This window comes from Hippoglossus hippoglossus, chromosome 17 (assembly GCF_009819705.1).
Source record: "Hippoglossus hippoglossus isolate fHipHip1 chromosome 17, fHipHip1.pri, whole genome shotgun sequence".
Taxonomy (NCBI): domain Eukaryota; kingdom Metazoa; phylum Chordata; class Actinopteri; order Pleuronectiformes; family Pleuronectidae; genus Hippoglossus; species Hippoglossus hippoglossus.
The window spans coordinates 11,041,850-11,156,537 of record NC_047167.1 but is presented as its reverse complement, the minus strand read 5'-3'; the positions used below and the strand labels follow the sequence as shown (position 1 = coordinate 11,156,537).

The 114,688-nt window shown below is 42.5% G+C and overlaps 4 protein-coding genes across 17 annotated transcripts; all 4 read right to left on the bottom strand.

Moving 5' to 3' along the window:
- Window positions 1-1,551: 1,551 nt before the first annotated feature.
- Window positions 1,552-9,653, bottom strand: LOC117778759 (GRAM domain-containing protein 2B-like). 7 transcript variants are annotated; one of them, XM_034614536.1, is made up of 14 exons: window positions 9,511-9,653; window positions 8,436-8,523; window positions 7,487-7,612; window positions 7,306-7,354; window positions 6,415-6,478; window positions 6,153-6,256; window positions 5,877-5,966; window positions 4,715-4,786; window positions 4,550-4,615; window positions 4,364-4,460; window positions 4,125-4,175; window positions 3,911-4,010; window positions 2,561-2,671; window positions 1,552-2,252 (listed from the first exon to the last, which is right to left on the bottom strand). In XM_034614536.1, coding segments are annotated over exons 3-14 (822 nt in total). In that variant the 5' UTR covers window positions 7,489-7,612; window positions 8,436-8,523; window positions 9,511-9,653; the 3' UTR covers window positions 1,552-2,236. The 7 variants fall into 7 exon arrangements, with proteins under 7 accessions (XP_034470427.1, XP_034470428.1, XP_034470426.1 ...); XM_034614537.1 differs by having other exon boundaries at window positions 8,440-8,523; XM_034614535.1 differs by having other exon boundaries at window positions 4,550-4,612; window positions 8,348-8,523; window positions 9,511-9,652.
- A 3,466-nt stretch (window positions 9,654-13,119) lies between these two features.
- On the bottom strand, window positions 13,120-82,265 carry LOC117778755 (receptor-type tyrosine-protein phosphatase S-like). Of its 8 annotated transcripts, XM_034614529.1 has the most exons (37): window positions 81,843-82,265; window positions 67,336-67,553; window positions 63,451-63,596; window positions 61,774-61,915; window positions 53,267-53,455; window positions 45,272-45,382; window positions 44,387-44,398; window positions 39,913-39,927; window positions 38,232-38,501; window positions 37,363-37,742; window positions 35,446-35,647; window positions 34,100-34,236; window positions 33,709-33,853; window positions 31,233-31,550; window positions 30,910-31,103; window positions 30,741-30,767; window positions 29,711-29,828; window positions 28,855-29,517; window positions 28,011-28,105; window positions 27,041-27,294; window positions 26,703-26,790; window positions 26,242-26,460; window positions 25,251-25,408; window positions 24,671-24,685; window positions 24,356-24,468; window positions 22,451-22,548; window positions 22,071-22,194; window positions 21,442-21,617; window positions 21,158-21,277; window positions 20,367-20,521; window positions 19,045-19,330; window positions 18,201-18,379; window positions 17,691-17,817; window positions 17,468-17,593; window positions 16,631-16,785; window positions 16,399-16,534; window positions 13,120-15,779 (listed from the first exon to the last, which is right to left on the bottom strand). In XM_034614529.1, exons 2-37 carry the CDS (start codon window positions 67,478-67,480, stop codon window positions 15,711-15,713), a joined length of 5,907 nt encoding a protein of 1,968 aa, XP_034470420.1. In that variant the 5' UTR covers window positions 67,481-67,553; window positions 81,843-82,265; the 3' UTR covers window positions 13,120-15,710. The 8 variants fall into 8 exon arrangements, with proteins under 8 accessions (XP_034470420.1, XP_034470421.1, XP_034470414.1 ...); XM_034614523.1 differs by lacking the exons at window positions 28,855-29,517; window positions 29,711-29,828; window positions 30,741-30,767; window positions 30,910-31,103; window positions 31,233-31,550 and having other exon boundaries at window positions 13,615-15,779; window positions 63,448-63,596; window positions 81,843-82,260; XM_034614524.1 differs by lacking the exons at window positions 28,855-29,517; window positions 29,711-29,828; window positions 30,741-30,767; window positions 30,910-31,103; window positions 31,233-31,550 and having other exon boundaries at window positions 13,615-15,779; window positions 24,671-24,682; window positions 63,448-63,596; window positions 81,843-82,259.
- Window positions 82,266-85,069: 2,804 nt separating this feature from the next.
- On the bottom strand, window positions 85,070-88,755 carry fem1a (fem-1 homolog a). The gene has a single exon (XM_034614531.1). It carries the CDS (start codon window positions 88,562-88,564, stop codon window positions 86,711-86,713), a length of 1,854 nt encoding a protein of 617 aa, XP_034470422.1. The 5' UTR covers window positions 88,565-88,755; the 3' UTR covers window positions 85,070-86,710.
- Window positions 88,756-91,487: 2,732 nt separating this feature from the next.
- Window positions 91,488-94,334, bottom strand: LOC117778747 (C2 calcium-dependent domain-containing protein 4C-like). Its single transcript, XM_034614514.1, has 3 exons — window positions 94,024-94,334; window positions 92,721-93,504; window positions 91,488-92,606 (listed from the first exon to the last, which is right to left on the bottom strand). The coding sequence occupies exons 2-3, from the start codon at window positions 93,471-93,473 to the stop codon at window positions 92,055-92,057; spliced, it is 1,305 nt and encodes a 434-aa protein (XP_034470405.1). The 5' UTR covers window positions 93,474-93,504; window positions 94,024-94,334; the 3' UTR covers window positions 91,488-92,054.
- Between the last annotated feature and the right edge of the window lie 20,354 nt (window positions 94,335-114,688).

Below are 114,688 nucleotides of genomic sequence, written 5' to 3'. Positions count from 1 at the left end.
CAAATACACACACACATCTACAGACACATTCAAACACTACACGCATAAACACACGTACTGTAATATACAGTATATTTACACATTTATATATATCAGATCAAGCATGGCAAAAGCAGGTCTTAAGTTCAGCACTATTGTAAAAAGCATCTAAAGTGTAATAAGGGTATAAAATGTAAGTTTGTGTGTCTTCATTATTATTGACTGTCTTCTACAGGCCGGCGTTAAGGATACTAGCATCCCGTTTGATTAAGTCCAAACAGGCCTCGTGTGTTGGCCTGAAAAAGAACAAGAATTGGTTTTATAGTCGCAGGGCAGCACCGCGTTCTAGATCTACACGAGGTAGCTGTACAGGAGACCCATCATTTTCAGTGACAGTAGCTGTGTCTTGTCAAAGGGAACATGTACTGAACTCGCACTAATCTGATTACTCCATTTTGGGAGTACAAGTGGGTCTTAGTGAGTGGTGGGTAAGGTTACCAAAACGCCACTCGCCTGCTGTCATCATTTCGAACAGGGAACCTCACCATTCTCATCCTGTGCTTCGTGTCTCTGAAATGTAAATAATGGAAATCTGTTACCATCTTGAACCAGGGATCTGAGCTGTCAGAAGAATTAGAGAGACTTATCGCTTTTCTCTGAAAAAATAGAAGTAGGTCTCAGTTGTTTTTAGTTTTGATTCTGGACAGGTCGTATTATCAGGGAAACCACTGGATCCACTTTTCATTCATGGGGCTTGGTTCAAAGAAACGGGGTGGAAAAACCGACCATGTTACTGATGCACCACTATGGTTGACGTACATTGTATCCTCTGGCCCTGAATGTTAATTGATGGGGGGTTGGGGTGTGAAGCAGTGAAAAACTGTATGCATGTTTATTGTGTTTTGCCGAGCAAATGAAAGGGTGGGACGTTATCTCTGTTGTGTATTCTGTGTGAGGGTAAAGCTGAACTCATAGCATATGAACATTGAAGCGCTTTAAAAAACAAAAACACGGGACGTTTATTTGAATTTTTTTAAATTGCTGATACTAACTGATGTATTGTTATGAGTTTTGTGCTAGAGTTTGAGCGGGGCGGGTGGGTGATAGGGGGGGTAGACCATAATAGTGGGCTGTTTATATGGTTACTGTACTTACCTATTCTATTCTTTGTATTATGATTTGTAATTTTATGTTGCTTTTTTGAACTAAGAATATGATGTAATGAAATTAATTCATGGGACTGAATCTTGACCTTTTTATGGACAACAAAATAATAAAAAAAATCACTTATGTACAAAAATATGAAGTGTTGATTTTAAAAACAAATATAAGACTGGACAAGATCATATTGTCAGGAAGGTTTTATGGACAATGAAAAGTTTGTATGACATGACCGCACTGACACTGGGTTTTTGATAATACATTCAATCACAGTCTTTGATGTAATGCAGGCACTACGACACTAATACAGTCGTAAAACGTAGTTTTATAAATCTGGAAAAAGTTGTGAAAAATATTCATATATTATTACAGATGACATAAAATCAATGCTTTCATCAAATATACAGAATAAGACCTAAATAGCAAGTATTTATTTACAGGAATGATATGCCATAAGGTCTGTAGTAAAACTTTTACAACGTATATAATATTATTTCTTGAGCTTGAAACTCTTTGAAGTGCAAATGAAATCGTCATTGTAGCTCATGCACCAATCAAGTTTGAATGGAAGTGACTGCCCTCTGCTGGCTGATTGCGGTCATTAACAGTCATTCCAAACACCAGCCTGCAGTTGTTAAATTACACAGTGAGAAAATTCAAAATATGTAATGAAGTTAAAATCAACCGAACAACAAAAGTGCTTTGTTTATCTTCTTCTCCTTGATGAGCGTGTGTACACGTGAGAACACGACGGTCAAACTGCAGCCTCTGCAAGCTGAGCTCAGCTGTTCACCGGCCAGGAGTCAAACATGACGAGTCGTTATGGTTCAGAGCAGGCGAGGCCTGCTTCTGTTTTAGATCTGAATCAGTGCACGTCTAACAAATCTCTCTCTGCATAACATGGTGTAAGTACAGGAGTTTAAATATCTACAGTAAGGGAAGCAATATGTGCAATAGCAGTAAGTTTATGGACAAGATGTAGTGTGTATCAGTGTTAAGATGCTTTGGGGAGTGTGTCTAGACAGGGCTCAGGGTGGGATCTGAACCCAGTGGCACATTGCACGATTTCCTGGAAGAATCAATCCTCTGCCACAGGCTACGTCTCCTGGTACCTGCAAAATAAGAAGAGGCGGAGGAAATGCTCAGATCCAGAACACCACAAAATAGAAATAAAAATCTCTAATTTAATTGTGTGTGGTTGGGATGAATCTACAGGAAAATATCACATACTGTACAGTTCTAAGAGCCGGTACGTCTTTAGTGGGTGTGACCGCAGGAATGTAGTAATTGGTTATCTTTTGTCTACGTTGCTGCGACTAATGGTTTTAAAACCGGTTTAAGTCATCTCACTTTTCTTCCGCCTGACCGATCCCCAGCAGACTTCCTTCTCTCTGTTCTTCATGTTGGTGTGGCTACTCACTCTCTGTGGTGCAGAAACAGCTCAGTCTGGGCTCCCAAAGAGTTCAGCTGCTCCTCCAGCGCTAAGATCTTCAGCGACAAGTAGCCAGACGCCAACAGCAGCATCACAATTCTACAAACACACACATACAAAATAAAAATGATAATGTCCTGAATGAGGTTTTTGGGCAGCATGAATCAAACACGCAGTCTGAGACGGGTACATACCGTTCATTCCCATCAATAAGATACCAGCAGATTCTATCTGTATGCCGAAACATCTTGTGATCACTGACTCTGACCACATCTCAGAGATTATTTGTTTCCTTGAGAGCTTCCAGACAATCCAGAAAGTCAACATACCATAATGTGCAGCTCTGTGTTTCATACACCTTTAAAAAGAAACATTGATTTAATGCAGTGTGCTGTGATCTTGGGGTTTACTCTTTTGAGCCTCCCACTCTGTCTTAATAGAATTTATTTTGTAATAGATCCCGAGACCTGGCCACAGATGCTGAGGTGATGGTCGTCTGAACTTCCGACCTCAAGTGCTTGTTGTTTTTTGGTTTTCTTTTTAAAGATCAGTGTTTACATTCCTGCGGGGGCCTTCTTTCAGCGGCTAAGAGCTTTAACACAGCAATGTGGTAGATGTAATCAGATTCTTTAGGTCAAAAGTATAAAAATACCCCGACAACTTGTTATGCAGAAAAGTATCCCATTAAACTGCTAAATTACTATACTGTACTATTACTATATTACTACATAATTACTAATCATGAGTAATTCATTAAAGCTGTACGTAAAGTCTTAAATGACTCAGTAAATTTGATTTATAATAACTTTATTTGTATAGTTGATTCTAATGGTCTAACCTCTTCTGACAGATTGTTCCGAAGTGTAGGGGGATTTGACAGGTTTAGTTAGTTAAATGTACTGGAGCAAAAATAAAAAATATAAAGCAAAGCACAAATATAAACGATCAATCTCCGTCTGGTAAGAAGCTTCTTATCCTTTTCAAATCTCTTGAAGACATTTCTTGTAGATAATTTTTATTTCTTTACTTTTCATTTAGTTCTGATTATAGCACTTTTAATCATTTTATAATGTTTTGTTTTTACTCTCTTCCTCATTGTTATTTTTGTACTCGTGCTCTTACGCTGTGTGATCCTGGAATCGCTTTTAATTAGTTCCTATTTTTAAGTTGCAAAGCACAGTATGAGGTGCTGTATAAAAAAACTCCATTATTACTTTTATTGTAGGGTAATACAAGGTGAAAATAGTGGCACCTCTTAATTACAGAACTTGCATCAATATGCTTTAGTTACATAAAACCACAGGGGATGGAGTTCCAGCTGTGAGACATAATACTCACAACATAAAGTACATGTAGAAGAAAACGCTGAGATTCCTCATTTCTCTGAGGAAGACCAATGACGCCGCCTTCTCAACGACGCTCCAGATCCACGATACAGCTGCTCCACAGAAAAAAATCATCAACGCGTTATTCTATAACGACTCTTAACTCCATGACTCGTGGGTTTAAGTAGACTAGATATTACACAATTTGGGTGAGGGTCTACACACACCTCTTTTGTTTTTATCCATTGAGTGAGGAGTGGAACTGCATCTTGTTGCACCTGAAAAACAAACGTGGTTGTGTGACATTCAGTGTCTTGACATATTTCAGCTTAGCAGTAAAGTTCTCAATATCTTTATTTCAAATAGAAAAGTGCAATGAACTGAGGTCGTTACTTTACTAAAATGTGAAGCAGCAGAGATTACTCAGCTCCACACTTTGTTTCTGTCTCTTCCATCTTTCTCTTACCTTCACTGGCTATCTCAGGAAAGTTTTCATAATCGATGCAGTTTTGTCGACCCAGATCTCGATCCACGCTCTCGTCCAGACTGGAATAACTGGAGACCTGCAGACGAGGCGTTATGCAATCATGTTTGTTCCACTTTAACAAGACCCATGCACATCTTGAAAGGTGGACGGGCAACAAAAACCTACCACATCGTGATCGGCTGGATTTTCTGCAAAGGAGAGGCGAGGGCTGCTGTTTGGACTCTCTCCCTGCTTCAGACAAACACAGAATCACGATTGGGGAAACATGACCTTTGTTTGAGGAAAGCCTGCGTTTCCCTGCATGCAGATTTAGGGGAGCAGCTACATTACCTGTGCATATGAGCAGAGGCTTTCCAGGAGTTCGTAGCACATCTCACGGTTCCTCAAAGACACAAATGAGTACTGGGAGAGAAAAGGAGAGGAAATACTTGGAATGAAAGACCTGGAATGAAAACTAGATCAACGTATGCTCAGTGTTTGAAGTGTTGACAAGTTGCCATTTTTACTGCAGGAAGTTGAAGAAAATGGTCCCATCTATTCAATCCAGTTCCCATTTTTAATTTTATTGACTGGTAGGTTACAATACAACTAAAAGACGGATTTGAATCTAGTTGAATGAACTGTTATTGTTATTATTAATTAGCATATACACATCATTAATAAAGAAACGACTATTCATATAACAAGGACAGACACACATCCATGTGAGTATTTAGAGTTTAAATATGAACAAAATAAAGCAAAGCACATACAAAACACTACAGAACACAAATAATAATAATAATGTAAATGTAAAAAGCGAAATAAAAAGCGCCCACATGTCTGATTCTTCCAAACCTTTTTCAAAATTGTTGTGTGGGTGAGGAGTTCAAGAACAGAGAAGGACATCTGATTCAAGGAGGCTTTACGATTATTATTCCCCAGAGATACACGCTGTGCTACAGAAGCAGAAAAAAACCCCAAGAGGTTTCTCAATGTCACTGAGCCCCTCCACAGCCTGATGATGTGGCCATTCTACTTTAATAGCAGCAAATTCCCTTTTTATTGGATCGCCAACCAAAATATTAACTGCACAGTAATAGTGCTCATCGACAGAGCCTTTTCCATCCATCTCCCACTGGAGCCCTGTCCCCAGACACACCAGAGAGCCTGCACTGAACTGTGCACCTTCCAAACATAGCTTCAAACACACCTCTTCAGGACTGCTGTTACTGTGTGACTATGGTGTGTATTTTATATTTCAGTGTGTGATTGTAATGTGTATTTTAACTTTTTGTAGACATTTGCTCTATTTTGCTTTCTCTTTTTTAACCAATTTAAAGTTTAAATTAATTGTATTATTATTATTATTATCAAATTTTTATTTTACATGAGTGCAGTGAAAACAGTATTTAGCTCAAAATCCTTTGTGTGTTAATGTCTGTACCCCATATTGTTTGGCCTGTACACAGTGCTCTGCATTGAAAGGGGAAGAAAAAGAGTGTAGTCTGACCTTCTCTCCATCAGCGGTTTGGATCGACAGCATGGACAAAGCTGAGTTCTGTTTCTTCACCTCCCTGACACTGGACGTAGGAATCACCACCTACAATGTGTTGAGGAGAAACAAATACACAACCAAGATAGAGCTTGTTATTTTGACCTGCGTCAACTTTATAAGGGCAGAGATGTGGTGCTGAATCCGATAAGAACCGCTGCTGCTTATGATGGAGTGAATTTACTTCATCAGTGTGGGTTGGACGTCACTCTAAAGCTTTTTATTGTACTTTACCTTGGTGTCTTTGAGCAGCACGGATGAGTAAAAACACACGTGGCTCTTGGAAACAAAGAGTTTTCCGTGATACAGCACCTCCTTCTGCAAGGCACAGGTGAACACTGCAACACACACACACACAGGAACAACATACAAGGATTGTCACGGTCACTGCAGACTATTCGACAACCCCAGTGGGGGGGGGGGGGAGAATGTGATGTCATTTCCTAAATCAATATAAAGAAATGAGTAACAGACTCTGGACCTCAGCTCAACTTACCGTGTGTCAGGTTCTCCCCCTCGGGAATATCTGGGAACAGCTTGTGGAAGCTTTTATTGTGTTTCTGTGAGCTCTGTGGGGAAAAACAGTGGAGTATTAATGAATGAAAAAAAACACAACGAGAGCAGTCGAGCAAAAGCACAGCAGCGAGATGAGCAGGTAATGACATAGTAAATGATCAGTGGAGCCGCAGGTCAACTGTCTCTGTTATTATCGTTATTATAAAAACAATAACCTGGCTGTTTGGAATGAGCTGTTCTCTTTGCCAATGTGTTAATCATGTAGAGCCACTTTTGAATTATTCCTTGTCATTAGTGAGTGCTCCTCTCAAAGTTACAGGAAACAGTTACTGTCCCTTTTTATTGTTTGTGTGCTGGACGTTGTGTGCAGAGCTTTTTTATAAACAGTCTATGGTGCAGAGGGAAGTTAGACAACTTTGTGTTCATCCTACCTGATTTATCTGCAGTGAGGATTTTATAGTCAATGTTTTCTATGAAATGAAACTGAAACTTGCTTTATGTTTGTTGACGTGTCATTTGGAACAAACTTTAGAACCAAGTAAAAAAAATGTCAAGATTAAAGCTCTGCAATTCAGGTTGATAAAAAGAAATGCAGCAACATAATAAACACTGTACTTGAATGTCCAAATAGCACTAAATTCAAGCCTACACTTCCCTGGGCCACTAAGAATACACATATCCAGCACAAAGCCCATAAGATGAATGCTTTGCAAGATATTTATTCCACATACAAACAGACTGACAGACCGATATAACAGACTTTTAAGGAATTAGTCGGTAGATATTGATTATAGTCACTTTAATTCTCTGTGTGGCGAAGAAATTGTGATGAAATATGCAGAAAGGAGCATGATGAGAAAAAAACACTTACATGATTCATAATTTCATGTGATCCCTCCTGGCTCTCCTCTGCTATGGTCTTATCCCTGATTACACATGGAGGTCAAATGCACAAATGAGATAAGGAAGTTATCTTTAGGTGCAAGTTAAACATTTTTAATCCATCTCCTTCTCCCCGAGCTGTGTGCAGTGTTATAGTTTACCTGACGGACATGCTGGAGTGGAGGCTGTGATTAAACTCCTGGATCTCCAGTCGGGCCTCGTCCAGACTCTGGCTGTGTCTCGATTTCTTCCCGCTGCTTCTCTTCACACCAAAGAGTCCACCTCCGTTCTGAGAGCTGTCCTCAGAGATCAGGAGATAAATGTCGACACTGATGATGAATTTCTTAGTTTTTTTAAGCACACAAGTGAGGCTACCACAGAAAGGCATAAAGTATAGACATCATGCAAAAAATAATTAAATGGAGTTCTCCCTGGTGGGAACCTCAGGTCACAAAGAGAGTGGTTAAGAAAAAAACTCATTATCTTCACTGTCATTCTTTGCATCAGGTGAACGCTGAATGAATGCAGGTGATTCACAGACACACGGAATTTCTCACACAGAGCATCCACAGAAAAATCGTTCTCACGTGCAGCATCAACCACGCGTCGACCCTGATGTTGGCTGAAGAGTACACAAGTTAAACAACTGACTACACATTGGTTTGTAAATCCAATACTTCTATCATTTAGAAGAGTTTCTTTATATGAAAGGAACATTTACAGTAGCTCCAAAGACCTTGAATAAAAATCTCTCTCAACACCAGAGGCTGTGTCGGCCTTCTCCCTTCACAAGGGCTAAACTGGCAGCTCATTAGCCTTGTGGTTAGTCTGCTGTCTCTGGGCAACAGCAGGAATCTCCAGAGAATGCGTTCACTTTAGAAAACCGGCAGCCACAAACACTGCAGACGTAACAAGAATATACCAAACACCTGGTGTTTAGAGTGAGGCTTTGGATTAATGGTCGGCTTTGAAAGATGAGAACAGATGTCTAGTTTATGTAAAGGATGTGACACTAAAATATGCATACTCACACAGAGCTGTCCAGTGAGAATCTCCTGCTTTTGAGACTCATGATGAAAAAGCAACAATTCCAACTCATTTACATGCGCACACACTCACTCACATATCCTGATCCCCCTCTCAGTTCAGTTTTCTCAGGTTTTCAAGTGTGTGTGGGATTTTCGGGCATCATTTCCTGGAAGTGGCTCTGAAATAGCAAGTGGCAGGTGAGAAAACGAAGGCGGTTGCAGCCCACTCATAGGATTGGCTGCTTGTTGTCGTGTCAGCCAATCAGCTGTGAGAGGTGGGAGTTTTGCACCTTTACAGTCAAACTCAACCAGTCAGGTACAGGAAGTGTGAAAACCGCACCGCTACACACGCACACACCCGTTTGTACACACTCATCTGTATTTTGCACTCCCTAGCCCCTTACCCTTACCTTAACCATCCAAACTAAATGCCTAACCCTAACCCTAAACCTAGTTCTAACCCTAACCCTAAAGTCAAGTCTGAAAAAGTGAGGACCAGCCAAAATGTCCTCACTTTCAAAAAGTGTCCTCACTAGTGTCTATGCTTAAAATGGTCCTCACAAAGGTATAAGTACAGGAACACACAAACACACACGCACACACTTCTGCTTGTCATGGCAACAGTAGCAATGGGTGGTACTACCTGCTATGGCCCTTTTCTCTCTCTCTCTCTCTCTCACACACACACACACACACACACACACACACACACACACACACACACACACACACACACACACACACACACACACTTTATTAGGCTTTTGTCTTAGAATAAGGTTTCCGTTCATGTCAGGGTTAAGCCTCTAGTTGTGGTGGTTAAGGGGCCAGGGAATGCATTAAGTGAGGGTCCTCACTAACTCGCAAAGCAAGTCTTAACACTTAAACAGCCCTTTGAAAACATGAGGACAGGCCAAAATCTCTTCACTTTCCCAAAATGTCCTCACTCCCTAAGGTCTGTGCTCAAAATGGTTGTCACACAGATTTGTGCACATGTCCTTGTTAGGACACTGCATTGACTTCAATTCATTGTGGACAGCCTAACCAGAACCTCACCCCCATTCACAACTTACCTCTGACCTCAGAAATGACATTTAGCCTCATTAGGTCCAGTCAGTGTTTTAGTTTGAAAGGGTCGTAAAGAGGTGACAAAAACGAGTACACACACACAGACACACAACGTGAATCAGGTATTCAGAAGCAGTGACCATGTGCTTGTGGCGTGAGAGTCACTCTCCTTACATGCAACCTGCTCAGCCTGCACTGATAGACATCAACGTATGGCTGGTGGCCAACGGCACAGACGCACAACTCAACACAAAAGCTCAGTAAAAAACTGGTTTACACAAGTGCCTCGTCATTGTTACAAACTGTGAGAAAGAAAAGTGCAATAAACATTAAGTGCATTCAAAATTCACTTGTTACATTTCTTAGAGAAATAAAAAAATGTGAGATGTTGGTTTATGTATATTATATCACTTAGGCTGTAAATAAAACGTTCAGGTTTTTAAAATCTGTTGGCTGTTTTCATTTTTTAATATATATGACTCTTTTGCATTTACAGTAGCGTCATCACTCAAATTTCCAAACAGATATACAGCAACAAGAATGCTGCAGCTGGGTCTGGCTGTCAGACGACAAAACCCTGGAACGTTTTCAGATAATCAAAATTTGGAAAGGCTTGTAAAGATTTGATGCATTTAAGTTTGCTAACTTTGTCTTTATATTATATCTTGATATTTTTTTTAGCGATTGTGTAATGTAATGTAGTGATGTAACACAACAAAAATTGTACTGTCTATAAAAATAAAGACAATGTAATTCATATAAGACAACAGTTAATGAATCTATTGGAAAATCAAATCTCCTTATTTTGATGTTGCAGCAGTTATGAAACAGACTTATTTCTCACAATCCCTGTGTATATGCACATGTGAATAGCAGCTCAGCCCAAAGTCATTAATGATAAAGATGTTTTTACTCATTTTGAGAAGTACGTCAGGTTTGATGTGTCCAGATGTGCACTCTGTCAAACCACAGGTGATTGTTAGATCACACACCGTCGTTCCAGATGTTGGCTGTCTCCGCTCTCCCTCCTCCCCCTCTCACGTGCGCTCGAGTGCTGACGCTGACCTTTGACCTCGTCTTATGATTTAAAATTAAAGGATTCAGCGACCTGGGGCTGGTACATTTTAATGTTGCTGGTTTCCACAGTAACAGTAGTTTAAATGCTAATTCTGTGGCGGATGTAACGACAGCATTTACATTTTCATCTTCATGAAAAACTGAAATGTGTTGTTCCACTCTTGTATAATGTAAGAAAGTGAAAATACTCAGAAATGTTTCTCAAAAACATCTTTATAACAAGGTTTTATAATATTTGGCTTTTTCGCGTTTCTCTGATAGTTTAGAATTCACAGTCTCTTCATGTGTGTTTCTGTTTGTACATAAAAACAGAGCAGCAGAGATTAAGATGAAGTATTTATTTGTCCTAATGAAACTCATTCTCAACTTCACAAAACTACAAGCTTGAAAGGAAGCATTGGTAATGAATGTAATTCATAACCTTGCATGTAGAATTGTTCCAGAGAAAAAATACAACTGTAAAACAATCAAACTTCTCCTGCAGAGCTACTGCCACTTCACTAATGATTCTTCTATTTTTTTAGTACATCTAGTACAAAAAGTATGTGTGTGTGTGTGTGTGTGTGTGTGTGTGTGTGTGTGTGTGTGTGTGTGTGTGTGTGTGTGTGTGTGTGTGTGTGTGTGCTATGAATAGTCACCACAAGCTAACTGCATAAAAACAAAAGCTTCCTCATGCAAGTGAGTGCATGAAAAGCTGTATAACGACCGTTGAGGGTGTAAGGTTACCAGGCTTGTCTCAACATATCTCAAGATGGAAATATTACAGGTTACAGCACTCAGAATCAACTTGTGATGGACAGAACAATACAGTGCTCATGTTGCCTTTTTCCTTTGCCCTCTTATCACTTAAAAACATCCTATAGATAACCCGTGCATGGCTTTTTGGGGGATTTTGAGGAAGTAGTAGGTGAAGGGTTTAGCCAGACACAGTCATTGTCAGTGAAGCGCACACTGCTCTCGCTTCAAGTGCACGTCTTCATATCAACAGGCAGATCACAGTCGGAAACAATGAGGGTGATGTTGATGTATCTGAACACGAGCGGATATGTGGCATGTGGCACTGAAAGGGGTTGGGCGTGTCGGCTGAGATGTCTCCGGTTTTAATTTCATAATTATTTGATTACTGCTGATTGCATCTCATGAGAACACATTCCTCCTAACCATCAGCTTACCTTTGTCAAGAATGTCACTGGGTTACTGCTATCAAAATGTAAGAAAATGTTTCATCAGTATTTCCCTTCCTGCTTCTTGCACAGTTTGTTTGAGTTTGGCAGTGTTCAAAGAATTTGACCAAAAAAAGGTTGAAGGTCATACATACAAGTCATAGCATCCTTATCAGAAAGTGTCACAAAGTCAACCTCCCTCTGTGTGGTGACATTGTCGTTGTCATTCATGTTCTTTGTTCTCGAAGCAGATCCGTACGCAGGTTCATATGTTGGTGCACATCAGTCCCTCCCATCTTTGTAAAGAAAGATGGCCCCAGCTCCATTTAGCAGTGATGTAAACACAGGTGTACACATCATTTTCACCCCAGTGACGTCTTTAACAACAACAGCAACTGTAAACACACCTGCCCCCCACGGTGCTGCTAAACCAGAAACACCACAGATACACTTTATTTTGATACAATCTATAGCTGGGAATGCATCCTGCATCGGCCCATGAAGACCGCCTCCTTCTTGGGCCACATAAACAGCAAGACTGGACTGAAACGTCACGATCTGGTCGACAGAGGATTTCAGTGATCAGTGTCATTAGCTCGTCCAGCCCTTATTGCTGTTGTCTAGTTGTCTAGATCACAGGTAGATCCATAGAGAAAGTCTTAATGCCCCTTGTTTGTGCTTAAACGTGTCTCATAAGCTGTTCAGTTGAGTTGATGCGTGAAGCTCATGCATTGAACAACTTGTCCCTTGCCGGCGCCATTACCTCTTTGAAAAAACGGTTGGTCCCTGTAGCGCAATGAATCTTGGGAAAGGTTGGGCCAGGAGGGAGCCTTTATATCTCTGGGAAGGGGAGGACGCATTGAAAGAACCTTTGAAATTGGACAGTCTAGCTCCATTCCCAGTATATATGATTTTAAATAGTGCTTTAATGTTGGGGTTTTGTTGATCATAATCACAACCTGACTGTCAATAGAGTCAACCTACATCATCATCAGGTCATAATTAATTTAAAATATTCCTGAAAGTCCAATTTTTCCGACTTAACGTGAAAGTGCCTGAAAACCAAAATGAATGTAGGCTTTACTTCTTAGACAAATATCACTGTTCAATGTTAAATTGAAAATTTCATATTCCATATTTGACAACTATATGTTATATTGTCATTGTGTAGTGTATAGTCTTGTATTACAGCTAAAGTTACAGCAGTAACCGAACATTTTTAAAGCTCCACACCTGCTTAGAATCACACAATTTCAAGTGGTTGCAGAAAATAAGGCAGAAGAAGAATGAACAATGGTTGTAAACATTAGGTGTAATCAAGGTGGAACTTTGTGTGCGGAGCATTTGGAAAAAGCTGGTGCACTGACTGGAATGCATTTCACCTTAGGGTTACTTTGGTCCCATCTAGTGGACAAAGAGTGAAAAACACACACACACACACAAAAACCACGAGTAACCAAGCAGCTCTTTGTGCGGTATATCCAATCATCCTGCTTTTAATACAAAGTCAAGATACAATATCTACATCCATGGTTTGAAAGGAAAGAACAGGTACATAAGTGAGGGGGGTGGCGTCATCAGAGCTGGCCCTCAACACATTTCATATTATGTTTTGTGTGTGTGTTCCTTTTATATTTCTCTCGACACAATAATTAGAAATCGAAAGAATAACATATTTTATATATGTCACACATCGTCAAGACTTCTGGACCACACCTAAAGTTCATATCAGAATTTTTTTTTTTTTAGATTTAAACGGTACCTTCGAGGCTGCGTGTAGCTGGGCGGGTTCTAACCCAATCTCTGTCAAAAATACACTTGCTACCATGTGCTCACCGGCAAACTATATACCAACAGTGTGTCTGCTCTATAAATCTAATTCCTCTGATGCCCTTAAACCTATCACGCTGGGGTGGGTCACACCACTGCGGCTGCTACTGTACGGAGGTGGAGTGGGGGAGGGCTTTAAAAGGGCATCACTGGAAACTTAAACTATGTGAGCCTCTAACGTACATCTCTAGCTAACTAGTCGGACATCAGTAATCAGTATCAAATAGCACCCTACACAGAGGGCATACTTCATCATAATAAAGCAAATAAAAAAGCACCAAAACGGACCATTCAAAATAAAAAACAAACAGCGACAATATCATAATTTTACATTGGCTCGCCAAAGAAACAAGTAAACAACATCTTATTGGTTATATTTGCTAGATATCCCAAATAAATAATTAGAAACAAACGTAAAAAGTAACAAAATAGAATAATAAATATTTTAGAAAATCATATGAAATAAATATGACAAAGTGAACGATAACAATAAGGCTTTTTTCGCGACGATAAGAACTACATCACATCCAATCCCACGTTATATCTTGTGCTCAGACGTATGTAATTGTACTGTATAGGACTCCAATGATAAGACTGTATGTACAAAATTGTGAAATTGCCCAAAATGTCTGACACACTGGAACATCGCTGTGCTCTTCAATCACCACGTGGGCCCGATTAAATGTCAAATCGAGAAAAGATATATAGCATATCCATATCAAGGGCTTGTGCGGTTGTACGGGAGAGGACAGAGGGGGACACATCAATTGGTTACGTTGGGATGTTCTGTACAGTGAGGTTTAGGGACAGAGTCATTTTTAATGGCGGAGGTGGGAACGGGGAGAGGACGGCTGAACGTGAGCAATTCACCATCTGTGCTTTATGTTTTGTTTTCTTTTGGGATCTTTTATCCGTTGTTGCCTTAAGTAGTAAAAACATCGTAGGGATTTAACCGTAAAGTGATGCAATTCAAGAAGGTGGGTAAGCTTCAGAGGAGGAAGGTGATCGGGGAACAACTTTCATCCTCAAGATACTGTATGACGATAAAGGTTCAGCACACAACGCATGAGCATTAGGCAGCATGTTAAAACACAAGAAATAAGTCGGCGTAAGGCAAAGACGAACAGTAAAAACACACAAAAGTCTGCGGAAATGGGCTGAGGACTGTTTTCAGTTCGAGAGAGAAAGGGACTGAATCTCAATTTGTTCATTAGCATCTCTTTCACTAAGCCACTGTTGAACTGTCACAATGGGACTGACATCAAGAGGATCTGAGCTGGAGGATGAGCAAGGACGACAGCAAATATCAAGCAAGCTTTGTCGAGTGAGGAGCGCGCCGGACTACAAATCTCAGCCCAGTCGAGGCTATGATGGACTCTAATCACTGTTCTGAGGCCAGCGGTTACGCGGCGAGGACGGCGAGCGGGGAGTGTGAACGGATCCTTGGCCAGAATTTTGAGAGCGGCCTCTGGTCTGACTTGGTGGTAATGCTGGATGAAGGATTGGAGCCACCTCTCCTCGTAGGCCACAGTTCACGTGCACGCTGCGTGGTTTCCCTTGGCACAGTGCGATGGGTAAATGAGCATCCACACGCCCAGCAGTCCTCAGGGTGGTGAGTCCATACTGCAGACTTCTGCTGAGGCGTGAACAAGTCATCTGCTTTAAACTATTATCAGAACTACCTGTGGTAGCAGTAGACACCTTCGACTCACAGACACATAGAAATGTTTACCATTGCACTTTGTAACCCCTTAGTACATCAAACCAATAGATACAAAGTTGAGGATAAAAAGCCCATTTAGGGTGCAGCAAATATCCAGGCTCTTTGTGTTTTTGTTTTTTTTATATATATTTTTTGTATTTTATACACATATAGTATCATAATTCCTGTTCAGAAGCCGTTTGTATTTCACTGGTTCATATTGGAGATAGCTGACCACAACAGACATGTATTATACGTCCTTCACACTGGAACACTGAGGTAAGTATATGGATTACACATGGACAGTCTCCACACACACCAGTTCCTCGGGGTGGGGGAGGCCCTGATGGGTGTGGGTGCTGTTAGACACAGATTTCTTGTTGCTGTTTTTGTTGTTGCTTTTTGTCCTTGTTGGTGCATGATTCATCTTCGAATCGTTCTCCCAGAAAAGTTTCACTGCTGTCTTTCTCCTCGGTTTGTTTGTGGACCCAGAAGCAGAAAGATGGACGCGTGGTTGTCTCTTCACTTACGTTGCATAGTGGTCAAAGCTTCCCAGGTACTCCAGAGCAGCCTGATAGCAGAACTGGTACTCGTCCTGGGCGAGACACAGAGAGAGAAAGATGTAAGAAAAAGGAACACTCTAATGGCTTCTAACTGTCTTTAGATTTGCTATGTTGTATTTAAAAGGGTGTTCTAAACAAACATGAATTTCCATATTTAGGTGACATTTTTCAGATTATCTTCAAGGCATAACACACACACACACGGTGAATAGAGATATTAGTATTTGTAGACTTCAATCACACCTAAAAAATGTTTTAATAACTACAGTTTTTTGTGAAAATGTAGAAATCTCGAATTGTGATAATTTTAGTGCATAATAAAATTAGCACATATTGTGGATATTCAATTTAAATTTAATTCAATTTAAATTATAAAGCGCAAAATCATAATATACATTATCTCAAGGTACTTAACATAGAAGGTCAAGACCTTAAAAATAAAGAGAAAACATTTCCCACAAATTATTATAATTTTTTTGTATTTTCACATAAACACAGAACTGGAGAAAACCCTTCAGCTTAGGTCTTATATGCCGACTCTAAGCTAATCAAAAATATGTTGGATATAATATGGGAAAGATAAGAATATTGTTTTAATCACTGCTGATACTTGGCAGTTTCAGGTCTTCTCCTGCCTGAGCCAGTATTTACCTCAGTCTGCACCATGGCTGGCCTCTGTGTCCGCAGCATTTTGACAGTTTGGAAGATGTCCACCGCCCCTTCGTAACGCATCCTCTCCAGGACGATACTCAGAGTGATGAAAACACCAGTCCGCCCCACACCAGCACTACAGGCACGAAGGAGAAGATTGGACTGTAGTTTACAGCACAGTCAAAATGAATAGTTATACCACGAGCTGCTGAAGATCAACCCCCCTGCTTACCTGCAGTGAACACTGATTGGTCCATCCTGACCAAACTGCTCCTTGGTTTTGTGCACTTGGCCAATGAAGTCAATGAAGCCCTCCCCAGATTTGGGCACACCTTGCTCTGGCCAATCAGTGAATTGGAACTGACGCACTGTCCGTGATTGGCCGTCCTAAAGGGGCGAGAAAATGATAAGAACAACGGCCGATAAATATTTACTGAAAAGCTGCGTTGATCTGACAACGTATCTGTTGCAGTTTACACAATCAAGATGTTGATTTTGAGGACTGAGGTCTCAACCTCTACCAAGGAATATCCTCTTGTTTCCTTCTAATGATTTGTGATATCCGACCCTGGATCAGTGGCTGTGGTTAACTTGCAGCTGTAACGTCAGTATGTCTGCTATTGTCAGCCACTCAGGACGCAATTACATCTTTTCTCCTCTGCTCAGCCCTTCTGACGCCCCTTTAATGGAGATCAATAGAGCATCTGTCGATGTGGCGTCAGTGTAGGACAGGCTTAACTAGAGTTATCTATGACCGGCACACACAACGTGCACGGGCCGAGCGGATGTGCACGTGCATGGAGGGTCTCGCACACACAAAGGTCTCATACACGCTGTCTGTCAAGATAATCTGGAGACAGAGTGGTTGAATGAGGAATGTGGGGTGGCCAGTCGATAGTGTTAACCTACTGTGTTCGCTAACCAGAACACACTACAGGTCGATAGGACATCTGCACCGATGGCTTTTAACAGCACGGATGGATTAGGAATAGGGCAGAAAAGTCAAGGAGTGTAATGTTACACACAACAGGAGAACAGGAGTCTTTCAACAGCACAGACATGAACCCACCCTGGCGTCCGTGACTTTGAACTCCCGCAGGATGTACTGAGGCATGTTGTACTCCGCCATGGGATCCACCACGAAGTACTGGTACCTGGCTGAGCGCTCGGCAGGCCAGTACTGGTGACACTTCTCCTGAGAGAGCAGAACAGGAAAAAAACAGTATTGATGACTTCGGCATAACATCGATGAAACTTCCTGTGATATTCATGTTTGCGTATTGTGTCCATACCCGGCCCATTTCTCTCAGTTTAGTGAGCATGACCACTATAGTGGAGTTGTGCTCCCACAGCATCCTCCAGAAGTCCTCTGTAGTCTCAGCTAGCGGACCCTGGGTGGCAATGTAGCCTCTCTGCTGCCTACACACACGCACACACACACAAACACACACACACACACACACACATTATCGTCCCTTCATTCTCGTTCCTTCCACTGTCAAGCATCGGACTTTAAAAAAAGGGGGTAATGCTTCAGGCAAGAAGACGAACAGTCAAAACACGTGTGTACAACCACTCTGAAGGCCTGAATCATCACAATCTACCCAGCAGCCGCCCCCCTTCGCGGGGAGTGAAGTGAGTGCAGCGCAGCGAGACAAATGTATACAGTAATGACAGATCTGACAGGACATGACAGGTGAGAGTGCTGTGGTGAAAACCCATCCAACCCGCTCACTCATCAAGCCATCATAAGAGGACGAGGGGGTCAGGTCGCATTAGTGTTCCGCGGGAGGAAAACACACCTGTATCCGTCTATGTAGCTGGAATTGATGTAGTCGGAGCCCTCCAGGCCTCTGATTGGCTGCAGGCAGACGCGGGTGGTTTCGTAGGGCATGATGTTGACCAGGCGGTTCTTGAATTTGTTGCAAGGCAGGTTGGCTGTGACAAAGCGGGACGTGTGGGCTTTGGTGTTGGCCAGTCGCTGGATAGAGAGAGAGAGAGAGAGAGAGAGAGAGGAAAGGCGTCTAAACTTTGATCTAGAGCAGGAATATTTGCCTTGTTAGCTAATAAACAAAGCTACTACTGTTTTCTATATGCTAGTGCTTAACTTGACTAGGAACATGACAGGAAAACAAATTCTGGTAAACTAAATATTGCTTGACATTGTTTGGACTGTCTTTTTCTCCTTCAGGTTTATTTCTTCAGGCCTCTGTTGACAGAAATTAAAATAAATCTCTTGTTTAACTGCTCTCAGCTGATGGACACATTTATGTCGGATAAACAGTATAATGAACATGAATTTTCTATAGATATTTGTCGTTATATACGTTTTGACGTTGTATTTCATATGAAACACATGAAAATAAGCTCATACAGCTAGCTCAGGCTCATTTACAGTATTTTGTCTGATTAATGAGCACTGTCCCTATTAACATGAAATAAAGAAACAAGTTATCCATAATGAGGAATTGGTAGTAGACAAGTGCATGCATACAATACAAAATTTGAAGGCGCCTGCACAAATCAAAAATTTATGAACCACTAATCTCTTCTTCTTCCCAGACAAAAACCTCTGAATTGAATTTTCAGAGGTTTTTTCCAGCCAACCCTCTAATTCAAACCCTTTCCCCCCGGACTCTCTCTCACCTTAAACTCCAGCTCCATGCCGGTGACGTGCTCTCCGCTCTCCACCTTCGACAGCTTCTGCATGTAGGAGTACAGACTCCTGGCGGCCACCTCCGTGTTGCCGCAGGCCACGGCCTCCAGCAAGGACTCGTGAATGAAGCTGTACTGGTCCTCCGTCTGCACCATGTAGTTCCTCTGCGAGCGCATCAGGGTCACGTGGCCGTAAATGTCCACGGTGCGTTCGTGTCGGATGCGTTCTAGCATGGCGTCGATGACGATGAAGCAACCGGTGCGACCGACCCCAGCACTGATGGGGGGGGGGGAAGAAGAAGAATAAAAGGGATGTGAGTTGACCGCTTAAGGCATCTTATTTAAAAAGAATAATTTGGCATTTTGGGAAACACGTATTCGCTTTCTGGAGCGAGATAAAAAGATTCATGACAGAGTCCATTGAACTATATTTGGCCCACATGTTTTATTTAAGTATCTGAAATCTGAGTGTGTAAATTATATATATAATACATAACTATATAGTGCATGCTCACAGCATGAACACTACTCCCTGCTGACAACCCCACATCCCATTTTGAATGTGCAGAAATTACCGTTATTTGATTTGGGGATTTTGTTTGGATTAACCTAAAATACTGTTGTTGGTCCCCTATTGGCCCTTTGGTAAAGGAAGAGTAATTGGTAATTCTGAATATTGATTAATCCTTTGTTTAATCCATTTTAAAGCGTCGTACAAATGAACATCTCATCTAATTCTCGGCAAGAAAGCAAATCAAAAGAATTTCAAATGTGAAACTATTTCTTTTAGAGAAACGTGTGTGTGTGTGTGTGTGTGTGTGTGTGTGTGTGTGTGTGTGTGTGTGTGTGTGTGTGTGTGTGTGTGTGTGTGTGTGTGTGTGTGTGTGTGTGTGTGTTTGCAGCATTTGGACAGACAGAGATACAAATACATAGACATGCAAACATTTCCTTGAATATTTTCTAGATGAAAAGAATACAATTCTAGATGAATTATTTGATAGACATGTCTTTATAGATTATAAATTACATTATAATTACACAAACTGTTAAAAAAAGTGGTCCTTGCCAGTGGTGGAAATGTAACTACATTATTCAACTGCTAGGCACCATGTGTGGTCTCGGTCTTACACATGTTGTGGGGACCTGCAGCTGTTTACACAGTCACATTAATGGAGACTTGTCATCCTGACGGAACTTAGATCATGAAGCCTTTAGGTGAAGAACTTTAAGGTGTTTTAAGGTTGTAATGAAGTAAGGTTATACAAGTAGTATTTAAGGTTAAGTTAATTTAATGTTCAGTTAAAGTAATGTACCTGCAGTGAGCGATGATGGGTCCGGCGTCGGGTGGGTTGCAGGCTTTGACCCTGCGGAGGAAGTTGAGGAAGGGGGTGGGATACTCTGGCACACCGTGGTCTGGCCAGGATGTGAACTGGAACTGACGCACCTCTCTCCGCTCACTGCTGCCACTCTGACGTAAGACACAGGCACAGACAACTGTTGGCACTATCCCTGAAAACATTATCGTCTGTACATACACATGAGTAAGCTTCATCCTCACAGCAACATTGAATATTATTATTACATTCTCCTTCAGACAGTACGTTTAGGAAGCTTTTATGTGTATTCAGGAAAAAATGACACACTGTTTATATCTCAAATATTCCTACATTGTACATGAGCTTGAAACAGATTGCTGAATATTTCATGTGCATTGTTCTCTACTATCAGACGTGTCTCCTAATTTGATGTTTCACAACACATCAACAAACATTGAGAGAAGGGGTGCAACACTTGGAAGCTGCACTTGGCCTAGTTTCTGTGTTCTGTAAGTAGGCCACAGAGACACGGCAGTCTGACGCTCCTCGATTAGCCCTTCGCTAGACGGAGCTCTGCCTCCAACGGTGATCACATCTCAGCACCTGACACGGGAAGGCTGGCCTGGTTTGAACACTCCACGAAGCCCCGACTAATCGATTACCCTCACACACCACTCTGGATCCCAACGGTGAAGTCAAGTGATCAGCGAAGGTTACAGTAAATTAGAGGAGAGGGCAGAGCGGTGAGTCAAAGGGGGAAACAGGAGGGAAAGAGCAAAGACATTTACCTTATGTAGGGACAGGGTGCGGACGCAGAAAGTGGCCAGCTCCATCGTGTCCAGCAGGGTGACCTGGATCATCCCGTGCGTGTCTGTGCCGCGGCTGGGCCAGTACTGATCACACTTTATCTACACAGATACAAGAAAGTTATTGTTTCCAGACTGGACTGAATACCCCGTTATAGTCTCGACCTAGAAATAGCAGCTGCATATATACACTATTAGAATGTAACAGTAATCGCGATAATGAATGTTGCTGAAATAGGTCAGTAGGCAAAGGCCTGATTTTTTACCCGTGACTTCTCCTCCAGGCGCGTCATCATGACAACAGAGGCGGCCCGCTGCTCCCACACCATCCTCCAGAAGTCCCCAAACGTCTCCCCCAGTGGCCCCTGGGTAGCGATGTAGGCATTCTGCTTCCTGTAGCCGTCAACGTAGTTGGCGTTGATGTAGTCGCTCCCCAGGATACCTGCGGACGAGAGGCTCTTGCTAAACTGCGTTCTGCATCAAGTGACACAACAAATTAACCTCAGTGGATGACATCAAACCGCCATAACGAAGTGTTCGTCTCGAGCAAGCGTGGCCTCATACAGGCAGCTGCTGGATGACTAGCGGACGACGACAAACAAACAAGACTGCGTCGGTGTAAATTCATGAGCTCCAGATCAAATCCATTCTCCCCCTTCTTGTTCTGGAGGAGTGCTGGCTGCACTTGAATGCACTCACGCTGTTTGTCAGTCTCATGCCACTGCACAAAGCCGGAGCACTGTTTGCAATTGCAGATTTCATCCATCATGCAGTGCTCCCTCTACCTCTCTCTCTCTCCCTCTCTCTCTCATTGCTCACTCCACCTGAACACAGACACTCTCAGACGCTCCCATTAGAATCTTTAAACATCTTCCTCAACTCGCTCGTCTTTTACCATCGATGGGAGCCAGGACGACTCTGGTGTGGTCGTACGCGATCACATTAGCATAGCGGTTTTTGGGCTTGTTGACCTCCAGGTTGGAATGTTCCCAGGTGAACTGCTGACTCGGGTCGATGGACTGGGGACACAGACACACACAAACACACACACACACACATTAGCAGTGAAGTAGTGTATTTGAGCTTGATGGAAAGCGAGTGCACTGTACTGTTGACGAGTTGCAGCAATTAATTGCTCCACTGAATAAATCATGAACATATAGTCTGCACGCTGAGCTACAAATGTTAAATAAGATTTGCTTTATGAAGCGGAGGCTTAACATCTCTGACAAATGAGAATGTTTTCGATTCAAGGAATAATAAGCGATTTCTCACCTCGTACTCCTGCGAGAGTCTCAGGTTGTCGTTGGCTTTCAGGAGCTCTATGTGCTCCGCCAGCTCGTTGATGGGGACTTGAGGATGGCTCATCATTCCTGCGTTACAACAAGGGTCAGAGGTGAAGCCGAGTTCAGCCGCACAACCTACATTACCGCAGGCTGACATCCCTCAACTTGCGAAGATGTGATGATAATTATACAATCGGAGAACATATCACATATGATGAAGGAACACGCTGAGGCAGAAAATCCATTTTGATCCATGTGTGAGGACAAAGTGAGGCAGGTCTTGTTTGTAAATTGTTTTTCTTTGATAAATTGCTTTCTATGTGATCAGAGGAGCAACGACTCACAGAAAACAAACACAGACTGAACACTAATTAGGAGGGCTGTGCGCGCACACACACACACACACACACACACACACACGAACACACACACACACACACACACACGAACACACACACACACACACACACACACACACACACACACACACACACACACACACACACACACACACACACACACACACACACACACACACACACACACACACACACACACACACACACACACACACACAAAAAGGAAGCAACCTATGCCTCCTGCAGTCGATTCTTTTCACAGCTGGAGAAAGGGGAGAGCTATAGCAATCCATTCTCCATTCAAAAGGAAAATAGCTACAACAATAAATCAGAGTAACACTGCTCTGCATACAACAAACAATCCATTTAACACCAATGTCAGAATGCATTCCTGGTGTGCCTCGGATTGTTATGCATCTCTATGTGCTATAAAAAAACGTTTAAGTCATTCTGCCGCTACAGCTGTCAAAAACAGGCTCATGTCAATGGTTATTTTCTTCTGCCGCAGCACCCGCAGCACCCGCAGCACCCGCAGGTAATCACCACAAACGCTCCCGTCACCACCGAAATAACCTCAGATACAATCGGCCAAATTTCATCTTTGTCGAGAATCTCAAAGGCTCAAATCTCAGGGGAGGAGAAGTGTGTGTGGAGGGAGGATACAAAATATATCTCATGATAGAAAAGAGGCGCTGCTTTATTCTGTGGGTTCTACCTTCCTTCCCAGGAACATGTTGAAAAAAAGTATCCTTCATCCTTCAAATAAAAATGCCATCATTGATACATCCTGGCAGGTAACTTCTAAACCTTTGTGCTGTGGCTCATCTTGTCGCAGTGTTGACACGTCGTGTCACCTTTTCAACAGGGAAGCGTTCATGAACCGCAGCCACAAAAAAATAAAGTGAGAAGAGTGATTCAATTCCATGGAAGCTGGTCCTGCTAATTGAACATCACTGGCCTGATGCCACAACCAGAGCAGCTGTGTTGTCAGATCCTCCTCAGCGGGGGGGGGTAGGGAGCAGCAAAATCCATGTAGTTACTTCACAGTGGGAGATTTCTTGGTTACGCTGGCGAGGACAATGTCGATCCCCTTTATTAAATGATCACAGTGGGTTAACCACAACACACTTATGATACAACAAATCATTACCACCAGTGAGCTCCACTCAGAAACATGATAAAGACTGATTTCTGTAAATCTATCTGTTCTGATGCGCTGTCTGCAGCACAGCATGTGGATTGTGGGCGAGCGGAGATGATGAGATCTTGTCACACCATTATGACTCAGCCGTGACTTGACACGTTGCCTGTACTACCTGGGCAGTGGCCATTTTGCTCTCAGAGAGAACCGGAAGCTGGCAGGTGCGTGTTGGTTGTGAGGCGGAGGAGGATTTTAACAATCTTGTCTGCATGATGTTACAGAGATTAAAATTAGCTACATGAATATTTCATCATCAAACGATGAGCAATGGGAAGTATAGTTTATTATGCGGAGGCAAAAAGTGTGTCTGGGTGTCCGTGTGTGGGCTTCGTACCGGGAGTCTGGAAGTTGATGCGTCTCATCTCCACGGGGTCTGTTGGATGATGGGCCATCATCTCTGCATTACTCAAAAGGCTCTTGGTTCCGGGCTCCGAGTCCTTGCGCTTGCTGCTCAGAAACCAGTAAATCAAAAGAGCCATTAGCACATGCAAACAACCAGGGAGAGAATACCAGACTCATTTCCGACACATCATTGGCATGGCTACTTGATTCCAGTGAAAAGTGCATTAACTGATGTGCCGTCTTTTGCGGCTTGGTATCATGTAATTGCTGTGGGTTAAAACGAACAAAGAGCTTGATTTAATCTTACCTGTCAGGTTTGCTGCTTCCAGTGAAACCAGAGTGAGCAAAGGAATAATAAGAGGAAGAAAAGGAAGGAACCGGACAGATTGTTAGAGAGGAAAATCAATATTTTGCATTAGTATTCAAAAGCTTGATGGCTTGCAGCAGATATCACGAGCCTACAGCAGGGTTAGGCTGTTTGATAGCTGCCTGAGGGGAGAACAAAACTTCTAAATTGGAGCAAATTTGATGAATATCAGACTGAAAATTGAACACTTGTAGGAGGATTGCTGGACATTGAACAATTCTGCTACAAGAAGGCTGGTGATATTCCTTTTTTTCACAGATGTAAAATGTACTGAAACTCAAACTATATATTTGTGAGGCCTTATTGAAGATTTAAACATCCCAAAACACACACACACACACACACTTGTTATGTGTGAAATGCTTTGAAAGACAGACCTGGCTGTTATGATGAAATTTGCTGACATTAAGTAAAGCCACTGAGAGTAATAAATCAAAGCTGCTGTGGCATTTACCTGCAGCCTGACCAGAAAGTCTTAGTTCGTCTCATATTTGTAAATTTGACAGTTCATCCTACTCACTTTTTGTAAAGGAGGATGGCGATGACGATGCAGATGATGAAGACCACAGCCAGGACGGGTCCCACCACCCAGATGAGACCGTCCCCTGCGTCGAGGGGCTGAGGGTCTGAATCAGGGGCGATTACTGGATCTGTGTAAAGGCTGGCCACGTACATTTTCTGAAAACAAATGTACAGACACGGTCAGAAAAGATGTACAATACACAGCAAGTGTTGCTTTTCATTTTTCAAGAAAACCAAGACTGAATGAATTGATTCGAATTGGCCAGGGTATGTAAAGGAAGGGTTATGTTAAAAAGGTGTTTCTCAGTTTTTAATATTTACTTCAGTCTCAGTGGAGGATATAAGAGGAGCAGACACTAAATACCAATTCAGTACAGTAACTAAAATAACAACAGAGATGAATCCACTGCTCTTTAAAAGAAATTACCCGTCAAAGTATTTGTAGTTGTATTTGGAGAATTTCAGAGCTTTTGCACTTTCGTTAGACTGAACGGACATTTCTGTAATGACTTCATGTGCATATGAGTTCACATTAAATCTGTCTTTGCATTTCAGACAACGTATAAAGTACCATCACTTACTGAGGTCTGTAGTGTTTCATATTTGTGGTGAGCTGTAGTGCGTTTTTATTAGTTCTAAAGGACCTTTGAAGGGCATCCCCAGGGCTGAAAGTGCTCTAATAGACAATAAAATCTATCATAATTCAAGCTGTATATTTACCTCTATTCCAATTCAAATGCATATATATCATCAGAGCACAAGGCAATATCTCTTCTACTGCCACAGTGGGTACACTCGCTCTTTATTAGCAGTGATGGTGGAAGCATGCGAAGGTTATTGCCTTTTGCTTACAACGCTCTGACTGACGTCAAGCAGTGAGGCCATACTTATTACGATGTATAGTGACAGCCTGCGGAAGACAAACACAGGCAGAGGGAAGCGGCAATAAACGCAGACAGAAAAGAGAAGTGACACGATGGCTTTCATACCCCGGTGGTGGAGTTGAGCTCAGCCAGGATGAAGAAGACGTACTCCTGCCCCGGCTCGAGCGCTCGGTTTTCAAAGCCCCCGTAGTCCAGCTGGTCTCCCAGGGTGAAGAAGGCCGGCAGGGTGGCAGGTGTGAAACGGGCTGTGATGTAAGCCCGACGCAAGTCCACCTGCTTCTGCTGCCGAGAATCCCTCTGCCTCTGACTGATGTCTTTCAACAGCTGAGAGATGAGACATAGAAAATTGTTAATGTTGTGATAGAAACAGAGAGAGGGAAGACACACAGACCGGAAGAATTACAAATTTTTAAGCGCTGATATTGAATTAAAAAGGCTAAGTGCTGCCAGGAGTTCTTAGCTATGGGATTGTGTGTGTCTGTGTGTGTGTGTGTGTGTTTATAGGTCCTCTCCTGCTTCCAGGCACAGGCATCAGTGGGTGCTGCTGCCATTGTTGTGGTTCTCACCTCTTCTAGGTCCATTTCATCAGGACTCTTGAGGTGTCTGATGACGCCGCGGGCTCTCCTCAGCGGCACCACAACAACATAAACATTCCTGTGGGAGCAGAGGAGAACAAACAACATAACACCGGCTGCACAATAACAAACATGTCTTTAACTATTTTCGTGTTTCCTCCTCATAGGACGGTATCCTAGACACCTTGTCAATCAGGTAAGTCTATCATCATGCCACACACCTATAGTGATTGCAATTATCTGATCTAACTGCAGTAACATCCTTTGAAAGCCACAACAACAACTTCAAAAGGCATAGCAATATCCACAACTGCATCTTTCCGCCTTACTTGACAGGAGTGCGATTTTCCAGCGACGGCAGGATTATCGTGACCGTGGTCTCAGTGTCGCGGGTGTGATCGATTTCAGGGCGGCGGATGGTGATTGGCGGAGAGGTCTTGGCGGTGATGCGGTGGCGAAGGCCTCCCATGTTGCCCTCGGGAGCAGTGATCTTGAAGTCGTAGCTGGTGTCAGGCTGAAGGTTTGGGATGACTGCCTTTCTCAGCCTAGCGTCCACCTCCAGCTTTTGCCGGTTATACTCCACCTGGCAGATGGGACAAGGTTTGGGAAGTAAGATCAAAGGCCAGATGCATATTTATATATTGAACACTGATGATATTATATTGTACTTAACACTTTAACACCCAACATTTGAGGAAATATACTTATTTGCTTTGTGGCAGAGATGTGGAGAAGACATGATACCACTAAATATGGCTACCACCAGGAGCCAGCTGAGAGCTATTAGCACAAAGACTCCGTCTGAAGTTAACAAAATCTGCCTACCAGCACTTTTAAAGCTGCAAGACAATATATCACATTTGCTTAATCCATAAAAACAACAGAGTAAAATGAACTGTTGTTTTACTATTAAGTGTAAAAATATTTCTTGGCCTGGACCAGTTGCTAGGAAACCAAGAAATAGTATATAAAACACTGCAAAACGTTTTTGTCTGCAACAAACAAATTAGATACAACATGATAATTGGTGGGCTTTAGAGGTGCTAGTAGGCAGATTTTTATAATATATACAGGAGTTAATGAAATTCTACATGATGCCGACATCCCTTGGGTGGAACAGTAGGTCCTGAGGTTAATTCTCTCAGTTGGGAGTCTAATTAAGGTTGGGACCATACATACCAAAAATAAAGAAATCTATGGTGATGTTACGTATCATCCTCTGTAACCCTCTCTGGCTATATTGTATTATTACATTATCATAATTATTAAGTGAGTACATGCACCAGTTTATGGACATACAGTGAAGCGATAGGGATTGCTGCTCTCTGGAAACTCCCAGGTCAGAAGAACACTGGTCTTAGTGGCCAGATTGACTGAAAAATTCCTTGGGACATCTGGGAAGCAAACAACAAAAGAAATACAGTTACTGATGATGGAAGCATTTTTATTCACATCAAAGGCTCCTCTGCTTTCCAACTGCAGACCTGCAACGGAGAACATGTCAGTCAGCTCTGCTATGGGGAAAGAAGATGTGACGGTTAGGAGGATGGGCAGGTGATGAGGAGAGTGGATGGCAAGAGTAATAAGTAAAAGTAAGAGACAGAAGAGCTGCAGGAATGTGACATGCCACATTCTCAGAGTGTAAGGTGGTGTTTGTCGGACTCAGAATTCGGCATGTCAGCAAAGGCTTTGGAAAAGGTGGCAGGAGGTCTATCAGATAAAGAGCTTACCTGCCGATCCAGCCCCAGATGCGTTTTTTTCACTTGAATTTAGACTGAACACTTACCTTCTATATTAGAGACTGTATGTCAGAGCCCTGTATTGACTTTTACCTGAGGGTTTGTGATAAGCAGTGCTCTTGCAGCAAAATTTCTGCCAGCTCCCACTGGTGGTGAAGGGTAGGTGATGAAGGTGTAAGTGAGTGAGTGTAGGAGATTGGGGGGAGTAGTCGTGGTCCCCTGGACTTTGCAGTTCTCAGCTTCTCTGAGGTGCACGGGGTGAAGGACTGACCTGCAAGAACTGGACCAGACTTTATTTATTTAAGTGTTTAGGAGTGAAATCCACGGGAAGGGGAGCAGAGATGTGAAGCTGAACCAGTGCTTAGAAGGTGAAGGGTGTTCCTGAGGCCTGAGGCCCACCCTACCTGTTTCAAGAGCCAGGGTTTCGCAAACCAGAGGTGGGCTGAAGGGGCCGGGCCCTGCCTTGTTGTGGGCTCTGAGCTGCAACTCGTAGGCCGTGCTGTGATTAAGGCCCAAGATGATGTAGCTGGAATCACTCGCCAGTAGTGTGATCAGCCATGGGGGAGAAGGGAGGGCTGGTGAGGCAGAGGAGCTGGGGCTAGGAGAGGGATTGGGGCCTCCAGCCTCTTTGTAAGCTATGGTGTACTCTGTTATGATACCGTTGGAGTCCTCTGGAGCAAGGGGCAGCCAGGACAGCTGGAGGGAGCAGCAAGTGGCATTAACAAAGTCAGATATTTTGGGGTACCCCAAGGGTTGGAACATGGGAACTGTTATTTCTTGCTGCACTACATCACCATAGCCTGCTCGGCTCTTTGCGGAGAGGACAAAGACATAGGAGGAGCCTGGGGAGAGGTTTTTGACAGTGAAGTTTTTCTCCCGATTTGTGAAATCCACCGTGGTGTTTAAAGTGGTATTCTTCAGGCCAAACAGTAGGCGGTAGCCCTGGATTTCCACTGGGGCCCCCCGGCTATCAGGGCCTGAATCAGAGCACTCTAGAGGAGGAGCCCACCGCACCACCACTGATGGACCCGATCCCGGACGCACCCAAAGTGAGGGAGGGCCAGGCACTGCAAACAACAGAGGAGGCAGCAGAAAATCAATTGTAATATATATATAGAAAACATATATCATGTAAATATTGTAGAAGAATTAGAATTGATTTGGTGGTTTATTTACTGCAGATGCAGCTTACTGTAAGATCAATGCTTGAGTATGTTACTAAATCTAGTGCACTGAATTGTATACTTGGCATATGCTTACCAATCCCCAGGGTCTGCACCAGCTTGGCTTTGCTGTGCGCTCCATCCCCTTTGGTGGTGTATGCTGCCACTGAGACAGAGTACACAGTCTCTGGTTTCAGAATACCCAAAATCAGCTCCTGTGAGGGAAACACATAACACCGTCATATTCTGCTAAATCATTTATTCAGTTCAGTTTAATACAATGGCTCGCAAACTTAATCTGGTATGACCAGTTCACTGCCTCCACCAATCAGTTGTTAACAATAATAGGGGTAACAACTATTGGCAAAAGGTTCATGTTGCATTTTTTGAAGTGGGGAGCCCTTAGAGCCCTTTGGGCCAAATTAGAACATGCCCCCTGTGGTTGTATGCCTCCGCCAACTAGTGTAGTTTCAGTCTACATCCTTTTTCCCCCCAGAATTATATGAGGTCACTGTGACCCTTGTCCAAGTGACAACTGGTCAGAATATTTAGAAATTCCCTAAAGGCAGACTTGAGATATCATGTTCAAGAAACCAAAAACATGATTTGTGAGACAACCGTCACCTTGATCTTTGCCCTTTGATCACCCAATTCTAATCAGTTCATCCATTTGTCCAACTGAACATCTGACCCAAATTGAAAGAAATTCCCTTAAGGTGCTGTTGAGAGATCGTGTTCACGGGACGGACGGATCAATGGACCAAGAGAAAAAAACTAAAACATAATGCCTCCAGTCACCGACTGTCGCCGGCGTGGAGGCATATAAAAAAGAAAATTAAATAATTGAAGAATGGACAGACTACTGGACTTCACAGGTCACCATCGTGCAGGTTTAAAATGCTGGTAAATCTAAATGAGTAAACAGTCAAATTAAATGAACAGTTGAATGAATCGTGGAGAATCTATCCAAGCTAATGAGTGTGTTGTCTGCAAACACTGCAATTCATAGAGAAACAGTCACAAAAAGTTACATAACAGCATCTAATTAAATCTCTGGAGGACAGACTTGATGAGGATTCCATAGCTTTGTTAACAAAAGGAGTAGACGATGGAATGTCTGCACTCACATATTGAGTCGAGTCATCCTCCTCCATCTTCTCCCACAGACAATGACACACCCCGCAGGCAGCCGAGACAAATGAGAGAAGTGAGTCAGTCAAAGGACCAAAGGAGGGAGGGAGGTTAAATGATAGGATAAATGAACATCTTTTAATCAGCTACATCCTCGGTTGTCACCTGAGACTCATCCAATAAGAGGTCTTTGATGCGAGGAAGGTTGCGTGATTCGCCACCCTCTGCACGGCTGAAGTGCACCTGGTAGCCTCGGATCTGGCCTAGCCGGAATCGAGGCAATACCGATCGCCAGGTGACTCGTAGTGCTGAGGAGTTGAGTGGCTGAACGTCCACCTGACGAGGGGGCGCGCCGGGAACTGAGCGCATACACACACACACACACACACACAAATGCAGAATTAATTAAGTGACCAGCAGTTTAGCCAGTAAATAATCAACTAAACAATCAATAGTACTCAGGTCTGATCTACGGTTCTCATCCTTACCATCCTCATCAGTTCTGCAAAGCACAGTCGGACTGCTGGGTCCAGTCCCCTCTGTGGTGGAGGCCGCCACGGTGAGGTTGTACCAACTCCATTTTTCCAGCCCCTCAACCACTGTCTGCCCCTGCTGGGCTGGGATAGGAAGCCCCTTCACCTCCTGGCCCTGACCACGGCCGCCTGCCCCAGAAACTCTCTGGTACCTCAGCTCATAACCTGCCAACTCGCCATTCTGGCCCTCGATTGGAGGCGGCCTCCAACTTACCCTCAGCGAGGTGGAGCTGGCACTCTCGCAGGAAACACCCTTGGGTGCAGCAGAGGGCTCTGATTGGACAAGGGGCAAGGAGGGCATTTGGCAAAGAGTTTAGGAAGAGACCCAAGAGAAAGGGGTTGAAAAATGAGGAAAGAAAAAACAAGAGGGAAAAAACAAGTACAGAGGTGGGTGGTAAAGGATAAAAAAAAAGGAAACAATAAAAAGACTAAGGTAAACTGAACTGAAAGAGATAACACAAGGCCAAACATGGCTCAGACAAAAGACGGGCACAACCACGTAATGTAAAAGCATAATGTTAGACTTAGAGCCTAATGAAATAAACCAGAGACAAGAGTATTGACCCTGAGTGGACAACTTAATTATACCCAAGGAGAATGTGTATCCGATACCTGATGATTATATTTGATCCTTTGTAGCTAGTGGCATGAAAGGATCCAGATTTATGAATGAAAAACAAATAGAGTCTTTCTTTCTAAAGCAGGGCTCACAGTTCACTGCACAGCAGCACAGCACAATATACGCATTTCACAACACCAGGCCCCGTGGTGGCATAATCCTTGAGTCCTCGGGATAATAGAGCGGTCTGAGACTTTCCATGGGCCGACTATAGGAGCAGGTCTCTGGCTTTCACAGAGTGAAGAGAAAAGGGGGGGAAACAAACTAAAAAGAGATCTCACACAGGGCCGAAGGGATTTAGGAGGCAGGTTTGAAAAAAAAAAACTGCAACAACAACACAGATCCTGGATGAGAAAAGGCACTCAGACGAATACTGAAAGTCAGGCTAGAATGATGAACAGAAGGCAAGAATTGAAACAGAGGAAGTAGGCTGGGATCTTTACTGTAACAAACATGGAGTACAGACCACACACCTTCACCACCGCAGATTCCTGCAGCGTATGTATCACTCACCATATATAATGTTCCTTAAAAAAACACACACTCACACATACAGATGGGCGATCACGGCCGAGGCGTCCGGGCTTGTGTGCAAATGCAGGAGTGTATTGCGTGTGTGTATGTGTGGGAGTGTAATAGTCATAGCTGACAGGTTCAAGTATCTATCCACTCAGCCGTACAGCCACTGTTCTGTTGGCCTCAGGGGACAATCTAGATGTGCACCAAAGCTTGGCGATAACAAAGCGCACATAACCTCCCTGGGAAATGAATTCTGCTGCATGAAATAGTCTGCTTATCTGGCACCTTCCTTTTCCTGATCCCTCCCTCCCCGTCCCCTTTCCACCCAACTCCGCCGATGTACCACCTTTCTTTTCGGAAGCAAGACTGAAATGAGCCGGTCTCAAAGCGTTTAGTGTCTCCTGTGCTGCTTTCTACAAATGACACGCAGATTGAATCTTTGTGTCTGTTGAGTAATTGTGCTTGACAAAAACTTACCGGTGAAATACGACAGCGCCCCGAGCCGCAGGACTTCCTTTCTCAAACACTTTACGGCTTTATTTATTCTTTTCCTTGCACCACTTTCTCCGTTATCTCTGCGTTTTTCTTTTCTCTTCTCGAGAGAAGATTCATCAAAAATGACTTGATATCGCCAGAGCGAAAAATACTGGAACGTATTTGACCGCAGAAGAAAAGGAGAGAAAATGAGACAAGGGAGAGAACCGGTGAAATACAGTCTGGCCGGCACTTACCTGTCAACACAGCAGGCCAGCCACCATCCTTTAATGCTCCTCACCACTGGCTGCTAGCCAATAAGTGGCAGACAGTTTTGCCCTTTCAAAGACATTAGACACTGATAGAGTAGAAAAAGTGAAAGGAGGGTGAAGAAAAGGAAGAGTGAAACATTAATCGGTGCTCCATCTCCATCTGTCAGGATGTTTTGGCTGTGTAAAAAAGCGGGAGGTTGAGCGGAGGAAGAAAGGCACAGTCAAACGTAGATGGATGGGTAGAGGGGCTCGGACACATGGGTTGATAAACAAGATAAATGGAGCGATGCGGCGATGGTTCCCAGGTTTTACCAGGTCAGGAGCTGAGCACAATGTAATTTAAGCTGTGTGTCTGTGTGTGTGTGTGTGTGTGTGTGTGTGTGTGTGTGTGTGTGTGTGAGTTTGAGAAAAAGGGTGCGTGTAGGGGACAAAGTATTTGCATGAGATTTGTGTACAAGACTGAAACACAACACAACCCAAATTCTGTGGTAAATGTGTGTTTGTGCCTGCAGGTAAATGATGTGAGCCCAGTCAAATTGAGACGTACTGGCTTGTGACGTCCTCTGCACCAGCTCATTAGTGAACGCGCCGATGCCTTTGCTGGAGATGGCGGCCAGGGAGAAGGAGTACTCGGTGTTCGCTTTTAGACCCTCCACTGTGTAAGAGTTCCTCGGCCCAAAGGTCAGCTTCTCCTGCGTGAGAGAGAGAGAGAGAGAGAGGAGCAAAGGACGCGGTGAGAGGTGGGATGAGGGGAGGGGAAACGGAAACATTAAAGGAGATTTGGAGAGAGAAAGAGATGAGACTGTCACCAGCCGAGACAGCGGCGCAGTGCGCTTAGGATAATCCTTTTTTCTTACTCCATCATCTTTTCTTCTCCCTCTGTCTTTTAAGAAAATCCACCCAGCAGACAGGTTTATAGAAAGTATGAGAGGTCTTACCAAACTGCCAAACTTGACTGGTTTGTAGAGCAGCTCATAGTTGACGATTCCCTCCTTGGTGTACGCAGGTTCCCACGTCACCTCTATGCTGGTGTCCGTCACCTTGCCCACTCTAAACTTCCCTGGCTGACCGGGGACTGAGAGGAACAGAGCAACACACAGTCAGGAAAATGCATACAATACATCTTTGTATTAAGGACCTTTCTTAAACAGCTTATTCCTATGGGTGATGAGATCCTACAGTGCATGAACACATGGTGTATGTAAAGTATGTGTTTAAATTAGATACTGGTTATTTCACACGCAAAATCATTTGCATGCACTGATCAGATAAATACATCATATTTCACTGGAAGGCCTTTCTCTAATTCTACAATATATTTATACGATGTCTATTTTAACACACACTTTATACTATATTCATTTTATTCATTCATTCATTTAATTATTTCAGTAAATTGTATATCTCTTTGTGTTTGCCTTTGTTATTACTGTAAATCATTTTATAACTATATAAATTAAGTATGTTATTGTTTATATTATTAATGGATTAATAGGAATAATGTTGCAAGGGAAATACAACTGTCCATCAAACCATGAAACCACACTCAGTCTAGACTTTTTCTTATATTTAGCTTTCAAATAGGTGTTTAAGTGTGGGGGGTTGAGGGGGTGGGCCAGGTTCTTTAAAATTCATTTTGGAATCAAAAATGAGTCTCTCCAAGATAAAGACATCTGGTGGTTAGACTTGTTTATCTTTTACATTCAGCCTGGAACTTCACAGCAGCCAGCACAGTGACAAAAACAGCACAGAGGCACAAGGTCTTTTATGAGCGTTACTCCCTGCTTTCTTTTCTTAAGCTTCCACAGTTCTGGCCCAGCAGGTAGAATCCATTCATTCAGCAGAATTAGTTTTCTGACAGGTCAAGCTTATTTGTTAAGTCTACAGTGGGCAACTTCCCAAGAACAACGTGTGTATAAGATAAAGTGTAGGCAAAATAAAGGCTTTTTAAGGGTGCGTAATATTGACCTTTGATCACAAAAATCCAATTGGTTAATTTTTTAATCTAACTGAATATTTGAACCAAATTACGAGAAATCCTCTCAAGGTGATCTTGAGATATCCTGTTCACAAGACCAAAAATGTCTTGTAAGAGCAAAGTGACCTTGACCTATGACGACCAAATACAAATCAGTTCAGGCACGAGTCCAGCTGAACGTTTGGAATGGACGAACAATCAAAAAAACAATACCACAACTTCATTGTCTATTCAGCGTTCTGCAAGGTGAATTTACATCTACCAATGACTACCTTTACACACACATTCACAGTCACACACACTTACCTCCTGGCATGACTTTGACATGGACAGGGTCCGAGAAGGGTCCGTCCCCAACAGAGGTGAAGGCCAGGACTTGGATGGTGTACGTCTCTGAGGTGATGAGGTTCTGAATGGTGGTGATCACGCTGTCCTGGACGTTATGAATCTGCCACTCATTCATGGGCCGGGACGGGTCCATGGTGTAGTACACACGGTAGCCTTTCACCTATGCCGAAAAGTGAGAGTGAAAGAAAGTCCTTTAGATTGAAGGGCAGCAGAATATTGGATTCTGCTTTGGGATCTAACGTGAAGGTCATCGGCGACTGGATTGTATTAAGTGATCGTCCATCTAATCTCACTGACCTGCACGCACGATAAGCCATAATACCTTTCAACACAACTACACACACAGCCAAGGTCGTCATCTATGAACTGCTGTTATATTTTAGTCCAGATGGTCGTGTGTGGATTGTTTGGTTCAGTGTTTGTTAGAGGTCATTGTGACAAATTGATGTTCTAACATCTCGGAGGCGGTTATGTATTTGACCTTGATGGACAAAAAAAAAAAAAGAAAACGCACTGTAAGATTGAAAAAAGCTCCAGTTCTAATACAAGATGAGTGTTCTGAGATTGTAGAGCACGAGATATAATCAAAACACTCCATCCTACGGGATTTGTTTATGGGAAGTTCAGAGCTTATGTAATCCCGACGCCACGCCGTTGCTCTTACACTCCACCCCTGCCACCTCTCCAGTTATTATTCTTTAATATCTATAATCCCCATATGCTCTCAATTCAGTCTGTAGCTGTTATGAACCGACTGCACAGTGAGGTGTGCTGGAAAAAGGAAATAGGCCTCAGGAGGGAGCGCGCTTAGCTTAGAGCGGACAGTCCAATTACCATTTCTTTCTTTAGAGGGCGAGGGAAGTGGCGAGGGAGTTACAGGACGGAAATGGTTGGCAAGACGCGATCCCTGCAAAAGACACGGACCTGCGCGCTGGAGTGAAGCTCCCACTGGTGAAGTTTATGAAGCCTTTAACATTTTAACCTCCTGTGCAGTTTTGAAATGTTGTCAGTCTGTATAGTAAGTACAGGAAAATGACATTTCGGCCTCACTTTACTTCACGTCTCCCTATTTAGCATAAATAAACATTACATTTAATGAAAAGCCTTTGAAACTCTACCGTGTTGTTGAGAGCAAATATAAAGACATTTCAAGTGTTTCTGAATTTACTGTCTTTGTTTGCAATTCTAAACCATCCTATGCAGTCATACATATTTTATATTATTACAACTATGCTTTGCTAAAATTCATTATCCATCTGCCTCCACTTATGCGAGTCCACAGGAGGAGTTATAGTTGTTGACAAATACATTAATAAATAAACACCTACATCTGCTTACGACTACATTATTGTGTTAGAAATCATCCATTAAATATTTATAAAGTCCTTCTAAAATGATTTGAAATTATCCAATGTGGGGAATATGTACACTCTGTCCGGGGGGTCAACAAAATGTTGGAAAAAAGTGTAGAAATTACTTTGTACAATTTAATATAACAGCAATAATTTACATTTAATTACAAGTTTAATTATGGGTAAAACATTCTAGTTATGAATGGGTCAGACATGAGGGTAAAGTATGAACAAGTTATTTAAATAAATCCAGTAAAATTAACTGAAACTTTGGATTCACAAGACGGAAGCTGTCACTCCGACTGGACTCAGCATCATTAATCAATTGTTTGTGAAACAGAGGACGCAGGTTTCTCTTGACAGGCTTCACTCCAGCACAAATTATCTGCAGACGTTTAGCAACCGAATTAAAATTTACATCTTTTTTGATTGACAGGAAGAGAAGAATGGTGACGGACAAAAAAAAAGCAAGGGAATGTGTATGACAGCAGATGATAAAGAACTCCTTCTGTCCTCCTCCCACCTGTCCATTGGGCTCCTCCGGCTCTTCCCAGCGCACCATCACCGTGTTCTGCGAGATAATGTGAGCCTGGACGTTTCGGGGAGGGCTGGCCGGGGCCTGCTCTCCTGTCCGAGCATCCACGCGCGTAGAGGGGGGTCCCTGGCCGATGCTGTTGAAGGCAGACACTCTGATCTCATACTCGGTGTTGGGATACAGCCCCCCGATGCTGTAGCGGGTGGTGGTGATGCTGTCCACAGTCTCGTACTTGCTTTCCGGCCCTTTGGCTCTGTACTGGATGATGTAGTAGGAGACTGGGTCTGGGTTGCCGGAGTCCCAGGTGATGGTCACACTGGTGGCGGTGGTTTCCGTGACAATGGGTGTGCCGGGAGGCTTCGGCAAAGCTTAGGAATAGAGAGAGTGAATGATGAATGAATGAGAATTATACTTTCAGTCCACACTGTTTATATCATAGTGAGATTAATGGCATGTCATACAGTCGCTGTAATTAATTGCACTGAAAATATCTTATGAATATTACAGTAAAATCCATTCACACTATCACCCTTTGTTATTTTAATATATCCTTATGCACTCTATATATACTATTCTGCATACTAGTGTTTACGCCATCTGATTAAATGCTTTTTGTGGTTCTCGTACTGTATGTGTGCATTTACAATGATGTTCACACTAATCTAAAGTTGATTCAAATCTTATTCAATAAAAAAGTTGGGGGTACGTTACATTTAAAAATCTAAAACACATGCATTTGGAAATACTGAAAAAAAACAATACAACTGAATCTGTTTATCAATAAGCAGCATTTCCCTCGTCCCGTTCTTTCTCTCAGAGGCCAAAGTGGTTAATAATGTTATTGGAGCGTCTCTTACTCTTGACGAGGACCTGAGCGATGGACTCGATGGTGCCCAGACTACTCATGGCCACACAGGTATAGTTTGCAGACTCCCGCACGCTGTTAAGCTCTAGCACGTTCCGGCCAATTGGCATCTCATCCTCGGGGGTCAGGTCTTCAGTTCCCAGCATCCACTTGACGTAGGGCATGGGCGAGCCCACGGCCACGCAGGTGATGTTGACGCTCCCGCCCGGCATGATCTCGTGGTTGGAGGGGAAGATTGAGAAGCGAGGGGGCACACGGCGCACTGGGAAAGGAGGAGAGTTGGGGTAGAAGAGGAGGAGGCGGAGGGGTGGGGTGGGGTTGGGTAGAGGGGCGAGGAGGTGGTGGAGAAGAAAAGCGGGGAGGGGAGTGAGGAGAAGGAAGGCAGAGAGAGAGAGGGAGAAAGAGAGAGAGAGAAGGAGGAGGCGAGGGAGTAAGGGGGGGGGAGAGAATCAGAAAGAGAGAGAGAGGAAAGGGAGAGAGAGAGAGGGAGCAAGATAGAGATTGAGAGAGAAAGTGAGACCAAGAAAAAGAGAGAGAGAGAGGAGAGAAGAGGTAACAGGAAGGGGGAGAATGAACTTCAGGGTTTTTACAGAAAATTACAAAAGGGATAGTTCAAGTTTAGTCCCAATTACTGTATGGTATTGATGAGTCCAACAAAAAAACACAAATCTTGTGTGGAGCTCGACCAATCACAGTGAGCTGCCTACTCAAAATAATATGTGACAAACTCTTGAGTAACGATTCAACCAGGACATGACACCTATAGTCAGTTTCTCTTCTTATGGCTTTTCATGCATTCAAGCAGAACAAATGACACTTCAGCTTTCTGACTTTAATTGTGTTGTTATCATTTTTCCTGCTCTAAGCAATGACTAAACTTTAGCTGAAGTGTCAGAGACAAACTTTACTTCATTGAGATTTCTGTGCCGTGATGTGCTTCTGCAGTCGATGGGCCCTTTATTTTTTTTCTGTTTGTATCATGGGGGCCGATCAATAGGCCCTGCCTGCTATTTGTGTCCCCATGAGAAGAACAAGTAAAAGTAGCGAATCAAGTCCAATTCTGCATCTGTCGGGGCAAGGCTGACTATACAGTGTGGGGAGAGAGTTGCATCGAGAGAGACTGAACTCATAGGTCACTTGCATGCCTGGGCGACTCAAGAGGGATAAAAATGGTGGAAGAAAACACAAAGAAGAGAACGAAGAACTGAAGACTGAAAGGGAGACAGAGAGAAGCGAGACGAGAGCCGAGGCGCTGCAGGGATAGATAGAGGCAAAGAAAGAGGGAGAGAAAGACAGAGAGAGGAACAGAGAGAGAGAGAGAGAGAGAGAGAGAGAGAGAGAGAGAGAGAGAGAGACAGAAAGAGGCAGCTCTACTTCTCTTCCAGACAATGACAGGCAATGTAGCAAAGGACAGCCACATTGTACAACAAGATACTGTACAATACATAAGATTCATAACTGATACAGTGTGTAGTCAAATGAATTGGAGATGTGAACAGGAGTGGATCGAGGGTTCTAATAATAAGGTGTCGTGGCAACTACAGAGTGAGCATTGGACACAGTAAAGAACACCAAGACAGCATGAAAGAGGCAGAACGGGAAAGAACGAGTGCGAGCAAAAAGAGATATGTGAGGTAATATGTGCATGTTTATAAGTTAATAAACTTATGTACATGAGTCTGTTGCTCCTACACATCAGGGTGCAGACAGAATGCAGAGGAAGAAGAGAAAAAAAGGGGAACAGGGACAGGAAGGGGGGGGGGAAGACAGGGAAGTGGAGATAAAGAGAGGATTAGAAGAGGGTTTTCAGGGGGCAGGGGGGAAAAGGGGGAAGAAAAGAGGAGCGAAGAAGAAGAAAACACATGGATCTATTTAAAAACACGGCTGTATACCAGAGTCAGGCCCATTCAGAAAGAAGGTGCTTAAAAGTAAGAAAAAGAAAACAAGAACAGAAGACTAGAGATGTCGAAGGAAGAGGAAACCCCAGGGTCACAACACAGGAAACGGAAAGAGACAGGGAGAGAGTAACGGACGAACGTCTCTGGATGAAAGGAGAGGATGTAAAGGGAAGGCAGACAGAAAGCAAAAACATCGTCCAGGAACTAAGTGAACTTATACGTGTAACATGTAACAAATGTTCTGAAGGTGAAAATAGATCGAAAATAAAAAGTTACCGTAAAACGCTAAAGAAGGAAAACAAGGAGTGCAAAGGCTTATAGATGATTTGCAAATCCAGTAGTGCTTCCGATAAATAACATAAGAAATAAACAGGAAAATAATAAAATGAAATAAAATAAAAAATGTGCTGCATAACCTCCACTCCTTAATGTGTAACATCATTACTTGGAATCTTCATGGGCCACATCCCCCCTACTCAAAGAATCTAGAGACAGTTGGATAGAAGTTAACATTTTTTTTGCATGATTTCAACAAATTAAAAAAGACGACTAGTTGCCGTGATGTCACAGATAAAAGTGCAAAGCATGTGGTACACTTGTAGGAAAACAAATTTAAAAAAAAAATAAGGGCCGGAAGATACCCCGAATTGGACACAGAAGTTGAAGACAAGAAAGAGACAAAGAGACAAAAGAACAGGTAGATCTGTTAGAAACAGACAATGTTATGCAGGCATCTCCTCGTCTGAGCATGCTGGAGACAGACAGACAGTGCATCCATGACAGCGACAGTACATGCATTAGACAGACAGCAGGTGCAATGCAGCATGACAGCAGAATCAGTTCAATGGAGTCAGTCGTTAGTTACTGACTGGAACTATCAATGCAACCAAACAAACTAAAACAGACAGTTAATTAAGCGTATGGATTAGTGTGGTAATATGAGCAACAGCAGGATGAAGGTGGCGCCTGAATGCGAGGGTCAAGTGATCGGAAACAGCACGAACGGAGACAGAAGACCGAGGACTCCACCATCGAGACGTGGCCGAGTACCTCACAATAAAGTGAGGCTCATAACAAGGGATAATCCTTCACATGCTCACAGAGCCTCCAGCTTAAAGTTAATCGAGCCGGGTCGCGCCATTCCCCTCCGTTTTCTATACGGCGCGCGAGAGCCACGAGCTTCAATCTTTATTAGCCGAGCTATCATTAGTCCCGTCCTCTGCGGGGAGTCTGGAGGCTACAGACTTGGGAAACCTTGGCACAGAATGAGGATTACCGCTGTGCCTCTGCACCGCTGTATGACGCGATCAGGCCCGTCACTGAGCTGACATTTACACAGCAGCAGCCTGTCTGTCTCAAGGACACAGCTTTAATAAACCACTGTAATAAGTGGGAATCATTAATATCCTCCCCGATATCTAAAAAGTGAGTGGATGTGATTCATTTTGAATGTCAGTCATAGAGGCATATGGGTGTGTTTGGTAGAGATAGCAACAGCCAGGCAAAGTTAAGATAAACAGGCTATTTATTGCAGTAAATTTGGCATATTGCTGCAAATATGACTGCAAATACTGTAGTGTTATTTTAATTTCTGGGAATGTGCCATAAGTATTCAGCTATACTTTACTTCACAATACCACAAAGTACACAGACAATGCAGTATCAAAGTGCAGCCCAACCTGCTGCTGCACTGCTAACATCCTGATTTTATGACCGATAACGGCCATGCTGGGATTTCATCTAGATTTACTTGTAGTCTTGTATCACTCGAAAGTTTCAAGCATCAGAATATCTTTTTTATTTCGTCTCTCAGAGCAACTTGCTACATTTGCTGCTCGGTGGTTTGAAAAAAGGCGAAGCCCGTAATAGACGTTGTTCGTGATGATTCATCTTGAAATAGTAAAAAGTGAAAGCATTATTAACCTAAAACTCTTTAACACCATAACTGATTATAATTACTACAGTTTTTTTTTACGTGGGTAAACCTGCTAAGTAGAGGAGTTTGCCTTCCTGTTGTTTTCTTTTCGCAGTGTCGAGTTTGACGTCACTTACGCACCTAAAGCTGAGGCACTCTCTCACCTCGCTGTCTTACCAAATTAGCGCGTTCACACAGGTGTCATGTTTAAGCCTGCCGATTAAAACTTGCATCTGTGCAGACTAGTCATTGATTTGACAGTGAATGCAGATTGAATCCATTCCCATTGTAGACAAAAGCCAGATGTCAGCAGGTGTTAGTGGGTTTTTCACCAGTGGCAAAGGAGCTATATTGTGAGGGAAATCTTGCAAGGTGAAGGAATGAAGTTCTTTCCCCAGAGACGGATGACGTATGTATTTATTCTCGATGATGGAGGCATCAGGAAGACCAGGCTGATGAGCCGGACAGAGATTTGACAAGTTCACAGTTGTGTTGCCAAATCTGACCTGTACCTAGAAAAGTAAGTATCACAATCTCCACAGGTGCCACATGTGGAGCTTCTCTATTGGACACTGTGGATATTGTAAATCTAAACCTTGGCTCAAACCACTGTTGTGTCTTCTCCATCTGTCTCCAAGAAAGTCACTGTGCCCTCTCACAGAGATATGTTCTAACTTCCTCCAGTTGTTATCTCTCTGACTTCCTAACTCAACCTTGGGTCCTATACTGCAATAGAGGAAAAGGTGACTCATTGTTGGTGTGGTGGATTAAAATAATCTTCCACAGACTTAACTCTAATGAAATCCTATTTAAAGAGACCCAAATAATGAGACAATAAAAATATCACAAAATTAACAAAATAGACCTAAACCAAAGACATTTAACAGAAAACAAAATGTACTTAAAGTGGGACTAAACTTTCAGGGACATCTAAGGGACAATACTAAATGCTAATGGTTAACATTAGCATGAATTAAAAAAATAATTGAACTTACTTAGTGATGTATGTGACATAGAAATATGTAGTGTGCCAATACAATACAACACAAGGTTGCTACAAGTAGCTATTGCTTATTAATTAAACTTTACATTTTTTAAAAGGAAGTATGAGTCACATCATCATACATTAGTTACATCGAATAGCTTTAAAGTATCAAAAGTAAAATAAATCAATGCAGAAATGGATCCAGTATGTTAGACTGTATATGTATTAATGTATAATTGTATATTGTATGTGCACATATTTTATTTTATTCTTCTAGCCGGTTGACGCAGAGCTAATTTCAAGTATATTTATAAGTAAGCTAATCAATAACAATGTCTCAGGTTTGAATAGGAAATCTTTAATTTAGATTAAATAAATCAATTTTAGATTAAAATGAATAAAATGATGAATAACTACAGTTCTCAAAGAAATGAATTTGAGAAAAACACAATTTTACCTTTAAATTGCACTGATTAAGTACAATGTTATGATAATTAACTACCTGAAATGTAAATAGCCAAGGTCCTTATGAGTCGATTTGTACTTAAGGATAACACTTTCCTAGATATACTTGCACTTAATACTGTGAATGGTGTTTTGTTTTTCTCGCCATCATGAGTTTGATGTCATGAATTCAGCCAGATAACTGATGCTTCTCCTACAAGCCAGCACAGCACATGCAGCATCAGAGCAGAACGCCATGTACACGTTTGAATGCCAGTGCAAGGTTTCCACTCAGTGCAACAAGTGCAGAACTGGAGCAGATGTGAGGACATGGGAACTTGGACACAACGTCACACATGATGATACAAAGGGGGAGTGGGGGGGTGGGGGGGGGAATAATTGGTAGCCAGACATGACAAGACAGCAAATCCAATAATATCACAATCCGAGCATTTCAACAGGCGTGAACACACACTGTGCCATGCTCTCGTGTCAGTCCGTCAGTCAACAGACATGCAAGCGGTGCTCCTTTCTCTTTCTCTCTCACTCCTTCCATGCAAACATCGCCTCTTTTTAATCTTCCAATTCTTGGGTCTCCATGACAACAAGATCATACCATGCAGAAAACACTGATCAGGGAGTGAAGGCAATACCAAGGGTTCTGCACACAAGGCCTCACAATGCAGTTAATGCTCTCTGCTGCGTAGGCAGAACACTTCATCATCGTAGCAGCTTTAGAGAAATCAACTCTCTTCATTTTGGAGACAGAATCATTTCACCTCAAATCTACTCCGGCGTCCTCAAAAAAAAATGTCTTTATTTTTTCTTTTTTGTTTCTCTCTGTTTCAATAAGTGAAGCTTTCTGAAACAAAGGAGTAACAAAAGAAAAGAAAGAGCACACCAACCTTCTCGAAGCTCTGAGGGATGGAAGGGGGTTGATGCGGAACACAATGACGTGAGGGGGGAGAGAGAGAACGGGGAAACACAGAGAGAATAAAAACGGCCAGCGCAAAGCCACTCGCTCCACCGCAACACACACACACACACACATTCTCTCTCTCTCTCACACACACACACACACACACACACACACACACACACACACACACACACACACACACACACACACACACACACACACACACACACACACACACACACACACACAAACCTTACCTCACACACAAACACCCGCATCAACCCTCACACATCGCATACAAACTTCTCTGACATCCCACTTAACAGAGAAACTAGAACTTGTAAATCTGAGCATTGGTTGTGGTCTTTCAGCAATTAGCCAGAACCCACAGTCCGGCGGCTGCCACCAGATAAACAGGGATCATGTGGGCGCAAAATTTCTATTCTTTTAGACACAATCAAGAATTGATTATATCCTGATTCTGATCATTAATTTAGTTCAAATTGCCGATGAAATCTGTGCATCTTTTCTGCACCAGTTTCCTCTTACTCTGCCTCTAGTACAGAAACCAGTTTAGTAGACAGGTCAGTGGTGTTTACATGCAGTTAAACCGAGGTGTGTCCCCAAATTTATTTTCAGTCCGATTCTACTGCAGGAGTCCGCACCAAGGTTTAAGGTGGACTTGTTAAAGGTGGTTGTGAGAAAGACCAAACAACATCGTAGACAATGGATGGGTTAGTAATAGTTGTTTAACAGCACAGTTACTGAAAAAAGAAATAACTGTATTAATATAGTGAGCAGTAGGGGTTTCTGTGTGTCGTCTCTGTGCATGTGTGTGCACGTGCACATGTGTCCTGTGCTCAGGTCCTACCTCGCACGTATAGGTTTGCGGGGGAGGAGTAGCGTACACCTTGAGAGTTGGTGGCCACGCACTCGTACTTCCCTTGGTCGGTTTCCTCGCTGTTCTCAATCTGCAAAGCTCCTGCAAGAGAAAGAGAGACAAAGGTGTTGAGACGTCAATTCGCATCATCACTTTTCACCCTAAAATCCTTTTTCTGTTCCTTTTTCTGTTTGATTCTGACCCTGCTCTTTCCTCTTCTCTACTGCTTCAACAACAGCTTCGTTGTTATTTCTGAGGCTCCCTCTGAATGGCCCCGTGCCTCCACCAGTATTTGTATTTTTGGCTGGACTGCAGTAATGAGGCCAGCCCCACAAATGCAAATGCCTTTGACTGAGTGCTGAAGTTACTCAGATTCAATTTACTCGGCTTTAATTTCCTAACTGGCCGTGGCTCTTTCCAAATGACTTGGTGCAAACTGTGTCTATTAAGTGGGCGTTTACAGATGGTGTTGCCAACTTCACACCCTTCAGCATCCTTTAATGACCTTTTTCCAAAAATAAAATAAAACACCTTGTGATAAATCTAGTGACCAAATATTATCAATAGAAGAGAAAAGCAATCTTGTTTTTTTCCCTTCTCGGACACGCCTCTCTATAGCTCCCATTCAACTGATGAAAGTGACAGCTGGTTAACATGTCTTCTTAATGGGTTGTTGTGTGACAATATAAAATGTAAATGAGAACAGCATTCTTTCCGCCGTCTTGACTCATGGAGACCAGATGTAATGTCCTTTATGTCTGGGTGTGACATCTATGTGCTTCTCACATGACTGATGAGGATGCACGGTGATTCGCTGAAGCAGAGTACAGCAGTTGCTTAGACGAAAGGAACAGTGACAACGATTTAGAAGATTGAGACACAGATTGAGACACAGATTGAGACACAGAGTTTGACGTATGTGCCTGCTGACCCGCTCGCCGAGGCTCAGGGTGAGAGACACGTTTGAGGAGGAGGATGCACTGACCTGATGCTGCGCTGCTGCAGAGTCACTAAAAAAACTTTATTTCTCAACCTCAGGAGCAGAAAGAAAATCCGAGAGCTTAAACATTTGGCTTCTATTGTAATCGAAACCGTTGCCCTATAATGTTCATCAAGACTAAAAACTGAACTGAATATGTTTTCATATTAAACGGCAATGATAATAAAATGTTACATATCAAGTTTCCAAGGCAAAGACCAAAATTTAGGATAAAAGTCAAAGGTTGAAGCTCTCACATGGTTTTATTTCATGTTTCTATCAGCTTCAGAGGCTGAGGATTTGTTTGATTTGATTTAGAAACCTTGAAACCTAATAAATGTATATATGTGAGCACGGAGGGTAAGACAGAAGCAAACAGATAACGGGCTGTAAAAGACTGACACTAGGAGGAACACAACGATGACATAGTGTATGCTAATTACTATATCTAGCAACATTTAGTGACTTTCAAGCAGGCTTTAGCTTCTTTCCATTGAAAGTAGTTGCATTGACTGTAAATGGTGTAGCTACCCTCCTTCTCGTAAAAAGAGAACATTCAAAATTCAGAATTTCTTTCCCAAAAGTTTGGAAGTAAAAATCAAGTCTTTTTATAAACTCAGACGACTCCTAAAGGGCCTTTTTGTTGCACTCTTCTTTACGAGCTAGTGTCTCCTCTCCAACAGCAGCCTCCCTGTTTCCATGAAGAAAGCCTGTTTCTATCTTGGCAGTTAACTCGCAGCAGCGACACAACTTTACCATACAGCGACGACCCGCAGATGCTCTTTAACTCTTTAAAACTTGTTCTTTTAATGCCTCGATTTTGATCCTCCCACCGTGATAAACAGTGTCTCCCTAAACATGCTATAATTACCCACAACGCTTGTCAGGTTTTCATTCTTTTCTTTGGTTTCACACGGTGCTATTCTTACTACCTTTTCTTTCTCTTTTTTCTGCTAACAGCCTTTTGAATTACCAGCAGTATTTTTTCCCTCCATCCATTCTGCCTTGTCACATATATCTCATCTAAAACTGACATGCAGCCTGAGGAGGAAGCACTAAACCGTGGATTACACACAAACACACATACACACACACACACACACACACAAACACACACACACACACACACAAATACACTCATGCATGTGTACTGTGTAGATAAACAGGCTCGCTCACAGAATGTTTTGTGTTGTCTGTGAGACTGATAACATACATCTGGTTTGTAAGATAAACAGAAGATATAGTTTGCGCACCGATTTTTTTTCGCATACATCAAGTTTTACTGTGATGGTAAAATGTACATGTATGTGCATGACCATGCAGAATGCTCCAGAATTGTTGTATTAGACAATTAGTTAGTTCTAGCTACCCGTATATTGTATTAAGGTGACAGTGGAAATCAGAAGTGTGTCAGAAAACATCAGTACATTGAAAAATTGAGACAGCACTAGAAATATGTAAATAAATTAGTTAGTAACAGCCTGAGCTTTTCTGACATTTTGAAAACCAAGCCATTAAATTGCTTAAAGAATAATTGGCATATTCATCAAAAATATTCACCCGCCCCACACCCTCTACTCAAGGAAAGCAGAGATACCTGAGCGAATGTAGTCACAGTCACTGCTACTTGAAGCGGATAAAGCTTTTGCTTATCAAATCTTAAGAACGCAGCCAGTTAAGCACTAAAATGCTCCACAGAGACAGGCAGGTTGTGGGTCTGTGTCTGTGTGATGCTCCAAATTAAACAACAGCTGATCAGTGAATGCAGATGTTTAAACCCTGTGCTTTTGGAGGCCCACAGGAGGGCAGGTTTGACTTGTTACAGCGAGCTGGGGCACAAGTGTGTGTGTGTGTTTTGTGTGTGTGTAGTGAGCTGAGGCCCTGCAAGCTGAAGCTGTCATCCATTTGCTTATGTCTTCTGCAGTTACATGAAAGGAAAACAGCTCGTGCCCTCCTCTTTCTCTCCATTTTTCCATCTCTCGTTTTCCCAGCAGTACGGGGCAGAGTTGGAGATAAACAGGAATAAATTATCTGCTCTACAAGCCGATCCTTTCCTTGAGGCAGAAGGAGAAGCGGCAGAAAGATGGAGCTGAGGAGAGATGGGGCTGGACAGGTGCAGCTCTGCAAACAAGAACTCATCTGACAGCTGGAAGCAGCTCATATGGCTACCCATCAGCACAAATTTGAAATCGGCAATTGAAATCTTCTCTTATGCAAAACGTGTCTTCACTGAACACAGAGAGAGACAGGTGTTCTATATATACAGTGGGTGAAAGGTCAAGACACGCAGACATAAACACACGAGGCAGACAGATAACTGGCAATGAGCAAATATAATGAACGTCAGTGTGGGAAACGGGATAAAAAGCGGTAAGCAGGGAAAGTGAAAGATAACAGGGAAGAAGAGGCAGCGCGGTTTGTTAGCGAGTCTGGAAGCTGCTCAAAGACCCAGGATGAGATGCGACTTCAGTAAATTGAACCACTGAGAAATTGCGGATGGCGTGCACGTCCGCTGGGCTGAGACGCAACCAATCAGATGACAGCAGATACAGCGATCCTGAGCGCTGAGCCTGAACCTCCGGGTCTAACAGATCACCTGGACCCCATCTCCCACGAGGAGACATTAAGGTGTAATTAGGACACGACACCATCAACAATCAAGACAGATGGTCTCTAATTTTTTATCCTGACAAACTCTGAGATTGAAAATGCTTAACTTTTAACCTGATTATAATTAAAACATCTATTTCAGAATTCTCCTGAGGTAATTCAAAGTACAATATGTAGCTTCAGCCACTAGGGGTCTCTAAACCAAAACATTGACAAAAGACTGAGTTTGATGACGTGAAAATCTACCTGACGCGATTTAGGATAATTTTCTTGGATGAGTTAAATTATGTTCTAAGATACAAAGCTGAATATATGTGAGTTTGGGGCAAAATGGGCAATTTAACACCGCACATTGGCCTCTTGTAATTGTGAAGAAGAGTTGTCACCCTTTTCTAAAAATTTCTAAAAATAAACCAATAATGGCAAGATTCATCGATAATGAAAACAATTAGTAGTTGCCACCCATTGAGTCTGTGCAGATTTATCAGTCAGTCTAAAAACATGATCTGTAGAAGGATTAGTCCGTCTCACCATTTTAAAAAATCCCTCTGAAAAACAAAAACCTGGATCTTTTTTGCCGAGTGACCTCATTTTATCACCAAATTTCACTGGAATAAGTTTTTGAGCTGACCTGCTGTCTAACACAAAGACAAAAACGGTGGCAGACAGAGATAACAGATAACAATCATAAACCCTAACAATCATGAGGAGCGGCCTGTAAAGTGAGCTCTTCTGTATTTGTGTAGTTAGTCAAAATATCACCGGTGTCCACAGTTGATTTAGAGAAACCAAATAATGTCTTTATGTTTTAATCATTCCCGTCTTTTGTTTTTAGATAAAAGTGACTTTTAGCGGCCAGCGTTACCTTTAACACAACCTTTGATCACATCGCAGTTCTTAGCCACGACAGGTCCATCCATTACCCAGTAGTCAACCTCGCGGTCCATATTGCACGCCATCTGTTAGAGTGTAGGTCTACGAAGGCCGTTAAGTGCTTAGGTAAACTCTGCAGATCTCAGTCCCAAATGTCAGAGATAGACAGATCGCTTGTCATGGTTCTCCTCACGTACATCTAAACTGCTGCAGCAGATGGCCTGGAAAAATAGATGGGTGCCTTGGTGGAGGTATAAAGATGTCAGGGAAAGTTCAGCTCTATACTGCACCATATGTTTCTACTGTCAAGAAACCGATGGCGTGTGTGCGCAGCTTTTATGTAGGTGTGTATACACGCGGAGTTCACGACCGCCGATGGCCATCGTTTGGACAGTCACCTGCAGCGGGGAAGACACTGCAGATGATGGATTATTATGGGCTGTGAAATGGCTAAGAGTCATCTTTTGTGGGATTTGAGCGCAGTCATTCTCAATATCATTTTTCATCCTGAACCCAACGGGCCATAAAAATATTTCAAAGACCCAACAGAGAAAGAAAAGAGAGACGGAGAGAAAACAGTGTGTTGCCCCAAACAGATCGCTGGCTGGGATCCAACGAGAGCTGGACGCTGCCCACTACATCACAGGCTTTGCTTGGAAGGTGCCCCCATTAAACAGATCTTAACGGAGTGTTTCATCCATAACACATCTTGCCGCTATTTTGTGCCGAGCTCCCTTGTAATTGATTTTCTCCAAGTCATTTCACTGCAACGTTTGGTTCATTATATACTGCATTTTGTTGTTGAGCTTTGTGACGCTTTTGGTGATTTGAAATCCTATTAAACCCTGGCCTGAACCTCACTGAGCCATTTGTCTTGCTACTGTTTCATTGACGTGATATGTGGACAAAAATACTGCACCAGTGAATCAGTGTCACGTGTGTGTGACAGCCTAAAAAGCAGAGCATGTTAAACTTACTATGACAGATTACCATATAATTTATAATTTTAGGGCTGCAAAAATAAGTATCTGCTATGCTGTGAATCAATGAAAATATATTTACAAAGAGAGAAAATAGTAATATATAAAAATATTATTCAACATGAATGGAGAGATCTGACAGAAGCTCTTAATCTATAGCTCCAAGGCAACAAATCCTTTTTAATGAATTATCAGCGAGAAAATATCAGGAAAACAATCGTAATTATGATTCTGCGATATCCAGACACTGCTCCTTCTATTATGTCTCGGATCATGGACAGAAGAGATTTAAAACTTAGAATATGCAGGTCGATCTTTCCTTTTGTGTGCATTTATCCACTGTTTTAACTTTTCCTGCTCCAGATTTCACCTACGACCACTGTCAAGTATTTTACACAGAAACAATTACACATTAAGTATTCTATCTATCACTATCCTTACTTTCCATTTTTATGCACAAGTTGGTTATAGGAAATAATACTAGGAATTAATGTGGGATCTAAAGCTGGTTTCTGCAGAGGGAGAAGAAAAGCTAATGTGGATCTGGAAGGCCTGACATTTTCAAATTGTAGAATAGTTTGTAGTTTTAATTAAGGGAAATCTGGACGGACAGGATCTGGCCTGTCCGTACTCTGCGTTCATTTCTTCCCTATTTGTGCACATTTTCAAAAAGCTAAACGGACGAAACGGAAAAAACACAGCAGAAATCACTGCTGATTAACCAATGTAAATCATGGGTGGCAGTGGAGCCAATTGGTCAAGCAAGGCGACCATAGCACACAAGGAAGAGATTTCTGCAAATGGCAGAATTTTTTGAAGAGAGACTTTTTGATTTGGTAAAAATCTACAAGCATTCATATGATTTTCCTTTGCCCGGGCACAGGGACAAGTACTTTCTTAAGAGCCGTTTTGTTCAACTCTGCGTCTCTCTGGTCTTTCATCTGCACAAATATGTCACCTGAAACAATGTTTGCTAAATCTATCGGTTCGTCTTCATCCTAAAACCCTTTTCTCTTATAAATATGTTCCATCATACAAGAATTTAACGGTTTATTCTTGTCAGGCACTTTAATACTAATATCTTGTAGCGCCCATCTTGCAATACAAAACAATGCAGCTCATTTATTTCCATGTCATCTGTGCTTGACGTGTTGTGTGGGACACGTAGCTTTGCATAATATATGGTATATAACCATCTGCTGCATACTTAAAAATCCTTTCAGTTGTTCTGAGTCAGCTGAAGACAGTGTTCACATTAATTAGCCAGCGAGTTGTAGCTGTTGTTGGAATCTGTTAGTTACAGCTGTTGTTTCATCTGGCAACTGAAGGCTGGCTGAGGAGGAGAAGTTGTTTCTCTTTACCTCGGTGCAAAATCAGAGACCTGTTCTCTTAGAAATGACCAACAACTAACTCCACGTGCCGCCATTTCCACTGTAAACTGCACATATGTCATGGCTGAATGGAAAGCTTGACAGGCGCTGCAACCGTAACTAAGGGGCAGGGCTCGGTCCTTCCAAATTGAACGTGTGCAAATCATAAATGTGTTTAAACAGCCTAATGGCTAACGCTGCATGGAGACACAGAGCGAAGGTTGACAGAGGGCACTGTGTGATCAGTGAAGGATATTGGCCGACAGCAGGGAGATATCAGAGCTGGCGGGATGGTGGAGCACAGAGAATATGGATGAAGCAACAACAAAATGGTTTCGCCTCACCATCACTTTCGTTCCTCCCCCGAGGACGGCTGAGAGAGAATGTCTGAGAAAATACGTGTCTGCCTACTCCGTGAGACACTGTATCATCTATTCACAAGAGCATAAACAAAACTGAATAAACTGTCTTCAGCGCGAGATGTGATTGTTCTGTATTCATCCCTCGATATGTCCCTTCTCTCTTCCCTCCCCCTACACTTCGTCTGGCACAGTCATCTTACCCTCACTTTTTAAGACGCCGAGCTCATTTCACACAATTTCAGGCTGGGCGGGTCACAAGATAAGAGGAGCATCAGTGAAATGCCTAATGTGGAGAAACTTCATCTCTGTTTCTATTGATTTTCAGATCAGAGAGAAGAGAACCGTAGTTGCTTTGAAGTTGATTGATTATTATATTAAATAGCTATTTCAAAGTGGATTTACTTTATAATTGTGTGAACTTTCTAAAATCACTTTTAATAGGCCTACGTGAGACCATGTATTATGATATTTATGATCAACCGTGGAGAGATTTGTGCCTTTAAAGTGTCATCTTTTTTAATAATCTTTCCTCCCAAATGTTAATAAAAACAGCATCTTTTTTTCTCTCTCGGCTTAAGGACGGCACAATTATCCTTTTATGAAATTGGCTTTAAAGAGGTTTTACACCCCCTAAGGATGTAAATAAACTCAGAGAGGAGCATGTAATGCCTCGGCCCTAATTAAAACGTTCTAATCGCTGAATTTAGAGCAACAGAGATTTCACCTGATAGCACCGCTAAGCTTTAGCTGCGCCGCTTTATTTACTTATTGGCAAATTGAACGGTCTTACTGACAGTCGTCATCCGTCTCACCTGATCGAAGCTGTTTGATGCGACCCCGGCTGGTGCTGTGGTCGACGGGCAGGAAGTCTTTGAACCAGGAGATCTCGGGGTCGGGGATGCCGCTGGCAGCGCACAGCATGGTGGCCGTCCTCGTCCGCTCCACCACCTTCAGCTGGGGACCCATGTCTATACTGGGGAAGCCGAATGGCAGCAGGTCCTCTGAAAAGACAATATATAGATAATGAAAGAAATTGCTCAAACTGGCAGCAAATCCATCCATGTACCAATCGCAGGAATTTCTGTCTGTCTGTCCATCTGTCTTTGGCTCACATTTCTCCAGAACCCTTCATCTTATCAGCTTCACACTTGGAATTTGTTTTGGAAAAGGCTCAAGGAAGTGCAGTGTCGAATTTGGTGCGGTTTGGACACTCGATACGCTCAATACTAATAAACTTTAAATACACAGGCAAACAGCGCCTTGCTGTCTGTGTAGAGCTGCGGCGCAGGCAGTAACAGGCAGTCTGCGGACAGTGCTGAACATGTGGTGGCGAAAGTCAAATACAATTTATATAAGCACTCTTTTGTGTGTTGTATTGTGTGGTGGAGCCATATATGAATTTTACATATAATCAAACTTGGAAAGCTTACAGGGCATTTGTAGGACACAACCCTGTGCATTGCAAAACTCCCTATTTCTACCAAAAGAGCTGTAATGAAACCACATTTTAAACTGTTGAGACTATAGGTTGATCTATTACTTGGTGTAAACAGGATGGAGAAAGTCACGAAGATCATTCCCTGGGTAAAAGCCAACATGTTGGTTTAGGATTGGGAGATATTTGTTCATATTTTTTAAGCTGGGCGACAACTATCCCCCTCCTATTGCCAAGGCTGTAATTCACCAGAGCAAAGAACCACTGAAATGAAAACACAATGAAAAAGGTGATCTTCCTGTATGATACTGAGTGTGAAACCGTATAAGAGATGCTGTATCTTTTGTTATTATTCAGTTCCTCCAGACTTATTTTTCACAACAATGACTCCTTCTACGTCCTCGGATAACCTACAGGAAAATGTGTTTTCGCTTCCCATGATGAGTAGCGACCACGACTGAATGAACTACAGGGACAACGCCACTCTGCCGTTGAAAATCTAACTGTGTACGTTTGCCGTACTAACTTCTACCATCACAGAAACCTCTGTCAATCTGTTTGTGGCTCACGTATTTTGAGAATCGTTCATCTTATCAGCTTCACAACTGGTATATGTATTCAGGAGGATGCAAGGAGGTGGCGCAGCTTCAGGGTTCTGTGTCACTCAGCCAGTCTTTACTGCCGGGTCACTTTTACAGTTTCAGAGAGGAGGCTAACAGCCCATTCTAAACAGGCAGGTGGAGAACGGGCACTGCACTCGTCAGGACAATGATGGATTATTGAGGCAGTTATAGGACCGAGCCAGAGACCCCCCGACCATGCACTGAATCATGCCTGCCATTCCTCTGAGGTGAAACATAAAAAACAGACATAGACTCACTTAAAAACAGTGATGTGAGAGTCACTGTTCTCCCACTTTAAAGTCTGCGGGCCCTTGAAAGTAGAGATACAGGCAAGGACATCAGAGTTCCTATATCGTCAGCATGCCCTTTTTTTTCTTTTTATAGCTAGTCATTAGGTGATATAGAAGGCAGGCAGAAACAGAGTTAGGTTTTAGTGCATGTGTGACAGGGTGCCTCTACAGCAGTGTAAACATACCGCCCAATCAGCAGGAGTTAACTTAAGAACCCACACATGCACAAACATGTATAAACACAGAAGTGCGCACACACACACACACACACACACACACACACACACACAGACACACACACAGAGTGTACGTCCCTAACCTAGAAACACAGGTGTTTGGTGACAGTGGCAGTGAACTGTGGGTTTTCTTCCATGGTGTGTTATGTACTGGTAATGATTCCTGTCTAATAACTATGCAGAGAGCTCCTCAGAAACAGCAGCAGCAATTAGAAGCTAGGATCAAGAGGAGGGGCAGGGCACTGGGGGTAATAAGGACTTGTTAGCAGTAATTGTTAAAATGTACCACCGATTAGAGAGGCCGATCTGCGATGTGTCGGCCCCCGTCTGGATATGTCTGATGACGGTGGGGGGGCAGCGGATGAGAGTGTATGTTTGTGTGTGTGTGTGTTGCCTGTGCTTGTACATATTTGTTTCTATAGCTGTGCTCCTATTAGCATTTTCACAGATTTCGTGCAATGTGTGGAACAATGTAAGGAGACACGTCCACACATATCCAGGAAGAAAATGAAGGTGTGTGCATCCTGAAAAGCATTGGCTCTCTCTTTCACACACACAGACACACACAAACACACAAACACACACACACACACACACTCACTTTCTCTGGTGAATGGGATTAAGCATCTCAGTGACAACAGTCCAGATGGCCAGACACGTAATCAAGCATCCATCAGCCTTCCTGCTTCCTGCTCCTCTCTCTCTCTCTCTCTCTCTCTCTCTCTCTCTCTCTCTCTCTCTCTCTCTCTCTCTCTCTCTCTCTCTCTCTCTCTCTCTCTACATACACACAGACACCTCCCCCATACCTGGACCTATAATTTTATATTCACAGTTTCCTACAGCAGTGAGGCAATTACCAAGATGGCAATTTACTTGGTTAAAAAAATCAAGCCCACGGGAGCCTCTGGACGGTCGAGCACAACAGAGCCCGCTAAAAGAGCCAAGCATCGCCGACAAACCCGGAGCCAAACGCAGTGCGAGATGCAGACCGTGGCCACGTCAACTGTCTGTGTGTTTTCCCTCCGCTCCTCCGCTCCTCCGCTCCTCTCCTCCGAGCCCCCTGCTACCTAACCACATGACAGACATGCACCATCTGTCTCTGCACACTCTGCGATGGGGATGAGAGGCTGAGTGGAGATAGGATCTATCGCTCTCTTTCTCTCTTTACACAGTCATCAGCTTTGGAGAGACCCCTGTCAGATAGGAATGTCAAGCTGCTCCTAATGGCATGGCTGAGGGGGAGGAAGGAGAGGAGTATTTCCAGGAAGAGGGAAAGAGTCAAAGCTCAGAGAAGAGCCTGGGGAGGATGTTTATTTTCAACACCACGTTTGGAGCTCAGGTGACGTTCAGGCCTTGTAACATGCATACATCTGTCGACAGAGACCTGAGTTGAGGGAGGGGACCATCATCACCTCCCCCAACTTCCTTCCCTCTCACACCATCCCAGACTGATCAATGCTAATGCTCCACTTGAATGGAGGCACGTGGTAGGCCCATTGATGGAACAGGGAGGAGGAGAAAGGAAGGCGAGGGGGGGGGATTGATATGCAGGTCAGGAGGTGAGCTCCCCCGGGGTGCGGTATATGCCCTGCCTACATCTGCTCCCTCCTGCCCTCCTACAACCCCGCCTCTCTCCTGAGAGGGTTCAGATGGTCTTTTTATCACTCCGCTGGCTACCACTACACGGACTCCCTGGCTGTTAATTACAGCACGTCACTGCATTGCTGCTCGGGGCGTGTTCATACATGTGTGTGTGTGTGTGTGTGTGTGTTTGTGTGTGTGTGTGTTGGTAGGAGGTCTGAATCTGTATTCCAGTCAGGTCTTTATCAATGCTGCAAATATAGTGTAGGTGGACCTTGAACGAAATCATTAGAGAGAGGTAGGAGAAAGAAGGAGATGTAGCTAGATATAGATAGATGGAGAAATAGATATAGAGAGACATATGGATATAGATTAGATATGGAGATAGATATAAAGAGATAGAGATAGATATAGATAAAGAGAGATGGATATACATATAGATATTGATTCGATATAGAGATAGATAAAGAGACATAGATGTAGATATAGATTAAGATATGGATAAAGATATAGAAAGATAGATATATAGGGATAGATAGATAGATGGATAGATGGATAGATGGATAGATGGATAGATGGATAGATAGATAGATAGATAGATATACTGCAGATAGTGGTTCTGACCAGTGAAGTACAGTTCACTGGAGAGTAGAATATGGGGCTACAGGTATTCAGTGAGGCACATGGATGAGTCAGCCGCTGCTTGAAATAGATACTGCGGGCATGGCCTTGATCACACTTTTCACCAAATGAATCATTTATCAAAAACAAACACTGCTGCGGAAGAGCACCGCTTATTTTTCATCTCCTGGTTAAATTGATAAGACAGCCTATGGAAAAATGCAGCATGCGTATATAAACAAAGTGTGTGTGTGTGTTTGTGTGTCAACAGCGTTTGGGGCAACATTGGCAAGGACCACTCAGCATTGTTCCCTGCAGCTTTGTGTTTGTGTGTATTTGTGTGAATTAAGAGGTTGAGAGCGAACATTTTGGCCTGGTTATGTTTGCAGAAGGGCAATCAGGCTTGATGCCCAAAACCAGTCGGTGGAGCCAACAGATCTGGGTAAATATGCAAGTCGTGCGTCTGTGTGCACGCACAAACACACATACGAGCACACATCCTGGCACATAAAAGACACACACACACACACACACTTTGTTTATATACGCATGCTGCAGTTAATGGCATAATGCATATGATGCAAACACACAAACACAAATCCTTGTTTTCTTTCTCTGTCTCTCTTTGAAATGCCCTCTCACAAACACAGATGCACTCCCTCACACTTCCCCTCGGCACAGAAAATCATCATTTGTCCTGGTTAAGAAACAGGTTGCCTATTCATCTCTCAGTTCATTTCAGTGCCGAATGGCCATGTGCATGAAAGAGGCCTGAATAAAAGGCGATCTCGAGGAGCCTGATTCAGGATTAATCTGCCGGCGCTCAGCAGTCTTCAGAGGCTGTAATGCTTTGACTCCTATAGACTGCAGGAGGGCTGGAGGGGAGCACTTTAAATGCTAATGGACCTTTATGATAATAGATCACAATACAATGCAGAATCAGACTTTGCATCACAGATCAATCCCACTAAAAGCCCAAAAGTCCCCACCGTCCTGAGCCCTGCGTTGCCTATCCTCGCAGATCCAGCAGCTGATCTCACGAAACATGATAATCCCACACAAGGCATATTATATACAAACATACGTGAAGAATAGACTGTGAGGACAAGAATAAAAAAAGGAAGGAGTGAAGATGAGGGGGTATATTTGATGAAAGAGCCAGTTCTCCACTCAAGGTGTGTAATCCTCTCGCAGGCTGAGTTGATACTCTCAGTTGTTTCCGGAGCAAAATTCTGCTTGAGCCGCCAGCCTGCCAATGCAGCAGACGCCTGGGGGGAATCACTGATCTGACTCTGTTGTTCATATGAAGGGTGTTTGCCATGGTGGCAGAACATCTCTCCTCCCTTTTCTCCCTCTCTCACCCTCTCCCTCCCCCATCCCTCGCCTCCCTTTCTCCTAAAATGGGACACTGGGAGGTGAGTATAATCAGGATTACTCTGCACAAACCAGCCACATACACACACGCAGATGTGCACAAATATATATATATACCCATAAATGAAGAAATCCATGTGTATGCTCATACACAGTCATGAAGGTTGAGCAGCGCACACACACAAAAACACTCACACACATTACTGCAGTGATGAGAATCTCTCGCCCACCAGAGGTTTTTCAAACATGCAGAGCTGCAGATATTCACGTCTCCTGAAGGCGGAACACAACACAACTGCAGCGTCCGTGAAAAAGAGCAGTTTGGGTGAAATGGGGATGGGGTGGGTTTGGAGGTGGGGTGGAGCGGCAGAGAGCCTGTAAAAATGCAAAGAGAGTAGCAGAGAGAGAGAGAGAGAGAGTCCGGATAGACAGTCAGGGTCAGGCAGAATAGATGGCTGAGAAAATGAAAGAATGAATAAAACAAGAGCGAAGAAATTAGAAACGGACATAGCTGTGGGCCAAAGAGGGGGCAGCTTGGGTTAAAGACAGAAAGATATAGTGAGGAAAAGAGGAGGGAGGAGAAAGATGAGTATGTAATAGGAATGGGAGGGGTAGTGTGATGACTGCGAAGTCACAAAAAAGACAGAGCACCCTGACCATAACCTACCACTGCTCCTGTCCATTAGGCCGCCTATAGAGCAGCAGCCCATATCCTGTGGCCAACCACAAGCCCCTCACACTGTACAACACTGCTATTAGTGTCGGTCAGCCATCATACAGAATGATGAGATGAAACGCATCAGGGGATGAAAAGACTTTTCAGTAGACGGGTTTGGTCGGTAATGGAAAAACTCCTTTCTGCTTCAGATGGTGGACCTTTTCTCCCTCGAACCATGGCTGCCCAAAGACAACTTTGGCAGACATTTGTGCACTTAATAGTATTTGTGGATGACATGGACTATCATAACGTACATTACTAAGCCTACGGTAGATTTTAGTGGTGTATAGCTTTAGTATAGAATAGAGTCAAATATAAGGAATGGAGCTAAAAACTGGGTCAAGTGCCTACAATTAAATGTGCCCTTATTTTCTGGATATATGCTTTAAATGTGTTAAATTCCTGCTGTGAGATGCTAATAGCAAACCAAAGCTAAGGTTTACGCTTTATAGAAATCTGTGAACATATTTAGCATCGTATTACAGTGATAATGTCATTCAAATTTGTTAATATCTGATTCAAACCTCTGACTCCTGTGTCTCTATGGTAACACACATGAAGGTAATTTGTATAATTCCATTATCAAATACATATTGTGATACAGACTCATGTCAAAATACCTTGTCAATTTTCAAGAATGGATTAATTGACCACTAAGCATCTGTTTTCTGGTAAATCCAGGTAATTGAATATGTTAATTAAATTGTATTTCATTACATTTATGAAAAAATCATTCATTTCTAGTTTATCTTTGCAAACCACTATGCCCAGTGATATTAAAAGGACAGCTGACACCATATGGGAAAATCTGATGGCTTATAAACACTACACATCAGTGAGAAAAGTACTTCTGCTACAGTGTGTATCAGGCCCAAGGCCACGAAGGGTATTAGAGGAGCTTAGCCCCATCTTTTGCCCCCTCTTTACCCCCCTTCGCTCTATGTATAGTGATAGAAGAAAAATAGCAAAAAGAAAAAAAAATGGCTAAAATACATGTGACTTTTGCTTCACTGTGGTTTCAGCACCACGGACAGCTCTGGTTGTTGGGTGTAGGGTGTGTGTGTGTATCGAAGCTCTTTCCCCAGCTTGGTTGGTTATAGCTTTAAGTTCACCGTGAAACACAGTACAATGAGGAAGGACACCAGAAAATGGTTTAGTATGAATAAATAAAACACGCCAAAGTGCCCAGCCAATGCCAGTAGTCCCAGCAGCAGCAATGATGTTGCCAAGGCCAAGATCAAACTAGCTTCACCGGCGGCAGCCCCCACAAACGGGGTCAGAATGGGTCCACTTTCCAACGGTCCCCACATTCAGCCTGTGCATCCTTGTTCAAAATGAAACTGTTATGGCTGGTAATGCTCTGATTGTGGCTGGTGCTGTGCGTCAAATATTGCTGTCATTCATTGCAGTCCAATAATCTGTTGACTGCACGGAACACATCGTCTGGTTAGGAAGAATCAAAGGCAGCTGATTCCATTGTCACCGAGGGGAGAGGAGGCGTCATGGTACACTGATCTCAGCAGGAGAAAAGTTTACACAAACCGGAACAGACACACATGGCCACACACACTGCGAGGCTCGCCCTCGAGGTGTAGCTTATGTGGTAATGTGCTTTAGATTGGGGCTGTGTGTGCAGGGATGATGGGCCGGGTAACAGATGGACAAGAGTCTATTCCCTGGGCTACCAGCCTTCTGCTTACAACACAGCCCTGCCAACTCCACAATCCTCATCCATCTCCCGCACTTCTACACCCCTCCACCGCTCCCACGAACATCCCATTCTATCTCTATTGTTTCATTCCATCCTGCTGTGTTACTCAACATGCTCCCACCTCCTCGGCCTCCATCATACCCCTTCTCACCTCCTCTCGACCTCTTTCTCCTCCCTCTCCTTCTCTTCCTCAATTTCCTCTGGCAGAATTGGGTTGTCTGCCAAACCCAGACCTAATCCCCTGATTTTCATGTAGTAACAGCCCGAACAGCCATCCCTCTATTTCTTCGTCCTATCGTGCTGTGCTGGGCGAATAGCCAGTGCTCAGATCCCATGCTGCTTGCAGCCACGCTCTGTGACTTTAGTTCATAGCATGTTGGAGCACCACATTAGATACGTTTCCTTCCAAGGAGACAGTGTACATTTGATTAACACCCTGACTCTGGCAAGAAAGCTCAGTGATTGCAGAGAGCTGGGACGCTGAACTACCCGTTAGCTAGCACACTAGCTGGCCCTCTCTGTGGCTGGATCACACTCTACTGCACTCAGAGGGACTATAAAAAGAACAGTTTGCTGCAGCCCGCTGTGCAGGCAGGGTGTGGCTTGGCTCTGTTGTCACATCTACAACTGACGGCCCAGGCAACCGGGGACGACATCTGAAGCCAGGTGAGTGCTCACGTGAAAATTGTGTGTTGGTGTGTGCGTTCCTGTGTGTGGTTCTGTGCCTCACCTCTAATAATGGCCAGCTTTGCAGTGACGGACACCTCTCCTTCACTGTTGCGTGCCACGCACTCGTAGATGTTCTCATCCCGGGGAGCTCTAAGCGGTTGGATCCTCAGCACGGCGCCCGCACCCTCGTCAAACTCTACGGTCTGGACAACCACAGAACCACAGGCAAACACAGAAATAAATCAGTCACAGCAGAGAGAACACATTGATCACCATCAGAACTGTCATCTGTCACGCCATGTTAATTTTACTGTAATTGTATGACAATAATTATAGTAATATTATGTTTAAAAGCCTGCTTCACTTGCTCTGCTCTACAGAAATTCTAGAGGCCAGGCTCATATGCAGAACGTGTACCTGTACATATGATCCAGGAGCAGGCAGCGTGTCAGTGTCTGTCACAGACATTTCAGCAGGGAAGAAACTTACCAACAGTGGAGGTTGGATCCTTCGGCTGAAATTCTGTATCTTTAAGCATTAAGTCACACTCCTGCATCAATGTACAGTCAGCATGCAGGCTTCTAATGTGATGTATTAGCCTCTTCTGTGGCATTTAGCTTTGAGTGATATGTGCTTTTAATAGAATATGATGCAATCACATTGTTATGTGTCAGTTTTGTGAAATTCTGGCACATGACAATGTGTCTGTGAAATTCTGTTATCATGAACGATTAAATTCAATAATTTTTTTAAATGTGTGCTATTATTAGTTGGGTCTCAATTCAGGGACTGGCTCCTTCGTAGGCTGCATTTGAAGACTACAGCAGTGCAACTAGGCTGTCACATTTTGAAGGCTCCTCCAAATGCAGCCGGCAAACGCGTCATTTCGTTCCCGAGCAACGAGGGCTCCAAATGGGTGGATCCTTCTTGTGCCAGCCTATCCCAGGATTCATTGCGCCTTGGTAACGAACCCCTGTCAAGGATTTAATAGCACCGGCAAGCAACGACACTTTGGATGCTTACACTTTTACTATCAGCCTTCAGTTCAACCAAACAGCTAATGGTACACATATCAAAGAACCAAGGGGCGTTCAAAGTTTGTCTTCATGTGCAACTGCTATGCTGTTGCTATGCGACGACGGTGAGGGCGGTACAAGCTGATGCAGATCACGGAAAACCGAGTCTACGGAAATCCTCCGTAGACCAGACCAGTCTTACCCACGAAGGAGGCGGCCCCAGAATTGGGACACAGCTTGGATGTTAAAGAAATAATTCAACATCTGTTGGAAAAACACTTATTTGCTTTCCCACAGAAAAGACTGTTAACTTTCAAATGTCTACTTTCACTACAGAACAGGCTCTGGAAAATCAGGCATGTTTAGGGGACTGCTAGTTATGAGGGTGTGCAATTTGGTGCAGATCCAAATAAAGATCCTGATCTTGTGGATTTAATCATGGTTTCCTAAGGGAAGAAGTATGCGCTCTACTGACTGTCATTCTAGTTTTCACGTGTATTTCACAAAATGTAAAATTAGTTCTTTAAGAATCAAGCTTTTAGCACATCGAGAAAACACAATTTGTATAAAAAACAATTACTAATTTAGCAAGTTATAGGCTAGACATAGTTATTAGTATTGTATAAATACATGTATTAATATATCTGTATTACTGGATATATATGTCTGTATTTGTCATGCTGCTACAGTAGGAGTTGACGGCTGTGCACTGTGACAACCACCTCGATACGCTGAGAGTTGACCTTCTTGCCCTTCTTGTTCCAGTAGACGGCAGGCTTGGGATTGCCGGAAGCCTGGCACACAAATGATGCCACACCCCCTGACACGCCGATCTGGTCGGTGGGAATCTTGGTGAACTTTGGGGGAGCTGAGCGACAGAGAGAGGGAGTGATGGGAAAGGAGAGAGAAAAATAATCAAAATACAAGCATGAAAATTGACACCCTTATACCGAGAGGACATCAACCTGCAATAGCCCCATGCTGACCACGCCCCATTTCACTGTCAGGGACTGATCAGACTGACTCGTGTTCTAATGGCTGTGTGCTGTGCTTACTTCCTGGGTATCATCTAGAGGACACGCTGAAGGACTTCCTGTGGGTCATAAATAAAAGATGGGGTTGGGCTTCACAGGAACATCTCTCTCTCTCACTCTCTCTCTCTCTGTCCGTCTCTGTGAGTCTCTGTATTTCTCTATTTGCTTCCTCCAGGGCGGACCACCCTCGTCCTGCTCGCAGCACAGGCTGTCATGACACATGAGTGTTTCACAGGTAGGAGAAGTGTTGGCTGCAGATTCACAGCACATAACTGTTTTAAATGTATTAATACCAAAGGTGTCATTTTTCTGCCTGCACACTCTAACACCTATGTGGGGATTTGCACTTGCAGATTCTGACGATCTTCCCATTATTCTGATAAAAACAATGAATATAGCGATGTCGTTAATTTCCAGTCTCGAAGGGAACGCATTCTACTCTGCGTCTGATGTCAGGTGTACAAGTGCAGCAGTTACCCTGTGTAAGAAAACAGCAATTTCCAAGTCCAATATTGAGCCCACAGAAGTGAACCTATATTTTTCACAGTGGCTGAGTCAGATCAATCACACAACTTCATGCACCCACCCCTCTGCTATCTGTCTGTGGCCTGTTGCCATGGTGCCCAGCTTAACTCCTCCTCAGCTACAGAATAGCTGCGATCCATCTGGGTGAAGTCAGGATGACCCTTCCCATAGCAACCTGGATCCCTCCTCCCACTTCCCCCTATGTCTGGGTGGGTGAGGTCCTGCTGTGTTGATTCACTTACACTTTGAAGACTGAACAGTAGCAAAAAGGAGAGAGACGAAGAAAAAAAACTGCTTATCAAATAATCACTAGCAAATTCTAAAGTCTGTTTGTAAATCCTCCCCATTCCTGCTGCTTTCACTGGTTAACAGCTGCACAGACCCCATTCCCCTTTCTGTACCATGGCTTGTCAGTAGCTGGGAAAACACTGTGTCAAAAGAGCGCTCCTGTGCCTGCCGCACTGTGGTGTGCCTCTTAAAGACCCACTCTGAATGTCATAAATAAAGTGGTTTCATTTTATGCTTGTCATAATCCTCCAGAGAAAGAAGCAAAAAATGGTACAGAATAGTCAATCAGAGCAAATTTATACTTCCCATTTCAGGGCTCAAGAGCAGCATATTTCCTGCCTGGTAGACTCTTAGAGAGGCAGACAGAGAATTGAGCAAATTGAGCTTTTCCCCCCCGCCAACAATATGAGAATATGAACGATCCAAAAGCCCACAAATGAAAGAAGTAGCGTAGCTGAAACTGCTTCTCCTGGCTGTGGGATTATGAATAAATTCTGTGTGCTTCTTCGTGAACATGGGTTTCAGTGGCTTTACGTTGAGTCCAAAATGTTTTTTCTGTGTTCTCTTAAATGCGCCTCAACGCCAGTCCTCGTGTTAAACTGACCCCACTGGCAGTGTTACAACTTAAGCCTCTTGTGAAAGCCAGGGAAAAGCCCTGCAAGGCACCGACTCTGGGTGGATTTGCACTGAACAGAAACTTGTTATCATCGCTAGGGTTCTAGAGAGCCTCCTGGAAAATGAGGGGAGTAATGGGGAGCTCTGCTTCTTTAATGGTGGGTTTCACCGGACCACGCAGGTCTGTAGCACTGATCTCCCACTTGTCTGTTTTTAATGAAACCGATGTGTAACCTGTAATCATCCAACTGACTGACTGCTGCTGCACTCTTAGACTTGACTGACTGACTGTGTAATAGTGTGGTGAGCGTGTCAGGTGAAAGAAAAGCATTTTGAACCCTGAGGTTGCTTCAGGTCAGGCTAAAGAAACACAAGTTAAATTTGTCCTTTCGGAAAAAGTTCTTCTGGGGGAAATTAGTGTAAGTGCATTACATTCTGCCTCGAAAGAATTTACTTTTGGCAAAGATATTAAGTGCAACCAGCTGTGGTCTGACACGCCTTTGAGCCACTTTTAATAATGCATCTCTTCATGTTTGTGTGTATTCGCTGTCAGATATGTTTACATCTCTCGGCCAAATTTGTGCAACAGAAATCATCTGTGATACAAAGATAATGGACAGAGTTGTGGGCGCATGTGGGGGTGCATGTGGGGGTGCATGCAGGAAGAAAGATTGTGTGCCCGAAATCTGAAGAATTTAAAGATTCATGACTTCATTTTCATGGTTCTGCTTTTGTTTGTGTTTAACTTTAGCATCGAGCTTACCTTTAGGGATTATTTGTCCCCTGCTTTAATGTCAGCTTTTTTTTTGCCTTAATAAAAAGTAATTTAGAAACAATTTGCCAAAAAAATGGTCTTTCATAAAGCATTTACTGTAGAGGTGACATTTTATTTCCTATTAATTCCTATTAATCTTCACTCCCTGTAACGCTCCTATTTTCCGTGTGCATTAATCATTGAGCTCTTTCATCTTAGCAGGAGAAACTGTGAATATGATGAATGTTTCCAACAAAAACTCTGCAAGGATACGACTCCCATTAGGGAAGAAATTCCAAAATCCATTCATCTTTGGTGAAGGAAAAATTTCAATAGTCGATTTTGGAGTAGATTTTAAACCTTTCACCTGCTACACATATTGTGCATGGAAGAAAAGGAAGCAACTCAGTTAGATTTATTTTCTGTTTTTCTTAACTGTGGCCGGAGAGAAATGGAAAAGGAGGCATTATTTGTTTTGCATAGATACACCGCAGGAGGTCAAGCGGCAGAGATCTTCAATCCCACCACATTTCAACAGAAAGTTATTGTGTAATTTGACCTCTTCAATGACTTGTTGATATTTCAAATATGATGTAAAAAGATCGTGGCCTCAATTTGGTTACATAAATGGAAAATGAAAAATACATCAGACAATTCCCAGTTTCTAACAGCGGGAAGTGCTATCTGCACCTCTAGCCTGTATCATGCTTTCAAATATATTTACAGAGAAATGACAGCTGAGTGTGTCTGAGCATGTGTGTGTGTTTTTTTTTGCCGCTGAGGCAGGAAATCTGTGTAAATGTTCTAATCAAGGAGATGATGAGGAACATGCTGATGGGACTTCTCCGCTTAGCAAAACATATTAACAACGCCACGGTCCAGACCTGACATAGTGACAGGCCTGGGCGGGCGGGCGGGCGCACACACACACACACACACACACACACACACACACACACACACACACACACACACACACACACACACACACACACACACACACACACACACACACACACACACACACACACACACACACACACACACACACACACACACACACACCTTTGTACATCACATTTACTGCTGACAATAAAGCAGCTGTCATTCAACTGAAAAGAGAGAGAGAAAGAAAGACAACAAAGAGAAACTGATTTATAAATGATGTAGATACTCTGCCATAAAAGATATCTAGATGGATGAATGGATTGATGGATAGATAGATAGATAGATAGATAGATAGATAGATAGATAGATAGATAGATCGATAGATCGATAGATAGACAGATAGATAGATAGATAGATAGATAGATAGATAGACAGATAGATAGATAGATAGATAGATCGATAGATAGACAGATAGATAGATAGATAGATAGATAGACACCTACCCAATGGTCCACACACGCTGCTCAGAGGGCTGGTTATCAGGATCATCGACAGCAGCAGCATACACAGGGGAGAGGGGCTAAGGCTGAGCCCCACGATAGGCCTCCTGGACTGGGCCAGAGCGCCACCTGTCCTGGGCAGAGGCATGGCAGGCACCACTGTGGGCGGGTCGGAGATGACGGACACTCAGGTAGGGCTTCACTCAACAGGGATAGGCACTCTGCAGACACAGAGAAAAAAAAACATGAAGGTCAGCTGATACGAAAGAAAAGCACATTTCCTTCCACCCTCTGATTCATCGTTCTGTATTTAGAGTGGCTGCTGAAATGTCAATGCACCATGAGGGGGAGACGGGAAAACATACAACGATCCATACAGATGTGGAGGATGTGTCCTAATGAAGAAAATTAAAAGACAAATTCATGCTAATGCAGGATTAAGTCTTTTGATTTAGCCGGCGCACTTCTAACTTGGGATTAGCAGCTCAAGTAGGCCAGCTCTGACTGAACTAATACCAGAACAATAGAGCCACTGCTCAACAACTAAGACAAGAAACAGACCAAAATAGTTTTCAGCGTACTGCCTCTGTATTAATAAGTCTCCTTTTCTAGCGAGCCGTGAAATGAGCTGCAATGATACATTTTTAAGAGGTTATTTTTTTTCTTCTTTTCTTTTTTTTCCCTCTTCTCAGACATCCTAATAATTTTCGTTTCAGCTCTGGCCTAATTCCTTCTTAGCGTTCAGTATTTCGCTGCTCTGGTGGCACATAAAAGTGTTAATGCAATAAGAGTGCGCCGGAGTGATGAAAAACACTAAGACAAAGAGGATTGAGGGGTCGGTGGGAGTCGCGGCTGAATTCAATAACGGCGAATGTATCAGAAACTGCGCTTTTAATAGATATTCACTCTCTAGTTAATCCCTCGCCTTGGGGGAGGGAGGGGGAAAAAGGGGGGGGGGGGGGGGGGGGGGGGGGAGGTGGGTCTCCATCAGTGTTTTGCTCTCTTTTTCCTCAAGTCATTGGCACATGTGGACGTCGGAACATAATTCAGCTCTGTCTGCTTACAGAGATTTAGACAAGCTGTGCAGAAGCGCCCTGTCTGGGAGTCAATAACTCCTCAGTGCTATCGAGTTGTACCGACCCCCACCCCCTCGGCCCGATGTGTCAGAGCGCAGGTGGGGAGGCCGAATGAGAAAGGCGCCTTTGTCAACCTGTACATACATCAAACACACGCACGTCTCCGGGCACAGGATGACATATATGCTCTCGGAGGGAGACACACAGTACGTATCGACAGGTGACGGGGCACAATGTGATCGGCACATAAATATGCGGGAAAACGCCCATGAGCGCACGCTTGGCCTGACACCCCTGATGCACTGGCAGAAGTGGAGTAGCGGAGATTAGGCCAAACGCTCGGGCGACTTTACTAAATGAAAGAGGCATTTCTGGTGAGCTACATATTCAAAGACTCCTCCAACCACTTATTGAGCTAATGACCTGTTCAAACACATTACTGTCTGCCAGCCCCTACACTAAAAATAGCTCATCTGAAAAACATGGCTGTCTATCTGATCCAGGCTTCTTTCTCCTCGCCACTCTGCCCTCGTCTTATCTGACGACGCGTAATAGACGTCAAATAGAAAAGCTTTCAGCGTCCCCTTTTTCAATTGAACAATGCGATAAGAAAAATCTGATCAGCGCTCATTCAAGCACCATTGGCAGCATGTTAAGTACATTCTCCTCTTACGGAAACTCAATTTGCCGCCATTAATCTAACTAGGGCTACTGCTCTGCGTGGAGCCACACAGCCACTGAAACATTGGGTACTCCTCCTCGCGTGTTGCAGCGTCTGCTTCCTCCGTCCTGAGAGCTGGATTCACAGAGGCCTTCATATCTCCCTGTGACCTCAGTCTAACCCTTTCTCTCATTCTCAGTTTATCCTGCCCTCCCCTGTTGTTCTTCACCTGCTGACAGAGCCCTCTCTGCCCCACCTCCACTCGACTCTCCTCATCCTCCACCTAATCCTTAATCTTACCCTCATCTCACTCCTGCATTAGTCTCCCTATTCCTCGAAATCTCCTCTTCTTTCATCTCCTTCCTCCCCTCTCCTCTCTACTTTCCTCCTCGTCTCCCTCGTTAACCTCTCCTCTCTCGACGCCATCTCTTCTCTGTGGCGCCCTATCATCCATCTCCACCTCCGTCTATTCTCACTCTAAAACGCTGCTTGTATCCAAATCCTCTTCCTCTCCCCAGCTGCCCTGCACCGGCTGCTCCAGCTGTTGCTGGTCCATTGACACAGTTCAAACAAAAGGGCTTAGAGCATCCTACAGCTGTGAACGCTGAGGGACCAAGCCAAAACAGACGCACAGAGGCGGCAGCGGTACACCAGCTAGGCCAGTCTGGGCTTGTCTGTGCTCGTGCTATTAACGTCCCTCTTCTCACGACACGTAGATTGCAACCAGCCATGCACTTTGCTTGTCAGAGGGAAGAATGTAATTAAAAGGTGATCATGGACTGATGGCACCGGGGATATTCTCATGACTCAGGCCTACACAGCCCCCTCGTAGATATCACAACCTGCTCTCCCTAATCATCTGGCTCAGCATCCAGAGAGAAGACAGCAGGGGTCGGTCTTATTACCTTTTCATCGCGACAACACAGATGGTCAGCCAGACAGAAAGATTGATGGGGATATATGTGCTATTTATTGTGGGGAAGCAGATAATGACACCATAGCTCAGGTGGTGAAATGTACACCGGTTATTGTGTTCCATCAGGATGATGAAATAACGTTGTTTAGGTGGCACCTAACCTGCCCCTGCTGAGCCGGGGCCCTCGGAAGATGACATGCTTTGTTTTTCTCGCCTATCAGACACCCCCCCCCCCCCCCCTCACACACACACAGTTTTACCCATGATGCCTTTTGCCACAAGTGGATTGAGATGGTCTCACAAGGCCTGTCTCCATGACAACCAGCTCGGAGCGCTCACAGAAAGATCAGATCTGTTTCCTGCGGCACCATGCTAGCTGAGGGATAGCACACCTGATAGGAGCTTGAGCTCTTTCTCTTTCTTTTAGTTTTATTCGGATCGAGTATCTAAGTATTGCATGAGTGTCAGGAAGCTTGGAAAAAACATAGATGCTATTTTTGGGGGGGAATTATTGAAGGAATTTTTTTTTACAAATGTTCAATGCACCACAAAACTTTTTAGGGCTTGAACCATCCATTGTTACTCACCGGTGATTCTAAACTTGTGCTCTACACTAACATTTTTCAAAGCACAAAAATAACCTTGTCTTGAATTATGCATGGTTTTGTGCGGCAACTTGGAGCAGAAAAGTTTGGAGTGGGAGCTGTGCACTAGTCGGATGCAAGAAGAGGATGGGACTGATATTACCTCATGTTTTCTATGACCCTGCACCCTGTAGGCAAATGATGCTCACAAATGCATGCACACCCACAGGACCGACCACACACACACACACACACACACACACACACACACACACACACACACACACACACACACACACACACACACACACACACACACACACACACACACACACACACACAAACGCAAATAAAAATGACAGATGGCAAAGCATCATGGGGGAGATTGGCACTCACTCGCTCACACTTCCCTTCACTCTCTCTTAGACACGCAGCCCACAGACACACAAACATGCAGACACACACAAACGCACACACATATAAGCGCACACGTCGAGGATCAGAGGCGCAGGATGAAGCGCGGCTTACTGCAGGCATGAGCTGCACCGCCCTGGTTACATTTTTAGCAGTGGAAATAAAATATCTGAGGCTCCTCTCTAACAAGAAAACACACCTGTCACTCAAATACGGTGATTCTTTGCCCTGAATATAAATGAATCTAGAGACTCGGGAGTCTCAGGTAAATCTCTGTGAGACTTGCCTAATGCTGGAGGATGCTGAAACCAGGACAGCCCAGTGCTACATACCTCCAAACAGTGGGGCACGATGGGAAATATTGACGAATAGCAATACAATTTCCAACCAGAGGCGACAATTTTCATCACTGGTGAGGAGCCATAAATAAGGTTTCCACTAGAATCTTAAACTGCACTTCTTAAAGCAAATATGACTCATGGAGACAGTAAAATCACACCAAACCTGGAGGCACAATAGGAAAATCTGTAAATGTAATTATTGATAATGTGATGTTCTATTCAAGCAGTGTACTGCTGGAATAAAATGACATGGATTCTATTATTATTCAACTAAAACATTCAATTATTTATCCTGACTATTTCAATTTCAGTTCATGTCACTTAATATTTTATCTGTTGAGGGACTGTTGTTTAGACAAAAAAGCAATCTTAAAACATCACTCCGAATAATTGTGATTTGCATTTTATATTCTTGAATAATGAATAATTAAACTAAATTATGAGTGAAATTACTAATCAAACTTTCAAGTATTAATTAAGTAAAAAAATGAAAATCAGGAAATTGACAATAACATTATTTTAACAAACTGTTTCCTTATGAAATCATAAATCGCCCCATTCTTAACTGTGTCTGTTTTAAGTACTCTGTTGTTTTCCTACTGCCATCTTGGCCTAGTCTACATATAATATATAATAATAATCATGCAAAAATGATCTGCTGCTTTATTAAATTCAGAAAATAATCATTTCTATGCGTATGCTTTATAAAAATGTATAATTGTTTCATGTTTGAAAATACAATAGTACTTTGATTACATCTTGGATTTCATTATTTCTATTTATTTGTTCCTCCAGCCTCTGTGTTTGAGGCTACAATGGTCAATGATGCTAATTCTGTAATTGTGTTGACAATGTGCTGAAAGTGGATTTTTAATTTCCATATTGTAAAGATCTATGTTTTGACAAGTTTATATACATCAGGCATTCAACTGTGGAGTATGTGTGTTTTCAAATCTCTCACACATGTATTTATCATACATGTATTTATCACACCCGTATCACGTGAACTTTAGTGGGGAAACCTGGTTTTCTGAAGATAGTGAAATAATGATATCCAAATCATAATAATAGCTTTCTTGGGATGATGAAGAAACCGAATTAAAAATTTGTATCCACCCACGTCGTCTCTCTGGATTTCTCTGGCAGGGAGAATGGGCTTTGCTTGAGGACCCAATTTAATTAACTGATCACCTGCAGTTAAAAGGGTAGAAGACGCACACTAATAAGAATTAAAAATACTAGAACGTCAAACTTTTTCTTATGTAAGAGTTCAACTTCCTCGTTCTCTGCCCCCTTCTGTCCAATCCAAGCCAACATCAAAGCATCAATGAAATACACACCAGCATGACTGTTATTTATGACGACTGAAGCTGTTAGATCACTGTTCCCCCCATTTTTTAATTCTGGATGTGCTTCAGGTTTTGCTCGGCAACAACTCCATCTCAAAGCCAAGACAACACATGGATTCGTGATGAGGAACAAAGGGAGGAGAGGAGAGAGAGGGAGAGAGGGAGAGAGAGAGAGAGAGAGAGAGAGAGAGAGAGAGAGAGAGAGAGAGAGAGAGAAGCGTGACTGAAACCTTCTCCTGGCCCAGTGCTAAAATAACCAAACTAACTTTCACTTTGACCTCAGTCTCTGCATGTCTAGGACAAAGCAGAGCTGTAGCAGCCTGACAATGGTGCGGTAAATGTACACCCACGCATCTTAAAGGGGCCCCAAGGTCGGAGGAAACCACAACAACAAGAGTAAAAAGGCATAGAGTAATGGATGCACCGGCTTCACAAGAGCCCGGCAACAGCTGGACTGGCTCCGGGTAAGCAGGAAGTAAATTACCAAATGAAATAAAAGTACATATAGAGCAGATTATCAGAAGGGGTCAGAACAAGGCGAAAACAAGTGTTTATGGGCTTAGTGAAGCTGATCTGTTCACAGGAAGTTTTGTTAGTGCTGCAGGAATGAGACAGTAAATTATCTAACATTTCCTTTAAATGGAGATTAAGAGACTCAAAATATCTGGTATTTATACCGTGTTGCTCAATATTAGTTTCATTACATTAAATAACACAGGGCTATTCTTAACTTTTATTTCATCAACTGTTGCTCCTTCAATCAGTCACTAATGTAGCGCCACTGAGTTTAACTAAGCTTCAAATGTTACACAAAGGGATTTGAGTATTATGTTGTGAAGGGATAGCAAAGTATTACACAGCTGTAAAATATTTCTTTGAAAACACAAGAGCCAACAGAGCCAAATAAACCTGCTTCAGCTGCAATAGAGTGTATCACCGGCCGCTCACTTTTAGAACGCCTCTGGTTTCTGAAGGAAATTTCTCATTAATTCACTCCATTGGCATCTTAGGGAATCCTTATAAAAATAGTTTTAAGTGTGGAGCCAGCTCCGAGATGTCTCATGACCATAAAACATTCGATTTAGAGCGAAAAAGGACATTGGAAAACAGAAAAAATGTAACGGTACAAGTACATAGTTAAACTAAGAGTGAGGGAACTACGCATCCCATAAACCATTGCGAACACCCCATTTCCAACGACTGAGAATAAAAATGTGATATCATAAAGAGTTGTGGCTTCTACAGGTGCAAATAACGTAATTTCAAAATATCTTAGCTTGTGGCGAGTCTACCTTGAAGGGCTGATAATCAATTGAAAATCTCTATTCAGTAAATTAATGAAACGATGCTGTTGAGCTCTTTAACTGCTGAATGTTTTGTACGTTTAATATTGTTTTAACATAAGGTAAAGAGTCAAGGCTTAAGAGTCACTGTGAAGGTGCCCATAATGCTTTAATATGTCCCGAATTTACTTTAAAAGTGATCGATGTGCAACACTGATGGAGGAAAACCTTGCAGCTTCAATTTCGACAATTTTCATGCTTTCAAATAAGTGGAGGGATTACTTGCTCCTCCATGAGCTGAGTCAATTTTTCAGCCCCTTAGGCTCATAAACCTCTTTCAAAGCCTTTAGGGAAATGCCAAAAACTGCGTCGTCATCTGGCTAAAACATCCCTGTTTTTTTCAACCTTCTTCTTGCAAAACAAAATCGACACTTTGCAGAATCTCGCCTCCGAGGTGAAGGTTTTCACCCGACAACAGCAGACGAACAAGACGCGTGCATGTGTACATGGGGACCCCTACACAGCCCTCACTCAACGGAGACGACGGAACGCAGGGCTCGCAAAACACCCAAACCCGTTTCATCATTTCTTCCAGCGACCTCTGTCTCACTGCTGCCTGCTCTTCAGAGGCGGCCCATCTTCTGCGCAGCGGCTCATTACGCAGGCTGATGGTTGAGTCCTTGTCAACTCACTGTCCAATTAGCATATCTAAGGCTGGCTCACATCTGAGAGAACTGTATATACATACTGATGTCTGCATAGCTGTGCAGATGCATGTACACCCCTACATCCCTAATTGTTAAACAGCTCTGACATAAAGGCATTAGGTGAATCATCCAATTACTAGGGCCAATACCAAAACCAAAATTGAAGCCACACAGGTGCTTCTTCACACACTCTTAGTACATTATTACTGATTTGATTTGTTAATGTTTGCATTTCTAAGGGCAAAGTATGTGGAGAAAATAATTAGAAGAGGAGAAGAGAAAGGTATGAAAATATCTATTTATTTATCTTCACCATCATTTCTCAATAAAATGAATGGCCAAGAGTCCATTGAGCAGAAAACACACACACACACGCACACACAGTGCCAGTCGAGACACACCGGCAGCCAATTAATGAGCTTCTCCTGGAGCAGGACTGAGGCTCCCTGACAACAGAGAGCACCTTCATCTTCCTGGACGTCATTGTCATCATCCCGGCCATCATCATATTTCAGTTGTGCTTCATTAATGAGACGTGCCAGCCATTTTTTCCTCCCCTGTTTCAGCTGTTTAGCAAAACCTACACATCCGTCACTAGACAAAGTGCAGTGGATTGGGGGGGCTTGTTGATAAGCTGACGGTGAGAGTGATAACAGTGGCCTGGAGAAACACAGCGCTTTGTTTTAATAACCTTGTATTGATCGATCAGTCATATACAAATATCCAGTGGGGATGTTATTTATGTAAGATGCATTGAAGGTCTCGAAATTGATTCCTTTTGTTATGGTTTACAGAATGAGTTTCATCCTGTGAGAGCACACAACATACAGTACACACAAACACACACCTGGTACATGTGTAGAGCTTAACCAGCAGTGATCTGTGCTGCTCACCATAACAAACTGCGCGCTGTAATCTTGAAGGAAGCTTTTATTCATTCTTTGCTTATGTAAAATACCTCCGGTCCCTTTGGGGGCTGCTGGTGAATTTTCTGGAGACACACTGTTGTGTTCGCCCGGGATCCATCCCTCTCCTGTGTATTTGTGCTGCCATGGTGTCACCTGTCTACTCTTGGTCACATGATACCTCGTCCACTGAGAGCTAATTATCCCACAACTGCAACACTGCTCTGCAACACCGGTTAGATCGTCCACAGTAAATTAACTCCGACTGTTTGTTATATAAAGAAGAACCATTTCAATCACAAGACTGTGGCCAAGAAGGTCGATTACTGATAACGCGCATGGTCACAAACTTAAAGAATTCATTATTCAATTGCAAGAGTGATTTCCGAGGCTCTGCATGCTGGTGAACAAATCCTATTTGCGTGGCGCAGAGGCGACCAGTCTTTGCAGTTCTGTCACTAACCAGCCATTGCATGACTTCCTGATGGAGATGAGATTTGTGACGCCAAATGAATTTCTCCTTGAGGGACGATAAAGTTGTGAATGGAATTGAAAACAGGAGTAATGGGGTAGAAAAACTGCATTTGTCCTCCTTCCCATTGCAGAAATCAGACGGTGAGGGTGTCTCTGTATGCGAGGAGATGAAATGCTTGTCGAGGGTAACAGACTTGCGCATGGATGCTTCCCACCAATGACTAGCCATTACTTTCACCTCCGACAAACAAATACTTCATCTAACCTGGCACCCTGTGCACTTTGGAGACAGAGTAATGATGAAATGCCACAAACAAATGTGAGGCTGTATTCAGGAGCTGTGTCAACCACTCCCTGCACCTACACAGACTGCACGATGTTCCCACTGACCCCTGAGGGACACCAATCTTCTAGCTTTCAAGTTTTCTATCAGTGGGCTGTGATGGGAAAGAGCGATACGTTTCCTGGACGTCGTGTCTTCTCCAGCCTTTCGGTCCTTTGGAAGAGCAGAGTTGTTTCACTTATACAATACTGATGCTGTTTCACATGGCATTTGGAGTGACACCATATCTGTCTTTTCTTTGCTTTTGGGTGTGGAGCACCTTTTTCAACAGGCCACTTTTAGATAGGTGGCCTTGGCATCGGGTCTGCTTGTGCTTTAGCATGTTAGCATGCTAACATTTACTAATTAGCACTACACCTCATTTCCACAGTTTTGTTTTGTGTCCTTTATTCCGTTTCATATACTCGTGTTTAAATGCGTTTCTTTTACAGACGACTAGAGACACCGCTCGAGGAGAGGAACGAAGCAACGAAGCAACCTCTATTTATAGGCTGTCAAATGAGCGGAAATAAGGTTTACATATCAAGTGATAAAATGTATCTGTATTGCAAGATTAGTGGTTAAAGCACATTATTCATGTGGAATATATCAACATCAATATATTTATTGATATATACAAATAAATGAATGTATATGAATGTGATAATGACATTCAACCTCAAATATTTGTTTGAAACAAAACAACATTAACTGAATACGTATATATATATATAAATAAACGATCACACAGTTTTACTATCAACAATGTAAAACAACTGAACTAAATGGAATAGCCTTTCAACACATCAGAGATCCCTGAGGTTGCCGTAGGAATCAATACGCTTCCAAGTGACTTGCATATGCACACGGAGCTATGTGGAAATGTGGTGTCAAACACAAGTAGCCTACAGTTTATGCTGATGGGAATAGTTTTGCAGGTATTTATTCACATTTGAGAGTATTGTATCGGGTAAATTAAAATGTTTAAGTTCATCCGTACATTAAAATGTCACGCAATGTACGTTTGTATAACACAGGTCTTAATAGCCCTGGATTGATAATAAGAGTTATTATAAATATGTACAGGACAAAAACATAGATATAATTTTGCTGTCAGCATTAGCATTCAAATGTCTTCTTCTCATGAATAAAGCAATTCAAGTAAAGATCTTCTTATTTCACGTTTTGCAAGGTCTTAATACTACTTAAGCACAGATCCGGTGGAAAATGAATTCAACCAATCCTCTATGTATGCACTTAAGTGGATTTTAAATACTTGTCAAGTGCTAGAAGTTACATGGAATATTCTGCTGTTTGAACCTTTATTATCAGCAGACTGTTCCCCTCATAGTGGATGGTGCCTACTCTTCCTCCAACTTCTGATTAGGTAGTTTGTCTCGTGCTTTGTCAGCCATCTTGTCAGTCAGCCCTATCCTCCTAATGACTCCTGTCAGTCAGGGATGTAACTGTCAAACCCAATCAATAGCTACACTTCCCCCTCCCATGATTGGATAATGAGCTGTGTACATCAACATGTTAAGCCATTTTCAGTGGGATCGTCAGCAGAAGGAAAAGCTCAACGCTTTTTTTCCTCGTTGCAGTCCACCGAAATTTCCGCAGAGGAGAGACTCTGTAAAAGTTTGGAGGAGGGCAAACGAATGAGTCGGCGGATGAGGGTTGACCAGAGGACAGCGACGGGGGAAGCGATGCCCTCCTTTGCATTCGAGAGGAGAGGGGGCTGGGGCGAGGGGGCACGGCGGAGATGTCTTCAGATGTGGCAGTTGTGATGAAAAGAGAGGCGAACGACTGAAGACAAGAGGTGGGGAAGAAAGGAAGCGAAGAGAGGTAGTGGAGGAGTGTGCATTATTCATCCCTGCTGACACATCAGAATCTCTGATTCATCATCTGCAGAAGGGCATCAGTCAAGTCACAACCTATCTCTTAGCCTTCACTCACATGCACGCACGCAAACACTGACACATGACGGACACACTCACACACATGCAAATGACCTGGCTGAGAAAAGGATGATTATAGGTCTGGTTCGCGACAGGGATCTTTAATAACAGACTCTGCACAGGTAGTTTCCACTGATTGTTTATGCACAAATAAATTACCTGTCTAAATACTGTGTATGTGGGATACCAGTTAAAACTAGAACACTCAGCAGAGCACAAACCTCCACCGAGGCCCAACAGTTTCTTTAAATTCAATCAAGCTGCACCAAATGTCACAGTCCCCTGGTTTTTCTTTCATCAAGACACATGAATTATTCCCTGGGAAAAATAGTAAAAATTTTGAAAAATGTCCTATCTCGACATGTTTAAAAAAGTGAAAAGATATTCTGCCCCCAAATCTGGATCCACACCAAAATGTATTAGGTTCTTCCCTGACCCATAACACATCCTTCCACAAACTTTCATGGAAACCTGCTAAAAAATGTTTGTGTGTAATCTTGCCTACAAACGAACAAACCAACCAACAAATAAAACGGACAGGGGTGAAAACATAACCTCCTTTGAGGAGTTAACAAGGCTAAAAGGTGATATATCTGGGTGATAATTTGCATATAACTATTATGGGTATTTATTGTATCCTTGAATGCATTTTTAGTCACCTAAATTATCTTTAAATGACAAGGCTATATTTTCTTATTCGTGAATTTAATTGGATGATCATTTAATCTTCATCGGATATAATAATATGACCCTAATCAATTTGAAACAAATTATATTTCAGTGGCAAGAGCATTGCACAAATATTTGTCTAATACAATGCATATTCCATGATGCACACACTCAATATTTGCTGTGGCGTGTTTCGAGTTTTCGTCATTAGATGTGATGATTAATTGCGGCACAATACGAATTCATATCAGTGAAACACAGCTGTGACCACGGTGTGTTTGTCCAAACACATCATAGATGTGTTTGGGGCTGACTAGTGTGGTTGGAATCAATATCACAAAAGTGAGAAAGTGAAATGAACTGTGCTCCACAATACAACTTAAGCTCCTCGTTTTTTACATTTCTAATTAAAATGTTTGCTCAGAATAATGCACTAGCCACCAGAATTTGGCAAAGATGTATTAACATAATTAATTTATGTATGAAATTTAACAGTATGATCATAATTTGAAATATAATCAAACATGATAATAAAATATATAAAAAGCCGATAAACAATATGCTGATTCTTCTCAAAAGGCTCCCTGATTAAACAAAGATACAATTTAACTATTATATATACTACTATTTATACTATTTTATCATAAATCCATATTGTCATGGTAGAGGAACCCCTTCCCCTTGTTATGTTGCCCTCCTGAGGTTTCTTCCTTTTTTTCCATTAAAGACTCTCCTGCGTATTTCTCACTCAACAACAGGACCTGGAAACAACCCGGCCCTAATGGCTTCATTCTGCATGCTGTATACACTGTGTTCAGCAGCCTCTGAATAAACAAGAACAGGAGCGGAGAAGACAAATGCTCGCTGTTTGGGAGGCTTTGAAAAGGTCAATTAATATCAATGCCGAGACAACAACAAAGTTTCTGTCTGCTTGTAACACAGGTGGCTACGCTCCCAGCATCAAAGTTGAATGTCTTGATGTTCTCCCTCCTTCCAGCTGACTGGTGCAGCAAAGCTAATGCACTAGTGTGTATGTGCACGAAGATCCAGACAAAATCCATGCATGGCCAGAACATGTTAACACAAAGAGGGGAAGCAGAGAGCGGAGCAGTTGGGGTAGGCTGCTTGGGAGAATCTGGGAGTAAGACTTCAACTAGGCCTTTGACGTGAGACCAAAGCTGCACCACTGGGAGCACACGTCATCTGGCATACTTGAGTCTGGATGGATCTTACAGAGGTATCTGCTTGGAAGGAGCAGGAAACCATTAAGGCCTATGGTTGAACCCTGTGAAATGCTATTTAAGGGAGTACATGCCATCACTGATTTCATAATCTGCTGCTCTGAACAGTGCTTAGATGAATACCTGTGGGGCCGAGCATCTCTGGGCTCACGGAGGAGAATATTTGATCTGTTTCCCAGAGACAGACAGGGGAAGGAAATTTGCTAGCTGAATTATTCTGCTTCCACATAATGGTTTTTGCCTGTCAGAATAATTCAAATACCCAGATCCCTGTTCCTCTCGCGGATGTGGCCTGCCTTTGTGAATCCGTCTGTTAGACAGGGGAGTGGAACCTGAAAAGACAGGGATGGACTAAAGAGAGGAATCCATGTGTAAAAATGACTGATTAAAAATAATTAGGGATGTGGAAATGGTGTGGAACAATAACCAGCAAACGCACAGTGCCCCCGGGGGAAATTTCCCATCTGTGTGTGAGGAAGACCTCCCTCGGATTCACCACGACAGTGCGATTTTCCAGTTGACACAGGCCACACAGCGGAAAACACAGAAAAAAAGCTAAACAGGCGTTTGGAGTGTACATGATTAAATCCCAAACAAGCAACAGCCCTCGGAAAATGAATCGATGTATCATAAAATTACACTCTGCCTGTATACGCCTGAGTGGCTGCGTTAACAGCATATCCTTCTGCGTATAATTATAGACATATGAGACTATGGACTACAAAACACTGCCTATATGTGCAGATGGGCTCGTTTTAAGTAATGCTCCAGAGCAGCACATGCAGCTGCCACTCTATTGTCTGGAAAACAGTCTGGCCAAATAAGTCCATCCATCTGACCACCTGGTGTCAAAGAAGCAGAGGTCTTATATGAGTATAATATCCATTATGGATCCATTATGGATTTATGATGTGTCCGTGACAGTTTCCTGAAAAGTGTGCAGAATGGCATAATCATAATAAAATGTGTACTTTATTTTGGTTTCACTGAAATATGATATTAAGACTTATATAAGTCGTGATCTGGCTCTTCTTTTTTGAAACACCCTTGACCAATCCAGGATGCATGAGCTCCATTTCAATTTATTATTCGGGCAACGTTATTATCTATTGTTTGCTCCTCTCTCTGTTAAATCTGACTTTACGTGATAATGTTTTCTACCTGGAGAGGGTTCCCATCAGGAGAAGCCACTTTAAACGACTGTTTGAGGAACAAAGGCTTTGCCAGTCAGTCTACCAGGGTCCCTCATGCTGCCCAGCCAACAATAAGCAGAGGGGGGGATGAGAGGGGACGCGCACTGGCACGGGTGCTGTTGCCAGCCGACCTGATCCCGCACAGCCCCGCACAGCCCCGCGGTCTCCATTTCCACCTCACCGTTAGAAACAAACTCTCAAGTGATGCTGAGATAACAGAGAGGAGACGCTCAGGAGACTCCCGGGCCAAGCAGGGCAGCCACACGGTGTCATTTCACTCCGTGAATATGCTCTTACCTCGTTAGTTTCCAAAAGGTTATTCGACATGTGAAAAGCAGCCGTCTGGGTGGGGTGCACCACGGCATGCAAAACATTAAAGTGCGCGAAGGAAGGATGCACGCGTGGATGCTGCGTTACCTTAGTGGGAAGCTCTCCGTCTTCCTCTCTGTCTGCTAGATTCATGTGGGTGGGTTTGCAGCTGGAGGCTTCCTCGGATACATGTAATCCAGTGGCAGCGGCAGCGGAGGAGCTCCACTCGGAGAAAGGGCTGTCTTTGTGCGGGACGCATGCACACATCGCCCGGCGTTGCCCCGCACGCACCGTCCTGGATGCTCGCTGGCCGAGCGGACCGAACCTCTTCCCCCCGGGGGAAGCGCAGCGCGGCGGCGGGTCACGGCTGCTTCCTCAGCCCTTCTATCGGGAGAGCATCGCCGGTCGGTCGGGCGGCCTCAGATTGTGCTGGTTGATGTCATTGATACTCTCCTGCCTTTCTTCCTCAATGCCCTCCTCCTCTCTCTCTCTCTCTCTCTCTCTCTCTCTCTCTCTCTCTCTCTCTCTCTCTCTCTCTCTCTCTCTCTCTCTCTCTCCTCCTCTCCTCCTCCTCCCCCTCCCCGCTCTATCTCTCTCTCTCTCTCCCTCACCGGTGCTCCCTCCCTCCCCTTCCCCCACCGCACACACACATGACGTGATGCAGGCAAGCCATCTCCAATGGCAACCGTATCCCCCATCACCCCTATTACCCCCATTACGTCCCCAACACCCCCCCCCCCCCTCCTCCAGCTGTGGCTGGATCGCTGACTGGTGCAAAAGAGGTGGCTGCTGAGGAGGGATGGAGATGGAGGGAGGTTGGTGTGAATTGGTGACTGATTCCCCCCCCTCTCCACCGTGCTCCCCGGGGGCTAAAAATGAAGATAAGCACCTTGAAACCCTGTAGATTCCTATAATACAGTGTCTAATCATAGCTGTTGGCGGGATTACAGCCAGAGGTGCCGTATCAGCTCCTACAGAGCAGAACTCCCTCACTGAATTAGAGCTGAGATATTGCAGGGTAAACACTACTCACCATGGGACATCATGGGGGAATATTATTAAAACCACATGAGCTAAATAATACCATAATATGGAATAACAATTGTTGAGCATTGCCTAGATTTGGGAATTAAATGGTCTGTATTTGTGTGGCGATTTACATATCTCAATATATTTGTCATCACTAGCGATGTAATTAAGGTTCAGTTTATATCAATATATTGCTTATAATTAATTAGATTCGTAAAATGTTTTGCGGTTCATGAACCTCTATTTAATTCTCTGAAATAAAGATGACTTTAAATCCACAACATTCACTCACAAGCAAAAGTCTGTCTTTAAACTTAAAAGAAATGATAGGCTAACAATTACCGTGGTTATTATCGATATTGACTTATATATTTCTTATTTTTTTGCCTGGTTTTGTTCTCTATTTTTTTTATTCCAGCGTATTTTGAAAAGCACTTTGTAACCTTTTTTGATAAGTGCAATAGAAATAAAGTGGTATTATTTTTTACACTGTATTAGGCTACATAAGGTGTTTTTCAAATATATATTAATCAGGTAAATCAACCATATGCCATCAATATAAAGTGTAGCCCAAAATGCACTTATGTTTATGTTTTTTATGTCCGTATTACAAAAATATATATATATTTCAAATATTTTTCAAATTTGCAAGGAAGGCATGGAAATAGATGTAGGAAAACCCTCCAATAAAGAACACCTAAACAAAGCCTCTTTTTGATCCTATAAGATGCGACATATACTGACACTGGCCTTTGTTTTTTCTTTTAACGTTTGGTTATATTTAGGTCACACAACATGACAAAAACAACCGCCACTAGGGCCAAGTCTGAGGTGTTGCAGTACGGTGTTGGGAGGTTGGCACGACGCTCCAGGACTAAATGTGAAGGAGGCTTTTGTTCTGACCTCCCTGCCAACAGACTCAGCATCAGCAACTCTGACTTCTTTTAGTTCAATCAGATACATTTACAAGTTTATATCCAGCCCCGCCTAATGGCTTGTGTAAAAGTCTCTTTCTCCACAATTCTCTCCCATAAAGATGACTTGACAGAGTGTGAGAACGAGTGGAAAATTAACCAACTGCCATCACGTCTGATGGTAATTGGAAGCTACAGTTTTTGAGTCTATCACATGGGCCTCGAGGGACAAAGGCTACCACTCTGATTGATTTTTCTTTGTTGACAGTGACATCTAGTGGGATGTTACTATAATGTGTTGTTGCATTTTACTGGAGGTGGGAAGTGTTAACACAAAAGGTTCATGAACCCAGCATCAACTATTCAAGTGTGTCTATTTTGATGGCATAGCATAAATTATTCTAACTTCATGACACTAAAAATAAAAATATTTACAGGACAATTTTAGTTATTTTTGACATCCTGCCACAATAAAGGCTGCTTCCAAGATTAACAATCTAAATTTATGTCTAAATATCAGGATCACTCCTCTGTGGAAGACGTATCGAATGTCGACGCTGTTTTATTTAATGACACCTGAGCTGTGTGGATACATGTTGTCACGAGCATTTGTGCCCCCATTTACCAGCTGCAGTTTCTCAGCTAACCGTGCCAACATGACACCTGTCACATTCACAGAAACAAAAAGCAGATACATTTTTTTTTTTACATTCAGCTAACGTTATACCAAGAGTCATCTTTAAACTCATCAGCCCATATTGTTTCTGTTTCCTGTCTGAATAATGCAGCCTCTGTTGTCTGTGCACTGTCTCTGCCAGTCACCCCGTGACCTGCCTGACTGTATAGCGTTACACTACTCCCATTTTCAGAGTTGAAGCTAGGGCAAAAGCCCTAAAATTAGCAGGGTAAGTGCCCTGTCTCTACCACTGCCCCGCAGCAGTGACGTTAATTGCGCTCTATTTATACTTTAAGAGAGCAGGACTCAGAAAGATCAAGTTTCTGTTATGCTATATTTCGGTGTCCTCGAGTTTATGTGAGCAGAGCAGTAGGAAGCCCTCGTTTAGTATAAAGAGCTGAATTTAATGGATACTGATCATTTTCAATGTTGTGCTAATGTAACACTCAAACATAATGTGTCTCCCACTCTCTAAATAAGATATTTTTATAGACCTGGCTGCTCTGATGGGGTGGTAGTGTTTTTATGTCCTGTTATTGAAACCATTTCAATTTATCTAAATGTGAGTAATAACGCTATTAATGCAAATGCTGCAATTGTAAGCAACAACAGCCTAAGCAAATAACTAGTGACTAGTCAAAGCACAGAAAGACTCACTTTCCAAAATCGTGACAAGTAGAAAAGACACTGAGATCAGCCACAAACAAGCACACACATCCTGCTGTGATACTGAATTTTATTCAAGTATCTCCAACACACTCTTGTTCTTGAGTTATCATCAGTTAAACGAATCGGCGCCGAGAGAGACGAAGGCAGCAACTGTTCATATCCTGAATGTAAGTTGTCTATTCAGGATTTATGGGGCCTCTCCGTGTGCATTCAATTTGGTGGTGCTTAGCATTAGACAGACAAATTAAAACATTCATGATAACACAAGATAAACAAAAGAGACTATTAAAAATAAGACTACGATGCAGGGGATGGCCGGAGCGCCATCTGTTCCATCTCTGTGAACTGCATCTGAGGTTAAATGGAAAATTCACTCCAGAACAGAATTTAAACATGACTTTGGACAGTTAACTTGGATAACAACAGGTATCACCACAAATGCCCTGTTTCTGAAGCTGCTTCTTTGATACTGAATTTGTGACATTTCCCATAAGCACGGGGACGTAGGCACAGCTTAGGCTCCAGCTTGTTCATTTGGACAAAGGCAGAAACTTTGAGAAAACATTCTTAGTTCATAAATTCAGAGGATCAAAAAAATCACTGTCAAGAGAAGCAGCCCCAGATCTGACTCATCATCATGTTAAGATGAACATGTAAAATAAAAAAATAATCCAATATCCAATGTAAAATCTGTTTATGCAGTGAATTTTTGCATGAAATGAAAAATGCCTCTGATTGAAACGTCACATTCTGCATAGGTTATTAATGCCTGGGAGGAGTGTTAGCCAACTGTTGTATCAGCTCTTTTTATCCCCAATCTCATGGTGTTTAAAGCAATGACGCTACAGGCTGTCAAATCATGTCACAGTCAGGAATAACAAACTATTCCAGTTGCTGATCTTCTTGAACAAACAGTTTCATGAAAAGTCCCCACTCTAGACAACAACTTCTGCTTCTAATCTGCAAGATAAGTGAGATACTTTTCATTTTACCACCCATTCACAGTCTGAAACAAAACCTAACTCCATAGCTGACATTTGGCACAGTGAATTCAACACCCTCGCCTATCACAGAAGCATAGCAGATGGTTTAAAGTGTGTAGAACCAGGCCAGCAATCAAGTTTGGGTAATGAGAATGTTCAAATACATCCTTTCCGAACGAGTTAGCAAAACAAGTGAGCCATCACATTCACCCTTTGATTTATGCATGTTATCAGGCTAGTTTAATCAGATGCTTCCCCTCAGTAACACTAAAACCCATCTCTCCTTCAGTCCAGCCACCTTCAAACACACACACACACACACACACACACACACACCATCATACTATAACTCTCCATTTTCAGTGGGAGAAACAAAAGGGAAAGGGCATATAAGCCTGTATCAAGTGGATGTTTCCCCAGATGTAAATCGCAGTACAAACAAACAGTCACTTTAAAAGTCTGTGTGAGAATTATCCGATACCTGAACAGGTCTCAGCCTTAAGCCCAGAGGCCGGATGTTTATTGCTATGGTTTGTTTGACCATAATTATGTTGGGGCCGGGAGCAAAGCAGATGTCAAATAAGGGGCCACAATAAAGAGAATGGTGTGGAGGACAGTGTTTGTGGCAGGTCATAATAAAATAAAATAAAATGGGACAATATGAGGAGTAGTGCAGAGGTTCCTTGCCGGGGAAAGTAGTGGAAGTCAGTGCAGCTCAATGAAAGCCTCCATCTCCTCAGAGATGAGTCCCCTGTAGGGCAGTCTGTGCTTTTCAATAGCACGCGCCGCCAGGCACTGAAGGGTGATGTAGTTCAGCGGGTAGAGGGCCGGGTGCCCACTGCTCTGCTCATCCAACAGCTCATAGGCCGTCTTCCTCTGTGCATTCGTAGCGTCAAGGTGAGCCCCAGCCTTCATAAGTAGTGCCATAATCTCTGGACAACCATTGTTAGCAGCGATGTGCAGCGGCGTGTTGTTCTCGCAGTCACGAGAATCAACGTCTGCGCCACACTCTAGCAGCAGTGCTGCCACCGCATGGGAGGGGAAGCGGCCGACCGGGTAGCGGCCCACGGACGTTGTTTCCTTGTCTACAGCCATGTGGAGAGGAGTGAAGCTGCTCCGACCTCGAGGGTTCAGTTTGAGCAGCCGATACACTGTGTGCTTCTTCTGATGCTCCTGCTCCGCGCTGCACTCCAGCTTCTCCAGCAGGAAGATAAGGTGGAGGATGATGGAGAGGGCCTTGGTGAACTGTGGAGCCTCTGGGGGGTTGTCCCTCTGTGCCACAGCTCTCTCTACCTCCCTCACGCTTTTCCCCAGCACGGTCATCAGATCATGGAAGGTGACGCGTGTCGACAAGGTGCCTTTGGCTCGGTCTTGAAGGACAAAAGAGAAGAGCTCTGCAAAGGAAAGGAAACTGGAGGCTGTCATGGGACTGAGGGGGTCTAGGTTGCTCTGCTGCATGTCCAAAGCATATTTCCACAGGCTGATGCAACGCTCAAAGTTTCCTGAGTCAGCATACACAGCTCCCCTGTAGCGGATGTAATAAGAGGTGTCTGGGTGGGACGGCCCCAGGATGCGCTCTCGAACCAACAACGCTTGCATCCTCATTTCATCTGGGTCTGTGATCAAAGCTTCCAGGTCCTCAGCTGTGTTCACCTCCTGAGCACAGCCATAAGCAGGGATTGGGGGACCAGGTGGAGGCTTGGCCAGGGATCCAGCTTTGTCCCCGGGCAGCCTCAGCTCCATGGCCCTCCTCCAGTACCTCATCGCCCCTAAGAGGTCACGCTTTTTGTCCACAAAGGTAGCCCCAAGGAGTTCAAGTGCATCGATGCGTTCCTCTCTGGAGGTGCGGGGCTGGTGAGCCAGATACTCCACGATGTTGGTGTGACCTGTTACACTGGCAGCGAGCAGCGGGGTCATCCCATACCCGTCCCTCTCCATGCGGGCGCTGCACTTGAGCAGCATCTTCATGATGTCCAGACTGCCCGACTCCGCACAGTCGTGCAGGGCGGTGTTGCCTTTCACGCTCTTGCGGTTGACGTCGGCGCCGCGGTCCAGGAGGAACTTGGCGATCTCCTTGTGGCCCTTGTAGCAGGAGATCATGAGGCAGGTGTGGCCGTGGCGGTTGGCCACCTCCATGTCAGCTCTGTGCTCCACCAGGTAGCGCACGATCTCCAGGTGTCCGTCGAAGCAGGCGGCCCGGAGCGGCGTGGAGTTGGTGAGGGTCGCGTTGTTCACGGAGGCTCCGTGTCTCAGCAGCGTCTTCACCACGGGGAGGTGACCGGCTGCCGACGCCGCCCACAGCGGCGGAGCCCCCTCGATGGTCTCCCCGTCAAAGTTAACCGACCCCCCGAGTTCGACATTAGCTTTACAGTGTTCCAAGAGGTACTCCACCGCCTCTAAGTGTCCGTATCTGGAGGCTACGAGCAGAGGAGTGCCTCCCTGGGTTTTCTCCTCGGCCAGAGCCTCCAGCTCCTCGGGAGTCTTGTTGCCCAGTAACTTCTGGATAAGTTTGATCTTACCATCTCTGGCCGCGTTGAAAACCGCCGTCGATATGTCCATTTTACAGACTCGGTGCCGCCTCGCTGGACTCCAGCCCCATAACCGCCGGGTCGTGTTCAAACTGACGAGTCCGCCTCCACACAACTCAGCGCCGGGACCTCGGTGCGGACTCGGTTTCTGTCCCACATCTTTCTGCCATTTTGAGGCTGCTGTCAAGATGGCGTGTGTTGTTTGACAGGTCTACGTTTGCGTTTTCCGCGAGGCGTTGTGGGTGGCGTAGTTTTGAGGGAATCCCCGCTTCCGGCAGAGCCACGCCGTTCGCTTTGAAAGCAACTGCATTTCCCGTGGTGCATTTGGGCCGAGCGGCGCACCAGCTGACGGGTTCGTTTGTTATGGTCGCTCGGACCAACCAGCACCTCGGATGTGTTATTATGGTGGAGACAGAGGCGCTGAGTCAGCTGATACCGGCTCCTCGAATCCAATACATGAATGTAATGGAAAAGCTCTTCAATGGAGAGCAAGGAATTTGCTCTGTAGTATTTGTGATATCAAAGTATAGATATAAAAAAAATGTGAAAATAGGCAACAAAAATTAAATATAAAAAAAATACTATAAGCTAAATGTTGTAAGTAAACACTAGAGACAGGATTGTGCAAAGTAGAGTTGGTCCGTTATTTGCCATAGGAAGTTAAAGTGGCAAAGTGTGACAGTCACAGGCAGGGACATCATTATTATGATTATCCCAGCAATAAAATAATATGATCCCACTATAGTATCTGGTTATTGTTAATTATCACATTTCATTATTGTATATACTTTTTATTGTTTGTCCTATTGGCGACGACGGTTATAAAATATTGCTTCTTGTTTTGCTGCAGACAGAGAGGTGGAGTTTCCTGTGTCCAAAACTGCAAAACACCTTCACGTTCATTCACAGTCAATGTATTACAATGAAATATGTTGCAATGATCAAGGAAGAACCCGTCAAATTTTGCGGTGGACCCGGATTAGGGGGTGAATGCAGGAAATTTTTCGCTTTCAAAATTGTGATTGTTTATTTTTTTTACCATTTTCATTAATTTATCAGATAATAATTCATGGATTTTGATATGAGGGGTCTGATATTTAGACTTTGTGCAATTTGCTGCACATAAAAATCTGGATTTTGCCAATTTAAATATTGTTTCAGCGGACTGTGGGGCCTCGGCGCTCTCTCTGAGTGCCAAAGTTCTTCCAGTGATACTGATGGTAAAGGAGGGTATTAAGATGTTTGCTCATTTTACAGTATACTCTAACTGATCTGAACATTGCCACAGTGAATTGAGGAGATCACAGGACGTTATCCTCCTCCACAAAGGCAGGGGCCAGAATACTGACTTGAATAATGACGTGCATTATGCTGAACATGAACATCAAGACCTTACATTTACTGGAATATAGACCTGAGTGTGAAAGGTCAGCAACCTTCTTTTATATGCATGAATTCAGTGTGATGGGAGTGGAGCACTGAAAAGTGAGAATATTTTATAAATTCATAGAATATGTTTCTGGGGATTTGAATACTGGTGTAATGACACAACAACAATAGAATCATAAAGATACAGAAGGCCGTCATCCCAAAGGAAGCAATCCTCTCTAATACAATTTAATGGAGTAAAAAAAAAAAAAAATCCAGATTAAATCAACACTTGGTTTAATGTTCACTTATATATGCATATTAATTAGACAGTGTTGACGAATATACAGTTTTTATAAATATGTGGTGATGGTGACTGTCGCCTCACAGCAAGAAGGTTCCTGCTTTGTATTTTCTACATGGCAAAGACATGCAGATTGTAAATATTAATGGTTCTTTGTCTCTATATGTTGGTTCGACAACACGCTGGCGACCTGTCCAGGTTATATTCCAGGTGTACCCCACTTTCTGGCCAATTTCAGCTGGGAATGGCTCCAGCTCAAAGGATAAGTGATATAGATAATGGCTGGACTGTTGATCAAAAAAGGATAAATGTGGTCATGTATGAAGGAAATGCAGGGAAAGTTTGCATATTGATCTTCTAACTGCTTTTTGTATATAAGAAGGTGTCATTTTAAATTTTATTTATAGGATGTCTGGCCTCAAGATAAATGTTATGTCAAATCATCACTGAAGATGCAACAATCATATGTTTAGAAAAAAGAAAACATTTTCATCTTCTTTGAGCTCACAAATGATTGTGCACAAGTGTTCTTGTCGTGACGTATTTCAATTCTTTGTAAGTTCTCAGTGTTTACATTTTTTAATGAAATATATTTTTCCCTCTCGGGGTCATAGCAGCACCTGCCCAGGTGTATATGGGCAGAACTAACACTAAAGACATCCAGAGGAAGACACTCAATTAAAAGCAACCAAAAAAGGTTTAAAAACAATGTAATTTTTAAGCTGTGGTGAAGTGTCTTTCTGGTGTTTTACCAGTAGAGGAGGCAAAAGATCCACACTTGGCTATTGCACTGTATTAATCAGTGGGACTTTGTCCTGGATGCCTGACAACCAGTGTGCCTGACAACCAGTGTCGATGACAGGGTAGTTTTGTTTTTCTTGTACACGTACAGACTATTCCTACAGTAAAAATACACATTTATCAACCAAATATTGAAAATATACATCTTCATTGCACACATAAATTGTGTCTGAAACAGGAGAGAGTGTGTAACCAGCCTCAATTCAGGAGAGAGACTTTATTAATCTACCAATATTCTACATTCTGCCCCTTAATAACTATTTGAAACTAACTTGGGGGCAGTCTGAACAGGAAACATGTTTTTTTTTTTTTATTAAAAAGGGAGTTTAACTGCACACACAGACAATATTGCAGTTAGAGAAGCAGGATTAAAAGCCTCACAAATGACACCCAGCACAGAGGAGGGTTTAAAAGCATTTCCCAGGGCTCCATCTTGATCCTGAGGAATTATGAGCAGACAAAAATCACAGAGACACTGCTGCAAGAGTGAGTCTGGTATTTTTTATTTGTAAGATCAAAAGCATTAACAGCACTCATATTAACATTACATCCACAGCATATCAAATCTAATGCCTGAAGATAAATTCTTTCAAGTACACACATGGCTTTTGTCATTTCCACAGGCACGTGCAAAAACTCACACATGTAACTTTACTGCATTGTTACAAAAATACAGCTCCAGCTTAAACAGCATCATCATTGCGTCACGGCCGATATCAAACTGGGCCAAGTCACAATGTTCATCAGAGAAGGCAACACTGTAACTCAATACACAAAGAGAAATACACAAACATGGACCACAGATCCACTCTTCACATTTACTGGTAAACATGTAAATAATGGTGCTTTGTTTGACCTGGACCGACCTCTGTGAAAACATGAACTTAGTAAAGTTGGACCTTTAATTCTGCCACAGTGTGCAAGATAAAACTCCCTTGTTATGAGCATGCTTTCACGTGTCCATCAGATCTGTGAGGAGTAGCTGGAGAAGAAAGGGCCCTCAAGGTGCGGAGCTGCTTGTTTTCACCAAAGTCTTGACAGGAGTTCCCTAGAGGACTTCCAGCAGCTCGCTGAGCAGCACCTCCCTCTCTCCTAGCAGCACATCTCTCTTCAGACTCGTTCCTTTGTTCACTACTTTTATCTTCAGGGCCAGACTCTTCACTTTTGCCTGGGGCAGCGCATCAAAAAAAAAGTCCTCGTTAAACACTGGATTCCTGCTATTCTTGATGATGGTGCTCCTCTGTTTCTGCTGCTTGCCAGGGTTCAGGTAAAGTGCCACACAGCAGTTAATGCTTTTGATATCCGTCTGCCTGTCATAGAGGGCCTCTGCCGTGAGCACGCGAACCCTCAACCGAGCTGCCTCCGGGTCGTAGTGAGTGCTCAGCCTCAGTGTCCCCCCCTTGTGGAGGTTGACGGTGTGCTCGCGCTGCAGGAGGTGTGCTGCTGCGCCTTTCAGCCCGCTGCTCTTACATCCTCGGAAGGCAGGAGAGGGAGGGCAGCGCAGGCGGCGGCGCTGCATGTTGGGGCTGTTGTCTGCTGAGCTGCATTCATCGGTGGAGAGAGAACTGTGGCGCGCCAGGGAGCGCTTGGCACGGGACACCTAGAGGGAGACGGAACAAGGAAACACACAGAAAGAGGCCACATGTTGATCAAACACGGAAAGCACTTGTTTGTAACACATTCATTGATAACCAACAGAAACCCAAATCCTCACCTTGGCTTGTGTCTCCTGGGTGATGGTGCGTAAGAGGGAGGCAGAGCGGGACAGGAGAGGGGAGTTGAAAGGAGACGACTCTGCTGAGGAGCAGGTGTCGCTCTCTCCACCACTAAAATAGCGGTAGGGGTTGGGGTCAGAAGGGGCCAGTAGCGTCCCCCCTTGGGTGCGCCTCTGTGAGTTCGGGGAGGTGAGCGGGCTGCCGGGGTCGCTGTGGAACAGGCTCTCCTTGCGTCGGGTGTGAGGAGACTCCACCAGGGTGGAGAAGCCATAAGAGGTCTGAGCCTTAGGGACATACGGCAGAGACATGGCAGTCTGTGACTGAGGGTCTGCATTGGTGTTGACTTCCACACTGACCCTGTCCACAGAGCCGGCCCCGGGCTCATCTGCACTCTCTATTTGGATGATGTGACGATTGGCTGACTTCTGCAGGTTGCGTGCGTCTCCCCCCAGGCGGGAGAAGATGCGAGGGCTGCAGGGGTTCTTGCTGCTCCGAGCTCTGGGGCTCTGGCTGCAGATGACATGGTCAGAGGCTGAGGGTCTCAGGGTGGAAAGGAGCTGAGGTTCTGGGGACAGAGAGTCCTCTGGGGGACAGCAGATAAGTTTAGGGGGGATAAAGAAGTCGGGGATCTTGTCTGGAGTGAGGACATTTACATAGACAGAGACTGGAATGGCCTCTGCCATCTGCGGGGTTTGAGATTGTGTCCGTTTACTACTCTCCACAGAGCTACGGAGCTTCTCCAGTAGCCACATGCCCACTCAGATGCCTCAGCCGCAGTTTTCTCTGTGAACAGAAGAATGATGCATGAAGAGGAGATACCACAGCTAATCATAATAAACAGCCACAGCAACTGAATTTCATTTGTTGAGATTTACAAAACATTGCTCCAAATATGGCAAAAACCCTAAACTTACGAAAACAAACAAACACGCAACAACATTCCCTTGAAGCATGAAGTCATGGAGAGTTTATATTCACGTTGAAGACAAAAGGCAATTTTCTTTCACAATTCAGACATTGAATATGTTTAAGCTGCTCCAGAACGCACTTTAAGTCTTTAATTTAAAATGATTGTGCATCATAGTGAGATTTAAAATATATACATTTCTTCTAAAAGATGCTTTTTAGTTTAAATGGTGTTCTCAACCAATCAAACTTCTGTCTTTTGAATTCAAATCACTTTCACTTCTGATTGAAATCTTTCAAATTAACGAGTCAGGCAAGTCAAAATAACTTTTCCCCTTTAAAAAACATCCACATTCCCAGCCGTCGCGATGCACATTTAACATCAGATATACCTACCAGCTGGTTTTATAACTCTTTTCCTTTCGAAAATAGCAATCGCCGCCGTGCGCTCCTGTGCAGCCTCTCCAACCAACCCGTGCGTAAAAGGTGAATAGTGATCCGTTGACGGCTGCCAGCGGTAAAAGGCTGCTATAGATCGGGCAATCTCTCTTTATACGACTGGGGTCTGCGACTTGTGAGCCAATGAGAAGGGTGTGAAACCTTCCCATGGTATTTATCGCAGAACTATTCCCTGCGCAGGCACGAGGGGTGAAGGAAAAAAACTAATTTAAAGGCAGTTGTTCCATCGCCCACAGAGTGCCTGGAATTATGTGGGTTTCATATCTCACGCCTCATTGGTTTTCAAAGAGAGCGTCTCTGTGATTTCATTTGGCATTCACGTGAGATCTCTTGTGCATTGTTGCCAGATAGCGCATCTATCTCCATAACGCGCGGCGCACACGGACAGACGCCTCATAATTGGACTTCCTGGAGGCAAAGTGATGATGATTTGAAGTGACAATGTTGTGTTCACATGCACCATCTGAACTCACTTTATACACTAATGACAGAGAAAGCTATTGTCCTTAAAGTGGACAGAATGAAACAAACACACCGTGACAAATAAACTGCAGATTATTTTCATCACAATTTAAAACCAAGCCGCGGTGTGAAGTTAAAGGAGCATCTGCCTTGCTGCAGGAAATTGTCAGCTCTCCCAAATAAGCATCATTACAGTCTGCAGTGAGTGGATCAAACAGCAGAGCTCACATTGTGCCTGTTCTGATGTCCCCACCACTTGCTTGGACTCCTTCTTGGATGGTTTATCAAAATCCCAGTGTTTGTCCATAAACCTTCCCATGGACGAGCGACTGATGTACTGCCAAGACGTGTCCCCCATGGAGCCTTCAGATTTACAGAACTTCTGAAGCGGCCGTCTGTGGCAGATTTGGACTTAAACTCTGGAGCGTGTCGCCCTGCTGATCTGAGGACTGCAACATCAGATGAGATGTTTCAGACCCCCCCCCCCACCCCCCACGCACAACTTTTCACTTCATTGATGAGTTGTGTGAAAACTGTTGGACAAACTGAAAACATTACTTCAATTGGCAACACACAAATGAATTATGTTTGTTCAAGTTATAGGTTTGATTTGAAAGAACATAATTCATTTGTTTAAACAATTATGTTTTTTTGGAGTCGACATGGCATTTCTTTGGGTTTTGAACCTTTGGTCAGACCTAATCAACAAGTTCAAGACATCACTCAAAAAATAGTGCTAAACATTTGTATTGATATATGTTATAGATCAAATGATTAATTGATTTATTGAAAAACTAACCAGCAGATTAATTGATAATAATATCCATGTTACGAGTGTTATTATAGGCTATTTATCCGTATGTATTTTGAACGTTTAATCCTTTAAACTCCTTTAAATGTTGTAATTGTAATCAGCTAAAAGTATTTATTAATTTATTTGTCAACAACTTTAACTTCTTATAGATATTGTACTTGTTGATAAGTGTACAATAATACATTTGTAAACTGTTCTTAAAATAGCTGTAAAGTGCCACTTATTAAATGTTCATTTACTTCTTATAATGCTAAATTGTTGGTTTAAGAGTAAAGTGTTACCAATTATTTGAAGTTGTTTGTCTTGTTATGAATCACGTTGAGCTTGTGTGAAATAATCCCTGACAGTCACTATTTATTAGATTATTCAATACAACATAAGGAAGCCCAGATTCGCTTTGGCTGGACGGCAAATCTGGTCACAAAAAGCATTAAAGTACATAATGTAGTAAAACACCATTACACATATTATGACACTTTCGTGAAAAAACATTCTCTCTATTTATTTCTGTATACAGTGTGTTTGAGAAGAAAATGTATGGATGAGTTGTACTCATTTTCTATTTGGACCATTTTCTGTTTGAAAAAGGCCCATAAAAATGTTTCCAACCCACAGAGTCTTTTGCCAGGTGTTAAACGTGGAGGTGGATCTGTCATGGTATGAGCAGCCATCTCGTAGGAGTCAATTGGACCAGTCAGTGTTCTGCAGCGTTTTTTTAAAATGGCTAACAAATATGAGGTTGTTTTACTGGACCAGTTACAAACATGATCAATCCATCGTATAAATATTCCAAGTGTACCGCCCACCACATATAGAACATTATGAATATTTGTATTTCGTGTTTTATTTCTTAAAATTTTTCCTCAACATCTATGTTGACTAAACTCTGCACGACTTATCTCATAAGAAGTCTAGTTAACAACAGCAGAAATACACAACTGGTTTATTTCTGCTTTTTATTCTTTATTATAAGGCAGGATGATTAAAATGCACACAGTTGTTACAAAGACCATGAGGATGGCTTCTTAATAGAAAATACAATTTATAATACAGTTTGAGATATTACAACAACAACAATATCACAAATGGAAACCCAACCACTTAAATTCTATTGCATTATTTGTATGTACAATTTGTTATTGAATTATTATATTTTTCATTGCATTTTCTTTTCTTTTTTTTTAATAATTCCGGTCAAAACAGGTTCAATGGTAAGTATGACAAGTGATTTTAAAACAAATACAAAAAACTCAAATAAAAAGAAAAAATTTACAAAAATAAAAGAGAAATAAATAAAACGAAAAGCGAGGGAGGTGGTTGAATCTATACCTTTATGTCAGTGTCCATCTTTTCTACCTGATCCAAAAATGGTCGCCAATTACTGTAAAAGTTGAGGACACAGCCTCTTGTTGCACATCCACTTCTCACAAGCGTAACAAACCTGTGATGTTTTGCTGCGTAAGTTGAAACAAAGATTGTGCAGCATCTTACCACATATTGCCTTTATGACATGAGGTTCTATGGATATCTATAGCACGTCGGAAAATAAAATTAATATAGATTGTCAAAAAATGTAGTCATTTTGTCCAAAGCCCAAACATATGTGACAAAGTGGCTGATGTTGTTCCACAGAAGTCACAGTTAGGATCAATATTTGGTGAAAATTTGGCCAATCTTGTTGCATGCTCTCTACAAAATATGTACTATCCTTCTGCAAGTGTCAGTCGCAGTTTTATTCTGTATAGTCTTGAACAAAATTATCTTTGTATCTTACATTACAATCTCAGAGCCCATCGGCTATCTTCTGACCATTAATATTCACATGCACAATCTGTTTATAGAAATTACTGACATTATTACTCCCTTTTATTCATTTCCATATCTTTCCCTCTTTTGTTAAAAGGTTTTTCTCCCCGTTTTCATCTAATCAAGACATTTTCCTTTGACATTATTTTACCACAGGGTAGTTCCACAGAGAACACTGCTCTGGGTTACTGTCTCTTCAGTGTATCCTCCTCTGCTGAAACCTGCTCAGAAAAACTGCAGTTTGATCTGAAGGTCAAAGAGCGGCTCCACTGGAGCTGGGGATTAAAGACGGAGGAAGATATCAGTGGAAATATCAATTAAAGGGATTATCAGCGGTAGTTATGAAGTTCTTAGTTCTGAAAAACACAAACATTCATCTAGGACCTGAGGAAGATGTTGCTGCAAAAATTATTGTATCACAACCATTAGTGTGTCCACTGCAAACAACCACAGCACTCATCTCAGAATCTGTCTTATGAAATGTCTCTGTCTATATTTACTGAGCCAAATATTCACCAAAAAACACATATTATTGTCAAGCCCTGAAAATACACCACAGGCAATGTAAATGAGCTGAGGTGGCTCAACATGCAGGTGTGTGGGCCTGGAAAACAAAAACACTCAGCCGTGTGTCAGCCGTGAGTGCTGTCGATGACAGCTCTACAAAGGAACTTATGCAAATGAGACCCATTCACGCTATTTTTCTAAAAAAAGATTATAGTCAATTATAGATTAGTGATGAACCATTAACTTAGAACATCAGGGGTATGATTCATTCCCTTGTCGAGACATACCCATTTAGACATTTGACCAGTCAACTATTATGTGTTGCCCCAGAGAAATGCTCAGCTGCAGCTTCTTCCTTCCAACCAGCTGGATAAAGCTGTAACAACACTAAAAGTCTACGAGGGAAAGACTGTGGCGTTTTAAATGGAAAGAGCATGTCCTCAGCATGAGGCCACACTTCAGATTCAGCTTGTCAGACTCAATACCTCAGAGATGCAGCTTTGCTCAGCCTCAGACTCAACTTTATTTAGGTTACGTTTTACATTGATATCATAGGTTTTTTATTGTAAACCCAGAAAATCAGGGGTTTCAAAAAACATTATTTGTCGGAGAAGGAAGAAAAGGTACAAGCAGTTTAACGAAGAAACAAAAATGTCACTTTACTGTGGAGTAAAGGCCCAAAAGTCCCCATATGAATCCATATTTAAATTCACTAGATCCATATTTTAATTGGATCTGCACCAAATGTCACACTTTCACACTTTTGTTAAGATCCATCACTTTCTCGCAATATGCTCAGGTTCACATGCATTCATACATTTACAGTGTGCCTGTAGTTGTATTTCTGTACATTTTACACTAGAACAATAAAAGAAAGTAACATTTTATGGATAACAAAACAGATTTAATAGATAATAGTTGAACTCTGAATTGAACGGTGTCACATGGTCAATTCAGACCTGACTGTTTTGAATTAAGTGGAGAAAATTGACCTGAACATAATTTATGGGGCTATTATTGTAGCAATAATATTTGTGTGTGCAGTGTGTTTGTGGAGAGTTGTGCAACTGCATGTCAATCAGTGTGTGCATAATGAGATTTTCACATGTGTAGACAAATCTGCAAAAGCGTGCATAGATCTGTGAATATAGACACATGATACTGAAAAGGTTTTGCTCCGGATATTCAGACAAGTCATCAGTTATGAGCCCCACTATCACGAACATTTTGCTACACTTCTACCATGGCAGATCTGATGCATGTGCAGATTTGTGCATTTCCATCTTTCTTTCTTTTTCACCCATCTCTGCATGCTTTTGCAGATTTGTCTGCACATGTGCAAATCTCCATACACTTGCATATCTCATTACACATTTAAAGATTTTTCATATGTTTACAAATCTGATTACGCACATGTAGATTGTGATTACATTTCTGTAAGCAAAACTGAGCACAAATTTGTGGATTCTTTGACACATTTACAAATAACACACACACAGATTGAGATAAAGTTACACAACTCTCCTCACACACACACACACAAATAATAATCCTACAATATTGGCCTCATAGTAATTTCTTAATAAATCAAGTACAGGAATATTGGATTAAATTGTCAACATTACGAATCTTGAAAAACTTAATTGGATCATTACCTGTTATGCAACACTGGCATCTGTGCCACCAATAATCGGTGCAGTCAGTGTCTACTCAACACTAGTAAGCAGAGAGGAGAGCTAGTCACTGTTGATATGTTACTTTGTCAGGTAATCATGGTTTATTCATGGGTTGCACATCAAATTGTCAGATATGAAAACAGGAGTTGCAGCACAGCATGAGTCTTACCTTATTCTGCGACAGTGTACAGACACTGGGCTGAAATAATGAATACTTAAAGATAATGCAGGTAATATTCTCTAAAACATCTCTCTAACACAAACATGAAAAGAATAAATGAAGCCAGCACGTGCACTGTATGAACACGTGTGTGTGTGTGTGTGTCAGTGTGTGTGTGTGTGTGTGTGTGAGTTCACACACGTACAATCAGGCGAGGTAATGGGACTATGTCAGTTTTAATTGGACCAAGGCTGGTGTGCCTGTTTATAATGAGGTCTTCCACACTTATCTGATTCTTCCCACAACCTGTTCAACCCAACCTACAGGATCGACAACAACCTTTCCTTGCTCCAATTAACTCTCTGCTGTAGGCTGTCTTCAGGACAGTATATTCACACACATAACAGTAAATGTCACTTAACCCAATCATCAGCTGATCCCTCTGGATGGTCGCCACTCATGTTGGACAGTGGGTAAAGTGTGGCCTTTTTTCTACTGAACATGTGTCGCTCTCCTCCGCCGCTCTAAACGTCCTTGTTTATGGTTCAGTTCAACTGTTTCATCCATCAGATGTTACTGATCTGAGGGTTAAGGACAGGGGAGGTCACACCTTGTTAAGCCTTATGAGACAAATTGTGATTTGTAAATATGGGCTATAAAAATAAAATTTGATTGATTGATTGATTGATTGATTGATTGATTGATCTAGATGTGAGATAATTTTTTCACCACCATCCATAACTTTGCTCCCGATTGGAATATGTCAACAACTGCTGGACGCTGCAGTGAGATTTGGTTCATGCACACAGGAGGGATAGTGCTGAATTTAATTATATAATATGTTACAATTCTAAATGAATTTTCTAAAAACAACTAAATCTTTGTTTTTTGTTGACTCTTGTACTTACATTATCCAAAATGTTTCAGACAATGTTCAAACCCTGAGAAATTAAAAATTATATTCAAGGTAACAGGCTGTTTTATTTGTATTGCCATTTAATTGGATCATATCCGCTTTACTGGCATCGCCCATCTCTGCTGTAACTTCCGGGGCAAACATTTGCCAAAGGAAAAGTTCTTGCCGTACTTACATATTGCACGTATAAAGAAAACGTCTCAAAAATTAGTTTAGAATTTAATACGGTCCAATATATTAGTTTAGTGTAAAATAGAGCCCATTGAGTTTATATGAAGAGGGACAGCTCCCCAAAAGTGAAGCCAAAACATCCCGATTGTCTCCCGGTGGCTGGCTGTGGTATAGGTCATAAACCCCACCCCCTTCCATGTTAGCAAATGAGTCATAGGACAAATTTAAAAGTCAAACTACACATCAAACAAATATACATATAAACTTGGTTTTAATTAGTTAGTCATAGTTAGTCATGTATGGCTCTATCCTCCCTGATCACTACTGCCCAGCTTGGCTCCAAATACCATCACCACGGAAAGATGGCAGAACCCAAACATGGGATGTATTGGCTTCTTTTTCTTTTTACAACCGGAGGGAGTGGAGACATGCCGTCCATCTTTGTACACACTCTGTACAACGTCACAGAACTGCTGCCATGGCTGTTCAGAGATGTGGTTTTGATTTATATCTGCAGCTGTAGGTTTTCAGAACAAATGGTTCATGGTTCAGTGATGTAGCTTCTACTCTGGCAACTTCTCACCCCTTTGACTTGAAAGGTTCCTACTTGAACAAATTGATTCAGAGAAGTCAAGGCACTGGTCATGACACTGTATGAGCATTGCTGACATTTTTTTTTGAACTCCCACGTTATATCTCAGGAAAGGGATTGTGTTCCTTCTAGAACAAATGGTTCAGTATCCTACGAGTTCTATTTTGCCCATGCATAACAACATGACGAGTTGCTCTGAAGGCGAAGAGTGTCCATACTCTGGCTGATATGATCAGTAATAACCAATGTTGTTGCCTTCTATGCTCAGTTGATTTCAAGTAGTTTCATAACATGTCCTTTATATATGATATCAAATTGTCGCTGCTTTTTGTGATATGTATATGCGGTTCATCTCTGATCCATTCTTTATATAAAAATATGCATTGCCTCAATAAGCAGCACTGTCACTGTATTAATCTTAGAGTGAAACTGCAATTTGATTTGCACACCTAGAATGACTTCCATGTCCGTCATCCTGGGACATTACTCCCATCGATGTGAAAAGGAAGAAATGAAATTGGAGAAACTCAGCATGTCAAGTCAAAGAGCAGTTATATTTTCTCAGTTATATGTTATACCAGAACAAATGTTGCCTAAAAATAGGACACAGGGCTCAATAGACAGAAATGTTCAATTCCACCCACACCTTTCGGCAGCTTTGCTTCATTAGAGTGTATTCACCACTGGATGTGCTTTGGCTATCATCACATGGGCTTAATAGACAGAAATTGATCCTACATCACGTGGCAAAGACAGGACCTGCTGATTTCAGAACCCATTACTTGCAGAGCTGATGTTGGTGGTTGAATTCTCCTCTGAAAAACACGAAAAACTTAAGTGGATCAAAAAGACTTTAACCATGGATTATAGCCTTGACATTATTATTATCCTGCCAGATATTCTGTAACATTTCAATTTCATATTTTAATGAAATGCAATTCAATCAAATGCACAATTTTTCTTGTCCCATAAATGATTAATCCGACTAAAAATTCACGATGGGTTCACTAATCCATTTATTTATTAATCCATACCTGTCCTTTTGTCACAGGTAGATATCAGTTTTACAAGGAAACACTACCCATACTGCAGCCAGCCACAAGGTGGCGATGCTCCACGTCTCTGCTTGAGGCTACATTACCCTTGACTAGCATAGCACACATGAATCTCAGACCAGACTATTGGCAGTCGTGAAGCTTTGAGGGTTGGCTGATGTAAGCTTCAGGTTTTGACAAGGAAGGAATAAAAACACATGATATCTCGGCTTCTGCTGCCTCGTCTGTTCTGTGTGAGTCCAACAAGGTTCAGCCTGCAGATTAACATTAGCGTGATTTGTTGTCCCCTGAGCCAGCGGGATTATGTTTTCACCCCTGTCCGTTGATTTGATTGTTGGTTGGTTTGTGTGTGTTGATTGGCAAGATTACACAAAAACTACTTGACAGATTCCAACGAAGCTTGATGGAAGGATGCAGAGTAGGTCGGGGAAGAACCATTTGAATTTCAGTTCGGATTCAGATCAGGTGGCAGATCCAGGAATGTATTTTTCAAATTCTTTTTTTTCACATCGCAAGATAGGTCATTCAACATTTTGAACCATTTTCCCAAAGAGTAAATTATGGATTCTGATGATGAAAGTCAGGCATATATAGGGAATTGATATCTATGAGTGTGTGAGATTTGGTGCAAATTGATTGAGACTGTTGGGCCTTGGTAGAAGTTTGCGCTTTCCTGAGCACCGGTGTAGTTCTTGGTTGTAACAGGTAATTCGTGGCAATTTCTGTGGTGATTTTCCACTAACACGCCCTCTCAATCATCATATGAAACAATCATTATTCAATGTATTTAAATAGATCTATGATCTGTATGTTTTTACTGTAAGTAAAACCAACCACAGTTTTCCTTTCTTGATTGGACGGAAACCAGAGACATTACGTTGATGGACTACGGTAATGATAATGTGGAATATATTTGATATAATAAGGGCAGATAATAGTCCGCAATAAAGTCACAAGCTTTGTGAGTCATGGCCCCCGCTAAGCTAAGATGAGAGGATGGTAGTGAGTTTAGTCATGCTGGTATAGGAGGAACAGTTTGTGTGTGGAAAGAATCCAGGCACTTCCTGTTGCTGCAACACAACATTACGCATATGATTGTACAAATGAGGAATATTTATTTTACACCAAATATATCTAAACGGCAATTCAAAACTAATTCATTATGATTAAATGATGGGATGTTGATGTACTGTTGATCATAGCTATGTCTGCGTATATAAAACATTTAAACCTGTGTGTGTGTTACCGTGAGGCAGGTTTCCTTCACTTACTTTAAATGTAAACCTCATCTTACACGAGTCGGTGCTGCACATGTGGAGCCTATTAGCAAGTGTCAGCGTGAGCAGAGAATACACTGTCGGATAACTGTGAGTTGGTTGCCATGCGGCTCATCCTGCTGCTGTACTGATATCCTCTTTATGGCTCTGAGACAACCGACCCATCTGGTTCGGGGCCGCCGGGCACCAAGGTAAACACAACACCCATGCAGCACAAACACACACACATACACACACACACACACACACCGCTAAAAAGAGAAACAGTCTCTGTGATGTTGAGCCTTGATCTTCAGAGTGATGATGCTAAATTTGTTTGAGGTTTGTCACACATAGAAACCAACATAGCAGAAGCCATGAGTGTACATAGAACAAGTGAACACGACAAACAGGAGGCAAAAAAAAGAGGAGACAGATGGAGAGGGGGGGGGGAGACAGTACAAGATGAAGTATGTACAAAGTGAAGGGTGGACTTGTACCAATCCGTAAAACAGTTGGGAGAAATAGCCCGAAGTAAAAGGAAACAACAATCACAGAGAGGAGCGATTCGTTTCATTTTATGTGCCACTTCAGCACAGTTAACATAGAGCAGATGTTCTCTGCTGTTCTCTCTGCTGCAATAAACACAAAACCATCTGATGATAAAAAGCATTAAAATCATCTGAGGGGCACAGCTTCCAGCAACAGCTCGTTCCTCCAACTTTATTGAAAACGCTTATAAAATATAAAACTGCATATTCTCCGATCTTTTAGAAGTTATGCGAGGCTTCACACGGGAGAGAACAGGAGCAAAGCCTCCAACACTTTTAATGCATTTCAGGAGAGTTTTATTGAGGTATAATTGAGAATGAGTGGATTAGAATGAAATTAAATTCATCGTGAACAAGAGGAATAGACTTAGGACCTCAGCAGGAAGAGGAACACCATAGAACTGCTTATGTATTAGGTGCCTATTAAGATATGAAGGAGACGTTTTCCCCTGTAGGGACTGGTAGTGGTGATGAGAAATGAAGCATGAAGATGGAATGACCCCTTTGATTGGATGGTTGGGGGGATTTCATGGTATCCAGAATTGAGGCGGTGCGGGTAATAACATAATTTATGGTAACTGTTATAAAAACCCGATGAAAATGGTTGGTTTTCTTGATTGTCCCCTCCCCGCCTTGTTTTTTACAGTAGACGGGAATGGACAAGCTAAAAACCTTTTGAGTTTTTATGACGACTGAAGGCTACCACGGGTTATTATTATTTTTGGTTTAGAAGGGGAGGGTGAGGTGAGGGGTAATCATCTGCAACATGCAACTTCACCACTAGATGTCCCTAAATCCTTCACACTGAACCTTTAATCATTACTGTCGTAACTAACAAAAAAAAATGTTTTGTCCTGTATGGATCATATATTTTTAATAAACTATTCAAGTGTTTTGCTCCATTCATAAATTACTAAAGTTTCATCGTATATAATATTAATCTAACAATGGTGTATATATCGAGCCTCTGAGTGGACATCCTGCACTTTGCAGGTTGAATCAGAATTATAGTTCTTGTCTTTTTTTACCATGGAGCTTGAACCAGCAGTAAAATTGTGAGGATCAATAAAACCAAATGTGTAATGCAGGGTCAAATAAATGTATATTAGTCCATCACATTACCAGCAATACTAACATGACTAACAGTTTGAGAAGTCCTGGTATAATATTTCATCAAAAACTGCAGTCTTTATGTCACTCAAAGTCGCCTATTTTGCTTTTAAAAAGTTACTATAATTCCTCCACTGTGACTCAATTATCTACTTATACAATTTTTAAATGTCAAAAAAGATTTTTATTTGATGCTTTTCATCAAGGACTTCTATTTGACAGACAAGATAAAATCCTTCTGTTGTCTTCTTCGGATCTCCTCCCCCAGCATTTATACTTGAGTGTGTGTGTGTGTGTGTGTGTGTGTGTGTGTGTGTGTGTGTGTGTGTGTGTGTGTGTGTGTGTGTGTGTGTGTGTGTGTGTGTGTGTGTGTGTTCTCTCCTCTCCCTTGTGACTGCTTGGCATTTTGACAAGTGTGTGACAGTCAAATCTGTCAACAACGGCGGCATGATGAATCCTTACACAATATGCTGGCAATGAACAGTGTCTCTCAAACAGACAGAGGGAAAAGAAGGCGCTACCAAATGCTGCGCTGTATATTTCTGACAAGAAGATAAACATGGCAGCATCGGGTTCATCACCAATACAAGTAAATCGATGTATGAATAATGAGGCCCGCTGATTGGCTTGAAGACAAGAGAGGCTTGATTGGGTCCACAATCAACAGATGCCAATAGTTGTTGAATGTGTGTCTGCCGTGCTCTCAGTCATATCATCTCCTGAAATCAACAAACAAAGAAAGTTTGACTGGTCTTTCTGTTGACTTCCGAGTTGCTCCTGAGTGACTCATAACACCGAGTTTTTTCAGGACAAATAAAAATACTTCTGTAGTGCTGTGGGACTGTAGCTTGATTTTGACACCTCTGCTGACACATTGCCTTTGAACAGCAGGTTGTCCTTGGCTCTGCGCACTTTCTTTGCTTGTTTTTTTTACATTTTGTATATATTGCCTATATTTTAATCCTGTCTCTGCAGCAAAAAAAGACCCCCCCCGGTGGACTCCTGAACAATGCTTTCACTGGCCTTTTAGAAGGGCAACGTGTGGATGACTCATTGCCCCGCTTCACCATGCAAAAGTGACTGATTGCTGGTATTTATGTACAACACAGAAATGGTGAGGGGTAAAAGGTACCAGCGCGGCTTGAGACGTATAGCTATGTTCTCCAGAAAAGTACAATCTATAACTGGTGCTTTGAGGAAAGAGTCATCACTATGTATCCCTATGGTGGAATAATCTAAAACATATAAGAAAGTCATTTAATTTGTACCTGCTGGGGTTTTTCCCGACTGACCATTCATTAAACCACTTCCCTGAACGGTAATAGTTCTGTCGTAGCTTAGCAACCGTGAGTAGGCACGGCCTCATGTGACAAGGGCTGAAGATATCGTATGTTTAAAACTGTAAAATAAAATGAAAACTGAAATATTTCCCTCCGACATATAGTGCAGTAGAGGTATACAGTAGCTTTAAAAGTATATACTCAAGTGAAGTACAAGTGTCTTACAAGTGTATTTAAAAAGGCAAATGTCCGAATCAGTGGCTGCGGACATTTTCTTTAACTTTCCCTCTCAGCCACCCTGTAAAATGTCTGGAATTTGTTAGAGTGAGTCCATGTTGGAATACAGCGGGAAAATGTTCTCAAACATTCACAGCAAGTACATATGTGTGTTGATGATGTTTTTAACATGTGACAGATGCAAAACTGGAAAAATCAAAAAGAATACAAATATCTCAGGATTGAAAGAGTTGCCAAACACGTGGAAGACACTCACGTAGATGTTAGCTTGAAAAGAGTGAGATTTAACAGATTTTGATGATAAGGTACTCGTCTGAGACCCTGAAAATCTCCTGCTTCTTCTGCTCATCTTCTTCATGAAAGGCAAACTGTTGAAAATGTGAGGACCCAATTTTCTAGAATTCATGTCTGAATACAGCTGAAGATACATTCACTCTTTCAAACAGCGAGCTTTCTTCTGGATCTTGTTGAACTTGTCCTCCCATTTCAGGGGGGGGGGAGCAGATTGTTTTCCCATTGAATGCAGAGAGACTCGTTTTGGCGATTTGAGGTTTTATCAAAAATAATGTAAAATTCAGCTGTCCTTGTCCTGGACCTTGCTCTCCAGTTTGCCTCTGATTGAGTGGACGCACAATTCAATGAATAATTCTGTTTGTTGCAATACAAGAACAATTGACGGGTTCTGAGCAACGTCATCAGTGAGATTGGTGCACAGGCAGGCGGCATAAAACTGACCAAGAGCATACATGGAGATCCACATGAATTGTTGTGTTTGTGCCTAAAACCGAGTGAAGAAGAAAAACTAGTCTGTGGATGTTTTTACATTGAAACTACAGGAATAAAAGCTTCAGTCCCACTGTTACTATGTTCTTAATGCTGATTAATGAAAATGACCAAAGCTCAAACATGTGTTTAGTTTAGTTAAAGTGGGGGTTAAAGATATTTACTCATCACATAACATATCTGGGGAAGCAATGAAGTCAGAGCCCAGATCCAAAACTATGTTCTGCTGCTGAAATAAATATGTCAAATGAGTGAGTTGTCTGACTGCACTGTACTCAGAGATGTCCATCACCTGAGATGCATGTTAATGGACATAAAAAAAACCTTCACACACACAATACATGACTAATCTTAACCAACTGTCTGCCTTTGATTGCTACATTGTACTTCCGGCTCTCTGGCTTGCGTTATGCACTGACTCATTCACATAAAATGTCTTCTTAGTTGTACGTGAGTCCTCTCTGCAGAGCTGTTATCTGTGGTTAAAACAAGTCTACACCCTTGGTCAATATGACCAGCAATCCCCTTACTACCCTGTTAAATGCCTTCCATATAAAAGTTCAGCATCCCTGTTGTCTTTGCCAATGATATTTTTTGGCCTATCCAAAGTTGCTCACAATGGCAGCCTACGTGTGCGTTGTGTGAAATTGAGGAGGACCTAAGACAATAACTCTTAACACCACAGAGCCTGCATTTATTTATATTGTTAACACTCCCACAAACTACAGTTGGAGACTTATCAGCCTCCAGTTATCTGGTGATAGGTGCCAGCAAACCCGGATGCCATAACAAAGCCACTGTGGTAATTTTAATGGATTATGTCTTGTGTAAATTTCAGCCGAAATCATTTACTACCTAAAAAAAACTCTACACGTTCTGTTGTTTTCCACATGTTCTTTTGTCACAGCTGCCCAATGACAATATAATACAGTATGACATCATGACAGCTTCTCAAAAGTGAAGCCAAAACATCGCCCCCTGGTGGCTGGCTGTAGTTCATGCCATAAACACTGCCTCCGTGTTAGCAGATAGGATGTGCAACTAACAAAAAAAAAGTAATTTTTCTCTAAATATGGTTTCTGTCAGCTCTTATCACACTGATGCTGGTCCGTGTGTTTATGTTTCTGATGCATTTGTTTTAATTATTTACTTAAAAATGGGCTGAGACGTCATGACTGACAGCTGAGACTGACCTTTTCTCAGGTTGTTATGGGATTTGTTACCATGGCTCCACTTCCTGATCACTACGTTTGGCTTCATTGGATTAGCCCCTCTAAGTGACTCTCTGTGAAGTCTGTATTATTTAAAAAAAAACAGTTTTCCTTAGGTGCCAGTGGTTTCTTCCTGCCCCAGTTACTTTTCAAACTGTTGTAATTTCCTACCCAGTCCAAATAGAGTGTTCAGACCCAGCATTAACATTCGATCACAAGTGGACAGCTCTGAGTGCGTCAGTTCACACCTGACATTAAAATGTGTCTCCAGTGACCACTTGTGATTGGATCTCGGATCCCCGCTCTACATGCAAATAGACACTTGCGTCATTTCTGTTTACAAAGACTAAATTATGTTGTTTTTAGCCTGTCTGAGTCTACAGATGGGTCCGTTGTCAGTGAGTGTCTGTGTGCGTGTGTGTGTGTGTGTGTGTGTGCGTGTGTGTGTGTGTGTTGACGTTCTTGCAGTTATGCAAATGATCAATGTTATGAGCCTATGAAGGATGCGCTTTGGTAAATGCCATACAGGAAATGCTGTTTTCCAAACATGGAGTGTTACCAAAAAGTTAATATGGATATTTAACCCAGAGAAGAAGGATTGGAGGCTCTTTCTTTATCTGCTGTGCAGAAATGTCATGTCCATATACAGCTCACTGAACTGAAACTGAGGGAGAAAGAAAGGAAGATCACATGTCCCTCCATATCTACTCTGTCTGTTCAAATCCAAGACCTCCGCCTGATGAAGAGCTCCACCTGTAAACACACGTTTTCCATGAGATGTCAGCTGTGCACACTCACAGAAAGAGGAAATGGATGTAAAATTGAAATAGATTTAAATAGCACCAGCTGTATTACTTATATTTCTGTTTGTTCCCGCCTTGCTATTACAATTATGCCTTCAATGGAATTTTATTTATAGCATGACAAATGTATATCTCCTCACTTAGTTATGCTTCATACCCCCCGGGAATGTGAGATTACTCATGGTGGTATAGATCTAACATGTAAGACTAATTTCATTCTAACCTGAGCTGTTAACAGGTCAGAGACTCACGTAACTCATTACCTCCGCCAAGGAGGTTATGTTTGCTGGCAAGATCACACAAAAACAATTAAACTGATTCCAATAAAACTTGGTGGAAGGGTACGATGTGTCAGGGAAGAACCTATCAAATTGTGGTGCGGAACTGGATCAGGGGGCGGATCCGTTTTTTTTTTTTTCACTTTCTTCAACATTTTTACAGATTTCCCAGAAATCAATTCATGGATCTTGTTGAAAAACAATATACATCTATGTGACTGATTTCTATGAGTGGGTGAGATTTGGTGCAGCTTTGATGAATTCAAGAGGACTGCAGGGCCGTATGTGGGGAGTAGAGTCATTTTGATATGTAAAGGTGTAAAGACAAAACCAATAGTGTCTCACGTCGCAGGGAGAATTGAGATCCTACATTTGAATAATGAACTTTATGGAAATTTCCAATAACTCACATATGTCTCGGAGATCAGCAGGATGCTGAACCAGCAGATAGTTGATACCACACTACACATGCGCGTACTGCAGATTATTCTATCTTTCGGTCTGCAGAGAAGAAAACCCAGGGAATAGAGTGAACTCTAAATATTGTTAATATTTTGTCCAGTTTATAATTGATATCCTGCCTACAAATGGCCACTGTGGCTCACAATGTGGGGGGGTCGTGGTTCAAATTTGGCTCGAAGACAAGAAACATGCCACATTAATGCAGTCCCTTCAGTCTCCAGTTTAGTTTAACACACAGCTAAAAGACATAAAAACACATTTTCAACATTAAAAGCAGTATACAGTTTTGTATTTTCACAGCAAATTGTAATTTCTACTTTTGTAAGATTTTAAGATTATGGAATCTGTCAGTGTTTTATAAAACATGGTGACATCATGTTCTACTGTTGCTGTCGAGTTTCTAGGATTTCTTCATCAGAGTGGAGAATTTGATCTGCATAGAAGAGCTTACTTTAGGATCTTGGAGCCACCAAAATGATTAAAGTCATGTGTTGTCGTGTGCTGAAATATCACTCAAGGGTATTTGATATTTACTAAGTTAATTTGTGTGGACATTAGGGCAGGGTGTCTGAGGATACAGCCCCCTGTATTATTATTAGCCTTAATCTATAGATAAATGTTAGCTCTCGAACTATTGATCTGTTATTCTGATTATGCATCAAAGCACTTAATTAAGCACTGATTAATGAATAGTGATGACTATTTTGCCCCAGTGGAATGAAAATGTGCATTAATGGTTTTCTTTGTTTAATCTCATATTGGTTGGTTTGTTGAAATGTCTGTTTAAGTCTATGTGAAAAATATAGTAAATAAAAAAAAATAATGTTTATGATCAAAGCATTACATTAAAGACTTAGAGATTTAGTTGGATATTGGTTGGCATTGGCTCTTTTTCATTAGATCAGAAGAGATGAGGTGTGCAACAGATGGATGAAAAATAAAGGAGCTGCTGCAGAGGTGACGAAACGAAGAGTATCAGACAGACGGAGCAGACACAGAGTCCAAAGCGGTTCAGAAGCGATGAGACCAGGGTTGAGACAAACTCTGGGAACATAAACTAAATCTAAAGATTTCTGGGTTGGGCTCAGGCCTCAGTGTTTCCAGGTTCTAACAAAGCTGTAGAAATAATCAAAGAAGAATGCAGAGAATATGCTTGGAGGTGGAATACGCTGAGACTATTTCTAACGATTATCTTACTAATACAGTATCGACTTAAGTTCTATCATCTGAAAATAAGCATCTATCAGATATTATCTCTATCCTTGAAACATTTGAATCCCACCATGCATTTTTTCAGTTATTTTGTACGCACACACATTAATAAGAAATGGCGTGGAAAGAGAAAGGCTTTCTTTAAAGGCAGCTGCAGAGGTCAGTCCTGCTGTGAGGCAGCAGGTGAACATGCGTCTTTGACTCTCTCCTTTGTGATATTGTGACACACTCAACCCCCTTTTGAAAGCACATCTAGAGCAGGGGGGCACTGCTGCACTCGCCAGCAGCACATCACGCGTCTTAATAGTCTAAAATGACATGAATCCTAACAAGTACATTTCCAACTGATTCGCTCCCTCCAGTGTTTATCTGACATGACTCATGTTCTCTTTTTGAGCCACAAACACTGGATGTCTTCAGTCCACACAAACCGTGGTTAAGGAGCCGCATTTATCTATTCATTGGCTTTTAGGAAATTGATTCAGCTTCTGTTCCATGAAGTAAATTTTCTCTCCCTAGCTGTAGCAGAGTTATTATTCTGCTGCAGCATGTTCCGCACATGTAAGATACAAATCCATTGTCAAGCATTATTTCATCATGTTATTTCAATTATTCACTTTTGAAAAAGGTAATAGTGAGAATAGGGCTGCACCCGACTAAGAAATCAAATTTGGCTGTTCAATGGAAATATTCACAGATATTTTTCCTTATTATTTTTATAGACTATCAAGCAATGCAGGACAGCTGGATTTTTTGAAGATGGTTTTTTGGACATTCACGGCTTGGAGGCGAGATGAGGAGTAGTCAGTAGGTTGCACCATGCAACGTCACCACTAGAGGGCACTAAATCCTGAACACTATACCAATAATGAATTGACCTCCAAACAGATGCCAGAAGATAACATTATCTCAGGGTCTGACGGTGCTGCTGCTTCAGTTTCATTCAGACTCACGCTGGGGCCGGGGGAAAGGTAATGGTTTTAGTGTGGCATTAAAAGTGAGGAGCGCTCACTCTGAAGCTAATTCTGCAGACCAAAATGTCCCCAGAGGTACGCTGCACACGGACTGGAAAAAAAAAAAAAAAATGATTCAACAACAAATTATTCAAATCTTCGAGAACACATTACTTTTATATTACTTTATAAAACACTTTTTACTTATGTATTTATATGTACAGTTTACATTTTTATATTTCAATCCAAAATGATGCAAACTAAAATACAAAAATCAAATAAAGTGTTTGTGTTTCCACATTGTTCCGTGGATAATTCTTTGCCACATTTAACCTGAAGAGAGTCAATATGTTCCCATGGACACTAATGTTCTAGCAATTTACCTTATTCAGAATAAGACATTATTTCAATTATGATGTTCACATGAGGTGCCAATGGAATATTCTATTTATATTCCTTTTTGCATGTCAGTGTGATTATGACTCACATCATTACTTCCGCTACATCGTACATCTGACGTCATTCCAGTTTTAAAACCCCAACTAGAACTAGTTTAATGTTCAATGCCACTGTTGTATAAATTGGGGTGTTTTCTTTCTACTTTTGCAAAAGCTACAACTCCATTTTACTTTTCCATCCTGTTCACACCAGTGCATGTGTGTTCCATGTCCATGTCACGAAATGCTGGGAGAACTCCAACAGGATGTTATAATATGATTAAGGTTTAACATTTTATTCCAAGTAATATCTTATTCAGGTTATTGTGATAAAATGCTGTTTATATGACAGTGTCTTAATCAGACTATTGTCTAATCCCATTAATATCTGAATGTGAATTTCTCAACAGTTTAATAAAATGCCTTTGAACACCTCTGAAGCTTTCTAATCAACATGTTCTATCTTGTTCGATTGGACGTTCAGAATCTAAACTCTATGTTTTACTTCCTGTTCCTGCCTGCATCCAGTCATCATGCTAAGATAAACCAATCAGCTCCATGTCTCACATACAGAAACAAGTCTTGCATCAATCTTCTTAAGACAAAAACTAATACTTACATTTCTGTTATGCCAGGGCTTTACCTCTGTATTTAAATGACTTACTTTTTGTTCGCACAACAAACAAAATTAAAACTGTGCCAATACACACTGACAATGGAACTTTGAACCACATTGATGCAACACGTTGTTGTGAGGATCAAGTTGTGTCAGACAACAAAATGCCAAGTTTTGGAAACTTGCCAATGTCAAGTTTCTTTGCCGTGTGAATCAGACTCTTCTAAAGTTGTGTTTGTTTTTTACCTCTCATTCAAGTGTCCCGGCCCCTGCAGCTCAACACCAGCTCCTTCCCAGCACGATGTTGCCACCTCATTGCCCTCGCAGTGGGGATCATCTAAAACGGGTTAATGAGCTGTGCTGCTTTCTCCCAGACATGGCTCTTTCAATTACAGCAGAGAGTTCACGTCTTGTGTCATCACACCACAAATACTTTTATCTGACGTTTCTTTCTTTCTGTCTTTGTGGCAACTCCAGTCAGTGCCGAATGTCTTATTCCTCCAACGACCACATCCAACTGAATCTGTAGAAAAAGTGGATAGTTAGTCCACCACTCTCTGTGAGTAGGGTGGTCAGGGTTGACCCAAATCTTGAAATAAACGAAAATTGGCGCCTGGTCATTGACGTGTGCGTCAGTCGTACATACTGCCACAGATATGTATGTAGATATGAATTAAGTTGGCGTATATCTTATAATAAATGAAACCACGCTACGTATTCTAATTTACAAATTCTAAAGTTTGGTTTACATTAGCAGTGTGATGCACAACGTCACAACAGATAGTCCGGCAAAAAGGACTAAATGTGAACAATGCTGCACCGAGAAGGATGCTGGCATGTGAAAGGTTGCAGTTGTCAAGCTGAAAGTTCCCAGACTTGTAGGTTGGTGTATAAACATTGCATTGGATTTAAATCAAGGCTAAAGATTTAGTGCACATATGCTGTAAATTAGCTGATCTCCACTTTGTGATTTGTTTTTGAAGACCTGCTTATCAAGCTGGCTAATATAGTGAATATAGAAAACAGACTGAAGTGCTGTCAGGTAGCAATTCAGCTGACCAGGTAGCCAAGCTTGTTGGATAGGCAATTAGTCAAATAAGTATTAAACTAAACTAAACATTCAACTAAGCTACAAGTAAGTGTTTAAAATTATGAATTGTGAATAATGAAGACAAAAGATGATGCCTTGGTGTAATCTATTGATTTCTAGAATGTAACTTTATTCTGATTGCCACCTATTTAAATTGTTCCTGT

Excerpts from the sequence above, each read along its gene's own strand:
- LOC117778747 (XM_034614514.1), bottom strand. The coding sequence starts at position 93,473 with ATGTGGCTACTGGAGAAGCTCCGTAGCTCTGTGGAGAGTAGTAAACGG. Across the intron at positions 92,607-92,720 it reads CCCAGGAGACACAAGCCAAG|GTGTCCCGTGCCAAGCGCTC; the intron begins GTGAGGATTTGG and ends GTCTCCCTCTAG.
- LOC117778755 (XM_034614529.1), bottom strand. The coding sequence starts at position 67,480 with ATGCCTCTGCCCAGGACAGGTGGCGCTCTGGCCCAGTCCAGGAGGCCT. Across the intron at positions 61,916-63,450 it reads TCAACTCTCAGCGTATCGAG|ACCGTAGAGTTTGACGAGGG; the intron begins GTGGTTGTCACA and ends GTGGTTGTCCAG. Across the intron at positions 45,383-53,266 it reads CATCAAACAGCTTCGATCAG|GAGCTTTGCAGATTGAGAAC; the intron begins GTGAGACGGATG and ends TTTCTCTTGCAG.
- LOC117778759 (XM_034614533.1), bottom strand. The coding sequence starts at position 8,415 with ATGAGTTGGAATTGTTGCTTTTTCATCATGAGTCTCAAAAGCAGGAGA. Across the intron at positions 7,613-8,347 it reads TTCTCACTGGACAGCTCTGT|CTCTCAGAACGGAGGTGGAC; the intron begins GTGAGTATGCAT and ends CTCTGAGGACAG. Across the intron at positions 7,355-7,486 it reads CACAGCCTCCACTCCAGCAT|GACCATAGCAGAGGAGAGCC; the intron begins GTCCGTCAGGTA and ends AATCAGGGATAA.
- fem1a (XM_034614531.1), bottom strand. The coding sequence starts at position 88,564 with ATGGACATATCGACGGCGGTTTTCAACGCGGCCAGAGATGGTAAGATC.